This window comes from Camponotus vicinus, unplaced genomic scaffold (assembly GCF_025532165.1).
Source record: "Camponotus vicinus isolate PSW18456_S1 unplaced genomic scaffold, iyCamVici1.0 SCAF_8, whole genome shotgun sequence".
NCBI lineage: Eukaryota > Metazoa > Arthropoda > Insecta > Hymenoptera > Formicidae > Camponotus > Camponotus vicinus.
Window position 1 is genome coordinate 1,661,027 of NW_028141980.1, and position 144,179 is coordinate 1,805,205.

The 144,179-nt window shown below is 38.9% G+C and overlaps 5 protein-coding genes and 3 pseudogenes across 5 annotated transcripts; 4 read left to right on the forward strand and 4 right to left on the reverse strand.

Annotated features, from left to right (window-relative positions):
- Positions 1-4,581: 4,581 nt before the first annotated feature.
- Positions 4,582-6,128, reverse strand: LOC145976254 (uncharacterized). The gene is made up of 3 exons (XM_083107324.1): positions 6,119-6,128; positions 5,860-6,017; positions 4,582-5,709 (listed from the first exon to the last, which is right to left on the reverse strand). Exons 1-3 carry the CDS (start codon positions 6,126-6,128, stop codon positions 5,614-5,616), a joined length of 264 nt encoding a protein of 87 aa, XP_082963450.1. The 3' UTR covers positions 4,582-5,613.
- A 567-nt stretch (positions 6,129-6,695) lies between these two features.
- Positions 6,696-8,144, reverse strand: LOC145975975 (uncharacterized). The gene is made up of 2 exons (XM_083106748.1): positions 7,649-8,144; positions 6,696-7,584 (listed from the first exon to the last, which is right to left on the reverse strand). Exons 1-2 carry the CDS (start codon positions 7,679-7,681, stop codon positions 7,006-7,008), a joined length of 612 nt encoding a protein of 203 aa, XP_082962874.1. The 5' UTR covers positions 7,682-8,144; the 3' UTR covers positions 6,696-7,005.
- Positions 7,843-10,653, forward strand: LOC145976255 (uncharacterized). The gene has a single exon (XM_083107326.1). The coding sequence runs from the start codon at positions 7,843-7,845 to the stop codon at positions 10,651-10,653; it is 2,811 nt and encodes a 936-aa protein (XP_082963452.1).
- Positions 10,654-12,189: 1,536 nt separating this feature from the next.
- On the reverse strand, positions 12,190-79,099 carry LOC145976256 (uncharacterized; annotated as a pseudogene).
- On the forward strand, positions 22,354-24,935 carry LOC145975821 (uncharacterized; annotated as a pseudogene).
- Positions 35,439-38,836, reverse strand: LOC145975935 (uncharacterized). The gene is made up of 2 exons (XM_083106703.1): positions 38,392-38,836; positions 35,439-38,306 (listed from the first exon to the last, which is right to left on the reverse strand). Exon 2 carries the CDS (start codon positions 38,292-38,294, stop codon positions 36,231-36,233), a length of 2,064 nt encoding a protein of 687 aa, XP_082962829.1. The 5' UTR covers positions 38,295-38,306; positions 38,392-38,836; the 3' UTR covers positions 35,439-36,230.
- On the forward strand, positions 59,515-60,381 carry LOC145975822 (uncharacterized). The gene is made up of 2 exons (XM_083106567.1): positions 59,515-59,957; positions 60,055-60,381. The coding sequence occupies exons 1-2, from the start codon at positions 59,550-59,552 to the stop codon at positions 60,379-60,381; spliced, it is 735 nt and encodes a 244-aa protein (XP_082962693.1). The 5' UTR covers positions 59,515-59,549.
- LOC145975823 (uncharacterized) lies at positions 66,703-68,841 on the forward strand (annotated as a pseudogene).
- Positions 79,100-144,179: the final 65,080 nt, after the last annotated feature.

Genomic DNA, 144,179 nt, shown 5'->3' on the forward strand with positions numbered 1-144,179 from the left:
GCGTGGGGTGCGGGGTTCCACAGGGCTCAGTCTTGGGCCCACTGCTGTGGAATCTCGCATATGATCATGTCCTCCGGTCTGCCCTTCCCCCTGGCGGCACGGTCGTCTGCTATGCAGATGATACGATCGTGCTAGCCGGGGGACAAACCTGGGGGGAAGCAGCCTCTAGGGTCAATTTGGCCCTCGAGTGTGTGGTACGCTCCATAAGAGCCCTGGGGTTGGAGGTGGCGGCCCAGAAAATCGAGGCGGTTTTCTTTCACGACGAATCGCACGGGCTGCCACCCCCAACTCTCATCCGTGTAGGTGAGGCTCGAGTTCGGGTGGGAGACTGTATCAAATACTTGGGTCTCCACCTGGACTCGACCTGGTCCTTCGGCAAGCACTTCCGCCGTCTGGCCCCGAGGATAGAGGGAGTGGCCATGGCCTTAAGCCGGCTGCTCCCGAACCTCGGGGGACCGGGGAAGGGAGGCGGAAGGGTTCGCCGAGTGTATGCCGCGGTGGTTAATTCGGTAGCCCTATATGAGGCCCCAATATGGGCCGAAGACGTATCGGCCGCCCGTCGATTAAAGGATATGCTCCGAAGGATGCAGCGACGGGTGGCCATACGAGTGGCTAGGGGCTACCGAACGGTGAGCCACGCGGCGGCAACGGTCTTGTCCGGCATGCCACCCCTGGATCTCGCGGCCCAAATGTACAGATCAATGTACATACGGGTCCACGAGCTCCGAAACAGGGGGGTGGTGATTACCGGCAAGATCCGTGCCATGGCAAAGGACCAGGCTCGACGGTCCATGATCTTCAAGTGGCAAAAGTCACTTGAGAATCCCAACATAGCGGGAAGGCGGACCATTGAGGCCATAAGACCCTGTCTATCGCAGTGGATAGACGGGGTCAAACGAGAAGGAATCACCTACAGGATGACACAGGTGCTCTCCGGACACGGCTGTTTCGGGGAGTTCCTGTGCAGGATCGGCAAGGAGCGCACCGCGGAGTGCCACCACTGCGATCATCCGCACGACTCGGCGCAGCACAAGCTGGAAGAACAGTATATACAGTAGCGCAACTCTAATAATTTCAGCGTGGGTCAAAATGAACTGCACATGCGCGGACTTGGTGTGTAATCAATCATGAGCAGAGATCTTCTGTCTTTGTTCTTCTTTTTATTTGCGCTCTCTCTCAATCTTATGAAAATGTCTATATAAGGCATTTAAATGGCTACACGGCAGAAAAATCTATATATTTATATATTTCTATCTATATATTATATATTTCTTATATATTTCTATCTATATATTTATACAGGGTGATTCAAAATAGCCCCTGTGTCCCTGAAATGACATATTCTTGAATCAATTCTAAGACGATTTTTCCTTCGGCAAAATTTCGTCCGAAGCTTAGTTTTTGAATTATTAAAGGAAGTAGTTAACGTATGACGGGTCGAATACAAGAGGCAGGCAAGGGTGGCGCGATTCACCGTCAGACGCGGTAGCTTACGCGGGGCGCCTGCTGCGATCAGCTGATCGCTATACACATACAGACACACATGCGAACACATACATTCTCTCTCTGTCTGTCTGTCTGTCTCTCTCTCTCTCTCATTCGCTCACTCACCTGTAAATTTTTTTTTTTTTTTTTTACGAGAGAGGGGAAAATGCATTTTATGCATACTCACCGGTCGATCCAGTGAGTTATGTGGGACTCGAGTACCAAGTCGAATTACCAACTCGGTACTCCCTACCCACTAAAAACCCCTCTCTTCACGAATTTCCTTTAACACACTGTCCCTCTGACTTCCCGAGATCTGTTTTCACATAACGTCAAAAAATAGTTATTATTACCTTGTTCGATGACTTTTGATGTATTGCTGTAATTGTTTGAAGGAGAAATGAATTTTCCGATAGATCGTTCTCAAATTTAACGTAGATATCACGTTGCAAAAGACAAGAAATCCACACTAAATTATTAACTGAAAGTTTTTCTTCTTTCATGAACTGTATTCTTTTATAAACTTTAACGTAATCACATTTATTTACTTACTCGATGAGACGAGAAATTTACTAATGACTCTATCACTAATCACTATTAATCACTGTCGAATAATAACTGTTGGCGATTAAAAATCACTCGATGAAAGAAACACGCGCGGACACGTTACTACACGACGCGACGACGCGACAATGCGACGATAATTACTCGGCAACTGCAAGCAGTTTTTTGTCATGGTAGGTTGCGGTAGGTTAAGGTACTACTGGCGCTATCGAACGCGATCATGTGTTCGATTGAAGAATGCGGTAAACATAATAAACATTTAACATATTAATATTATTATCATGAATGTGTGTGATATCCATACATCGTATGATATCTATTTAAAAATTAATTAGATTAAATAAGTGTTTTTAAAATATTTATTACTTTTACTATTATCATATAAAATATTAATATTAAATATTTATTTAAGATAATAGTAAAAGTAATAAATATTTTAAAAACACTTATTTAATCTAATTAATTTTTAAATAGATATCATACGATGTATGGATATCACACACATTCATGATAATAATAATATTAATATGTTAAATGTTTATTATGTTTACCGCATTCTTCAATCGAACACATGATCGCGTTCGATAGCGCCAGTAGTACCTTAACCTACCGCAACCTACCATGACAAAAAACTGCTTGCAGTCGCCGAATAATTATCGTCGCATTGTCGCGTCGTCGCGTCGTGTAATAACGTGTCCGCGCGTGTTTCTTTCATCGAGTGATTTTTAATCGCCAACAGTTATTATTCGACAGTGATTAATAGTGATCAGTGATAGAGTCATTAGTAAATTTCTCATCTCATCGAGTGAGTAAATAAATGTGATTACGTTAAAGTTTATAAAAGAATACAGTTCATGAAAGAAGAAAAACTTTCAGTTAATAATTTAGTGTGGATTTCTTGTCTTTTGCAACGTGATATCTACGTTAAATTTGAGAACGTACGATCTATCGGAAAATTCATTTCTCCTTCAAGCAATTACAGCAATACATCAAAAGTCATCGAACAAGGTAATAATAACTATTTTTTGACGTTATGTGAAAACAGATCTCGGGAAGTCAGAGGGACAGTGTGTCAAAGGAAATTCGTGAAAAGAGAGGGGTTTTTAGTGGGTAGGGAGTACCGAGTTGGTAATTCGACTTGGTACTCGAGTCCCACATAACTCACTGGATCGACCGGTGGGTATGCATAAAATGCATTTTCCCCTCTCTCGTAAAAAAAAAAAAAAAAAATTACAGGTGAGTGAGCGAATGAGAGAGAGAGAAAGAGACAGACAGACAGACAGACAGACAGAGAGAGAATGTATGTGTTCGCATGTGTGTCTGTATGTGTATAGCGACCAGCTGATCGCAGCAGGCGCCCCGCGTAAGCACCCGCGTCTGACGGTGAATCGCGCCACCCTTGCCTGCCTCTTGTATTCGACCCGTCATACGTTAACTACTTCCTTTAATAATTCAAAAACTGAGCTTCGGACGAAATTTTGCCGAAGGAAAAATCGTCTTAGAATTGATTCAAGAATATGTCATTTCATGGACACAGGGGTTATTTTGAATCACCCTGTATACATTTCTTTATATTTTAAAAGTAAATCTTTCTCTTCTTACTCTTTCTTTTATTCGTACTGAGGTGGATCGAGTAGCTGAGGTACGGACAAATGATTGAGTTTAAAGAAATAAATAAATATTAGCAATTTATATATATATATATATATATATATATTATTATACTAATATTTTTTATATACATTCTATATGTGAGGGATTTTATTATAGTTATAATAAATTGCATATTTTTACCATTATTTATAAATGTATTCTAAATATTTACTAATTGTATTTTTTAAAATTTTAATTATATATATATATATATATCTATATTTATTTATTAATTATATTAATTAAATCGGAATGTAATAACATTTTATGAAATAACAGTTTTCGATAAAAAATATATGTTTTTATTGATAGTCAGAATGTTATCTTTATATACCTAACATTTCTTTCAATTATATTCACTACTAATTTAACACTTCTTACGCATGTTTTTTATTTTTCTTTTCTATCATTTAAAAAAAATATATATATGCATGGTATATGTTTACATATGAATTAATCTATTATTAATTATTGTTATTAATGATTTTTATTTTTGATTTGTTTCAGAATTGTGTCATTGCCCAACTACTTCTTCACATAATTTTTCTTAATTCTTATTTTTCAATTATAAATTTAGAGTGAGACATCTAATATAATCTATAAAATCTTTATTACTTTACTTTCGAAATTGCAAATCATTTCTATAGCGAAAATTATCTGTTTTAAACAGATAGATAAAAAATACAATAACAAATATTTTTTTCTAAATTTTTTGAGATATTAATCTTATTTGTATTTTCTAAAATAGAATCATGAGTTTTAGTTATAAAATTATTAGAACTGCCAAAAAAATTTAGTCATTTATTATATATATTCAGCTTTAGATAATTTCATGAGAAGTTATTCTTTATAGAATTATAATTAATTTAAATGTGTTCGAAAACCGAAATATCATTTCGCTTAAAAATTATTCGCAAGTAAAATCCGCATTTTTCAATATGTTGTAAATTCGCAAATTCGAATTTAACGGGCGTCGAGAAACTTCTCGAGATGTCTATTTTTCAGAAAAACTCGATCGTTCGTATTATCTCCAATTTTTTTGGAGCATAAGAAACGCGTGTCATAAACAGTGACAATAACAACGTCAACCGTCGACAAAATCAGCGCGACGCACGGGCATGCGCGCCCATACGTCACGAACAGCTGATTGCCAATCAGCTGTTCTAAAAAGACTGCGCGCATGGCAACCGCGAAAAAGCCGACGTCAGGCCTCATCGGCGGCCAATTACGCGCGGCGCCATGAGGTCACCGCTAAACAATCAAATTTATTGGGCCACGTCGCAACGGGCCCAAAATTCCGCTCGCCTTTATAACGGGCACCGCACGCGAGCAAGCCGAAGTCTCGCACTTTTTGTCAAACCGCTCAGTTAAAACCGCTCCGCATAGTAAAAACCGCTTATAACGACCGCTTATTCTCTTGGACTTTCCGCAATCTTTGTATCAAACCGCTGATCAACCGCATTACACGACCGCTTACGACTTTGGACAACGCATTTTTCTCGCTCTTGTGTCTCTACACCGCTCGCGATACCGCTCGCGAAACCGCGCTCACTTTGTTACACCGCTGTTTCGATAATCGAAATCACTGCACTAAACACTTGTCTTTTAATTTTGACTTCAATAAACGTCAGTCTTTTGTGTGAACGAGGCGCACTTTTTTCGCTTAACGACCTTCCGGTCCTATCAACGCACTGTCGGATTCGCTCGCGAACATTTCTGGTCCTTCGAGCCGGATTAACATCCGCCTCCGCAGTTCGTGGGTGAAATTCACGTGTGTCGTCCAGTGCGCGAACCTGAACAGAAAGACAATTAGTGAAGATGAGTGCCGATTTGAAGGCGTTGCTGGAGGCGCAGAATGATGTCCACGGGCGAATGTCTCGCTCCGTGGACAATCTGCGCAAGATGGGAGTCTCAAACATCACCGCCGAAGCCATCCAAGCTCGCCTCCACCTCCTCGAGACGCTGTGGAACAAGTTTGAGGCCCAGCACGAACTCATCAGGACAGCGCTGAAAGATAAATATCTCGAGAGTGAGTACGCAAAAGCTGATTTTATTGACATTGCGGAGTCAACTTACGTGACACAGCGGAGCACGTTAGTCGGATACGCGAACAAACTAAAAAGCGAGCCGCCCAGCGTGCCGAAGACCGAGGCTTACCAGGAGCACGCGCTCAAGACATCGTTGCCGCGGATAAAGCTCCAGACGTTCTCTGGCGCGTACGGAGACTGGCCAGCGTTTCGCGACATCTTCCTGTCCATTATAGGAGACAATCCGTCTATCTCTGACGTGGAAAAGCTCCACTACCTCCGTACCAGCTTACAAGGTCCTGCGGAAAAATTAATCCGGTCATTACCGATTGTCGGGGGCAATTATGAGCGGGCGTGGACGATTCTGAGCTCGCATTACGAGAACAAACGGGAACTCATTCGCGCTAACTTCGCCGCTTATACCGCCGTGCCAAAAATGAAAGCCGCAACCGCCGACGAGCTAAGTCGCCTCTATAACGCCGCCACGACTGCCATCAACGCTCAGGAGAGCATCGATAGGCCCATTGCCACGCACGGGATGGACCTTTTCAATCACCTGCTCGTCGATCGATTCGATCCGCAAACTCGGATGGAATGGGAGTCCTCCATACGCGGTTCCGTCGATCCGCCGAGTAATGCCGTCCTGATGGGTTTCATGTCCGAGCAGATCCTCACACTCAACGCCGTGCATCCGAACTCCGTTGCGAAATCCGGAGGAACTTCCAAATCCGCGAAATCGCATTTCGTGAAGCGCACATCCGACTCCTCGACGTGCGCAGCATGCAAGGGCAAGCACTCCCTTATGCAATGCACGGAATTCAGGTCGAAAACCGCGAGCGACAGAAAGAACTTCGTGGAAGCAAACAAACTGTGCTTCAACTGCCTTGGCAATCACTTCCTCGCCAAGTGTCAGTCGGTGAAGACTTGCTTCACGTGCAAGTCACGACACCATACGCTACTCCACGACGCGTACGCACAATCCGACGGAGCGAGTTCTCTGTCCACCACGCGACTCGCATCGGATCGCAAGGCGATCCTTCTCGCCACCGCACGCGTCAACATCACGGACCACTTGGGAAGACCTCACGCCGTCCGTGCGCTGATCGACCAGGGGTCAGAAGTTTCCCTGGTCTCAGAAGCTCTGGCGCAACGCTTGCGTCTGCCGCGAAGTCACTCTTCAATGTCCGTCGCCGGCATTGGAGGAGCATCCGGAGCAACGCGTGGAAAGTTATCCTTGAGCCTCTCCTCTGGGGTGACCGGAGCAACCCTTCAGGTACTAGCGTACGTTCTTCCGCGCCTCTCGTCGTACCAGGGACCCATCTTGCGAAGCAGCTTCACTTGGCCACACATTCGCGGCCTTTCCCTGGCGGATCCGCAGTATCTCGATCGAGATCCGATAGAAATACTGCTCGGCGCAGACGTATACTCCGCCGTACTTCAAGATGGGCTCCGCAAGGGACGCAAGGACGAGCCCATCGCTCAGCGGACCTCGCTCGGCTGGATCTTGTCTGGAGGTCACAAGGCCACGCTCCAGAGCAGCCATACCTCGCACCAGTGCTCCATCGACCACGAGTTGAACGACCTGGTGCAGCTGTTTTGGGAGCAAGAAAAAGAGACCGCCGCTCCCGTCGCTCTCACCGCCGAAGAGAAGAGGTGCGAAGACCTCTTCACCCGTGAGCACGCACGCACCAGCACCGGACGGTACGTTGTGAGACTGCCGTTCGCTGGAGCACCGCCCTCTCTCACCGAGACCCGCAAGCCGGCCGAACGTCTGCTCAACGCCATGGAGCGCCGCTGCTCCAAGGACGCTCGATTCGGCGATCTTTACCGCAGCTTCATGCAGGAGTATGAAGACCTGCAACATATGGAAGTCGTAAACACCTCATCCGAACAAGAAAACACCGCTAAGTGCTACTTACCGCATCACGGAGTGCTGCGGGAAACGAGCACATCAACGAAGCTCAGGGTCGTCTTCAACGGCTCGCAGCTCTCGATCTCGGGCGCGTCCCTCAACGTCAACTTGTTGACGGGCGCCAACCTCCTGCCAGTCCTCGCCGACGTGCTCCTTCGTTGGCGTTGGCACCGCTATGTCTTTGTGACGGACATCGAAAAGATGTACCGCCAAATCCTTATCCATCAGGAGGACCGCGACCACCAGCGGATACTCTGGCGGCACCGAGTCACCGACGACGTCCGCGAGTACCGCCTACGAACGGTCACGTATGGCTTGGCTTGCGCGCCATTTCTCGCCATACGGACCCTACACCAGCTAGCTGACGACGAGGGTTCGCGATTTCCGCGCGGAGCGGTAGCACTACGCCGCGATACTTACGTGGACGACGTCGTCACCGGAGCAAGCACCATCTCGGAGGCCACCACGTTGCAGCGGGAGCTACGCGGTCTTTGCACGGCGGGCGGGTTTCCGCTCAGGAAGTGGGGGGCCAACAACCTCGGGATCCTGTCTGGAGTCCCACCAGAACACCGGATCACCAGCTCACCGCACTCGTGGTCCCACGAAAGCCACGCTACACTGGGCCTCCACTGGCACCCGGCCAGTGATCACTTCACTTTCTCGGTGCAAGCGCGTCACTTCACCGAGTTCACAAAAAGACGCGTTCTGTCCGAGACCGCACGGCTGTTTGATCCTCTAGGGTGGCTCACTCCGGTCACAATGCGAGCTAAAATTTTGATCCAGTCCGCCTGGCTGAAGAAGCTGGACTGGGACGCTCCTCTTCCGTCGGCAGACGCCCTGTCCTGGAAGAACCTCCTCTCTGATCTTCCGCGCCTGAACGAGATCAGGGTATCTCCGGGCTGGTTAGGCAGTGACGGACCACACACACAAACCGAACTCCATGGGTTCGCCGACGCCTCGGAGCGAGGATACGCCGCGGTGGTGTACCTCCGCTCCGCCACCGAATGGCACACCGCAGTTCACCTGCTGGCTGCCAAAGGCAAGGTGGCCCCCGTGAAGCCGGTGTCCTTGCCTCGACTCGAGTTGTGCGCGGCCACCCTCCTGACGAATCTCACTGCTCACACGCGCACTCTCCTGGGTTTGCCCACAGCGCCAGTCTTCCTGTGGTCTGACTCCAGGGTAGCGCTGAGCTGGATCCAGGGGCATGCCTCCCGCTGGAAGACCTACGTGGCCAACAGGGTGTCACAGATCCAGGTCCAACTGCCCGACGCTCGATGGCGGCATGTGCCGGGAAAGGACAATCCGGCCGACTGCGCCTCCCGAGGAATCCAACCGGGTGACTTGATCGGCCATCCGCTCTGGTGGACCGGACCATCCTGGCTGCGGAGTGACAAGGCACTTTGGCCGAGCGACGACTGCGTCTTGCCAAACTTGGAGGTGCCGGAGCAACGAGCCGCCGGCTCGCTCAATACCTCCGTCAAGGCCATCACCGAGCCAGAACTCATTCTCCGTTTCTCGTCCTTGCACCGGCTACTCAGGGTGACGGCCTGGTGTCTTCGTTGGCGCAAAATCGCACGGAAAATGCACAACGTCACAGACGTCGCACAAACTCTGGAGCCACGCGAAATCGAAGACGCACTTTTACGATGGGCTCGAACTTCGCAGGCACTGCACTACACAACCGAGGTCTCATCACTGAGCAGAGGACGTGCTTTGCCACCACGGAGTCCGCTCACCAAGCTGAGCCCCTATCTGGACGACAGCGGCACAATGCGAGTCGGAGGCCGTCTCAAACACGCCGTCCTGTCTCACGATGAACGGCACCCAATCATCATTCCGCCGGACTCCTGGATGGCTGGGCTCCTGGTGGACTCCTGCCATCGTAGGACTCTACATGGAGGAGTGCAGCTCACCCTCGGGCTACTGCGCCAACGGTTTTGGATCCCGCGAGGTCGAGCCATCGTCAAGAAGTCCATCCAGCGATGCGTCACGTGCACCCGATGGCGAGCCACCGCACCGCAGCCACTGATGGGCAACCTCCCCCAGGAGCGAGTGACTCCGGCGCGTCCATTTTTGCGTACCGGAGTCGACTACGCCGGTCCGATCCTCATCCGGACCAGCAAGGGGCGCGGCCATCGAGCAAACAAAGGCTTCATCTCTGTATTTGTTTGTCTTAGTTCCAAGGCTGTTCACCTCGAGGTCGTCTCCGACTACACGGCTGCGGCGTTCCTGGCTGCCTTCCGTCGCTTCGTGTCCAGGCGAGGTCTCTGTCACGAGGTGTTCTCGGACTGCGGGACCAACTTCATCGGAGCAAGCCGAGAACTCCGGGAGATGTTCCGAGCCTCAACTACCGACGGCCGTCGCATCGCGCAGGTAGCAGCTTCAGACGGCATTAGGTGGCGGTTTAACCCGCCCGCAGCTCCTCACTTTGGCGGGCTCTGGGAGGCAGCCGTCAAGTCAACGAAGCACCACCTTCGAAGGGTTATCGGCGAGGCAACGCTCACCTTCGAGGAGATGACGACTCTCCTCGCACAGGTGGAGGCGTGCCTCAATTCGCGCCCGCTTCAGCCGCTGACCGACGATCCGGACGACTTGGCGGCACTCACACCCGGTCACTTCCTGATCGGAGCTCCCCTTCTGGCCGTCCCCGAGCCGTCGCTTGCCACCGAGAGAGAGAACACGCTGTCACGATGGCAGCTTCTTCAAAAAATGCGCGATCACTTTTGGGAACGGTGGTCGCGCGAATATCTTCAGACGCTGGCCTGCAGACCGAAATGGCAGAGGAGCGAGACCGGCCCAAGCGTCGGCGACCTGTGCCTCCTGCGGGCGGAGACAACACCTCCAACCAGGTGGCCACTCGCCCGAATCACGGCACTGCACCCGGGAGACGACGGCGTGACACGCGTGGTCACCGTGCGCACAGCATCCTCGGAGTTCGTTCGGCCACTCGCGAAGATCATCCTCTTGCCAGGAACTGACACCGCAGCATCTCCAACGCACTCGGATTCGTGAGCTCTCACGAAACCCGAACTTTCTTTCATGTCTCATCCACATTGTATAATATTCACTCACATCATGTTTCACGGTATCATAATTCCGGGAATCGTACGCGCTTAATCACATGTAATTATATTAAGGCACATTCGATATTATGCGAGATCCGCGAGCCGCGTCATCAGTCCTTTTTTTTTTTCTCTGATTTCTCTGTTCTCTCTCTTGCACCACAATTTCACGTTCACGTTAACATTTCACTGCACTCGCGAGATTATTCTCAAATTCACTGTACATTTTCTCATCATTCATCACTGTATAAATCTCCTTACTTCACACGATACTATTCTCGCGAAAGACACGAATAAACTGAACGACACGTGTCTTTGTACTACGTCACGCATTCCATTCATGATCACTATCACCAACTCATCAATCGGACCGTTCGCGACACCTGCCCGCGCCCGAACACATTCGCAAATTTCGTCACGTACTGACGAGGCGGGCGGGATGTTCGAAAACCGAAATATCATTTCGCTTAAAAATTATTCGCAAGTAAAATCCGCATTTTTCAATATGTTGTAAATTCGCAAATTCGAATTTAACGGGCGTCGAGAAACTTCTCGAGATGTCTATTTTTCAGAAAAACTCGATCGTTCGTATTATCTCCAATTTTTTTGGAGCATAAGAAACGCGTGTCATAAACAGTGACAATAACAACGTCAACCGTCGACAAAATCAGCGCGACGCACGGGCATGCGCGCCCATACGTCACGAACAGCTGATTGCCAATCAGCTGTTCTAAAAAGACTGCGCGCATGGCAACCGCGAAAAAGCCGACGTCAGGCCTCATCGGCGGCCAATTACGCGCGGCGCCATGAGGTCACCGCTAAACAATCAAATTTATTGGGCCACGTCGCAACGGGCCCAAAATTCCGCTCGCCTTTATAACGGGCACCGCACGCGAGCAAGCCGAAGTCTCGCACTTTTTGTCAAACCGCTCAGTTAAAACCGCTCCGCATAGTAAAAACCGCTTATAACGACCGCTTATTCTCTTGGACTTTCCGCAATCTTTGTATCAAACCGCTGATCAACCGCATTACACGACCGCTTACGACTTTGGACAACGCATTTTTCTCGCTCTTGTGTCTCTACACCGCTCGCGATACCGCTCGCGAAACCGCGCTCACTTTGTTACACCGCTGTTTCGATAATCGAAATCACTGCACTAAACACTTGTCTTTTAATTTTGACTTCAATAAACGTCAGTCTTTTGTGTGAACGAGGCGCACTTTTTTCGCTTAACGACCTTCCGGTCCTATCAACGCACTGTCGGATTCGCTCGCGAACAAAATGAGAAAAAAATGTTTATCTTATTAAGGAGTTATGCCTACTTGGGATCGGGAAAATTACGTGATTTACAAGAATTTTTTTTGCCGTTTTAATAAGTATTTATTGAAATTTACAAAACACTATCAAAAAGCACATATTTTGAGGTACATGTACAAATTTTTTTATAAAAAAATATTAAAAAATGAAGGAAATATGGTTCTTCTCCTAGAACGTCTCCTTTTTTACATCACTTGCGGTGACCAAGATATCTTCGGAACGGCTTATCTGAAATCAAAATAAAAGAATATTGTGTTAGTATATTGCATTACGAAAGGCCTGAACGAAGGGTTTGGTAAAATTTTGATTTTTGACAAAAATGACAACAATTTTACGAAAAAGTCAATTTTTCGAGGTGAACTGATTTTGATTTTTTTGCAATAAACAAAAAAATGTTAACCGAAATAAAAAATCCTTCGTCCAGGCCCTGCCTATTGTAATAATAAATAAGCACGTAAAATTTGAGTTCGATCGGTGCAATAGTTTTTAAGAAACTTTGGTCACCGCAACCGAATTTTTAAAGAAACATAGTTTCGAGATAATCGCGTTTAAAGTTTCAAGTCTATGTTTTTCATAGTTAAAACTAATTTTTTTAACTTACATAGTCATCTATTCCAAGGCCATAAAGGGTCCCTTCTGCATCTTCAGCCATCTCCAGAACGTCGAGTTGGTGTTGTCTACGAGCCATCCTTTGCTCTCTAGTGGCCGCATGCGCGCACTGCTCGGCAATCGTAACACGGGTTTCGTCTTCTTTTGCAATATATTCGTGGGCATTTCGGCCACAGGGCACGCCTAATGCCTCAAAAATCTTCAGAAGGGCTATGTTACCCATGTTAAAAATACAGGCAGATATGTATGCTGCAATTTTAACAGAAAGTACACCGCCCAGAAAACCCTCTTCGGGCTGATTTTCTAGATGAGTTGGTTATAACTTTCGTTATTGTTCTGCGTGAATCCGCCAACGCATCTATCAAGCAATTCCCTTTTTGAAAGATTCACGTAAATGGGCTTGATAGCTTCCAAAACAACTGGAGGAAGAGGCTCATACGTATGCTCGAAATCTGCGATCTCGTTCTTTTTATCTTCGGGCAGCGCTGCGTAAGCTCTCTGCCACTCACACCACGAGTCACTTCCGGGCGGACATTTTTCGTGATGCGGAGCTTCATCGGTAGAGCTGTAATGGTTATATGTTGCCCAAATCGCACTTTCCATTGCTTCGGCCGAATCTGCGTGACGACGAATCGCTAAGCCATAATACACTGCCAATTTATCAATTATTTTTCCAGTCAATTTTCCCTTGCTTCCGAGCCCCTTATTTTTCTTTTTACACTCGCGCAACCGACTAAAACACACTAGTACAAATGTACTTGAATGTATACCTGCCCATGAATCTCGAGCGACACAATAGAACGTTACCTGGAGAGGAAAAGGGACGATACCGCCAATGTACTAAGCGGTAGCTGCGCGTTGTGACTCATGATTCCAGGTAGCGCATTCTCAACGCTTATTTAAGACGATGTACATTAAGAAAATGCAATAAAAAAAATCGATTTTCTCGACCTACCCAAGTAGGCATAACCCCTTAAAAAAATGTTTGTTATTGTTATTGTATTATTTATTCTTTTAAAGATAATATTTAAGATAAGATTTTTCTTTTTAGAATTTTTTTGCATTCTCAAAAGTAAAAAGATATTTCAGATGTGTCACCCTGTAGTGTATGTTCTTTGATGTCAGATGACTCACCCTGTATAACCTATATGTAATAAATTAGAAAGAGAAAGAAAATAAAGAAAAGAAGAATAAGTGAGATAGAAGGTCACTACCCTGATTGGTTACACACCAAGTCCGCGCATGTGCAATTCATTTTAACCCACGAGTTGCGCTACTGTATATACTGTATATACTGTGCTGAAAGCCTGTCCAGCGTGCGGAACTAATGGTTGCAGTAGGGGCGAACCTCTCCCTCCCGGCCGTCATCAAAGCTATGGTCGAGAGGGCAGAGGCGTGGAAAGCTGTGTCCTCCTTCTGCGGCAGAGTGATGCTGCGGAAGGAGGACGCGGAGAGGGTGAGGCGCGGCGAAGGACGGCGCCGTGCCAATCCCCTTCTGCCGAGAGACGGGAGCATGCCTCCGCCGGCCGGGCCACCCCCAAAAAGGCGGAGACATTATAGCCCCTGTCGTCCCCTCCCACGCACTAACGGGAGGGGATGACCTCGACAGGGGGCGGGGAGCCGGTAACCCGACCTCCCCTCCCCCGGCCGAGGAGAGATGAGGGGTGCTGCCGCGGGCAGTATATACAGCACCCCACGGCAGACGAGGTGGAGCCCTCCTGGGGCGTGGCCGAATCCTAATCCCATAGGGAAAAAGAGGGAGCCCGCCCCTGGAGGGACACGGAGAAAGAGCCCTGGGATGCTGCCCAAATCCCAACCCTTCTGGGAAAGGGAGGGAGGCCTACCCCGGGGCTTGGGGGGCCGGGGCTCGAGCGGGAGACTCGGGCCCCGACCTCGCCCCCCGGAAACACCGAGGAGGGCGTGGCGTGGAGGCGGTGCCCCTCCGCGCTATAACTAGAGCAGATACCACCGCGCAAGTGGCGGTGTGGGCGGGCCCCTACCCGGCATATTATTATGTTGGAAGGGGTCCGCCCACGAGGTTAGGTCGAGTAGGTGGGGGGAGGATGTCCGGTAGACATCGCTAAGCGCACCCGATCCTCCCCCCAAACACCCGAGTTGGCACCCGGTGGGGTTTTAGTGGGTAAACCGGTCCTTCAGACCGGGAGTCCCACATAACCCGCCCTCCCTCCCCGGGGTAGGGCGGGTATCCGTAAAGGATTTCCCCACCGATAAAAAAAAAAAAGGTGTTTCTTAGAAATGCAGAAATAATTCCCGGTATAGATAGGAGATTTCCGGGAGCGCCGTGCCGACGAGAGTACTCGTCCGAGGTAGCTCTCCCCTCTACCTCGAGATTTAATGCACCGGCGTTAGGCGGTCGGATGTTGAACCGATTATCGAGATCCCTCGATCGAACCGGAGTGCGCTCGTTGGGAGTAATGCGTCGACGTTAACATTTTGTCATACGCGTCTTACTTATTTCGCAATTTGCTGACAATAGTGTTCTACGCTTTGCGTACAGGTTGCATTTTACATATTACAATCTGCTGACGCTAGTGCTTTATTTATATATGTCCTACATACTTATATATACTTATATATACTTACATAGTATGGTGGACCATAACATCCCTCCCCCGCTGGGGAAGAAAAACGCAGTTTTTCGCATTACATAAATTGAATATTTACATTCCATATAAAAATGATAACAAAATTATATACAAAGTTTTTGGTAACGAATATTTTATAAGAGTCATATGCTACGGCTGCGCTTGTGTTTTATTATTATATATATCGCGATAATTATTATAATTACTATAACTATTCCGCTAGTTATTGTTGGGTATACAAAGTGTTTTTGTGTAAAAAAGCTTTCTTCGCTATTTTGTAAGTTAGTGTTAATTTTTTCTAATTTAGCTCTTAACTCTACGTGTTCTGTCCGATGTATTATCATGTCTTCTAATGTTTCGTTATTATGGTCAGCATTTTGCGGTCTCGTAAGAGTGTCATGTTGATTTCAGGTAAATATGTTTCTAATTCCGTCTCGTAAGCTGTTCCTTTTGTTTGTATCATCATGTCGGATGTCGTTAATTTGCACTTACCCTTAAATGTAATTTTTCCCGTGTTTTTTATTGTGATTCTGTGTTCTCGCCGTTCGTCGCATCGTATTGCTATCTGTTGTTCGTCGGCGGTTGAATATAACCAAGTATATGGCTGCTGTAACGCGATCCATATTACATGTTTGGAGATAATGTGTTTAGTATTACAGCCATCATATTTTTGTCGTCGCTGTGTGTATAGTTGTACCTCACATGGTGCATTTGTATTTATGCGATAGGTGGGAATGTCCGATATTTGACAAATATAATGTGAATCAATATTATTACAATTTTTTAAATCATTTTCCGTGATTTTAAGGTATGTAAGCTGCTCCTTATCTATCGCGATCATCTGATTATCTGTTTCGGTTATAGAAAATATGTTATTGTGATCGGGTACAGGGAATGCAAGTATTTTTATTAGATCATAGGTGGGTTGTTTAGTTAAAGGGAAGCGTAGGATTGTGTAAATAGACGTTTTATCGCAAAACGCACTTATCGTGGTATGTTCTTCAATTGTTAACCAGTCCTCCGCATGGATTTTAAATGGAAAGTATGATCCCTGTGGTAATTGTTGTGTCGCTTCCTTTAATTGTGCGATTATATTATCAATAGGCATTAATTTAGGGTGCATCGCTTCCTTTCGAATATACGTTAGATATTCTATCGTATTTTCCGCATCGCGTATTAAATCAGTTATTGCGGCGATTATTATTATGAAGTGTTCCTTTACTCCTTCACGGTTAAGATAATCCGTTAATCGATTTTGCAAAAGATTTTCATTATGCCTAATGATATTCTCCACGTTATCTATGTGCGCTATCGTGGTATTTAATACTTTTATTTGGTTTTGCACGGCATGTTGCAATACTTGCTGTTTATTACTTAATAGTTTTAATTGTTCGTTAATGTGCTTCTCGTCATTTGCGTCCATTGTTCCAAACAACGATTTTACTAATGAACCTATTCCGTCTACTAATCCTCGATGTTTGTTAATTGGCGGTCGATAAATTGTTCGTATTTGATTCATTATATTTTTCAAATATGTAGCTTCCTTTTTAGCAATTCTGTCCAGGTTGTCGCATATCTGCCTATAATATTTGCTTTGGAAGTCCATGGCTTCGCACATTGTTTCGGTGATTCGTAAGTAGTTATCTAATTGCTCGTACCTCTAGTTTAGTGCGGTTAAATCCAGCTTTATTACCAATCTCTATGTTTCCTTTGTGTAGTGAAGGCTTCCAATTTTTTCAAAATGTAACCCTGGATTATATTGGAATTCCGTGATCTCAAAAGAGGAGTTTATGTCTTTGGGTTCTATAGGGACCGCATACGTCCAGTAGATGGTCATCCTGTAATTTAACAGTCTCCTCTTATTGCTTTTATTTTTAAGCTTCTATGAAAGGTTTTAACTTATTTATATGCACGCACGCTATTTTTCTGCCCTTTTTAATTGTATAATTTACATTAGAATTTCTTTCAAGAATGGAATACGATCCGGTCCATAAGGATTCCAGTTTTTTGGATCGACCTCGGCGTAAAGTATCGTCAGACATGAGGACTTTGTCGCCTACTCTGAATTGTGTCATTTTTGTATTTTTATCGTACTGTTGCTTGGCTTTAATTTTTTCTTGTTTTATGTGTTCATTTGCGAGCTGATTGGTTGCTCGTAACCTTTCTCTCAATTCCTGCGCGTAGTCGTCATAACTATATGTTGGCCTAGGTGGTTTTGTTAAAGCAGTTGGCAGTTCAAGTTGATGTCCATATACTAATTCAAATGATGTGAACCCTGTGACTGTGTGTGGTGTGGTATTGTATGTGAACATGGCGAATGGTATCCATTCATCCCAGTCTGTTTGGTCTTTGTTAATATAATGGCGTAAATATTCTGCCAAAGTTCGGTGTGACCGTTCCAATGCACCGTTACTTTCAGGATGATAAGCCGTGGTCTGTATCTTATTTATTTTTAATAGTTTACATGTGTTTCTGAATACTTAACTCATAAAGTTATTGCCTTAATCAGTTAAAATTTTATCGGGTATTCAGTGTTCTAAAACAATTTTTGTGACAAATTCCTTACTTACAGTATTAGCTTCCTGGTTAGCGATTGGTATCGCTTTACTAAATTTTGTAAGGCTGTCTTGGAAGGTTAATAGGTATTTGTTTCCGTTGTTAGTTACTGTGAGTGGTCCAACTATATTTAATGCGCATTTTTCGAAAGGTTTTGTAGGTATGTCAGTAATTATTAATGGCGCTTTATTTTTTCGTGACAATTTATTTCTCTGGCAAGACTCGCATCTTGCTACATAATTTTCTACATCTTTTGTTATGCCAGGCCAATTGTGAGTTAAACGGATTCTTTTGATTGTCCACTCTACCCCCTGATGTCCTCCTGTGGGTGCGTGATATTCGTATAGTATTTGTTTCTTTTCTTCCTCCGTGTATGTTTTTCGCTTTTCAAATTTTGTTCTTCTTCTATCACGAGGACTTCTCGTTCTTCGGTGGTATCGTGTTTCTCTCGTATTGCATTACGGCTTAATGCGTCGGCGTTGGCATTAGCTCTGCCTGCTTTGTGTACTACCTCGTAGTCGTATTCCTCTAATTTCAGTCTCCATCGGATTAATCTAGATCCGGAGTCGTTAATATTAAATAACCATATTAGCGGCTTGTGATCGGTTACGATTTTGAATTTCGTACCGTATACATATGGCCTAAAATGTTTTACGGCCTATACGATCGCTAATAATTCCTTCTTTGTCGTGTTGTAATTTTGTTCCGCTCGCGATAAAATTCTGCTGGCGTAAGCAATGGGTCAGTCATTGTCTACTTCGCCTTGCGACAATACCGCTCCGATTGCATAGTCGGAGGCATCCGTGGTTACTATAAATTTTTGTGTAAAATCTGGATATGCTAACACTGGCGTAGTTATTAATTTTTCTTTTAATGTATCAAATGCTATTTGCTGTTCCTCTGTCCATTCCAACTTTACCATTTTTCTTGTTAGTTTCGTTAATGGTTTAGCAATTTTCGAGAAGTCTTTTATGAACTTGCGATAATACCCGGCTAATCCTATGAAGGATTGAATATCCTTAACCCTTTTAGGTGTCGGAAATTCTTTCACGGCAGTCAATTTAGACGGGTCCGGAGATATTCCGTTCTCCGAGATTATGTGCCCTAGATAAATAATCTCTTTGCGTAGAAATTCACACTTATCTGGCTATAATTTTAAATTATGTTCTCGAAGTCGTTGAAAAACTTCCTTAAGTCGCTGGTTATGGTCTTCCAGGCTTGCTCCATATATGACAATGTCATCTAAGTAAACTAGATATTTGATCCCTTGTAATCCAGTTAGTACTGAATTCATCAGTCGCTGGAATGTTGCGGGGGCGTTCTTCAATCCGACGGCATTCTATTAAATTCATAATGTCCGTAAGGCGTTGAGAATGCTGTTTTTTGTTTGCTCTGTTCGGCCATTGGTATCTGATGATATTCGGATGCTAAGTCTAGGGTGGAAAAATATTTGGCGTTTCCCAACTGGTCCAGTATATCCGTTATATTGGGTAGTGGGAATGAGTCGCCTATTGTTAATTCGTTTAATTTTCGAAAGTCTACAACTACCCTAAGCTTTGGTGTTCCGGATGCGTCGGCCTTTTTAGGTACCACTAACAAGGGTGCATTCCATTGGCTTGTGCTTGTTCTTATTATTTTATGTTTCAGCATGTCTTGAACTTGTCTATTTACTTCCGTCTTATGTTTTTCTGGCAGACGATATGGTTTTATATTTACCGGCGCTGTGTCAGCACGAGTCGTTATCTCGTGTTCCACTGTTGCGGTGCAAGTCAGTGGTTCTTCCTCCAGATGAAATATGTCGCTATAGTCAGTGCATACCCTCATAAGTGCTTGTTTTTCTTCGGCATTAAGATGCTGTGTTCGTAATAATTGTCAAATTTGCCTAGTACATTTTGTTGGATGTTTTCGGTGACTTTCTTGTACTGTATATATTCCGTACATGTTATTTTCGTTTATTTTTTCCACGGTTACTAATGGTGTGCGTATTTCAACTGCTTCGTCTGTAGTATTAATTACGCTGACGGGGCAAAGATTATTTTTCGGTTTTACGAGACATCTTCCAATAACTATCCCTGGCGTTATTTCTACCGCTCGTATTACTCCTGTTTTATTCCGATTTGTGGCGGCTTGCACGATGGTTTCGCTGCGCGGTTTTAGCACGATTCTATCATATGGCTGGAGTTTTAGTACGTTTTTTCCTATCTTAATTATGCGTTTTTCCTGATCGCATAGAATTCGATGCTTGCGAATGAAATCAAGGCCTATGAGGCCCTCGCTTTCCATGGAGAAGTCGTCCTTAACAACGTGTATCTCATGTTTTATTTTTCGGTCCGCTAGATTAATTGTTGCATATATTTTCCCGATCGTCCGTGCCTGGTGCCCGGTTATTCCTACCAATGTAATCCTGTCTTTATGAATGACTGTTTCTCCCTTTAGGTGTTTTACCTTTATAAGTGAGATAGTAGCTCCTGAGTCGTAAAGCATGTTGAGCTTGCCTTCTTTAGTTTCGCGTATCGATAACCTCACTTGGTCTAGTCCGATTGTTTTATGTTGCTTATGTCTGACGTGTGTTACCTGATAATGGCGCGCATGAGTAGTCCTACCTCCTTCTTCTGATTGACCTTCTTCTTCGCTACTGTCTTCTGTGTCAGAATTTTTTTTCGTGTTTTATCTCTTTTTCTGTCGTCGCCTTTATATTTATTTCGCGGTTTCTTTTCTTCGTCCCTTCTGTTGCGGTCCGAAGTTGTCGGTCGGCCATTTAGTGACCAGCACTCCTTGTGGTCATGACCTGATTTTTTGCAATGGGTGCAATGTTTTTGGAGAATGTTAACTCTAGAATTTCCTTGGGGTTTGGGCAATAGAAATCGAGTTGCATCTGCTTGTTCGGCATTCTCGGCCCAGATGTCCTACTTTCCCACATTTGTAGCACTGCAATGGTTTATTTCGTATTGATTGTGCAAAATTTTGATTGGACTTGTGTCGCGGGGTATATTCCGTTGGTCCCTTGACCTTCTCCTCGGCGCTAGCTCCTGCGATGGCTTCTTGCAGCGTTGCATAATGCTGTGCTCGTACTAACAATTTAATATCATCATGGAGTCCGATTTGAAAATTTTGCAGAGCTTGCTGCTGCATGGTATCGAATATAATGCGTCTTCGTTCGCTACCATAATCTTGACCTTCGATCATGGATTCATATAATTCCATTGCTAGATTGTCGACGCGAAGTCCGTACGTCCTAGCGCTTTCGCCAGATTTTTGTTTTAGTGAGTTAAACTCGATTTGTAGATGCGTAATACTTTTCTTGCTTAAATAACAAGTTTCTAATTCTCGTTTTAGTTGTCCAAAGTTATTTATATCTCGAGTTTCGAAGTCTGTCATAGCCTTCCCTTTTAGCTTTGTACATAGTATCGCTTCTAACAGTGTTCTTTCGTCGGCAGGATTAATATTTTTTTATAGCATATGAACATGCACATAAAAACTCCTTAAGTTTAGTTTGTGAGTTCCCGTCGAACTCGGGTATCATGTCTCGAGCTTCCTTTAGCCTTAAATAACCACCTAAGTGTGCTGATTGATTACGTACATCATTTATCGTTCGTCCGTACGTAACGTCGAGTGGCGCATTGTCGGGGTTTATGTTTCCTTGATTAAACTGTAAATCGCGCACTTGCTCGCGTAGATGCTTTAACTCTTCTTGCATTTCGCGGAAACTGTGTACGACTTCGGCTAATAATGCATTGCTCGTGCTTTCCACTGGTTATCCTGCGTCCTCGTATTGCGCGGCGGTGTTATTTCCGGTATGTGTACGTAAGCGCTCGATTTCCCTATCTACGAGTTCGGGCGGAATATTTTCCATATTTCTGCCGGTATTTGGCTCGAACATACTATTATCAACTGACAAAGGTGAATAATTTCTCCTGAATGTGACTCGACTAATGCCTGACCTATTTTGATTTAAATTATCGCTAACGGGTCGCTCTTGTGTTTCGGATGAATCTGAGTAGTCTGCCTCTAAATTTCTTCGTACGCTTTTGCGAATATCGTTGGCGGCTTCTTCTACCACCTGTACGGGCGTTACTAAACCGAACCTACTTGTCAATCGCGCTGGCACGCTCCAAAATTGCGGGCTATGAAATTTTACACCTTTCAGCGGTTCCGACATTGAAAAAAGTTAACTTACAGTACTAAGACGGCTCGCATGATTGGATCGCTCAGTCGCTGCTGCTGTCAATGTAACGGATCGTTGTCAACGGGGAGGTGTTGTTTCTGCACTCGTTGGTTGTGGCGGCTGTTGCCTTGGTTTTCTTCCTGTAGCGCCTTGGCTTGTTGTGAGTCCAATGACGGTGTGTTCCATTCGTTTCTCCCGGATTCTCCTGAGATCCTTTTCGACCTTCCTGGTCTTGAATCCTGCTAAGAGTCTTCTCAATCTCGTCTGAGATTTTACTGGATCCCCTTGAGAGCTTGCCGGATCCCACCGCTGCCATCAGTTTTGTTGTGGTCCCGGGGTCCGGGTTACAGAGTTTCGTTGCAATCACACATTGTCTATCATTGAGACTGACTCTCGATGTCGGCGAGTCCTCTTTATACCTCGTATCGAGGTATGGAGTAATGCGTCGACGTTAACATTTTGTCATACGCGTCTTACTTATTTCGCAATTTGCTGACAATAGTGTTCTACGTTTTGCGTACAGGTTGCATTTTACATATTACAATCTGCTGACGCTAGTGCTTTATTTATATATGTCCTACATACTTATATATACTTATATATACTTACATAGTTATGGTGGACCATAACATATTATATATTTTCAGTACTGACAGTGAATTTCGAAACATGCCTATAGTTATATTTATTATGTAAAGATGCATGATTGCATATTGTAAAATGCATGATTTTGTTTAAGAAGCAATTCTGTATTCTCTTTACACCAATTAATTCATCTCAACATTCTGTGCATAAAAATATTAAAGTACAATACCAAAAAATGAATAGTTTATAAGATATCTCATATTTCATATTGATTTGAAAAATTAAAAATTGATTTTGCTACTATTCCTCTTTCAAACCATATGATTTTTGTTTGAATTTTTGTGTATATTTTTTTAAAAATTGCTCGAGAATACGCCGTCAATATAAAATATGTTTAAAAGATGTAACGCATATATTGATAACTGTGACTAAAATTTAATGAATGCGTGGTAGTATTAATTAATTATGTGCAATTTTCATCATTTTTTTATAATAAATAGTTTTGAAGTTATGCCGGTTACGCTCTTATTAGACAGATTGCATATAAAACAACAAGTAAAATAAATAAACCTTACTTATATTATCATATAATGTTTAACTTCATAGATGTCAAAAAGTTTCCCAGAATTATCTTCGCGGCAAAAAAATCGGCGCCTTCAAGCATATGAAAAACATGAGCGTCAATCAATTTTACATCGTGTCAATACACCTATAATCAATACAGGAGTCGCTAGTTTAGAATCGTTAGCAGATATAAATGTGCCTATAAGGCAGTGTATTCTACCTGATAACTCTAATTCAAATAATGCTCTGAATATATATTCTACCGATGTTGCAAATTCTGATGTTCATCATGTAATTGTTGAAGAAGGAGCAAGTTCTGATGTTTATCATGCAGTTGTTAAAAAATCAAAAGATAAAGAGAATGAAGAAAATATTAATAAAACTTTAGAGTTTTCGAATTGGTTATGTTCCTGGACACTAAAACATAATATTACTCACACTGCTTTGTCAGAACTGTTAAATAAATTGCATACATGGTTACTACGATCTACCAAAGAATGCAAGAACGCTTTTAAATACACCGAGAAATAGTATCGTAGAAATATCGGCAAGAAATGAAAGTTTCTTCCATTACGGTTTAAAAAAAGCAATAATTGAACAATTAATACGCACCAAGTTTATGAACCAAGTTAATGAAAAATCAAGTTATGATAGATATAAAGTATTGATAGATTGATAGTATTGATAGATTTAAATATAGATGGACTGCCAATTTCAAAAAGCAGTAAAAGTCGGCCAATATTGGGCAAAATTCATGACAAGACTCTACTGCTCCTCTTCGAACTGACCAAAATTTTAACGACAGAGTACAAGATGATCATCATACAGGTGTATCTCCTTTCGAATCAATACAGCTACCAATGGTTTCACGGTTCCCTTTAGACTACATGCACTTAATATGTCTAGGAGTCACAAAGAAATTGTTGCTATTGTGGCTAAGTGGATATCAGACATCAAGATTAAGTGGACGAAAAATAGCAGAGTTTTCGGAAAAGTAATTACAATGTTCAAATGGGTACCAAAGGAGTTTGCTCGGAAACCACGTTCTATAAATGAATTGAATCGTTGGAAAGCAACAGAATTGCAGAAATTTGCAATACTGTTGCTTTGCAAAATTGTGCAATACGAATATTGTGTCATCTAATGGATTGCTTTCGTAACAATCAATATAGCAGAGATATACTGATTCGATTTGTAGAAATATTTAAACAGTTGTATGGCGATGATACTATAGTTTACAATGTGCATAATTTACTTCCCATAAATGAAGACGTACTAATGTTTGGATCATTGGATAATTTTTCTGCCTTTCCTTTCGAGAACTACACGCAATCAATAAAAAGAATGTTGAGAAAAGCTGACAAACCATTACAACAGTTATACAGAAGAATTTCAGAAAATTCTAATAAAGCTTTTCAATATGATTGCAACAAATGTAATACACCTATATTGAAAAAAAAATGTTCAAAAGTTCTTCCAATAAATTGTACTAATGCTTTTCGTATGATTCAGCTCGGCGATTTCATGTTGACGAACAAGAAACCTAACAACTGTTGTTATCTCAAAGATAAAACAATTGTTATTATTGAACATATTTGTTATAACGAAGAAGAAACAGCCGTCATTATTGGTAAAAAATTCTTCATGAAAAATCCTTTGCCATTCTATCCTTGCGAATCACAAAATATGGATAGATATGTCGTTAAAAATTTATCGGATTTGATAATATGTGGCCAATTACAGAAATAATAAATAAAGCTGTTCAACTTCCATTGAAAGACAAAACTTCCTGGTGTTGTATGCCGTTATTACATTCCTCATTAAAATAATACTAGCAAAACAAAATTTTCTTCTCAGCTATTTATGGTATGTTGCTATAAAAAGATCTCATTACTTTTCAACATTTTGGACTTTATACAGCATATATATATATATATATATATATATATATATATATATATATATACAGGATGATTCTAAATAACTTTATGCTTTTGCAAAAATATAATCTTGATCGAATTCTAAGACGATTTTTCCTTCGGCAAAATTTCGTCCGAAGCTTAGTTTTTGAATTATTAAAGGAAGTAGTTAACGTATGACGGGTCGAATACAAGAGGCAGGCAAGGGTGGCGCGATTCACCGTCAAACGCGGGTGCTTACGCGGGGCGCCTGCTGCGATCAGCTGGTCGCTATACACATACAGACACACATGCGAACACATACATTCTCTCTCTGTCTGTCTGTCTGTCTGTCTGTCTGTCTGTCTGTCTGTCTCTCTCTCTCTCTCTCTCTCTCTCTCTCTCTCTCTCTCTCTCTCTCTCATTTGCTCACTCACTTGTAATTTTTTTTTTTTTTTTTTACGAGAGAGGGGAAAATGCATTTTATGCATACCCACCGGTCGATCCAGTGAGTTATGTGGGACTCGAGTACCAAGTCGAATTACCAACTCGGTACTCCCTACCCACTAAAAACCCCTCTCTTTTCACGAATTTCCTTTGACACACTGTCCCTCTGACTTCCCGAGATCTGTTTTCACATAACGTCAAATAATAGTTATTATTACCTTGTTCGATGACTTTTGATGCATTGCTGTAATTGCTTGAAGGAGAAATGAATTTTCCGATAGATCGTACGTTCTCAAATTTAACGTAGATATCACGTTGCAAAAGACAAGAAATCCACACTAAATTATTAACTGAAAGTTTTTCTTCTTTCATGAACTGTATTCTTTTATAAACTTTAACGTAATCACATTTATTTACTCATTCGATGAGACGAGAAATTTACTAATGACTCTATCACTAATCATTATTAATCACTGTCGAATAATAACTGTTGGCGATTAAAAATCACTCGATGAAAGAAACACGCGCGGACACGTTACTACACGACGCGACGACGCGACAATGCGACGATAATTACTCGGCGACTGCAAGCAGTTTTTTGTCATGGTATATATATATATATATATATACAGGGTGTTCCATTTTAACTTTGCCATCGAAATATCTCGTAAAGTCTAAAAGATACGAAAAAATGTTTCAGACAAAAGTTGTATGGTTTCGAGGGGGACATAAGATGGCCATTAGTTTGACCTTGAGGAGTCACCTGAAGGTCACGTGAACGTCACCTCCAACTTTTTAAACGGGACACTCTATATGCTTTTGCATATTCTTGTAGCTCATCTCGAGAGCTTTCCAAAACACTATAATTAAGTTAATTTTCATTAAGTACTTTCCGAGTTCTGAGGATTGAAATAATTTCTTAATTTTACATAAACCGTAAAATATCTTGTAAACACTAGCGGATCCTGACATCGATAATATAAATATTTTCGCAAATAATCGGATTACAATTATTTAAGGCATCTTCTACATTTTTTAACGGACGTTTTAACATTTCCACTCTTTTCTGTCAAATTTCATATTCATTCATTAATCGTTCTATGTTGCATTGCAAATCAGTTTCATACGTTTTAAGAATATTTTCCAAAAGATGCAAATTATGTTGGTCTAAAGGCGAAGGTTCTAATAGAAATTGAAAACTGGATAAAAGCTCTTCATGACTGAGAAACCTTTCGTTCATTTGCATAATAAAATGGTTGAGAAAAGGGCCTAGGGGGATAAGCATGTAAAAGTTGCCCCCGCCCGTATCAAGTCGAGATTGGCATCATAGATTGGCATCTATGTGTCTAAAAAATCCTGTAAATATCAACCTTAAAATTGCATTTTTGTAGGAGTTATGGAGAGGGAAAGCAAAATCAAAAAAGTGATTTTTCTCGAAAACGACTGAACCGATTTTGATGAAAAAAATATATGTTATGAACATCAACAAGACTATTTTAAGAATAAATTAAAAAAAATTTCTGACCAAAAATACGAGTAAAAACAATTTTTGAATTTTTCAAAACTTTTTTTGAGGTTATGTTTTAGAGATACACCTCCAATTTTTTTTTTTTTTTTTAATCTTAAAATGTCTGCTTTAACATCTATTTTTTCCAAATTTTTCGTAGAGGTACTTCATGGCGAAAAATGATGAAAATCATGCATGCGGCGCGGTACCACGCTTTCACAGAACACTCTCGCTCCAGGCGCGTATATCGAATGTTCTAGTCTGGTTAGTATGCTGGATTCTTGAATTATTTTACGACAAAGTTAGTAAAAATTTAGATTTTATTTTTACTTGTACGTTTATTTTAAGCGCCTTTCGAAAAAGTTAAGTTTTAGTGAAATTATGATTTCTGTAACGATACCTACGTGATTCATCAGATCAGATGAAATAATTGAAAATCTATTTCGTGAAAAACGGTTAAAAAGAATGTTAACATTTTATGTATATAAAGTATTTAAATAAGGATCGTCAGTTCGTCAGATCTGAAGTTAGTCTATAAAAATAAGTGTCCAGAATTCACTATGAAAAGGATGCAGTACGGTTTTGAACTCCTTATCGGAGTGCTTTGTGAGTGTGAGTCCCCTCGCCTCTCACAAATCGGGGTGCTTTTTTAGTCTGAGTCCCCTCGCCTCTCAGAAAACCGGGTACTTTTTATAGGAGTTGAGATTATTATTTTTTTAATCTTCATCACTATCACTCTCAATTACTGGAATGTAATTGTTTTTCTTGAATACTTCGCTGAGTATTTCGGCCGGTTTGAAAATTTTTGATAAATACCTAGCATGAGATAAATAATACACCACTGCAGCAATATGGAAGCAACAACCAACAGACCGTTTGCCATTGGCACATTCACATGTGTAATGTGTCAAACCAGAAACACCAACACTGTTAGGTATCTTAAGAAGCATCGATATGCTGTTCGAGAAATATGACGAGATGGAACTTTCAATTTGAGTACATTTGACTGATCTTTAACATACTCAATTTTTAGTTTACCATCTTTGTCAACCATTTCTGCCAAATATGATATGGCTTGACCGAGTTGGTATGAACCGGTGAATAAGATTTTCAAATCTCTTTCTGTCATTTCTACTAACTTTGTCGTAAAATAATTCAAGAATCCAGCATACTAACCAGACTAGAACATTCGATATACGCGCCTGGAGCGAGAGTGTGCTGTGAAAGCGTGGTACCGCGCCGCATGCATGATTTTCATCATTTTTCGCCATGAAGTACCTCTACGAAAAATTTGGAAAAAATAGATGTTAAAGCAGACATTTTAAGATTTAAAAAAAAAAAAAATTGGAGGTGTATCTCTAAAACATAACCTCAAAAAAAGTTTTGAAAAATTCAAAAATTGTTTTTACTCGTATTTTTGGTCAGAAATTTTTTTAAATTTATTCTTAAAATAGTCTTGTTGATGTTCATAACATATATTTTTTTCATCAAAATCGGTTCAGTCGTTTTCGAGAAAAATCACTTTTTTGATTTTGCTTTCCCTCTCCATAACTCCTACAAAAATGCAATTTTAAGGTTGATATTTACAGGATTTTTTAGACACATAGATGCCAATCTATGATGCCAATCTCGACTTGATACGGGCGGGGGCAACTTTTACATGCTTATCCCCCTAGGCCCTTTATAAATATATTCGATCTGTAATAGATTATCGGATTAGTTGATTTGTGGACAAGTCTGGGAGATTTTATTTCAATTTCATATTTCTCTGCATATGCATTAGCTTTTTCATATAAAGTTTTGAATTCAACGTCGGCATTTTTTCGAATTTCGCTAACTCTTTGAGTTACAATTTTCGCATACGAAATCGCCTCGCATAAATTGATTTTAGGACTTTGTAAATATTTACAAAGATTGAAAAATTAAAAACTCGATTAACTGTTAGAAGAGTTATTATAAATTCTATGCTTTTTACAGATGTTAACAAGCAAAATGCGGTAGAAGATGTCTCAGAACAGTTCCAAGTAGAACTTATTTTTTCCAACGTGATCAATATGTAATCAAAAACCTCCAAAAAAATAAAGATCGAATCGTGCCTTTCTGACCATCTTGTTGCACACAGTTGTTTCAAATTAAAATGTGTAGATTCTCGGCTTAAATCAGCTTTGATTTGCTCTTGTAATAGCGAGTTTCGTTTCGAAGAATTAAAAAAGGAGCATATTTTGCTAATAATTCCCATGCAATGTTTAATTTCTTTCATTTTACAAGAATCGGAAATTGCTAAATTTAGAACATGTGCTGTGCAATGCACGTATTTTGCCAAAGGATATTTGTTTAAAATATGCGTTTTAACTCCATTAAAATTTCCATTCATGGAAGCAGCTCCGTTGTATCCCTGTCCTCGAATTTTCATTGGATCAAGCCCTAATTCCGTCACGGCTTTCAAAAGGCTATTGGCTAACCCTCCTCCCGTTAAGTCGTGAATAGTGTAGAATTGTAAAAAAAGTTCTTCAATATGCATCATTTGATTATTAAATATTCGAATGCATAAAAACATTTGTTCTTGCGTCGCTATATCCGTAGTTTCATCCATTAAAATCGAAAAAAACCCGCTATCTTTTATTTTCGAAATCAACTTTTTCAAAATAAGTGAATTGCAGATTTCAATTATTTTATTCAATTATTTTAAGTATATAAAATAGTTTTGTTTTGGGTCTGAAATAAGTGACACAACTCTTTATCATCTCTAATCTTAAATCTTAAGAGTGCTCTAAAATTTCCGTCATTTTGTTCCAGATCTGTCTGTGGATCAATTCTACCGTCATCTCGATGACCTCTTAAAGATAAACCCTGTCGTCCACATAGTAGAATTGTCTCTATTATCGGTTTTAAATATTTTCAATTTCTTTCTATTTCTCCTTTTCTTTGTTTATTAATTTGAACGGATACCGTTTCTTGTTTTTTTTTTGACAATGAGAGAAGCAGATTCAGAATCAAGCAAGGATTTCTGATGATACTGTAAATTTTGATGATACTTAAAAATCTCAAGACTTTTTTTCCAATTGCGAAAAGGTTCTTTCACCAATTGCTTCAGATCTTGACTTCCTTTTCCAGCAGATTCTGGCCCAAAAATTACACAATATTTGCAAAATGCTGCATCTTTTGCCTTAGAGTAAGAAAGCCATTTAAATTTATGAAGCCATGAGTATTGAAATCTTAAATTACGCAACTGTGGATTTTTTGGGAAAATAAAATCTTGATTAGGTGCATAAACATTGCTCAAAGCGTCCACCTTTTGAAATATATCCAGTTTTTTGCCAAGAAATACAGCTATATCGTTCTCTTCAAAAGATGCCGAAACAGGAACAGAGATTGAAGTTGATGGAGAAGGGGAAGGCAAAAAGGAAGTTGAAGTTGATGGAAAGGGAGAAGGTAAACAGGAAATTGAAGTTGACGGAGAGGGAGAAGGTAAATTAGAAATTGAAGATGAAGAGGACTGAAGCTAAACTTTCATTTTGTTTCGACTTTTTTTTGAAAAAATCGACGATTGTCGCATTTCGTTTCATTTTTGTTTACACGACTTAGCCAATCGGCTGTCTAGAATATGAAGAAAAGTGAGTTATATATAATATTTAAAAAGCTTTAATATCGTAAACGAATATGCTGGAAAATAAATTTTAAAGACCTAAAAAAAAAATTTTTTTTTGTTTGAAAATGAATGGATTTTTTATGAAGCCTTTAACGCTGTCGGACGTCGGACCTATTACAACTTGCGTCGCTTCGCTTCCCTTTCCACGATCTTCTTTTCGCTGACGCGCTAGAGTATAGTAGGGATGGGAGGCATGTACAGAGTCGATCGGAGTACGCAAGCGCGCAGAGGCCGCAGAGTGGGAGAACGGACCCCTGAGACCTTGAGTCACGGGCGCCCGTGTCGACAGCCCTGCTTTAACGTTTATTTTTCTTTACGTATATATTTTAAGCGGAGTCAGCAAAATTAATTTCTTTTAATTTGCAAGGGGGGGTTTTAACTCTAACCCCCCCCCCCCCCCCCCAGGATCCGCTAGTGCTTGTAAATATTCATTTTTCGATTATCTTACCTTAATACTTTTATGTACAAAATAATGAGAGAAATCAACTGGTGTAAAGAAAACACGGTAATTATGCATAAAAAGGGCCCACCTTCGCACAAATGTGTTATTGACGTATGTTGTGAAGATCCCTGATTAACATTCTGAAGGTTTTAGCCGGCGGTCGTTCTTTATTCAAAAGTTATTAACAAATAAATGTGAGAAATATTGACATAAAGATTCTACTTTATTTGTTCACCGATTTGCTTTATTTTTAAATATGTTATAGGGAAGATTTTCCCGAGTAATTTCGTATATATATAAGGGTCGAACTCAAATAGTTTTGGAGATATAGGCTGAAAAAGGATAAAAATAAAAAATACAAAAATACAAAAATACAAAAATAAGGTAAACCTTCGGAAAACCTACTTATATGAAATAATGGGTAAGAATACTCAATTTCTACGTATTTTTACCTCTTGAACACGAATATACAACTTAAAAATAGCGGTCGAACTCGCAAGTCGAAGAAAAACACAAAAAAGGGTAAATAAAAAAAAGGTAAACAATTTAAATTTATATAGAATTTAATACAATTTAATACAATTAAAAAATATCACAAATGTATGTGTACACACACACACACGCGCGCGCGCGCGCGCGGGGGGTGCAAGCAGGACCTTCGGCCACCCCTCCCGCAACCACCCCGCCGGTAGGCAAGGTGGGCCTCGCTTTACAACTTACAGCATATATCCATTGTGATTGAACTCTTCGCAATGCGTCCCCTACCGGCGGGGTGGTTGCGGGAGGGGGGCCGAAGGCCCCCCTTGCATCCCCCCGCGTGTGTGTGTGTGTGTACACATACATTTGTGACATTTTTTAATTGTATTAAATGTATTTAAAATAATTATTTTTTTATATAACAGTTAAGTTATTGTACATTTCTATTATAATCAATGTACTTGCTAATGAACATATATTATTGACCAATGCGTTTCATCTAACAAAGTATATGCGTGGACACAGTGTGTTCCGTCCCCCTGCGGGGGCTCCACTTTCGAAAGATATAACCTAATCCAAACCTATTTTTGACTTAAAACTAACATTTAATTTAAATCAGAAATAGGTTTGGGTTAGGTTATATCTTTTGAAAGTGGAGCCCCGTAGGGGGGCGGAACACACTGTGTCCACGCATGCACTTTGCTAGATGAAACGCGGTTCACATGGGTTGACTGACTTCTTACATGTACATAGTGTCCGAAAAATATCTTATATTTGTAAAACGCATTCACTTATATACTTTTTATTATTGATGTATGTGCGTGTTGTCTGTGTTTAAATGGAATCATAAGCAATGGTATATATAATGGAAACGCGCGCGCGCGGGGGGGTGCAAGGGGGCCTTCGGCCCCCCTCCCGCAACCACCCCGCCGGTAGGGGACGCATTGCGAAGAGTTCAATCACAATGGATATATGCTGTAAGTTGTAAAGCGAGGTCCATCTTGCCTACCGGCGGGATGGTTGCGGGAGGGGGGGCCGAAGGCCCCCTTGCACCCCCCCCCCGTGTGTGTGTGTGTGTGTGTGTGTGTGTGTGTGTGTGTGTGTGTGTGTGTGTATACACATACATTTGTGATATTTTTTAATTGTATTAAATTGTATTAAATTCTATATAAATTTAAATTGTATTAAATGTATTTAAAATTATTATTTTTTCATATAACAGCTAAAATAGTAGGTTTATGAAGAAAATGCATGTAACTTTTTTTGTAGAGTTTTTCAGCGGCTTTATTTTTTGCTTAAAGTTTTTTTTCTCAAATCAATATTTTCGGAGATAAAAAGCATTAAAATTGTGAAATTCTTTTGTTAATAACTTTTTAATAAACAACGATCGCCGGCTAAAACCTTCAGAATATTAATTAGAGATATGACCTTGACAACATATGTCAATGACACATTTGTGTGAAAGTGGACCCCTTTTATGCATAATTACCGAAAACACATAATTGTTTCGAAAAAAAAAATGTGTTAATTGCAAATTACATTTTTTTTAAACAATTATGTGCTACAAGAATATGCAATAAAAAGTGGAGGGTTCCATTTCAAAAATTCAAGGTGGCCTTGTCGCGACCTTGGCGACGCCATCCAAGGTCAAACACATGGCGCCAGTAAATAGACCTTTTTACACCCTACAACTTTTGTTTGAAACAATTTTTTGTAAAACTTCTATTTTTTGTGATATTTCGAGGTCCCGACTCTTTCGAACACTCCGTATGTCGTAGTGATGTAATGACACGTTTCCGACCCCAGGTTCATTTGCAAAAAATGATTCTTATGGTGCCTCCGACAATCTCTGAAAATTTGGCGGATGAATTTCCGAACACCCTGTATATACAGGGTGTTAGAAAAGTCTGGAAATGGTCAAATATCTCGAAAACGAAACGTTTCTGAGAAAAATGTTTCGAACCGAAGTTGTAGGGTTTCAAAAGATCTATTTACTGGCGCTATGAATTTAACCTTGGGTGGCGTCGCCAAGGTCAGAGCAAGGTCACCTAGAATTTTTTAAATGGGACCTATTTTTTATTACTTACTCTTGTAGCTTATCTCGAGAGCTTTCCAAAACACTATAATAAAGTATTTCTTCATTGAGTACTTTTCGAGTTATGAGGCTTGAAATAATTTCTTAATTTTATATAAATCATAAAATATCTAATAAAATATTCATTTTTCGATTATCTTACCTTAATACTTTTATGTACAAAATAATGAGAGGAATCAATTGGTGTAAAAAAAAACATAGTTGTTCCGAAGAAAAAATATGTAATTTGCAATTAACAATTACATATTTTTTCTTCAAAACAACTATGTGTTTTTTTTTACACCAGTTGATTCCTCTCATTATTTTGTACGTAAAAGTATTAAGGTAAGATAATCGAAAAATGAATATTTTACAAGATATTTTACGGTTTATGTAAAATTAAGAAATTATTTCAAGCCTCATAACTCAAAAAGTACTTAACGAAAAGGTACTTAATTATAGTATTTTGGAAAGCTATTGAGATAAGCTACAAGAATATGTAATGACAAATAGTAGGTTCCATTTAAGAAATTGAAGGTGACCTTCATGTGACCTTCAAATAACTCTTCAAGGTCAAACCAATGATACCATTTTATGGCCCCCTCGAAACCAAACAACTTTTGTCTGAAACATTTTTCTCTAAAATGCTTTGTTTCCGAAATAATTGCGTGCGTTAATTAAAATGGCTCACCCTGTATACGCTAGTTATTATAATTAATGTAATCATAATTGAATACAGTAGAACAAATCTGTTCTAACCTTTACTTCTCTTTCTCTCTTTTTCATAAATTATTGCTTTTTACATTTAAATATAACATAATTGTATAATATTACAGATCATTCCTCTTATTATTATTATTGTTAAACATATCTTTAAAAAATGAACAAATCTCTGCAGTTAATTAAGAAACACAACATTCGTCAATTGAAGTTACTTGATGAAACAACTAATATAGAATTGTAGGAACGATTGTCTCCTACTCCGCCCTTGTTACACACACACGTACATATTTACTCACGTATACTATATAAATTCTAATCCCGGCATGCATGCATCCGACATCCGCTTTCACTTTTGTAAAATTTTACAACCCTTGCATGTTACTCAGCCTTCCATCGATCCTTTATCGCCGATTAACATATGGCAAGCACACGGCTTTTCCTACACAACGGTTACTCCGAGAATCCTTCCGATTATAAAAACTTTCTCCCGGATCATGCATGCTGAATCCTGGTTTTCCAGGATTCATTCTGTATCCCGCTTTTCGAGAGTTCACATCGCGCCTACACACAGTACACACGAGACTTCACACTAGTATACAAGACGCTCAAAATTATAGATTAAAATAAATTCGGAGCTATATAACTGAAAAACGTTAATTTCTTATATCCCGAGATCACCCACAAATTGGTGACCCCGACGTGATCTTTCGCGAATCGTGAGTGATCTGTGTAGTGCGTCATAGTGCTTGACGCTCCGATTATTATTCGTTTTTTTTTTATTATTTTCTCTTTTCCTCGAGATCATCGGTATGGCGTACAACAATGGCAGTAGTGTCGTTAACCGCGAAACGGAGGACCCTCCGGGTGCATCATCAGTCGATCGAGTATCAATTAAAGTGCCACTTTATACCTACGGATCCGGAGTTGTGGTTCCTGATGCTGGAGGGCGGTTTCGATGCTGCGGGAATAACTCAGGACAACACCAAATATGGCCACGTCCTCACCGCCCTCGATCAAAGGTACGCTCTGGAGGTCCACGATATACTTAACCGGCCTAGAGGAGAACGATCATACGAGCTTTTAAAGACCGAGTTAGTGGTTCCAATACCGGACGAAATTTTAATACCGGTATTTCGGTACTGAAATCTCTGCAAGACCGGTAATACCGATATTTTTCGGTATTGAGATTTTTTTTCTAAATAATTAAATATATTAGGGGTTGCAATTGAACGACCAATTCTAATACAAGTTTTATTATTTATTCAAAAAACGACGTTTCGACTTCCGACCATTTGGTTGTGGTTGTGGTCCTTATACAGTCTTTGGTGATTTAACTATTCTCCCAATCACAATTGTAAGCGTATAATATCAATCATGTTACGTACAAAATTTGGTATTAAAAGAGAAACAGTCATATCGGTATGAAATTTCGTCAAGGAATGGATCACAACCAGATGGTCGAAGTCGAAACGCGTCGTTTTTTGAATAAATAATAAAACTTGTGCTAAAAGCTAGAATTGGTCGTTCAATTGCAACCCTTTATTTATCTACTAGCGTTTGAAGTTTGAACAATTTAATAAATTTAAATGTATTAGGTAGTTAGGTAGATAAAACTCAAAAGAATTTTTAATTAAAAGATAGATATGTTGTTTTATAATTTTAATTTATTAATAAGGATAAGGATTGTCTTGATAACATTAATAAGTAATATTGTGCTTATATTTATATAAAAAAATTCTTTACGTAACGTGAATTACGTTATGAACAGTAACAGTATTTATAATATAGGAGACTTTGCTTATATTTATACAAAAAAAATTCTTCACGTAACGTAAATTACATATTACATTAACAGTAACAGATAACAGTATTTATAATATAGGAGGTAGGAGGATAGCAGAAAACTATTACTCATTTTTGTTAATAAAATAAGATCTTAAAAACGTTAAATTATCAATGCTTTCATCGGAAAGGCTTGAACGAATTTTTGTTAATAACAATGCAGAGGCAGAGAAAGCTCGTTCTGCCTCCACACTAGTTGGTCTTACAGTTTTTAAGTAGTTGTAAACACGGTTTAAATATTTGCCCTTTATTCCTTCTTCGATATAATAATTCATTTCAGCTCTGATTATTTTCCTAATTTCGTTTATTGATTTATTCTTAACTTTTATAACTTGTTTTGTTCTTTCTAGTACCCTTTGTTTAAGTTTTTCTTTTAGAGTCAATGTCAATTGTGAATTTGTACTGTCATCAGGTATTTCAATGTCGACGTCATCTGCTTCCTCACTATCTATATTTTCACTTTCAGTAACTTCTGTAGCATCATTAAAATTTAATCTTTCAATTAGGCTAACAATTTGAGTTATAAAACTTGATTTAGATGTCTGATTAAAGATGCCGTAATTTTCGTGTTCCCTTTCTTGTATGTTACGTTCTTGCAGAAAGTTAAATAAATCTGAATGCTTGTAACGTCGTTCTGATATCCGATTTAATAAAGCTGTTTTAAGTTTTTTGCTAAGAAAATTTTCTTGTTTGGATAACTCATCAAGCATAAACTCTAATGTGATATCTGCTTGATATAAATCAATTTCTCGAGAACACAATGCTTCGACAGCAAGTTTGACAGGAGCCAAAGCCGCTATAATAGAAGAAACTATATCTAATTCTTCTTTTGTAAAAGAGATTTCAATTTTAACATCAATTAAAGCTTTCTGTACGCAACTTTTTAATTGATAAAACCGTTCTAGCATGAGCAGAAGACTATTCCACCTAGTTTTACAATCTAAAATTAGCTTTAATTCTTTGCCTAGTTCAGCTTTGACATGCTTTTGTAGAAAATCGTCATTTCTAGTCGGAGATCGACGGAATATTCTTACTACTTTCCTAATTTTCTCAATTAACGACTTTATAATCTCATTTAAATGTATCTCATCATTTATTTCTTTATTATGAATATGCAAACCTAAATATGCATCGTTTTCGTTTTCAGAATCAACTTCATCATTTTCATCAATATCTTTTAAGTCTGACATTTCGCGTTCACTTTCACTCTCTTCCTCTATATCGTCATCGTCATCGTCAACATATATCTGTTTTACTTGTTTATGTTTATTATATAATACTTCTAATATAGCTAGTTGAATACCATGTGCCAAACAAAGTTGTTGATCAGCATTAATTATTTTTCCTACTTTCTTCATTACGGATGCGCCGTCTGTTGTAATGGCAACGATATCATAATCCAAACATATATTATAAATTTTCAATTTAGCATCAATAATATCCACACACTTTTCAGCTGGCATTGTCCCATTTACACGACATAAACCAAGATTCCAAAACATTTTATCTGTTGCGTGCACATTCAAGTTTAAATATCTTCTATTTTTAATTGAAGTCCATTCATCGAAAGTCAAACTAAATTTTTGACCATCTAGTTTTAATTTCTTAATTTCTATTTTAAGTTGTTCTTTAACTTTATTACCATAATTTTTAACAATATTCGAAATACCGCTTACCGATTTAGGAATATCGGAAAATCCTCTAGCTGTTAATCCTAGTCTTATATCTAAAGATGTACATATTATTCGAAAGGACAAACCATCTCGACTAGTTAAACGTGCCAATACTGCAGGTAAATTATTGTCTGTTGGAAAATATTGAGTTATCAATCCACTTTTGTTTAATTTTTTGGATAATGTATAAGAACTGCTGGAACTACATGACGATGACGATATTGAAGCCGAACTCTCATTTGATGATGTACTTCTTTTTAGCAAACTTATATTATGAATTGCCTTCAGATGCGTGTGCATACCACTAGTGCTTCCTCCCGCACAATGGATTATTTTGCCACAAGTCGTACACTTGCATTCATTTTTGTTCTTTTTCCCACGTAAAAAGTAAAACCAAACGGAATCTTTGTTATTGGCATTTCTGTTAAATTTTTCAAATTCTTGTTCTTGCATCATGGGGATTGGGGACTGGAATTTGGAATAATAAAATTAATATATATTTTATTTATCATAAATAGTCTAATAATTAAGTAAGTACATAGTACATACATACCTTCTAACTTCGTTTTAAAAAACTTAATATTTATTAAGTATATGATATATATTAAATATATGTGGTTTGTGGTTATGTTATGGTTAGTGGTACTAATTATTTTGATGTTAATTGTGATCATTAGAATTTAGAATTATCTGGTAATACTGCAAAGTACAAACTGCATTTATATAATTGCCTGATTCCCTGGTTATACAAAACACAAGCACAAGACACAAATGGGAGCCTCTTGTTATAAACATATAACAAGATTATAAACAAGAGCAATGAGCAAACGTTATTTACAAATAGCAAATAGCGCTTTTCAATTGTTAACTGCAGGCGCGCCACGCGAAGCGCGACGTGCGACGGCGCGACAAAAAATACCGATTTTCGGTAATATCGGTATTCAACACCGGTACTTTTTCGGTTTTAGATTTGTCGGTATTACCGGTATTGCGGTTTCGATAAAACCGATATTGGAACCACTAGACCGAGTTAATCAAGCGCCTTGGCTCATCGCGCGAGCAAAACACGCGTCGCCTGTTAGAGAACGAGCCTCTCGGAGACCGCAAGCCGTCGCAGTTTCTCCGACATCTTCGCGGCCTCGCCGGAACGGAGTTTCCAGAGGACATCCTGCAGACGCTTTGGCTGAGCCGCCTGCCTAGAAATGTCCAAGCACTCCTCGCGGCGCATCGTGACCTCACGCTCGAGAAGAGAGCCGAAATCGCGGATTCGATCGCGGACTTATATGGCCCGGCAGGGATCATCGCTGAGACGACAGCCACCACACCACCGCCACCTCCGCCTGCCCAAGTTCAGTATGATGGCTTGACTCGCGTAATGATTGAGGCGGTGCAGAAACTCGCAGCGATCGAAATTAATACCCAAGGGCAGCGCCAACCTACTGGCGGAACCTGCGAAACCTACGGAAGGTCGCGCTCGCGCTCCCGGCCGCGCTCGCGTTCGCGATCGCGGAGCCGCCGTCCTAGTGCAGCTAGCGATACATGCTGGTACCACTGGCAATATGGCGAGCAGGCAAGAAATTGCGAGAAACCGTGCAGATACGATACTAGTTCTTCGGGAAACGAGCAAGGCAGTCGCTAATGGCGGCCGACGACATCAGCCCCGCGACATCGCGCCGCCTCTTTGTCAGTGACCGATCGACGAAGAGACATTTTTTAATTGACACCGGAGCCGATGTGTGTGTGTTTCCGCGTTCGCTGCTGCCGGGACCCCGTGCAAAATCGAGCTACGAGCTCTCTGCGGCGAACGGTACAACCATCGCTACGTTCGGAACGATAACGCTGCCACTGGACTTTGGACTGCGGCGACAATTCACCTGGAGGTTCGTCGTTGCCGCTGTGTCCAAGCCGATCATCGGCGCGGACTTTCTCGTGCACTATGGGCTCTTGGTGGACATGAGAAACCAGCGGCTGTTGGACGTGTCCACTCAACTCACCTCTCGTGGAAAGGTGATTGAGTGCGACATTCCGAGTATTAGGACTATTTCAGGCTCATCACGGTACCATGAATTCCTCCATCAATTCCCAGAGGTGACACGACCGGACGGAGCCCCCAAGGCAGTGAGTCACTCGACGAGGCACTACATCATTACCACACCAGGGCCACCCGTCGCACAGAAGCCACGCCGCCTTTCAACGGAAAAGTTGGAGGCGGCAAAGAAGGAATTCGAGACCATGTTGCGTTTGGGAATCGCTCGCCCGTCGCAGAGCTCTTGGGCATCGCCCTTGCACATGGTGCCGAAGAAGGGAGATGACTGGCGGCCTTGCGGAGATTATCGCGCCCTTAACGCGAGAACCTGTTCGGACCGATATCCAGTGAGACATATCCAGGATTTCTCCCAGTCACTTCGTGGGAAAAACATCTTTTCCACCATCGATCTGGTGCGAGCTTTCAATCAGATCCCAGTCGCGGAGGAGCACATTCCGAAGACAGCCATTACAACGCCTTTCGGACTCTTCGAGTTCGAATTCATGACCTTCGGTTTGCGTAATGCAGCGCAGACCTTCCAGCGCTTTATCGACAAAGTGCTGCAAGGTCTAGAGTTCTGCTATGCATATATCGACGACATCCTCATTGCGTCAACATCAGAGGAAGAGCATCTGAGACACCTGACAATTCTGTTTGAGCGGCTGAGGAAGTATGGTGTCATCATCAACCCAGCAAAGTGCGTGTTTGGACAGCCCGAGGTTAAATTTCTCGGCTACCTCGTTTCCGGCGCAGGAACTCGTCCGCTACCGGAAAAGGTCGACGCCATACGGGCCTATCCACGCCCTGACACCGTGAAGAGATTACGCCAGTTCTTGGGTATGCTGAATTTTTATAGAAGATTCTTACCCAAGGCTGCAGAGACTCAAGCACCGACCTGTTGCAAGGCAATTTAAGAGGGAAGGCGCCAGTAAACTGGACGTCAACAGCTATAGAAGCATTTGAATCAAGCAAGGAATGCTTAGCCCAAGCAACCTTGCTGGCTCATCCCGAGCCCAGTGCGTCACTCGCGATCTTCAGCGACGCGTCAGACTATGCAGTCGGAGCAGCACTCCAGCAATGGGTCGGAGACGCCTGGCAACCCCTTGAATTCTTTTCCAAAAAACTAAGTCCTGCGGAAGCAAAATACGGAGCCTACGATCGTGAGTTACTTGCTATCTATCTGGCAATCAAGCACTTTAGGCATTCCGTGGAGGGACGGTCGTTCACAGTCTACACGGACCACAAACTACACGGACCTCTCGTCTATGCCTTTCACACGAGAACGGCTCAATGTTCACCTCGCCAATTCAGACATCTGGACTTCATCGGACAGTTCACCACCGATATCCGCCACGTTTCCGGGGAGGACAACGTGGTAGCAGACGCTCTGTCGCGCGTAGAGGAAGTTGAGCGCACGCTCGATTTCGAAGCCTTGGCAGCAGCCCAACATGAAGATGAAGAGCTCCAGCGATACCTAGAGGAAGACTCTCCCCTCCTAATGAAGAAGGTACGCATCCCTGACACCGACGTTGCAGTATTTTGCGACGTATCAACGCAAACAGCGCGGCCCTTCGTTACCAAAGAGTTTAGGAAAGCCGCATTCGACTCGCTGCACCAGCTGTCTCACCCGGGAATCAACGCGACGGTCAAGCTCGTAACCCAGCGTTACGTATGGCCGTCAGTTAAATCTGATTGCAGACAGTGGGCCCGCAGCTGCGTCCAGTGCCAACGCGCGAAGATCTCTCGCCATGTCTCCTCACCTGTCGGCACATTCGCACCACCTTCCGCCAGGTTCGAACATATACATATAGACATCATAATCATGCCACCGTCGGAGGGATACCGGTACTGCCTGACTATGGTAGACCGATACTCTCGCTGGCCAGAAGCTGTTCCCCTGCACGACCAAGAAGCTTCAACCGTCGCACGTGCTCTCTACGATGGGTGGATATCTCGATTTGGCACGCCGTTGAGAATAACTACAGATCAAGGTAGACAATTTGAGTCATACCTTTTCAAGCAGTTGAATCGTTTGTTAGGTACGACTCACTTGAGGACAACTGCATACCACCCCTCAGCCAACGGCATGGTCGAACGCCTTCACCGTCAACTAAAGGCAGCGATCACGTGCCAGCAGCAACATCGATGGACACAGCCTTCCGACCGTCTTGCTGGGCATCCGCTCAGCCTGGAAAGAAGACTTGCAAGCCACGGCAGCCGACATGGTCTACGGGCAGTCACTACGCCTGCCGGGCGAGTTCTTATGCGTCGTCTACAATGGCCGTAGCATAAGGTTGTAAGGCCGTAGTCGTAAGAAATTGACCAATCACAGTTGATTATTCTCCTGAACTTCAACTGGGATTGGTCAATTTCTTACGACTACGGCCTTACAACCTTATGCTACGGCCATTGTAGACGACGCTTTAGGCTCTCTTCACCGCGATGACGCAGCAGACAACGTGACAGACTTCGTCAAGGAGCTACGCCAACACCTGCGGGAATTGAGGCCGTCGAACGCGTCTCGCCACGGCACGGGTAAGATGTTTGTTTTCAAGGACCTCGCTACCTCGGAAGAAGTCTTTGTACGGCATGATGGCCTCAAACAGCCTCTGCAACAACCATATGATGGCCCGTACAAAGTGATTAAACGAGCAGAAAAGACGTTCGTTGTTCGCATGAACGGCCGTGATGTTACGGTTTCCATCGACCGCCTTAAACCAGCGTACATCATGGCCGATGACCCAGTCGCTTCTCAGGAAGGCAACAACGACGAGGACGCTCCAGGCCCCACTGAGAAGGACGCAGCAATCACAGACCCACCGAACACACAGCAAACAGCAACACAAGAGAGCTCAACCAAGCACACAACCAAGTCTGGTAGATGTGTCCGCTTCCCGGACCGGCTACAAGGAGGATTTTCATAATTTTTTGTTTTTATCGTTAAACACTAGCAGGGGGGTACTGTAGGGACGATTGTCTTCTACTCCGCCCTTGTTACACACACACGTACATATTTACTCACGTATACTATATAAATTCTAATCCCTAAAACCCTATACCTCTAATCCAATAACCTGAATAACGCTATAACCCCGTAAGCCCGTAACCTTATATTGTGTGTTTATAAAACAATTGTGGAACCGTCGGCATTAGCATTACCCAATGTACACCGCGAGGAGGTTGCACGAACGGATTTTGTACATCATATAGCTCTTAGAAGGGCTGTTTTAGAATTTGAATAGAATATATAAATAAATTGTAACAATGCTGGGCCGTGCTGAATTGCGCTCTGAGAGTTATGTGATTATTGAAATTTGGGTTTATGGGGTTAAAAGGTTTTCGGGTTAAGAGGTTATGGGGTTAAAGAGTTAAAGGATTATGGGGTTAAGGGGTTATGGGGTTAAGAGGTTATTGAAGTAAGAGGTTATGGGGTTCTGGAGTTCATGGGTTTAATATATTGGGATTAACGGGCTGGTTGGGATTGGATTATAGGGTTTTTTGAGGTTATGTCGAAAACCTGATGTGATGGCGTTGTATGGACTTCGGATTCGGATTCAGCGACCCCAAAAACATATAGTTAACATGGTCTGATCCCCAGGCCCGAAAAGAAATTTTTTTTTGTGTGGCTGTGAATCGTTTCTCAAATCTTAAGATTTAAGAATTTCTTAAAGATCATATTCAACCAATGGAATTGTCGCATATTGAGATTTGAGAAACGACTATAAATTCGGACCTAAATGTATATACGAAGATTGTCTTCGTGTATACAAGTGTATACAAATCAGATATTCGTTTAAGAGTCTCAAGAAAGAAAAAGTACAAATTAAAACTATAAGTAAGTTTACAAAACTGCATAAAAGAAAAATATTAAAATATTATAAATATTATTTCAAAGAAAGTATTAAAAAATAAGAAGTTTTACAAATATGTTATTATAAGATAGTAATTAAACTTTAAGTATTATTTTTTATTTAAACAAATTATAAATCTACTCAGATTGTGATATTATTAATAATTCTATTATTATATATTTATTAATAGTGTTGTGATAGATTACTAAAGGAAGTTAATTGACTGTTCTTTTTATTTACTTTTTTCATTCCTTTGATTATTTATTTCTTTTTATTATTATAAAAACTATTGTATTTATTTGTCAAATAATCTAGTTCCTACATATCTACTACAAGTCAAAATGTAATAATTTGTTTTTTATTTACAAGATGTGTTGGTTTTTTTTAAATACTATTGCTTATTATTAAAATGTTCAAATTCTTTATTTGTTACTTATAATTAAATATAATAAAAATTAATAATAAATATTAAGATGTCAATTCATTTTATTTTATTTCTTTGTCATACATTTTAAAGAATGCTATATAAAAATCAATATACTTTACAAATATTTATATATATATAAACACACACACACACACACACACTACATATACATACAAAAACTAATTCCTCTCTTGAAAATTATTATTTGCAATTATTTCCATTAATCGATTTCTTTTTACATTTCCTTCTTTTCTCAATTCATTAGTGATAGCTAACGGTTCCATTTCGTGTAGCATTTCAGGCACAACAATAGGGATTTCAATAGCATCATTTCTTAATAAACAAATGTTGTGTAATACACAACAACTAACTACGTAATATGGAATTAAATCTGTCCTTGTCATTGGCAACTTATCCAATAAATAACGCCATCGTCCTTTCAATAATCCGATTGATCTTTCTATAATTGTTCGGGCAGATGGCAAATTACGATTAAATTCTTTCTGTCTCCTAGTTAAATGACCATTATCATAGAATGGTACCATGACATTTTTTTGTATACTATACGCTGCATCGCCCAATAAATGACTGTCTTCAGGGAAAAATTCTGGAGTACAATATTGTTGTACTCCAGAATAAAGAAACACTCGCATGTCATGTACACAACCTGGCATTCCAGCAAAGACATGAATGAAAGACAAATCATGTTTACAGATTACCTAGAAAGAAAATATAGTTATTCTTAACAAACAATTTGCTGTTTCTACATATTGTTCATTCAGTTTACATTAATAGAGTTTGCAATATTTACTATTTCTTAAAATTAGTATATTTAATTGAAAAAAATGTTATTTTTCCTTACTTGTAATTGCATGGAGAATCTGCCTTTTCTGTTAATATAACTAATAGCATCTCTTTTTGGTCGAGCAATGTTTATATGTGTCCCATCAATGATACCTAGAATTTTTGGAAATCCATACAATCTCTGCATGTTTGTTCATGTTGTTTTAGCTTCTTCATAATTAAGCCATCTGATGAAACAATTTCGAAGGCTGTACAATGCTCGAACAACTCTTTTGACGCAAAACCATGCAGTTGATCTGGCAACACCAAATCTTTCACATATGGAGCGATAAGAATCTGGTGTTGCCAAAACATAAATAGCTATTAATAGCTGTTTTGTTGGATTAATTTGTTCTCTTCCTATGAATGGAAGGTTTTCTAATTTGGGTCCAATTAAATGTAATAAAAAATAAAAAGTATTACGCTCCATCCTGTAACAAATAACATCATATATATTATTATTAACACGAACGTGTGTTTTATATTAATAATGTTATAATTATAATAAAGTTTACCTAAAATGTGATTTAAATTCAATATTTGTATATCTGGTAACAACATTTTCCAAATAATATGTTATTTTTGGTACTATTTTCCTTTCACCTCTATTGTTATTAGCTCTATTTTCGAATAAAATATTTTGTAATTCTTCATTATTATCATCACTATCTGAAGAAGAACTACTCGAAGATTCAAAAATGATGTTTTCGAGTAAAATATATTGTTCCATAATAATAATTAATGTAATTGCAACACTTTCATATATCGTACATACGGTACAATACAATCCCAGTGATCCCAGTGGGAGAAACGAAATGCAGCACTGAGAGTTTTCAATACTGCCAACTTTATCTTTTTTCCCAACACCAATCAAACATATTTTCGAACGCACTAGTTATCGATTTCGTGCAAACATTCGATCCATCTAATTTATTATTATTACCGCTGTCGAGTTAGTATCTGTTATATTGCATTATTAGTAGATATGGGCCACTATGGTGCGTCAAAACAAGCCCCCACCACTCGGCCCCTGGCGCCGTGGGCGTGGCCGGGTGAAGTGGAGGGAGGCGTTCTGAATGGTGGACTAGGATATTGATAAGTTGGTTTAGGTGCTAAATACCCGAAGAAACAATACCCCACCTCCCGAAGTCTCGATTTTGATTGGCTTGCACCATAGTGGCCCAGAGCTGTGATTGGTCGACGTCGCCTATGTCGCCGATTTATCAAATTTTTATTTCTCTACCTCCACGGTACTAGACTCGAAGAAGCAATCCTCCTCCCACTCCAGCTCTGGTCCACCTGTATAGGGTTCCAAGTCAAAATCCAGTTATCTAACCCTTAGTCTCGCTACGTCTTGGCAGAACGAACCCCCCACCTACCGACTTTCGGGGGATAGCCGGTATATGTCTCGAGGAAACAATCCTTACCTCCCCACTCCGTCTCGGGGCCCACTATGGAGTATCGAAACAAGCCCCTCCGCTCGAATGGTTCATGACGCGCTTTATCGGAAAAGACAAAGTCTCAGCACGAGACAATAATTATAATTAGACTACATTGCATTACAGAGGATTCTGATAATGGAAAATTAAAAAGATGAACATGCAGATGATTGAATGCGAGGTGGGGTGTTATAAAGGAAGAAGGGAAAAGCTAAAAGTATTAAACATGAATTAAGATAAAAAATTTTCACATTTATTAATATTTTTCAAAACCAGGCATTTTTTAATAAAATTTTTGCTTATTATTAATATACAGAAATATATACAAAGAAGAATTATATTTATATTGTTATAAATTTTACATTTTTTCTTATGCTACTTACAATATTTATAATTCTATTTTTTAAAATAAAATCGGAAAATGCGCGACTTTTATTTAAAAAAGAAAAAGACGCACAAGAAATAAGAATATTGTTATACCGTCGCATATCCGTATGGTAGCGAATATCTGTTATTGATAAATCTACGCTTTACTAATACCGGCGCACATATTTTTGTTTCACTTCGCGTAATAATTTCATGAAACGCCGTACGTCGAATCGCATTAAAGCGTAGATTTATCGAAGTTTCGCTATTTTCTTCTTCGTTTTCTTGTGTTTCTTTTTCTCTCGCTAATAGTAGATTTTTTATAGTATTAAAATTAATTCGCCGCGAGTTCTCGTAATTGAGAGTAATACCCTTAACTTTACAAGTTTCGTGAGTATTACCCTCCGGTGTTTGCATGATGTAGGCGTAAAATTTCGGGCCCCCGGACACGAACGCCTCGATATAGCTACCACGGCCGTAGCTTTCGAGTTCGTCCGTCATGTCGCCTAGAAAATTTCCTGTAGGCGGCACATATTCGTTCGAATCACCGGTGCTTATAAAAATACACGAATCTGTATCATAATATAATACACGATTACGACGATCTAAACGTTCTAGGTACTCGTACAATTTTAAACGCGCTAGTGCAGTCGTATACGCAGCTATCACAACGTTTGTTATCGGCGAGGGAACGAGAGCCTCTTGTCGCAGTCGCCACGAAACATACATCACCTCTTCATTCACGGATAATATATCGGTTATTTCGTATTCGACGCTCGTTAATAATGTCGCGAAACGTTGTTGTGTTTTTACGATTTCGGTAGTCGGCAAATTGGATCGTTGGCCGAATTTTCCCCAGAATGAATTTAAGCACAGTTTCGCAACCGAGCGTAAACCGGGATTCCGCGCCATGTTTCGCTTATCAAGAGCGATACCCTCGGTTTTTTCATATTCCCTCAAGTATCGCTCTTTTGCCTCATCGTCGTTTTCCCCGCATTCGCTTGGCCAAAACCACTGGCTTCCTGTTTAAGCTGCAAAAACGTATTAATATATTCGGCGAACAATCCACCTTGCCGCGACGTACGATCGTATTGGCTAACTTTATATTGCCAAATTTCGCTTACCGACGTTACAAGATAACCTTTCTCGACGGCCTTGCGTAATTCGCAGGTTACCCAGGTACCCTCGAATTCACGCTCGCTATCATTATGAGTGCACGGTGTCTGAGAAAATGTTTCGCAGCAACTACGACATAACGCGACGAGTAATTTTCCTCGTACGCGATGCGGAAGTACGGGATGAAATAAATCACGAGGAGGGAGTACTCTACAGCGTATGAGGCCTTCGACCAAGTCGAAATTATAATTCGGTGACCTTCCGACTAACGCGCTACATTCATCGCCGACGTAAATTTCCGGATGACCAATCGGAAAAGCGCCCGTCTTCAATACAAACGGGTATAAAGAGCATACGTCGACGTACCGTATTTTCTCCGTACCTGTGACTTCGTATTGAGTTGCGATATTTCCCGTACGCCCACCGAAAAACGCGTCGCGAGGATCGAGCGGTGGTGTTCCTACCACCGGATGGTTCGCGAGAAAATCATACATTACGCGATTGTCGCGCATTTCTTGGTCGAAGGCGCACTCCCACTTTTCCGACACTATCCCCGCTCACAAAGGCGCCATGAAACTGCGAGAGTTCGTTCATATCGCGAATTTAATGTATCTCCGCGATCCTCCCCCGATGAAAGCGCTTTATCGCGATTTACAGGGAAACAAGTTGGACATCCGTGCCAAAAGCAACCGTGAAATTGCAACACGTGACGCTGCGTCCTTCCCGCAACAGACGTTTCGAAGTAACCATCGACGAGCGTACCCTCGATCGTGCGATATTCCCGCGCACGCCTCGCGTGATTTATACGACGGTCGAGTTCGCGCTTCATCCATATCAGCCATTGTAAGGCTTTACGCGAATGATTGCTCGCGCATCTGTATCCCCCCGTAGGAATAATGCCTATCGTATCGGCTTGTAAAAAGTTTTTCCGGAAAACCGTCATGCAGGTCGAAGCAATAGTTGTACATTCCTCGAACGGGCATACATTTCCGCGATCTAGGAAAATTTTTCTAAACACTACGCACGCTCGTCGAAGAATATAAACATCGTTATGACAATAGCGCACTATCTCGCGTTGGAAGTCGAACACGGTATTTTTTCCCCTCATTTCGGTATGCCATGTGAGAAAGCGTTCGCGCTCTTGCGATTTCATGCTATCCGGAAAATAATATTGTACATCGGGTAACGGTCCGACGTACGTTTGATTTTCGATAGTATTAAATAAATGCGGAAAAATGCCCTTATCCTCAGTATCCTTTAGCCCGAAAGCCTTAGGTAATTCGGATAAGCGCATCGGCATATAATTAACGTTATCGATGAATTTTGTATGTCCCGCGGTTAAAAGAATAATTTTTGTGCCGTTTAAAATTACTTTCGGTTCAATATCCCTACAATTTTCCACGATATATTTCAAAATAAATTGCGCGTCGAACGCTTTCGCATTATGCGCTATACAAATTATGTGTTTAAAATATTTTACCGGACGCGTAACGAAATTTACAAACTGTTTAACCGGATCGCGTTGAAATACGAACTCTCGCACTCCGCACCAACGACACCACACGGACATTTTCCCCCGCGCATGCTTCGCAAATCTGTTGCGCGATGCATAGCGTCGGAATATGTTTTTTTATATTTCCCGTTCCTTCGACCGTCTCGTCCTGTCGCGTTTCGAAATCGTAAAATACGAAAGCCACACGTCCCTTTCCGCGTTCATATGCACGTTCGTTCTTTTCCGCGTTATCATATATGTTCCGTGCTTCTTCTTCTCTCGTGCTAGATATATCTACCTCATCCGGTACCATCGTTGATGAAGATGACCCGGCAGAGGAAATATCGACACGTTGACGAAGAGGTTGCATATAACACATATGATTGCACGGTTGTTGTGAACGGCATAATTTGCAATAAGAAACGCCGCATTCGTGTTTTAAATTCGATTTAACGATACGACCGCAACTGTCGCAAAATCGCACGATGCTACAAACATTAGCGCGTGTTCTACCGTCGTACGATTTGTCGCTACGATGACGCTTGAAACACCCTGCACCGTAAAATAACCGATTGCACGCGTCGCATTTTATTTCGGCGTAAGTGGAATCGCACGGCGGTACGGATAAACATCGCGGGCATTTATTTAAACACCGGTGACTATTAGGCCTATCATTTCGAAAGCCTACATTACACGCTACACAATAATCGCGAGTACCAGCGGCGGCTTTTAAATTTAAAATAGGATTATAATGTTGCGAATCCTCGCAATACACGATATTTAATCGTCGCGAGGACTCGCGTCCGAGAGAAGTGAGTATTTCGGTTCCGTTATACAACGGTTTTTCGCCTCGACCGAAAGTATTAAAATTATACACAACAATCGCAATATTGTCGGCGGCGAAATAACGTTGGAAACGTTCGATTTCGCGAATTCCACAACCCTCTTCCGGTATTACGACACCGGCATTTTTCGTTAATTGCAATGCACATTCGCGTTGTAACGAAGAATGCGGATATCTTATCGCGTTCCATTTCTCATGCAGCTCGTCTGTACGGATATTACCGCGCTCGCTATAAGTTTGAGCTATTATGAGGGCTCGAGGGAAGCACAGGTTATCCGAATTATTAATTTCGACTATCGAACGTTTCGCGACATCCCCGCGTGTTAATGCGACGCGACCGCGACCTGAAGGCATTGAGACATTATAAACCCGTATGTTAAATTGGTCAGCGATATCGAGACCACCGGCGCTCTGTGCTAACGAACTCACGAGTCTCCAAATATCCTCATAACTCAAATCGCGCGCCGGACGAAAAGATATATCCGCAGGACCACGCGATAAATTCGGCGAATCAAACGATAATCCTACGTAATCGCCCGGTTCGCATGAATTTAACGCATACGCGTGAATTTCGCGAAACGCGTTTTCTAACGAGTGATATATACAGTCAAGTAAGAGCGTGTTCGGGTTAATTTGTAGAAAAATTTATTGAATAAAATTTTTAAATACGTGGGTGCATTGTACTCGATCAGAACAAAGATGCAATTGTATTAATAATGTGTCCAGTCACCACCGGCGTCGATAATTGCTTGGCATCTCTGAGGCATGCTTTCGACCAAATTAACGGCGTATTCATGCGGCAAGGACCTCCAAATGCGACGAATTTCTCTGGTTAACTGCTTCAAAGTGAATACTTTCCTTCCACGAAGCTTGTGCTTGATGTATGCCCACACATTCTCAATTGGATTTGCATCGGGCGACTGCGACGGCCAATCAAGTGTAATGATGCCAGATTCCTTCGCCCAAGCGAGTCGCTTCGTCACGTGCTTTTCACTTAACAAAGGTTTCTTCATTGTACTTCGCCATTTGATATCATGAGCATGGAGATGAGTTCGGATACTTTCGTATGATAAATCAAAACCTTTCTGCTTCAATTTTGCTGCTCCTTGACGCAGTGTTAAGCCAGGATTCCGCGAAAACAAGTTCAATATCAATTTATCGACTTTAGGGGACACTTTGCCTATCGAGCCACGTTCCGGCAAGTCATCGACAGTTTTTGTCTCCTTATATCGCTGCACCCACTTCCTGACGAATGATTTCGACTTCCTCATATATTTAGCAGCCACTGCATGAGACATTTTCGGACCTTTCGGGTGGGTACAGAGGAACACAGCCTCGTAGCGCGACGCGTACGCGGCACTCATGGCGCTTTACGTGTTTCTCTGACAAAAATTCAATGTCAACTGAATCTTTCTTGATAATGCATCAAGGGCAAAGGCTCCCTCTATCTACTCACGAAAGAATTAGGGCGATATTTTTTACCAACTGCTAGTTATGCCGAACACGCTCTTACTTGACTGACTGTATCGACGCCTTCAGTCAACGGTCGTATCGCGAAACTCGCTTCTCTACCGATTACCCGGAATCTTCTAAATTGTCGCACATTTTCCGATATTAAATTTACAAAATTAAAATTATTATTTCCGACCTGTTGCTGAAGTTGTTGCTGCTGTTGTTAATGTTGTTGTTGCTGCTGGTACTCATGTTCCTCCTCCTCCGCGTCCTCTTCACTCTCCTCAGTCTCGGATGAAATATTTTCCGAGCGGGGTAACTCAGCTACCTCGCCCTCAGTCTCCTCCTCCACCGCTTCTTCTTCTTCTTCCTCATTGCTGCGGGAGAGCGCTGAATTTTGTTCGCCGTCAACACCACCTCCGTATTGCACTGTTAAAAATAAAAAAACCGTATAAATTATAAAATACTATTTTATTATTTTTATTATTTTAATATTTTTATACTCGAATGTAATCCGTACTATGAATGTTAATACAACGAAATAACTCACCTTTTTAGCAATATTCGTTGTTTTTTATTCCGTTACTAATATTCTGGGGAATAGCTAATCCCCCAGCGACGAGTTTCTAAAGAAAAATTAAGAATTTGTTGGATTAAATTCGAGCATAAAAATACCGAGAAATAAATTAATAAAGTTACCTTCTCTGGAGGGAGCGTATACTCTTCTTCTTCATCCCCCTCTTCTTTCTCTCTCTCTGTCTCTTCTTCTTCTTCTTCTTCTACCACTATCACTTCTTCCTCTTCCTGCACTTCTTCTTCTGCTTCCCCGCTCTCCTCTGTCTCTTCTTCATTAATCTCCACTCTCTCGCGCTCCTCCATCTCTCGCAGAAATTCTAATAATATTTTAAGATTTGAATATTTAATATTATAGAAACAAAATTTAAAAAAAGTTTTAAAAATATTTTTATATTTGGATTTTCGTTTTAGTATATATTTTACATCAACATCATCTTACCTGGCGAGAACACTTCGCTATCGGGGCTGCTGACTGCGTATGCAATGTCGACAGCGTCATCATCCATGTTTTCCTCGCCGTCGTCATCGTCAAGAACGACAACGGGAATCGCCGGATTTTCCTCGAGTAATCGCGGTCTTCCTGAAATGTAGAATATTTTTTACTAGTATTAATTATTATTTTTATTACTACCGAACAATTTATCTGAGAAAAATTAGCACTCGTTTTTATTACGTGCAAACTTACGTGAAGGACCTGCCTCGGGTTCTTCCTCAGCGCGGCGTCTACGCGAAGGTCGCACCATCGCTGTTTTCGCGGGATTATTGTTTCCTGCGATTAATTAGTAATTAAATATTTAACTTTATAATCGCGATTTTTCATATTTTTTTCATCAAAAGTAAAAATAAATAAAATAAGTAAAAATAATTACCCGCCGACTGGATCCTGCTGTAGTTTTGGAGTAGGTAGGTTATACATGTCCACCTACATCTTCCTCTTCTTCATATTTCTCATCTCCTCTCGAGGCTCTTCGTGCACTAATTATTCGCCGGCAATATTTCGCAATTTCGCGTCGCCGCCGAAATGCCCCAATTTATATAAAATTGCAAGCATTGTATCGGAACAGGCACACGCGAAACTCGAAAATACACTATAATTATGTTCACTTGTTTCTGTTAATTTGGAAATGTAGCTCGCGAAATTTATCTTTGGATGAATTCGCAGCCAACTTTACACATCTTGATATCAAATTTTTATTACACGCCATTTTTTTTCTCAAAGGAATAACACGCGAGTGAAAATCGTACAAGTTTCCTCGGGCGAAGAAAATCTCGAAAATGCTTATATTCGGTTAAACGTTGTCCATTTTATATATTTTTCTCCCCGCTCGAAAAAGGAAAACCAAACAAACCTTTATCACTGCTCGGAGAAGTCCGAAAAAAATGTAGAAGTTTGAAATTTCTTGTAGTCATACCGTATTGTAATTATATTTTTCATCGTAGCGCGAATAATCTATTTGATTTTTTATTTTGTTTTTTCGAAAAAGTAACTGACGCCAAGCATTTTTCTAATTACCTTAATTAAGTATTGGTATACACATATGATTTCTTAAAAACTAAGCGTAATAAAAAAATATGTAATTATTTCATTTGTCAAAGATTTTTATTTTGCGTCGACCATAGCTATTACACGAGTAGAATAAATTTTTAAAATTATTTGTTTCTTTATAAGACAAAATACTCGTTTAATGCTAATAATAATAATAATAATAATAACAATACACGACGTGTTGCTGCGTGTTCGCAGTAAAGGACAGAAGGAGATATTGGGAGATATATTGAAAACGTAGTAAAAAAAAAGTACTCTGTGAATTTTTTTAAGAAAAACTTGATATTTATTATTATTACATTTTATCGATGTACGTTTATTTATTGGTTTTCATAAAATTTTCGTTTCTGTAAAATCGTACGAGAAATTTCATTAAATTTAAGCGAAAGTATCTCTACAAATACAATGCTGAAATATACATCTAAAAATGTTAAATTATTAATTTGAGTTCGGACACTTTGTTCGATTTCTTCATAATTTCCTTTAATTGTGAGTTTTATAATTTCACAATCTACATATGTACGACGAGAGAAGTTTTAATTCTATTTCGTTTATTATATAGTTAGCACATGTATTGACAGTATCAACGATATTAATTAATTGCGACAAATGCGTATCTACGCATTTTATAATATTTTCCAAGCCGAGGAAAGTAACTTTTTGCATCACGATAGCGGTGTTATAAGTTTTTCGTTTCTTCAACGGAAGTTGTTCTTCTTCCTTCTCGCCATTAGTCGCGGAATATTCGGTGGTTTCCTTGTATGCCACTAGAATAGCCCTCGCGCCATAAGCGCTGGTAAAGTTGATGGTGATATTGTTAATAATAATCGGATTTAATCCCCCCGTTCTTTTTTGATCCTCGTTCAAATACTGCCTCATATGATCCATGCAGGTTTGAAATTGCTGCCACGTGTCGAAGTCGAGACAAATCCCATCAGCATTATTGCTCGTTAATTTAACAATTGGAACGAAGCAGTCTTCCTTCGTCGATTGCAATCCCACTTGTATCTTCTTAGTGAAGGATGAATTAAGTCCATATGTTGTTGATAGCAACAAATGTCGGTTTCTTCCACCGTTGCCGATTTTATTGTCTCCATTTCCCGGCTCCGTAATATCGCAAACGTGCGCGGATTTCACAAAACTGGCTATTTCCGTCGTTCCAGCCATTGCTATTAACTTTCGAGTGTACTATGTAAAAAATAGTCACAACAACGATAGCGCATTTGCGTAGAATTTTTCTTCTTCGTTCGAGGCTTAACTTCTGTTAATGATGGAATTCGAATGAATACGCGGTTTGTCCTCGCGCTTATATTACTGCTTCTCCCCCTCAAAAAAAAATCTAAAAAGAGTGGAGGGAAAATAATATGCGCAGAAGTGAGCATAAATGCGTGTTCAAACAAAATATTTTACAATAATCAAAGAAAAAATACCGAGAAACTTCTATAAACGTTTCTAGAAACTTCTAAAAATTTTCTCTAAGCTATATCTTGGTGATTCACCACGGGAAAAATAAGAATATTTTCCATATCTTCCTAAATTATTTAGAAAGAGAATTGTTTTCTTAATCGCTATTGTAAATATAGCGGGTCTATTTTAAAATGAAAACCATCGATGGTTGTCTTAAGATTAGATTATTTTATTGGATGTCTCTAGTTTTTAACGTGCGTTTAGGCTTTTAAGAATCTCTAGATATTATTATATCACGGGGGATAGTGTTTGTCTGAGTCAGCTATCGGTTGATTCATAAAATACGAGTATGTACAGGTATTTTGTAATTTAGACGATACATCGATTTAAAATATATTTTCCAGAATTTAAGCATTTTATTTTTACTATAAGCGTATATGGAGAATCAATTATGAGCTCATTAGCGTTGAAAACCATCGATGGTTATCTTAAGATTAGATTATTTTATTGGATGTCTCTAGTTTTTAACGTGCGTTTAGGCTTTTAAGAATCTCTAGATATTATTATATTGCGGGGGATAATGTTTGTCTGAGTCAGCTATCGGTTGATTCATAAAATACGAGTATGTACAGGTATTTTGTAATTTAGACGATACATCGATTTAAAATATATTTTCCAGAATTTAAGCATTTTATTTTTACTATAAGCGTATATGGAGAATCAATTATGAGCTCATTAGCGTTGGTGCTCGCGAAAGTCGCCGATGCGAGCCTACCCTCGCGCGAATACGCTTACTCGCGGTCGCGCGCCGTGTATCAGCGGTGCTTTCCGCTCGCACGCGTAACAGAGAACGTTAGCGCGAGCACGCGGCGCGGATGGGGCCCCCCGTGAATAAGCTTATTTTCTTCTTACATTCCTGCAAATAATATTCGAGGAGCATGCGCATTTTTTACTTAGGTTATTGTTGTTAAATATCATCGTTTACTTTTTTATTTATGAGATTGTTCCTAAACACGAAATCGATTATTTTGTGTAATGGACGTGCGCTGGAAACATCCTTGGACGTCGATCGTCTGCGGTCCTACGGGATGCGGGAAAACAATTTTCGTGAAAACATTTCTTCGACATTTATCCCGCATGTCCGATGTCCGATTCGAGAGAATTTTATTTTATTACGCCGAGTGGCAAGATGCGTATCAGTGCTTACATTGCGACACGGGTGAGAGAGAAGAAGAGAAAAGCGAGAGCAAATATAGTGATAATGCTTTAGTAAAAATCGAGGAAAAATATAATCGAATTTCACAAAAGTTTACCGCGCCCGGAGGATTATTCTAACGATCCGCTTTCTCCGAAATTGGTGATAATCGATGATCTTATGAGGGAATCATCTCCGTGCGACGCTATCGTGGATCTATTTACCAAAGGAAGTCATCATAAGAATCTCAGCGTTATACTCATTTCGCAAAATCTTTTCCATCAGGGGCGTGGGCAGCGCGACATATCTCTCAACGCGAATTATATAGTAGTTTTCAAAAATCCACGCGATTGCGCGCAAATTCGTCATTTAGCATGCCAGGTATATCCCGACGATCCAAATTTTATGGAAGAAGCGTACTACGACGCTACCTCGAAGCCGCATGGATATTTATTGCTCGATTTGAAACAATCGACTCCAGACGAATACCGATTTCGCACGTGTATCTTTCCGGAAGATACTCTACATTACGTCTACATATCGCGTAAATCAGTCATTAGAGGCGGAAGCGTATAAAAGAACGGTATTCGCACCCGCGAGTTGTAGTTGTACGATTACGGCGCAATGGTGAAAAAAGCAGACCCTAACAAAACATCATTGACGGCAACAGCGAGGAATTTACCGAATAGCGCAATAAAGACTGCAAGACGCTGCATCGGAGAGAGGAACCTGTGTCTCTTAAAAACTCTATGCTATTTGAAAAAAAATCAAAGAGCTGCGTTCTTACGCGATGCTGACAATAAATTTGTAAAGTGTATTCAGGAGTGTATTTTCAATACGCTCGAAGGTAACGTACCGCTCGAATCTAGCGAAAAAAAGCGCTTGTCCAAGCATAAAACGACTTTACGGCGCATCGCGGCAAAGCGGGGTAATTTGAAGACTAAAAGGAAACTATTGGTACAACGCGGAGGATTTTTACCCTATATTATCGGTCCTATACTCGCTGCTTTATTATCACGGATTATCGGCGAGTTAAAAAAAGATACAATTCTTTATATCCTTTGTGAGGAAAAAATAATAATATTTGGAAAAGTATTAAAAATGAAAAAGGCTAAAAAAATGGTTTTAATTTCTACGGAAAATCTCGAAAAAATGCAACGAATGCAGCAGCAACAAAATCAACAGTCGGAAAATGTTAATAATACGGAAAATGATAATAATAAATCTGTACGGACACCGGGAACCCCTTTATCGCGACTCGATGCGGAGATGTGTCGTATTCTCAATCTCTCGACTCCCACCGACAAGGGTGAAAGATGGAAAATGTATAAAGAAGTACTTCAACGTTATCTTTACTTTGTTCGGGATGCAAAAAAGCGTTTTCGCAAAGATTCGCGTGGGGCTTTAAACGACGACGCCGATGATAAAACTGAACAGGACGAGGATATGTACTTGGAAGATGACGATACCGCTGAATTTACGCATACTTTAATTAGTAGCGTTGGAGATGGAGGTGACGCTAATAGTTTCGGGAAAAAACGCGATCAATCGGCGGAAATGATTAAAAATATAATCGAAAGTGTGCCGAAAACTTATTGCTACAAAGCTCACACGCTATTGAAATATTTACTCGATGCCCCGTCGTCAAAGATCGGTTGGGATAGACAAGGATTCGTAACTATAAATGGCGCGGTTGTAACGGGTTCGAATATTAGCGATCTCATAAATGACGCGATACGCGAGAGAAAAACAGTAAAAGCAATCGGAAGAGTTCAGTTTGCGCGATTACTGCACGACATAAACACACCTTCCAGTCTCATAGGAAATCGTAGTTTTTTACACGCGGGCAAAATAGCTTGTCGTATTAAAAGCAGCGAATTAGTACCTGTTACTTCCACTCCGAAAACTCGTCGTTCACGCAGCAGGTTAAACGAGACGGTTGTATCCGAAGGAAATACAGTATTTATATCTGCCGATGAGGATGAGGCCGATAAAACATTAGCAAGTAAGGACGAGAATTCCCCGACAAAGAAAGCAAGAGGTTTATTCGGTTGGAACAAATTCTAATAAGATGGAACTCGAAAAATTATATTACGATCCTTCGCACTACGCGGGTTATTCAGCGACGGTCAATTTATCACGAGCGGCTAAGCCGAATTTCTCGTGTAACGAGGTTGTCGATTGGCTTAAATCGCAAGACGCGTACACGCTGCATCGTCCAGTACGACGAAAATTTCCGCGTTTACATTATAACGTGACAAATATCGATGATTTATGGGAGGCGGATTTAATCTACTGGTGGTTATCGATGTACTTAGCAAATTTGCTTGGGTAGAACCTTTGCGCGATAAAACTTCGGCGTGCGTGATAAAGGCCTTTCAGAACATATTCTCGAGAAACAAAAAACGTTTACCTGTATACCTACAAACCGACAAAGGTAAAGAATTTATCACCAGTGCTGTACAAATATTTTTAAAAGAAAAAAACATCTGTTTTCGTGTAGCTCGTAATCCTGATATTAAAGCAGCTATAGTCGAGCGTTTCAATAGAACACTTAAGGAGAGGATGTGGCGTTATTTTACGCATAAAAATACTCGTCGTCATATCGATATTTTGCAGGATATTGTTCGCGCTTACAATCATACTCGTCATTCTAGCATTAAAATACAACCCGCGGCCGTTACGTTGGAAAATGCGCGTATCGCGCGAGAAAATATGAATCGACGTTGGAATATCAATGATGATGATGCTGAAGGGAGAAAAAATCGCGGACGCAAACAAAAGTGTAAATACAAAGCGGGCGAACTCGTACGCATCAGTAGAGCAAAAGCAGCGTTTGAGAAAGGATACGAGGCTGGTTGGAGCGAAGAAATATTTCGAATTCATCGCGTTCTCGAATGGAGAAGACCTCCTGTATACGAACTAAGTGATTTACAGGGCGAGGTTATAGACGGGATTTTTTACGAACAAGAATTAACAGATGTTATTAAAGACTTGCGAGAGGGAGAATTTATCGTAGACCGTGTGATAAAAACCAAGGGACGAGGTAACAATAAACAATTACTAATTAGTTGGCGGGGATATCCTTCTAAATTCGATTCTTGGATACCAGCCTCGAGTTTAATATCAAAATGAGAGGGGAAGAATTTTACATAATCCTCCCGAGCAATAGTAGCATGCGATACTTTCCGGAAAATAAAACAACGTGTTTCACCACCGAATTACCTCAACGTATAAACTTAAGCGGTCGTTGGGAAGTAGCGCTCACGGAGATCCAGTTTCCGTGTAGCTTTTTACATATACGCCCTGGAGAAGGTACATTACAATTCCTCAATGTTAGAAGGAAGAACGAAGAGATAATTCCTGTAGACGATGCCGAAGTACCGCCAGGCGTTTATTCAAGTATACGCGATATTATAGAAACGATGAATTACGCGTTCAAATTGGTAAACTCGCATATCGTTTGGGAATTAAAAGTCGGAGGTAGAGTTGTTGTGAAACTTTCTTGCGTAGAAGAGAAATGCGACATGGTCCATTACGTATATTTTTCCGACAAACTTTGTCGAATACGGTTTTGATATAGACGGTAAAAAACGTTCACGCTTACTTTTCCCGTCATTTCTTTTTGCACTCGAGGATGCTACCGAGCATATAATAGCCGACAAACCAGCTAGCTTGTTGCGAGGCATTCCCGACAAACTTTTCGTCTACTGTGACATTTGCGAGCCTTATATCACGGGTGATGTACAATCGCCCCTTCTTCGAATAGTCGCGCTCAACGCTCGAAATAATTATTCGTTTGCATCTAGCCAGATAAGCCATTTTTCGCCCGCACAATACATCGCTTTGCGTCAAACATGTTTCCGAACAATCGAAATAGATATAAGAGATCAACTGGGGGGAGGTATACCATTCGAATTCGGAACGTTGACTGTGACTTTGCACTTTAGACGTATCGATTAGATATTATAAAATACACGGAATCTGCGAAAGAGAAAAAGTGCATTTGACCGTTCATTATTATTATTATTAATGGACTATTACTCGGTATATCGCGACGAATTACAGAACGGAGGCGGTCGCGGCGGCGGAATCCCGCGAGTTTTCGGCAGATCAGCGCGGTCACGGAATCGGTAGTTTTCTCGGGGGATTATTCAGACGCGTACTACCATATTTAGGTAAAGCCATACGAGCTGTGGGGAAAGAAGCTTTACGAGCCGGCGTTAATATAATCGAAGACGTCGAAAACAATACGCCATTTAAGATAGCGGTCAAACACCGTTTTGAAGAATCGCGAGACAAACTCAAGAGAAAAGCCAAAGAAAAAATAAGTAGTCTATTGAAGGGCTCGGGATATAAGTCTGATGCGAAAATGCATGTAGCTCAGTTCCCTTTTGTCGGGCTTGATAATCACATCGCACGATCCGCAATAACATCGGCTCGTAAGCGACGACGGACGAGTAAGAAAATCAAAGCGGTTGGGAAAAAGAGAACGAGTACAAAAGCACAGAGAAATAAAAAGAAGAAGAAAAGTCATACGGTTGTGAAAAAAAGACTTAAGACGTCTGCGAAACGGCGTAAAATCGGTAAAAAACGTACCGTATCCGATATATTTTCTTAAGCGGTTATATTCGAAGCATTCTAATTTAACGACGGTGGTGACCGACGGACGACAGCGAGCAATTTGCGATAAAGAAATATGTCTTTTCTTCACACGCATTCGAGCGAGTGTTTAAAGAGCGAACTCGATCTCTTCTCTCTACCACCTACGCAAACTAGCATTGAAAGTTCGCAATAGATTCATTACAAACCCGTGACCTCTCTCTCGGACGACTCGCCGATAGAATTCGTCATCCCCGGACACGGAGAAGAATATTTAGATCTCACGCACACCATGCTGAGTCTTCGTCTACGTGTAGAAACAAACGCCGATTCCGCAAGACAGACTTCAGGAACAAGCGCCGAAAGAATAGCCGTAGGCCCCGTAAATCATTTGCTTCATTCTATCTTCAATCAAATCGACGTGTATTTCAATCAGAAGCTCGTGTCGCCTCCAAACAACGCTTACGCGTATCGCGCGTACATAGAGGCGTTGTTAAATTATTCTTCACCTGCAAAAACTTCCCATCTAACTTCCTGTCTATGGGATGCACCTGGACACATGGACGATCTGTTGGAATCAAATCCCGGCAATCCCGCTCTCGCGAGACGCGCTCGATACATTTCCGGAGGGAAGGCGTTAGATCTCGTAGGACATCTCCATTGCGACGTTTTCAATCAAGACAAATTTTTAATTAACGGTGTAGAAGTACGGTTGAGATTCGTTCGTTCGAAAGATTCGTTCTGTCTCATGGAAAGTAGCGGATCATCGAAAATTCATATTCTCGATGCTACCTTGCTCGTTAGAAAGGCGAAAATAAGCTCAGGTTTGTTACTCGCGCATGCTAGAATGATGAGTAAAGTTACAGCCAAGTATCCGCTCATGAGAGTCGAGGTTAAAACATTCACGATTCATAGCGGTGTTATGGGTGAATCGTTAGATAATGTAATACTCAGTCAATTACCGAAGCGAGTAATAGTCGGTTTCGTTAGTAATAAAGCGTTTAACGGTGACAGAAAATTAAATCCGTTTAATTTCAAAAACTACGGAATAAATTTCTTTTCGCTGTACATCGATGGCACGCAAATTCCCAGTAGACCTTTGCAACCAGCTTTCTCCGCGGAGGAACCGCTTTACATCGAAGCTTATCAAACGCTTTTCTCGAGAACAGGCATTCATTTTTTGAACGAAGGAAATTCTATAAGCAGAGACGATTATTTCAAAGAATATACTTTATTCGCTTTTGATCTTACTCCCGATCTTTCCGCTAATTGCGCTGGACATTGGAATCTCGTCAAACATGGTAGTTTACGATTAGAAATGCGATTCGTAAGGAGTCAAAATTAGTGAAATCGGACACTAAAAATGGACCTATTGAATCCCAATCAGTTTAGTGCACACTTACGTTGCTATATGTGTAGAGAATACTCAGAAAAATTTTTGTCAAAAAATTCGCATTTTTGGCGATGTTATAAACAAATTAATTTATAAACGACTTTTTTTTCAAATTGATATATCTCCGGAAGTACTCGATGAAATTTGATGAAATTTTGAGGGTAGATTCGTGAAAAATAATTTAAAAGAAATAAAAAATAAAATTTATGAAAATTTAAAATTTGTTTTTAAATAATTAATTTTTAAATAAACAATTAAAAAATTAATCTACTTCTCGTAGGTTTAGAAAAAAAAGCTTTGAAGCATAATATTCCTTATGCTTTAAGCTATATTTACGCGAAAGAAAATTACTGTATTTCCAAATAGAATAAGAGTTATGAATATTTTAATGTGAAATGTACGAACGAGATATCTGTCACAGAAGACTCGCATCGGGTTATCTACCTTACAGACTCGCTTTCTATCATTGCAACTTTTGAAATTATTAATCTTATTTAACTGTGACTTGAAAAATGTTTATTATTTAACATTAGTATTCAAATAAATAACAAATACGTGTGCGTTTTATACATCATATATATACATAAGTACATGTTTATATTTATATATTCACTTTTACGCTTTCGGTATGTTTTGAAAAAATTTTACATTCCATAGTAGTTGAATTAACTATTTTATAACAGTGAAATTGTCGCGTTCCTGGGATACTTTTTGCTGTGGAGAAACGCGCTTCCAATTTTTTCTTATGTTTCTCGTATTCTATCAAAGAAGTAAAATCAAAAAATATTTTTTTAAAAAAGTTTTTTGCCCATTCGCACAATTTTTTTGTCGTTGTTATTTGCTTGTCGTTTTTATTTTGTAAGCTTGCACGATATGCATTTCTTTTAATGCACCCACCAATGCTGTCACAAGCCCCTTTACCGTGCGCGGTTGCAAAAAAGTGCCATTCGGCTTCAATTTTAAAATCCTTCTCGTGATTCAATAAATTTATAAAATTATATTTAAATAACTATAAGAAATTAGGCTCTGTGTATTAAAACATAAACTTAAATTTAAAGGCCATAAGAGCTAAACGCGGATGATAGTGCGTAAGTTCAACGAGAAAATAAGTTTTTCGTTGAAACTTATTTGTGTGCACAGGGCACAAATTTTCTTGGTACGATACCAAGCAAATTTTAAATAATTCTCAATTCGAGAATTTATTTAATTATTATCCCTCTTTCCCCCCTGTAATGTTGTAGGCGAGAAAAATATCGGGCCGAAAGTCGCTGAATCGGGAATCGAACCCGAGTCTTTCGCTTGCCGGGCGACTGCTCTTACCACTGAGCTATTCAGACCCTTCAACTCGATACTTCTCGGTCGCCTACAATTATATATTAAATTGAAGAATAACGCCATCTTCCGCCGGCGTGAATTATATTTGTTTTTATATTGAGAGCCTGCTCCATCGGAGAAATAAATAATTTTCTTGATGTTCTTCGCGCCAAATTTTTTTTTTAAAAAACTTATCATTCTAGAATTGTACAAATGTACACCAGCAGCATCGTGATTTATATATTCAGAGAAGACTACGAAGTTAACATGTTGTTTTACACCATTTTTTTGTAATATATTACATATACATGTAATGTGGCTTGGTCTTTTGACCAGTGCTGCGATTGTATCGCATCTTGGACATGGAAAGAATAATTTTCTGAAAAATCTAAAGTAACTATGAATTCACCGTCACCTATCGAGTCTTTCAATTCTTGTAAATATTTTCCTTGAGATTTCGCAATAAAATCATGTTTTAAAAGAATCGATAAATCTGTACTGAGATTTTTCAAAAAAATATTTTGATTTTCTGTTTGACTAAGAAGCTGACATCTAGAAACAAAATTTTGATTGTAAACAAAACATAAAAATTTCGATATACTGAAAAAACGAAATGAATACGATTACCTATCAGTCGTGAGCCACTGATTATACGTTATTTCTGAAATAGCATATTTTTTAAAAATCGACTGTAGTTCTTTCATAATTCTATCAAAACCAGGGCAGTTTTTACAATTTCCCAGAAACAATTTGCATTTGAGACTGAACAAATAATATCGTTAAAGTACTGCTTATAGTCTGTCCCAAAAGTGATTTTTTTCCTATCGAATTCGTGTTGAAGACCTCTTAATTTTAGTCTAATATTTCCGTGTGTTTTGCAGACGCAGAAGTTGTGCGTATTTTTGGGACCAGCTAGTATACATTGAGGTGGCCTCAATGTTCTGAATACTGACAAAGAAATTTTTAAATCAGGACAATTGTTTAAAAAATCAGCATGCAACTCTGATAGATTTCCCAACAACAAACGTTTCTGAAAACAATTTTGAAATTTAATTTAAAAACGTAAATTTACAATCAAAATCAAAATTAATGTTTTTATAATAATATTGAATAATTGATAAATTTGTTGATAATATTTTCTATTTTAAATTACCGTTTCATGACGACGTTTCCCGTTAACAATAACAGATTTATAATCTTTCATCCCTGGCATAACTCGACTCACATTATCGGAAAGAAAAAAATCTCGCACTTTATTTATTATGTCTATATTCATAGAGTTGCCTTTCTTTTTATCGGGATAAGTACCGTAACCATTTTCTTTCTTCAATTTTCGAGCCATTATCACCACGTGTTTGCTCACTGAAAATTCTTTCGCGGTTCTCCGAATAGACCATTCGACCGGCATGGTTGTAAGTAAAAAAATTTTCTCTTTTCGATTAGCTGCTTGTAATAATGCTGATTTTAAATCCGCGATCCAGTTATCATGATTTTCTTCATTATTTAAACTTGAATTCGGACTAATAATTGATTTACGAATAAACTCTTCATTATTTTCTAACAAATTAAAATCTAATTTGCCGTCAGGTGATTCCATGACAGCTTTTTCTAAAACGGAAACTAATTTTATTCGTTTTATTTCTTTATCTATTTTTTGACACTTATAATCTGGATCCTTGGACGATACATCAATATCCATATCTTCTTCTTTCTCTTGCGTATCTACTTCTTCTGTAGTCTTATCCATTCGTTCTTCCGCGACATTACTTACTGTTATTAAATGATCTTTTTTCTTATATAGCTGCGTTCTACATGATTGGCAAATGTACTGACCTTGCCAATTGCGAAATTTTTCGTCACATGCACTTGTCAAAAACACTAAATTTATCCGGTAGCACTTGTGACCTTTCTTTTGGAAAGGATTGCAGCATTTTGGCGGAGGTGTCATTACAACTTAGACAATAGACTTACTGAACGACAATGCGTCTGCTCGAAGAAAAAAAAAACAAAACAAAACACAACACGCCGTGTCGATTGTTGCTTGTTTTTCAACCAATGATATCGATACAGTAGATTGCGATCTGTTTTTTTTTTTTTTTATAGTAATATACCAACGAACGTATTTGTTATTTATTTGAATACTAATGTTAAATAATAAACATTTTTCAAGTCACAGTTAAATAAGATTAATAATTTCAAAAGTTGCAATGATAGAAAGCGAGTCTGTAAGGTAGATAACCCGATGCGAGTCTTCTGTGACAGATATCTCGTTCGTACATTTCACATTAAAATATTCATAACTCTTATTCTATTTGGAAATACAGTAATTTTCTTTCGCGTAAATATAGCTTAAAGCATAAGGAATATTATGCTTCAAAGCTTTTTTTTCTAAACCTACGAGAAGTAAATTAATTTTTTAATTGTTTATTTAAAAATTAATTATTTAAAAACAAATTTTAAATTTTCATAAATTTTATTTTTTATTTCTTTTAAATTATTTTTCACGAATCTACCCTCAAAATTTCATCAAATTTCATCGAGTACTTCCGGAGATATATCAATTTGAAAAAAAAGTCGTTTATAAATTAATTTGTTTATAACATCGCCAAAAATGCGAATTTTTTGACAAAAATTTTTCTGAGTATTCTCTACACATATAGCAACGTAAGTGTGCACTAAACTGATTGGGATTCAATAGGTCCATTTTTAGTGTCAGAGCACTTTCTGAGACGGTTAATTGTATTATCTATGCCGAATTCGATAATGTCATAGAAATCGACTCGTCTCGTCAGGTCATCGTCGATTTTTCGGGGTAGATTTTTTATAGACGCTTAAAATTGTTCCCCCTCTACTTCGCTCAAAACGCCGACATCAGTGCGCAACATTTCGAAAAATATTCAGTTTCGTTGGAGACACGCTCGGCATCGTTGTTTCACATAGAGCCTCGCGTCGAATCACATAAGTTTTTTCGTAAGATGGATATAGTCGTTGATATTCAGGGTTTCCGCGATGCGGAGAAAAAGTTTATTCCTAAGGAGGTTGCTGTTGTAGCGATTGACGCTCCAATCGTCAATCATTGGATTATGATACCGCTGCATTCGTTTGCCGAATTACCCGAAAAAATAAGGCAAGAAAACAACTGGCTCACGCGAAATCATCACGGTATTGAATGGTTCGATGGCGAAACTAATCCGAAATATTTTACATCGCAACTGCGGTAAATTACAAGATGCGCGCGTCACATTTATGTTAGAGGAAACGAAAAAGCGAGTTATTTGCAGAATCTACTTTCTAGAAATATATATAATTTGGAAGGCATCTCACCGGCATTCAAAAATTTGACGGTAGAAGAAGAGTGCGGACATCACGGATTTCGAAAGTTCGGAATCTTTCATTGCGCATTACGCAACGCTCACAAATTAAAAAGCTGGATAGTTGCGCAAAATAATTTCAACAGCGACGGAGACAGCATTACTCAAATGACTTGTAGTTCTCCCGAAATTTTGATAGTAAGCGACGACGACGATGAGGATGAAAATGAAAATATTAAAGCACAATCAAATAATAAAATAGAGAAGAAAAATCTGCAAAAAATCGAACGTACGACTATTAATCGCTCCACGCAAACTGCCATTGAAAATCTGTTAGCTGTACAAGCCGAAAACAAGCCACCAAAAGAAATTATTCAAATAATACCGCTTGTTCGCTCGTCTTCGCTGCAAACAAATGGACTCTCGCGAAATTCTGCAAGCATTGCGTCAGCTAGATGCCATACATGTGGGAGTCTATCCTGCCGACAGATTGCCGATGGTGTGGACCAGGTCGACGGCCATCGTCGCTAATACGGACAATCATAATTGCCCTGGAGAACACTGGATCGCTTTCTTCCTCGACGAACACGGTACAGGGACATACTTCGATAGCTACGGAATACCGCCCTTGTATCCCGGTTTTTTCCTTCATCTCCGACGAAATTCCAACATTTATCGATGGAATACCGAACAACTACAAGGACTTTTCTCTCAAACCTGCGGACGCTACAGTTGTGTATTTTTATATTATATGTGCAGCGGTTACGATCTTGATGGATTTCTTAGTCTTTTTTCCGAAAATTGCGAATATAACGATCATTTAATCGTAGAATTATTTCATAAAATTTTTCTTCGCGAAAAGAAACATGAAAAATATAATGTTAATTAATAGCGTGTTTAATTGTAAGAAGATATAAAAAATATTTTTGCGAAGTACTACGAGTTGTATACAGGTATATTAATAAATGTGAAAATTTTTTGCGAATATAACGATCATTTAATCGTAGAACTATTTCATAAAATTTTTCTTCACGAAAAGAAACAAAAAAATATAATGTTAATTAATAGCGTGTTCAATTGTAAGAAGATATAAAAATATTTTTGCGAGGTATTACGAATTGTATGCAGGTATATTAATAAATGTGAAAATTTTTTTATCTTAATTCATGTTTAATACTTTTAGTTTTTCCCTTCTTCTTTATAACACCCTACCTCGCGCTCAATCATCTTTTTACCTCTGTAGTGCAATGTAGTCTAATTATAATTATTGTCTCGTGCTGAGACTTTGTCTTTTCCGATAAAGCGCGTCATGAACCGTTCGAGCGGAGGGACTTGTTTCGATATTCCATAGTGGGCCCCGAGACGGAATGGGGAGGTAAGGATTGTTTCCTCGAGACATATACCAGCTACCCCCCGAAAGTCGGTAGATGGGGGGTTCGTTCTGCCAAGACGTAGCGAGACTAAGGGTTAGGTAACGGGAATTTGACTTGGAACCCTATACAGGTGGACCAGAGCTGGAATGGGAGGAGGATTGCTTCTTCGAGTCTAGTACTGTAGGGAAATAAAAATTTGATAAATCGGCGACATAGGCGGCGTCGACCAATCACAGCTCTGGGCCACTATGGTGCAAGCCATTTAAAATCGAGACTTCGGGAGGTGGGGTATTGTTTCTTCGAGTATTTAGCACCTAAACCAACTTATCAATATCCTAGTCCACCAATCAGAACACCTCCCTCCACTTCACCCGGCCACGCCCACGGCGCCAGGGGCCGAGTGGTGGGGGTTTGTTTTGACGCACCATAGTGGCCCATATCTACTATTATTTCAAATTTTCTAATTGCTATTATTATTAATCTTTCTTTATTTAATTTGTTATTTCGTTATTTTATTTTTGTTATTTTCTTTTTAATAAATGTATTATAATTTTTCGATATTAAATTCGCGTAATTTATTTGAGTGTTCGCCTTTCGTGATTGTTAAATTCCGTTGTGTTTGTCGAATTTCGAAACTGCCAAGGCCTCGTATAAAACAAATAATTTTTCCATAGACCCTGCCCCTCTACCATTAGGCGAGCTGGTTGGCCCGTAGCGAATGAGGCACGCGTTTCTCGCGTTATTTTGGCGTTTAGCGAACTGATACGTGAAAGACCGTATCTGGCGCCCAATTTCGAGATCTCGAGATGGCCTTCATTTCGCCGCGGCTCGCGCGGAACCCCCTCCATCTTAGTTCCTCCAAGCGCAAGTATCTCTATCCGCCTTGTGTTTTTGACGACGTTTTCGCTCCCCCTCGCATCCTCCTCTCTAACATCTCGAGGAGGAATATTGTATAAAATTATCAATTAAAAACGTCGCAATATATATATATATATATATATATATATATATATATATAAATGTATATATATACAGGGTGATTCATATAAAGTGACCGATGTGAATATTAACTAAAGTTGAAAAGCTATGAAAAAATTTTTATACCAAAAGATGTTTGACACAGAGGGGGACATCATATGGTACAAACGATATTTTTATAGATGAAGGCATTAAGGAGATTTCAAGATCAACTTAATTTTTTAAAATGGAACCCTCTATTTTTTATTACATATTCTTATAGCTCATCTCGAGAGCTTTTTAAAACACTATAATTAAGTTAGTTTTCATTAAGTACTTTCCGAGTTATGAGGCTTGAAATCATTTCTTAATTTTACATAAACTATAAAATATCTAGTAAAATATTCATTTTTCAATTATTTTACCGTAATACTTTTATGTACAAAATAATGAGAGGAATCAATTGGTGTAAAGAAAAAACATAGATGTTTTTTTCTTTACACCAATTGATTCCTCTCATTATTTTGTACATAAAAGTATTAAGGTAAGATAATCGAAAAATGAATATTTTACTAGATATTTTATGGTTTATGTAAAATTAAGAAATTATTTCAAGCCTCATAACTCAAAAAGTACTTAACGAAAAGGTACTTAATTATAGTGTTTTGGAAAGCTCTCGAGATAAGCTACAAGAATATGCAATGACAAATAGTAGGTTTCATTTAAGAAATTGAAGGTGACCTTCATGTGACCTTCAAATAACTCTTCAAGGTCAAACCAATGGTACCATCTTATGACCCCCTCGAAACCATACAACATTTTTTTCTAAAATGCACCGTTTGTGAGATATTTAGGGGTTTCCACACTTTTAACAAACCCTGTATATTCACACAGCATGCACATCCAGAAGATGTTCAGAAAATACCTCCAAACATATATATTAGGGATGTGTTCTGAATATCTTCTGAATATGCATGCTGTGTGGATATATATATTCCTTATTATCACAAAATAATAAATATATTGTAAAATTATCTTACGATTGTTAACAATCTTTATATTCAACAGATAAACTATATAAATATGAGCGTCTGTCCTTGTATTTACTGAAAATTGAACAAGTACGCTTATAGCGCTGAAAGCGTATTTTACTATATAATAATATATATATAATATTATACAGGGTGTCCCATTTTAACTTGGACAGTAAAATATCTCAAAAACTAAGCCCAGCAAACAAAAATGTTTCAGACAAAAGTTGTTTGGTTTCAAAGGGGCCATAAGACGGTACCATTGGTTTGACCTTGAAGAGTCATTTGAAGGTCACGTGAAGGTCACTTCAATTTTTTTTAATGGAACACCCTATATATTTTTGCACACTCTTGTAGCTTATCTCGAGAGCTTTCCAAAACACTATAATTAAGTACCTTTTCGTTAAGTACTTTTTGAGTTATGAGGCTTGAAATAATTTCTTAATTTTACATAAACCGTAAAATATCTTGTAAAATATTCATTTTTCGATTATCTTACTTTAATACTTTTACGTACAAAATAATGAGAGGAATCAATTGGTGTAAAGAAAACACATAGTTGTTTTTAAGAAAAAATATGGAATAGTTAATTGCAAATTACATATTTTTTCTTCAAAACAACTATGTGTTTTCTTTACACCAATTGATTCCTCTCATTATTTTGTACATAAAAGTATTAAGGTAAGATAATCGCAAAATGAATATTTTACAAGATATTTTACGGTTTATGTGAAATTAAGAAATTATTTCAAGCCTCATAACTCAAAAAGTACTTAACGAAAAGGTACTTAATTATAGTGTTTTGGAAAGCTCTCGAGACAAGCTACAAGAGTGTGCAAAAATATATAGGGTGTTCCATTTAAAAAAATTGAAGTGACCTTCACGTGACCTTCAAATGACTCTTCAAGGTCAAACCAATGGTACCGTCTTATGGCCCCTTTGAAACCAAACAACTTTTGCCTGAAACATTTTTTTCTAAAATGCACCGTTTGTGAGATATTTAGGGGTTTCCACACTTTTGACAAACCCTGTATATACAGGGTGTTTCATTTTAATCCGACCAGTCGAATATCTCGAAAACCAAGCCCGGGAGAGAAAAATATTTCAGACAAAAGTTGTTTGGTTTCGAGGGGGCCATAAGATGGTGACAATGATTTGACCTTGAACAGTCATTTGAAGGTCACATAAAGGTCACCTTAAATTTCTTAAATGGAATACCCTATATATTTTTGCACATTCTTGTAGCTGACATCGAGAGCTTTCCAAAACACTATAATTAAGTACCTTTTCGTTAAGTACTTTTTGAGGCTTGAAATAATTTCTTAATTCTACATAAACCGTAAAATATCTAGTAAAATATTCATTTTTCGATTATCTTACCTTAATACTTTTACGTACAAAATAATGAGAGGAATCAATTGGTGTAAAGAAAACACATAGTTGTTTTGAAGAAAAAATATGTAATTTGCAATTAACTATTCCATATTTTTTCTTAAAAACAACTATGTGTTTTTTTTACACCAATTGATTCCTCTCATTATTTTGTACATAAAAGTATTAAGGTAGATAATCGAAAAGTGAATATTTTACAAGATATTTTACGGTTTATGTAAAATTAAGAAATTATTTCAACCCTCATAACTCAAAAAGAAACGAAAGTGTACTTAATGATAGTGTACTTAACGAAAATGTACTTAATGATAGTGTTTTGGAAAGCTCTCGAGATAAGCTACAAGAGTGTGCAAAAATATATAGGGTGTTCCATTTAAAAAAATTGAAGTGACCTTCACGTGACCTTCAAATGACTCTTCAAGGTCAAACCAATGATACCATCTTATGGCCCCCTCGAAACCAAACAACTTTTGTCTGAAATATTTTTCTCTCCCGGGCTTGGTTTTCGAGATATTCGACTGGTCGGATTAAAATGAAACACCCTGTATATATATATATATATATATATATATATATATATTTCTTATTGCTATCACTCATTCCTATCTTAAAATATATTTATTTACGTTAATAACTATGTATATGCAATATTTACCAGTGTATACGATTAAAAAAAATTGTTAAAAATATGAGAGCAAGAATAAAAAAATTAATATATACTTCAGTACATTGTTACATATTTTTTAATATATTGTATATATCCATTATAATTATTATTTTAATTAAATTAGGCATTTTTTCAAAGACTTGATTAATTTAATTTTATTATTCTTTAATTGTATTATATGTAACAATATTATATAATTAAAGAATAATAAAATTAAATCGATCAAGTTTCTGACATTAAAATAAAAATTTAGTAATTAATGGACATGATATTAAATTGACTGAAAATTGACTTATAATCGCCATAAAGTTGACTTCTAAGTCGACTTATTAACTGACTGACAGTCGACTATAGTCGAGTCATTTGTAGACTGTTAGTCGACTTTAAGTTGACATTCAGTCTGACTTTGAAGTCGACTTTAGACTTTTTCTGCCGACTGACAGTCAACTAACAGTCGACTTGGTACTGTTTGGGATGTTTGCTAAATCGATATAATTAAAAGCTAATAATGCATAATAGGTAAATATGTCGAATAGGGGACCCAGCCCCAATAACATTGACCTTGACATATGTTGTCAAGGACACTGTCCTGAATAACGTGCAAGAGGTTTTAGCCGTCGCTCGTTGTTTATTAAAAAGTTATTAACAAAAGAAGTTTTATAAATGGAACTTAATTTTCGGACACCATGTACAATAACAGACCTCTTGTCGCGTTGAAAGTTATAAACGTGAATAAACGTAAAGAAAAACGCAAAAAAAGGCAAATTAAAGGTAAATAAAAAAAAAGGTAAACAATTTAAATTTATATAGAATTTAATACAATTTAATACAATTAAAAAATATCACAAATGTATGTGTACATACACGCGCGCGCGCGGGGGATGCAAAGAGGGCCTTCGGCCCCCCCCTCCCGCAACCACCCCGCCAGGAGGCAAGGTGGGCCTCGCTTTACAACTTACAGCATATATCCATTGTGATTGAACTCTTCGCAATGCGTCCCCTACCGGCGGGGTGGTTGCGGGAGGGGGGCCGAAGGCCCCCCTTGCACCCCTCCGCGTATGTGTGTGTGTGTGTGTGTGTGTGTGTACACATACATTTGTGATATTTTTTAATTGTATTAAATGTATTTAAAATAATTATTTTTTTTATATAACAATTAAGTTATTGTACATTTCTATTATAATCAATGTACTTGCTAATGAACATATATTATTGACCTATGCGTTTCATCTAACAAAGTATATGTGTGGACACAGTGTGTTCCGTCCCCCTGCGGGGGGCTCCACTTTCGGAAGATATAACCTAATCCAAACCTATTTTTGACTTAAAACTAACATTTAATTTAAATCAGAAATAGGTTTGGGTTAGGTTATATCTTTTGAAAGTGGAGCCCCGTAGGGGGGCGGAACACACTGTGTCCACGCATGCACTTTGCTAGATGAAACGCGGTTCACATGGGTTGACTGACTTCTTACATGGTATATATAATGGAAACTCAATGGATATACGAACATAAATTTTATTCGACACTTAATGAATTTAGTGGATAAATTAAACTCATAATATTAAAGAACGCATCAATGCGTTCATCATACTTGTATAACTTTTTGAATATAAATTCTGCAAGATAGTGTGTAAAATGATAATCACGTATATCATAACGAGGAATATTCGCTCGCATTTCTCTCCACAATCTTTCTATATTTTGGGTGTGAACCCCAGTTGCTGGGTCTACAAAATTAACCGTATGATTTACAGTTTCGTGTGTGTAATGAGAAGATAAAACATTGTATGCACGCCATTTGTCTGTATGAATTATAACGATGCACCCCTTGCACCCCCTTAGAGCATCGTTTTCCTGGCAATGCGATCCGCCGGAAGCTGCCGCCCGGTAGAACACCCGCCGGACATAGGCAGGGGCGCGATGCGCCCACATTTTTGAACAACCGCACATACGGCTTTAAGCCGTTAGGCTAAAATCAGCCGAACACCGCCGACCGTAGCCGATGTGGCCCGAACCGCCGACCGGCGAAAGCCCGCGTTCGGCGCATCACCCGAGCCCCTCCGAACGGGTCCGATCGCACCGTTTCCGAAAACCCGTTCGGAGGGGGTGATACCGCCGCGTGCCGACGCGGGCAATTAGCCGGTATAAAAAGGCCACATTTCGGCACCTAATCACCTTTTTTCGATTCCGCTCACGCAAGTGAACAGTCTCCGAACCTAAACCGCTCCTAGCAAAACAGCCAACATTCAAGAACAGGAGGTGGAGAGAACTCCTCCTCCACCGAGCGCTCTCGATTCTTGACACGGCTCATTCCATCTAATCACTCTCCGACCGAAAGTACGAATCAGAGCGAACTCCGGTTCGATCGAGTGATCTCGATATCGGTCAGAATATCCGACAGCCTAACGCCGGTGCATAAAACCTCAAGGTAGAGAAGAGAGCTACCTCGGACGAGCCGTTCTCGTCAGCACGGCGTTCCCGGAAACATCCTGTCTAGAACCGGGAATTATAAGTACATTTCCGAGAATAATACGCTCACGATCCGCGTAAAAACGGGGCTAGACCGATAGCCCAGACGCGCGACAAAAACGCGACACGCGCTACGTCAAACGGTCATCGACTGCGCACGATTGTAAACACATGCGGTATACGCGCATTCCAATGTGCGAGTCCGCTTCGAGATATATCGAAGCGCGGTCTAATTGTGCAACTCGCTGCGCTTACACACATATACACACGCCTGCGGCCCACTGCGCTCACGCGACACATACACACACACACACACACACGCACACACTGTAACACGCAATAAACTTGTATTTTCTTTTTATCGATACACGCTCTCGTTATTTCCGCCCACCTACCGAATTCTGATCCCGACTCCGACTATCCGACGGCAAAACGCGCGGAAGTCGTCCGTGACAGAATAATAGAACCAACTGCGACATGTTGTTGTATGAGACAGCAGTGTTTCGGCAGATCGATTCAATACAGGTATTATAAAAAATCTTTTCGTATCACGTTCAATGCCACCAAAACCCACTGTCCTCTAATACGTCCTGTGTTGTATTTTCTCTTGCCTACTTTAGCTTCATCAAGTTCAACAATTTTACCTTCCCCACCAAGTGGTGCTTGTCTAGTTAAAATCCATTGTTGAAGTAGCTAAAATTATATGACATTATAGTTGAAAGCACTTATGAACAATAACTATAATATTGCTCACCTCTCGACAAAAATTCGTCCAATCAACAACAGAATTATTATTCATTTTCAGATCATTCATTAAGAATCTTTGTCGCGATGGCGACATTATGACAAAGTAGGCAATGAAACGACAAATTTTAGTGAGATCCATATGTGTTCGTTCGAACCATGTTTCATGATATGCACTAACTTTAAAATTGCATGTTATTCTTTTCCGTTTTCGACGGTTGACAACTTTATAATACTTGTTTGTACAATGAAAAATATGATTTTCCAAAACGTTCAACAGTTGTATTTCATTTTTACACTTTGGACATAATATTTTGCTATGGACGACTTTTTTTCGCACAAATAATTCCACAAGACATCGAAATTGTATGTTATGTTAATAAATTCATACAAATGCATTATTAAATTTTGTGTTACAATGTTTGTCTCGAGAAGTAACTGTGGAAACTGAGTAGTTGTGCGAGACAGTAATAATACATACCTATTTCGAATCTTATGTTTATAAAATTGGAGAAAAGAAATCAAAATAGAAACATCATGTCACATACATCAATGTAAATATTTCTATGTAGAACATATGTACAACATATGTCTTGATTTCCACTCAAGAAGTACAGATTTAACGTACATGGTGTTCGAAAATTAAGTTCCATTTATAAAACTTCTTTTGTTAATAACTTTTTAATAAACAACGAGCGACGGCTAAAACCTCCTGCACGTTACTCAGGACAGTGACCTTGACAACATATGTCAAGGTCAAGGTTATTGGGGCTGGGTCCCCTATTCGGTATATTTACCACTTAATATATTATGCAAATTGTGTTTTAATGTAACATTATATATTTGTGTGTGTAATATTTACCAATGTTCACAATACATTTTGCCTCAAAAATATCGACATAGATTTATATCGAGAAAAGAATGAGCCCCTCCATCGCCCATTCCCGTGAGACGCAACCATAATATTTTTTTTCGTTTCTCCGATATTGCAAACGAGATATTTGCATTGAAGCGTCTTTTTGCAATGATATTCATTATAATATAATTCCAAAATGATAAATTTTTATCATTTTGGAAAAGGCGACAATTTGTTTTTTACAACAATTTTTAAGAAATGTTTCCTCATATATTTTACGTCATTGGAGTATTTCTCATTACAAGGATTTCCTCCTAAGGCTATAGTTGCAGCAAAAACTGCAGCATAAATTCCACAACATGTGCTATCAGGTTGTGTTTGAACTTTTTCAAATATTATACTATTTTCGTTTATTTGTGGATAACGGCGACGAATGTAATTTTTTTCTTTAGGTACCAATTTGTTGTATGAACAGCCGGGTAGGCTATCGTAAATTCGAAGCTTGATACCGTCAAAAAAAATACATCGCCAGTGATCGCTACAATTTCCTCCAATAATTTGTATACTTTTGTCACTACGACTTGCTACTTTGTGTTTCAAAACATGAATTATCTCTTATAACGCGTAAAAATCGATCCAATGATTCATTTATTTTACTATGTACAGGTAATACATTATCCTTTACTAAATGTAAAGGAGCAACCGAATTATCTAAAAATTCTTTTTGTCTTGTCATATCGTCCTCAGTTAGTTCTTCATTTTTCGAACAACTAACAACGATGCAATCGTCATTTTGTTTTGTACTTAGATTAGTAACAGTTGCTTCCATTGTTAAAATATTAGAGTCGAAACATTTATTTTCTTGTATAATGTTTTCGTCTTCTATATTACATCGTCGAAGACTTTTTCGATTTATTTTTTCGATTGCTTCTTGTTGAGCTTCTATTATATATCTTGGATTTCTATTTGGCATATGTCTATTATGCCGACTATCCAAGATTTCTGGAAGCATGCAATCATAATAGAAACATGTTAAAAAGGGCAACATTTGATTATTCCAAAATACATTGTCCCTATTTACACGTATTATTTTCAAGCTTTCGGGCGTCCACACAGCAAAAATATAATAATCTCGCTGCGTTATATTTAACTGGCCTTGAACTTGATAGAAAAATCGGTGATTCCAATTCATCTTATCTGGCTTGTTCTTATCAAAGATGCCTTTTAGTTGAGGCAGTATTTTTATGGCCTCTTCTACTGTTAAATGTTCAGCTGATAGAGGACATTTTATTTCTACCAGACCATCTTCATCTATGTGTCCGTCAGGAGAAGCACCCAAGCATGGATTTTCAATATCAATGAATAATCCGCAAGTTTTAATGTCCTTCTTCAGTGTTACAGCCAATTCTTTTCTCGCCATTTTTTCCATCTCGCGACCATATTTTATAGCTGCAGTATCGATAGAGGGAGGAAATAAAATATTTTTCACAGTCGCGGCGCAAGATGTTGTCGGTCTCATGCGACATACGATTCCAAAATTAGACGCTGTCAACATTTCGTGTCTCAATGAATGCCACAAATCCGATTCATTTTGCTCCCTCGTATCACGTTCAATTTGTTTCCAATTCTTCCCATTTTCAAACAACTTTTCCAAATGATTTTGTCGAAGTTGCTCAAAAACATCGGGTGGAAGATCTGGTTTTTGTGATTGCGGACCGTAATGACAATCCGTTCCTGACTCCCGTTTAAATTTCTTTTGCCTTCCATTCATTTCTCGAGATTCTCTGGTTCTTGCAACTTTTGTTTGTCGTCGCTTTTCCACAGTCTCGACAATGGGAGGAACATTTTTTATATATGCTTTTATGCAATTGCGTGAGAACTTGTTGCGTATTAAATTGTACAACTGACCCCGTAATTCTAACATTGTAGGAACCTCGTTTACCAAAGTTGATGCGCTTTCCACCTATTTCTTTGCAGATTATCGAGTTGAACGACTTTGCAGGATTGTTGGTGAATTTTAGCAACAAGCTGTCGGAATAAAGCTCTTAAATATACGATAGCACTCTCTGTTTTTTGGTAAAGACCGTGCAATTTGAGATATGGAACATAATTTTTCTTCGTCTCATCACAGTCATCACATATACGACTGCGTTCCTTACACAGTTTATGTTCACCAAATATATGGCTAGGAATATTTAATATATCTTTTTGTAATTCCATATCCATATCAGGTTGCTTTTCTTCTTTTCGTACATCAATTGCTTTTATCACTTCATTTCGTATGTTCAAAATGTTTTTTACAACATTTCGTAGCTGCACAAAACCACGCTTTCTGGGCATTTTTTGCTGAGTTGTTTCTGTTACAGCCCTCAACTTTTTACATAGATTGCGAAGCAAATGATTGGTACATTCTATTTTTTTCACGGTTACCATTGGTTCGCGATATGGTCTACTATCAATGATGGTCTGATATACGCTGCTATCACCATCGGCAATAACCGTTCTATAAATTATTCCATGCATTTCCAGGCTACTTTTAAAGCCTTCTGCAATTGCGTCGCTCTCCATGCTTGTAGAGCATGCGTTACGATCGAAATTTTTGTAGCATTTATGGTTTTTTGGTTCGATTCCGTTTCGTTTCGCTACATCACATATCATGCAAAATTTATTGCGAACACCGACGAAGAGAATCTTTTTTGTGCGGTAACCAATTATAGCACCAACACCAGAAAGAGATTCGAAGGTGTTGCCGTATGATCTCTTCATTCAACTACCATTCGCTACAACAGTTATGTATGGAATACCGTTTATAGTTTCTTTTCTTTCGAGAGCGAGTTGCTTTTCAACTTCGCCAGCTACTTTTATATTTTCCGTGGCTGTTTTCTCAAAATTATCGATTACATTTTCTCGATATTTAATGTGCTTTTTCGGACATACATGGAATATTCATGGCTGCACACAGCTCTTTCAGCTGGGCAAAACCAATTCCAACTGTAATAGTTCCTGCTACAACAGCCGTATTAATGTCCAATGTTTTTCGGCTCTGTGGGTTCTGACCAGATATTGGCTTCATAATTGTACATTTGGCATTTAAAGAACATTTGCGTCTTTAACCCGCGAGATTGAGATTTTATGAGTTTCCAATCTTTAAATTGGCACTCTATTCCTCGCGCGTGATTATCAAATGTTCTGTTGATTTCACTCCACATAAAAGAAATGTCGACAATGCGACGGTCTTCAAGCATGCTTTCCTGGATACGACCTATATCCAGAGGACCATTTTCGATAACAAAATTATTGTTATTTTCGCAAAGTTTGACATTTCGACAATACGTACCTGCCCGGTAAGCAAAATGCGCGCAATTTGCCAGCAGATTGGCGACAGATTTCCACAAAAGTTGCTAGCAGATTGGCATCCGTTATGTCCGCAATAGGCTCATGATTTGCTAGCAAAACCTCACAAAATCTGACAGCAGATTGTTAGCAAAAACCGAGCAGGATCTGCTAACATCACTTGATGTCAAATTGTCGGCAGAAACCGAGCAGAATTTGCGCGCGCGTAATCTGACGGCAGATTGGCAGCAGATCCCGAGCAGAATCTGCAGCTTCTGGTCATTCATATAAATAAGTAATATAAATACAATAAAATTAATTACTACAGATGTTAAATAAGACTATTATCGGCGAGTTATCGGTTAATTAGAATTTTCTTCTAATACAACATATAATATGTGATATGTTATATCGTAGTTATATCTCACATAGTAAAGGACTCAATTTAATTAAATTAATAATAAAGTAAATGGTGAAAATAATTAAATTTAATTTATAAAACTTGAGATATAATTTATTTAGAATTAAATTCTTCCTTTATGCTTCAAATAGACAGTAAATGAATAATTTTCCATTTATCCTATTGATTCCAATCAGTTTAATATTCTGAATCTTATCTGCTTGTATCACATATCAGAAATTAAAGTGATAGAAATAGTTACTATATTTTTGATCTTTTATTAATAATAGCGACTTTATATATATTTCTGACAGAAATTTGATTGCGAGAAAATACATCACATAGCGGTAAACGAAGGAACTATCGAATCAAATGCAGATTGTTGCCAATTTGCCATCAGATCACGCATGCAAACCCTGTTCTACTTCTGCTCTCAATCTGCAGTCAAATTGCGCGCACGCAGATTCTGCTTGACTTTTGCCGACAATCTGATATCAAGTCATGTTAGCAGATTCTGCTTGGTTTCTGCCACCAATCTGCGTCAGATTCTGTGAGCAGACTCTGTTCGATTTTTGACATCAATTTGTCAAATTAATTGGTAATAACAGCTTCAGTACCAAATTTGTAGCCGTTTTGCTAACATTAGTTGATAGCAGACACTTGGCATGATATGCTTTCTACAGACTTTGCTATCTGGGTGTATTTAAATTTGACTCCAGGCATTGCATCGTGGGTACTAAGGTTTGGGTACTAACTTTCGAATCCATCGTGTCGGAAAATAATTCCACCGATTTCTGAAAATCGATGGTTTCGTTGCTAGTATCCTTACTCATGCTATTCCTGGAGTCATTTTCCTCTTGACTCTTTATCAGCTTCAGCAACCGTCGCCTGCAAGGAAAAATAATGTTAAATATTGTTACAAAAATAAGATGTGTCAATTATTATATCACTTTACATAATCTAGAAAAAAGTAAAATCTCTGAAAGATAAGTGCAGTCTTTTGTTAATAAATCTATATCTAATTAGAAATGAACTATATCATATGATACAATACATGTTTTAACAACATTAATGTCTTATATCTTATAATAACCAGAGCGCACATGTAAATCGCATCTGATGTGAAAAACAATCGAAATACGAATCACGAATAGATAGTCTGTGGCATAAAACATCTTTTTTTAAGAACCAGAAAACGCACATGCAAATCGTTTCTGAGAGGATATTTTTAAAAGCAACCAGCACATGGATATACTGTCTGTCTCTTTGGTATAAAATATCTTTTTTTAATAACCAGAAAACGCACATGCAAACCGTTTCTGGGAGAAGATATTTTTATAAGCAACCAGCAAATGGACATACCATCTCTGGCATAAAATATCTTTTTTTAATAACTACTACTACTATTATTATTACAAACTACTACTACTAATATTTCTACTAACTACTGTTAAAAAGTACAGTTAATTTTTAGTTATAGATTAATAAATAAATAAAAGACTGCGTTATCTTTCAGAAATGACTATTTTTCGAGATTACTTATACTGTGACGTTGCCGTCCCGACGCACGTCCATCCGCCCCGAATATCTTGACGGGGCGCGAGCCGAGCGGCCGCGCCAGAAAAAGATAGCGAGAGCACTATCGTGATCTCCGGAGAGACGAGCTATAATTGTGATTTCGCATTTTTCTAATTGTAATTTTTTATTATTTTGTACGTCGGGAAACCCGCCGGAAAACAACCGGAAAAAAAAAGAAGAGGAATCTTTTTGCGACCACCGGCACGGCGCTCACAGCCTTCGAGTCGAGAGCGGAGATAGCGCCCGGGGATCAGGACAACGCAGAGTCGCGGGTGGAATTCGCCCCCTGCAATTAAAGGAGGAAAAGCCTCAAAGAAACAGCTGTCTCGGACCGGGATCACAGGGCCTGGTCGGCGCTACCCTCCGAGGACGGAGGACGAAAGATCAACCTTAAGAAGACCGCCGGTAACAGGATCGCAGACATGAAGATTTTCGAATTATCGGGGCCGTTACGGCCCCCGATACGGCGTTGCCGCGGGGCGCATTAATACCTCGCGTGTCGCGGCGCGATTGGCCGCGAATCCGCGCACCCCTGCGCGCAGGATTAACGCCGCTATCGACCCTGGATCGCGAGATCCAGGGAATCATTCTGGTACGGGCGCTCACAGCCGATAGTCGCTTTTGTAAAGTTCTTGTCGTTGTCGTGAAGTGTGTCGCCGTTGAGGTCCAAGCGAGAGAACGAGCCGAGGAACATCCCCCTGGCTGCGGGAGCAAGTATCGGTGAGGTTGCCCATCGCATAATTGTAAGCCACGTACGCGATTCCGTACGCGGACCGGCCGCTCTGTCGCCGTCGCCATTTTCGTGTCTCGCTGTCGCTCGGGCTTTGTACCGAGCTCGTGATTTTCGTGCATTTCGTGCGATCGGAGACAAGCGACCGAGGCATCAAGAACGATCGTAACGTCGGCCGTAGTCAATAAGGAACCGTTCGTCTCTCTCCGGGATTCAGGGTGTCGTAAAACGCGTAGCGACCGGCTCTCGTATATCGATCACGTGCGCGGTAAATCGCGGGGAATGCGTTCGCTATCCGTGCTGTCGAAAAGAGTTGTCGAAGCCGCGTAAGACATCCCCGCAATCGATCTCCGGGCGACTTTCGTGTATTAATTAGCGTGTATGTGAGTGTATGATCGTCGCGTATCGTGACGTTGCGAATATCGTGCTGTCTTTGTCGCGCTCGTTATGTGTATGATTTGCGTTTATTGCAAGATATTTGTCGTGCGTGTGAGTGTGTCGCGGTGCATAATAGATTACAGCGAATTAAGAAATTGCCGAAATTCGAAAACTGCGCGTGAGTAAAAAGGCGTTACGCCGAAAGGAAAGTAAGCGGCGTCCGACGGCTATCGAATATCGATCGCATCGACCGTGCTCGTCGCAAGCGAGATTTTCCGTCTTCGCAAATTGCTTAATTACTCTCGCTCAATTATTAAGCCTCTTTACGAACAAATTGCTGTCGATTAAATGAGCGGAAGAATAAAATGGAAAAGATCTGTAATAGGAGTCGTCGATGAGATTGTCGAAATTTCCGTTACGTTTTCGAAACGCCGTTCGGTCTTCGAAACGCCGTTCTGGCCATAAAAACAGGCCAGAAGAACTACAAATATCAGCGCTTTCTTATGGTCTCGATTTCGTATTGTTATTATTATCACCGCTATCGAAGAATTATCTGTTATACATTCCGTTATTTCAAATTTTCAAAGTTACGTTAACATCTGTTATATTTCGTTATTTTAAATTTGCTAATTTATGTTATTATTATTTCTCTCTTGAATTCGTTATTTCTGTTACTTTATATTTCTTTTATATCTCTTTTCTTGAATAAATTTGTTATATTTTCTTTTATATTAAGCTCGCGTAATTTATTTGAGTGTTCGCATTTCATGATTGTTAAAGTCCGTTGTGCCTGTCAATTTTCGTAATTCCCGAAAACCTCGCATAAAATAATTTAATAACCTTTTCAACAGACCCTGCCCCTCTACCGTTAGATGAGCTAGTCGGCCCGTGGCGAATCAGGCAAGCTTTTTCTCGCGTTATTCTGGCGTTTAGCGAACTGATACGTGAAAGACCGCATCTGGCGCCCAACTTCGAGATCTCGAGACGGCCTTCGCTTCGCCGCGGCTCGCGCGAGAACACCCTCCATCTTAGTTCCTCCAAGCGCGAGTATCTCTATCATTGTGTTTTTGACGACGTTTTCGCTCCCCCTTTGTCATCCTCCTCTCTAACACCTCGAGGAGGAATTGTATATGAAATTATCAATTTGTGAAAAACGTCGCAATACATATATACAGGGTGTAACTGAAAAAGCGCCCACAAAGCAAATAGCGTTATTCCTGATTAAAAATCGAGTCGAAAAGTCCTGAACCATTTTTTTCTATAATGCTTAATAAAGCGGTAATTATTGAATAAAGTTGCGCCAATAAGCACCGACCTATAGCCTCCTTGTCGAAATTTTTTTTAAGGAAACGCTTTTGACGGAAGAAATATGATTTTTAATACAAATTAAAGTTTTTCACATTATTACGCATAAGAATATTGCACGATAGCGGCATAATATAGCGCCGAAACGGCGGAGCGCTCACGCACACTACCAGGCGCGCGGCTCACTGACGTGCGCTCGTCTAAAGGACTTTTTGACTCGATTTTTAATCAGGAATAACGCTATTTGCTCCGTGGGCGCTTTTTCAGTTACACCCTGTAATAGTGTTTCATTTTAAATGATGCAGCTGAATATCTCTTAAAAAAGATTGAAAAAATGTTTCAGACAAAAGTTGTTTGACTCGAAGGGGTACATAAAATGGTGCCATTGGTTTGACTTTGGATAATTATTTGAAAGTCACATGAAGGTCATCTTTAATTTTTTAAACGGAATCCCCTACTTTTTATTACTTATTCTTATAGTTTATCTCAAGAGCTTTCCAAAACACTATAATAAAGTATTTTTTCATTGAGTATTTTTCGAGTTATGAGGCTTGAAATAATTTCTTAATTTTACATAAACCATTAAATATCTAATAACATATTCATTTTTCGATTATCATACCTTCATACTTTTGTGTACAAAATAATGAGAGGAATCAATTAGTGTAAAGAAAACAAATAGTTATTTCTAAGAAAAAATATGTAATTTGCAATTAACAATTACATATTTTTTCTTAGAAATAACTATGTGTTTTCTTTACACCAATTGATTCCTCCCATTATTTTGTACATAAAGGTATGAAGGTAAGATAGTCGAAAAATGAATATGTTATTCGATATTTAATGGTTTACGTAAAATTAAGAAATTATTTCAAGCCTCATAACTCGAAAAGTACTCAATGAAAAGTACTTTATTATAGTGTTTTGGAAAGCTTTTGAGATAAACTATAAGAATATGTATACGTATATGTATATGTATATGTATATATTTGAGAACAATTTATATATTAATTATAAAAGACGATAATTATGGAACTCTAACATGTGTGTATGGTCTTTATACAGGGTTTTCAAAAAGTCCCGGAACGCTAAAATATCTCGAAAACGATCATCAACTATAATGAAAAATATGTAAGAAACAAAGTTGTAGGACTAAATAAAATGTACCTAATGATGATAAGAATTTGACCTTGGATCAAGTACTCAAGGTCATATGAAGGTCAAGTTGATTTTTTTAAATGTAACTCCCGATTTTTATTGCATATTCTTCTAGCTTATCTCGAGAGCTTTCCAAAACACTATAATAAAATATTTTTCCCTCAAGTACTTTTTGAGTTATAAGGCTTGAAATCATTTCTTAATTTTACATAAACCGTAAAATCTCTTGTAAAATATTAATTTTCGATTATCTTACCTTAATACTTTTATGTACAAAATAATGAGAGGAATCAATTGGTGTAAAGAAAACACATAGTTGTTCCGAAGAAAAAATATGTAATTTGCAATTAACAATTACATATTTTTTCTTAAAAATAACTGTTTTCTTTACACCAATTAATTCCTCTCATTATTTTGTACATAAAAGTATTAAGGTAAGATAATCGAAAAATGAATATTTTACAAGATATTTTACGGTTTATGTAAAATTAAGAAATGATTTCAAGCCTCATAACTCGAGATGTACCTAACGAAAAAATACTTAATTATAGTGTTTTGGAAAGCTCATGAAATAAGCTACAAGAATATGCAATAGAAAATGGGGAGTTCCATTTAAAAAAATCAACTTGACCTTCATATGACCTTGAGTACTTCATCCAAGGTCAAATTCTTATCATCATTAGATACATTTTATTTAGTCCTACAACTTTGTTCCTTACATATTTTTCATTATAGTTGATTGTTTTCGAGATATTTTAGCGTTCCGGGACTTTTTAAAGACCCTGTATAAGATATACAGGGTGATTCAAAATAACTCTATTGTCCTTAAAATGACACATTCTTGAGTCAATTCTAAGACGATTTTTCCTTTGGCAAAATTTCGTCCGACGCTTAGTTTTTGAATTATTAAAGGAAGTAATTAATTTATGACGGGTCGGATACAAGAGGCAGGCAGGGGTGGCGCGATTCACCGTCAGACGCGGGTGCTTACGCGGGCGCCTGCTGCGATCAACTGATCGCTACATACGACATACACACACATGCGAATACATACATTCTCATTCTCTCTCTCTCTCTCTCTCTCTCTCCCTCACTCTCTCTCTCTCATTTACTCACTCACTTGAAGTCATTTTTACTGTTACTTCAATTATTATTTACTTTTCATTATTATTTACATTTTCGCTTTAATTATTATTATTTTTTAAATTGTACTGGTTTTTTTTTAACGAGAGAGGGGAAAATGCATTTTATGCATACTCACCGGCCGGTCCGGTGAGTTATGTGGGACTCGAGTACCAAATCGAATTACCAACTCGGTACTCCCTACCCACTAAAACCTCTCTCTTTCGCGAATTTTCTCTGACACTGTTTATTTGACATTCCGAAATCTGTTTTCACACAACACCAAAAAATAGTTATTATTACCTTGTTCGATGTATTGCTGTAATTTCTTGAGAAATGAATTTTCCGATAGATCGTACTTTCATTCAAATTGAACGTAGATATCACGTTCTAAGGGACAGAGATCCACACTAAATAATTAATCAAAAGTTCTTTTTTCTTTTATAAACTGTATTCTTTTATAAACTTCAACATAATCACATTCATTTACTCACTCGATAAGACGAGTAATTTACCAATGACTCTATCACTAATCACTATCAATCACTGTCGAATAATGACTGTTGGCAATTAGAAACCACTCGATTAAAGAAACACATGCGCACGTACGTTATTATACGATGCGATGACGCGACAACGTGACGATATTTACCCGGCGACAGCAAACAATTTTTGGTTATGGTAGGTTACGGTAGGTTAAGGTACTACCAGGCTGTCGAATGTGAACATGTGTTTGATTGAAAAAGCTACCATAAATATCGTCGCGTTGTCACGTCGTCGCGTCGTGTAATAACGTACGTGCGCGTGTGTTTCTTTAATCGAGTGGTTTCTAATTGCCAACAGTCATTATTCGACAGTGATTGATAGTGATTAGTGATAGAGTCATTGGTAAATTACTCGTCTTATCGAGTGAGTAAATGAATGTGATTATGTTGAAGTTTATAAAAGAATACAGTTTATAAAAGAAAAAAGAACTTTTGATTAATTATTTAGTGTGGATCTCTGTCCCTTAGAACGTGATATCTACGTTCAATTTGAATGAAAGTACGATCTATCGGAAAATTCATTTCTCAAGAAATTACAGCAATACATCGAACAAGGTAATAATAACTATTTTTTGGTGTTGTGTGAAAACAGATTTCGGAATGTCAAATAAACAGTGTCAGAGAAAATTCGCGAAAGAGAGAGGTTTTAGTGGGTAGGGAGTACCGAGTTGGTAATTCGATTTGGTACTCGAGTCCCACATAACTCACCGGACCGGCCGGTGAGTATGCATAAAATGCATTTTCCCCTCTCTCGTTAAAAAAAAACCAGTACAATTTAAAAAATAATAATAATTAAAGCGAAAATGTAAATAATAATGAAAAGTAAATAATAATTGAAGTAACAGTAAAAATGACTTCAAGTGAGTGAGTAAATGAGAGAGAGAGAGTGAGGGAGAGAGAGAGAGAGAGAGAGAGAGAATGAGAATGTATGTATTCGCATGTGTGTGTATGTCGTATGTAGCGATCAGTTGATCGCAGCAGGCGCCCGCGTAAGCACCCGCGTCTGACGGTGAATCGCGCCACCCCTGCCTGCCTCTTGTATCCGACCCGTCATAAATTAATTACTTCCTTTAATAATTCAAAAACTAAGCGTCGGACGAAATTTTGCCAAAGGAAAAATCGTCTTAGAATTGACTCAAGAATGTGTCATTTTAAGGACAATAGAGTTATTTTGAATCACCCTGTATATATCAAAGAATATATGTATCAAAGAATTATCATTTTCCATTCCTGGAAATATCACAATATTACGCATTATAATAAATCTTAACAACTAAAAATTACATCTTTGGACATGGTTACATATACATTAGTATCACATACATACGTATTATAAAATAAACTTTCCATTCCTGGAAATATCACAATATTACGCATTATAATAAATCTTAACTAGAAATTAAATCTTTGAACATGGTTACATATACATTAGTATCACATACGTACGTATTATAAAATAAACTTTAACAACTTAAAACTAAAACTTTGAACGCTATTACAATGTTAATATTACACATCATGTGTGTCATATGTAGATAATATATATGTAGATAATATATCAAAATTTATTCGTTTTCTTCTTCTTGTTCTTCTTTGTTTATCTTCCTTCTTCTTCTCGGCATCCAATCTTTCTTTGGCTCTTCGCAGCCATTTCTGGATCGCCTCTTCTAAAATCTTTTTAGTATATTCGGAATTACTCTCTTGACCGGAAACTGTAATAAAAATCAGCATTTTGTAAGCAGTAATTTCTTTTTTGATTATACATGTGGTTTTATTAAGATTAATCATTTAAATAAGAACAGTTTTATTAGTAAACAAACAAATAGCATTATGTATATTAGACGCTTATCAATTAGTAAGTCAGCGAGTTTTAAATGACAAAACTTTTGCTTCTGTTTTGCTCCAAGCCAACTATATTTTTCTGCTAGTCGTTGGTCAGTAAACGAGTACAATTGCGCTTAATAAATTCATAAGGATGTTTTCCCCCAACTCGAGATACTTCTTTAACCTACAATAAATATTTTGAATACATTTTATTTTGAAAATTACAAGTGTAACAAATATGTTTAATATTAATTTAATAATTTGAATGTTTATTATCAATTTTAGTAATATATTTCCCTAGTAAACACAAATTAGACTTACAATATAATAAAAATAGAATTAAAAAGAATTGAAAAAAGAATCAGTTTCATTTTTTGAAATTTACTAATTTGATTTAATAAATTTTTATTTCCAATTTGAACTTATTGACTGAATTAATTTGTGTTTTATAATCAACACACCTATTTAAAATTTTAGATCAATTAACTGTAATTGTCTTTAAAATATTTATGAAGATCTATACTATTGTAGATACCCAGCTAACAAGACAACGTCGAAATGACATGAAAAATACGTAATTTTGATGACAATAACGTCATGTGACTTAAATGGTACGTAATTTTGACGTGATTTTAAATACTAAAATAGTACGTCATTACTGTTACATCGAAAAGACGTACCATTAACGTCGAATATATGAATGTGTTTTGTATGCCTAAATAATGACATGGCATTGTTCGCGCGTTATACAGGGCGATCCTGAAAAACGATCCGTCTATAAAATGACATATTCCTGACACCATTCTAAGACAATTTTTCCTTTACCAAAATTTGATTTGAAGCGTAGTTTTTGAATTATGAGCAAAAATAGTTAGTAAATCACGCGTCGGGTACAGAAGGCAGGCAGGAGCGGCGCGGCGTGCCGCGAGCGCGGGCGCAGCTGACCGCCCGACGGGTGATTATCACCGCATGAGTCGCTAACTATTTTATCTTATAACATAAAATTATGCTTTAAATAAAATTTTGGTAAAGAAGAAAATGTCTTAGAATTACGTCAGAAATACGTGTTGCTTAAAATAACGTTATTTTAATAATGAAAAGTTGTTCCGGATCGCCGGCCGTCCGACGTTGCAATCAGCTGATTGCTACACGCGATGTGTGTATGGCGGAGTGTGTGCGTAAGAGAGAGAGAGAAAGAGAGAGAAAGAGGGAGAGAGGGAGGGTAAGAGGGACAGACATTCATACACACGCACGCACTTTTTTTCTCGCTCTCTTTCTCTCTTTTACGCAACACTCATACACTCTCTCATTCAGTCTCTCACTCACACTCTCTCGATCACTCACTCACTCACTCACCTGCTTACTCACTTGCTCATTCACCTTGTAGCAGCGTAGCGAATCTTCATGCTATGTATTGTTGTATCTGCTGCACGGTTATGATTGCTAGAGATGCGCGACACATTGAAATTTTTTCGATTATTAGTCTCACACTCGATTGACACAATACAGATTACGCGATAACGAGTTTACTGTTTATTCACTCACTATTGATTTATCGATACCAAAAATTACTTTCAAAGAAACGCGAATGCAAACAGCACATGACTCGACGCGAAGCGACGGACCGCGGAGACTGCGCGACCACAAGAGTTATGTTGCCAGAAACGCGACACGCGACATCTAACAAACGACTTGCGCGTGGCGCGTGATTGACGCGAGATAAGACGAACGATCGGCTAAAACCTTCGCATTGCGAATGCGGTAGAAAACATGAAACGTATAATGACATACTTAAAAAATTAATTATTTATTATAATAATTATTTATTATAATAATTATTTATTATAATAATTATTTATTATTTATTATATTGCGGTAGAAAACATGAAACGTATAATGACATACTTAAAAAATTAATTATTTATTATAATAATTATTTATTATAAATAATTAATTTTTTAAGTATGTCATTATACGTTTCATGTTTTCTACCGCATTCGCAATGCGAAGGTTTTAGCCGATCGTTCGTCTTATCTCGCGTCAATCACGCGCCACGCGCAAGTCGTTTGTTAGATGTCGCGTGTCGCGTTTCTGGCAACATAACTCTTGTGGTCGCGCAGTCTCCGCGGTCCGTCGCTTCGCGTCGAGTCATGTGCTGTTTGCATTCGCGTTTCTTTGAAAGTAATTTTTGGTATCGATAAATCAATAGTGAGTGAATAAACAGTAAACTCGTTATCGCGTAATCTGTATTGTGTCAATCGAGTGTGAGACTAATAATCGAAAAAATTTCAATGTGTCGCGCATCTCTAGCAATCATAACCGTGCAGCAGATACAACAATACATAGCATGAAGATTCGCTACGCTGCTACAAGGTGAATGAGCAAGTGAGTAAGCAGGTGAGTGAGTGAGTGAGTGATCGAGAGAATGTGAGTGAGAGACTGAATGAGAGAGTGTATGAGTGTTGCGTAAAAGAGAGAAAGAGAGCGAGAAAAAAAGTGCGTGCGTGTGTATGAATGTCTGTCCCTCCTACCCTCCCTCTCTCCCTCTTTCTCTCTCTTTCTCTCTCTCTCTTACGCACACACTCCGCCATACACACATCGCGTGTAGCAATCAGCTGATTGCAACGTCGGACGGCCGGCGATCCGGAACAACTTTTCATTATTAAAATAACGTTATTTTAAGCAACACGTATTTCTGACGTAATTCTAAGACATTTTCTTCTTTACCAAAATTTTATTTAAAGCATAATTTTATGTTATAAGATAAAATAGTTAGCGACTCATGCGGTGATAATCACCCGTCGGGCGGTCAGCTGCGCCCGCGCTCGCGGCACGCCGCGCCGCTCCTGCCTGCCTTCTGTACCCGACGCGTGATTTACTAACTATTTTTGCTCATAATTCAAAAACTACGCTTCAAATCAAATTTTGGTAAAGGAAAAATTGTCTTAGAATGGTGTCAGGAATATGTCATTTTATAGACGGATCGTTTTTCAGGATCGCCCTGTATATTTTGATGAGATTTTCAATTTCTTAGTTATTATAAGCTATTATAAACTATTATAAAAACAATTAACCAAAAACTAAATTATAGTCATTTTGACGTAATTTGATGTTAAATTGACGTCAAAATGACTAATTTTGCTACCTTGATGCCGCGCGGCAAAAAGTAACACGGTAGTCAATCAACCGCTTTTTAATAAGAGTTTTTAATAAGAGCAAAGTTTATTGGCTATACCGCGTCGCTTCTTGCCGCGCGGCGAGCGGCAAGCGTTTCTGTATCCCGTGCAGGCAGAAGCCACATGTATCATGTGCTTGAAGTTATTTTTTAGTAAATTTAAATAAGAAGTTTAAATTGTGCTTAAGGGGATCCTAAAACGACGACCGAACTCCGACGGGATAGCGCCCTCATCTAAGCGTAATTAAAATTGTCGATAATACCGACAATTTTAATTTCGCCATTACCGACAATAGTATATATACATAAACCATATATGTATATTACAAAGAATAATTTTTAATCGTGTTTAACATATTAAAATCAGATAACATCTTTCTGCTTCTTTATCGCACGCATATCGAAGCATGTAGATAACAGAAAAATATAGATGTGTCTGGCATGTCATATGTATAATTTAAACACAATTTCATGATTATTCATGACTATACATATATATATATTATATTGATTATGTATCTTCTCATGTATCTTACAAGAGCAATAACACATTTGACCATTTGTGTACATATATATATATATATATATAAATATATACATTTCTCTATGTTATATTCTATGTATTCTATATTTCTATATATTTTTTACAATATAAAATATAAAAATTTATTATTCTGTTACGAGTAAGACCATGTATTGTAAATGTTTGTAAATTTCTATTACAATTATATAAATAATTATACATATATATAATGAAAGAAACATTTACATGAAAAAAAATTTAATTTCATAAAATGAATTTTTGTTAATTCCATTATACTGATTATGTGTTAAAAAAACAATCTGTACTGCATAGATTGTAACTTATATAAAGTTACATTATATATATATATATATATATATATATATATATATATATAGTAGGTATTATCACACATGTAACTTTTTATAAAATACAATCTATGCAGCACAGCTTGTTTTTTTCACATATAATCGAATTAGAAAAAATATTATATGAAGTCACATATTTTAATCATGTGTACATATTTGGTTTGTTACATGTGTGTACAAATGTTTATATTTATAATAAAAATTTACAAATATTTACAACATATTATCTCGATTGGGACAGAATACATTTGTAAAAAATATGGAAATATAGAATATATAAAATATAATAAAAGTGCAAAAATATAGAAAAATATAGAATGGGCCCCTCCATCGCCCATTCCCGTGAGAACGCTATCAAAATATTTTATGTATTTAATTCGTCTCTCCGACAGTAATTTATAAGCGAAATTGAGGCGCGTTTTTTATTCGTCTCACTCTTACGAGTCAGAATATAGATCTTTTTGTTAAATTATAACATTTCATTTTGAAAAAGGCAACAGTTTATTGCTTTTTATAATTTTATAAAAATGTTTATATTTTTTTAATAACCAGCACACGAATAGATTGCCTTTGGATTACATTTTTTTAATAACCAGCACACGAATAGACCGCCTCTGGATTACATTTCTTTAATAACCAGCACACGAATAGATTGCCTCTGGATTACATTTTTTTAATAACCAGCACACGAATAAAGCGCCTTTGGATTACATTTTTCTAAAATAACCAGCACACGAATAGATCGCCTCTGGATATTTTTTTTTAATAACCAGCTCACGAATAGATCGCCTCTGGGATAAACTATTTTTTTCATAATCAGAGCGCACATGCAAACCGCTTCTGACAAGAAATATTTTCTGAAACAACCAGCTCACGAATAGATCGCCTCTGGGATAAACTATTTTTTTTCATAATCAGAGCGCACATGCAAACCGCTTCTGACAAGAAATATTTTCTGAAACAACCAGTTCACGAATAGATCGCCTCTGGGATAAACTATTTTTTTCATAATCAGAGCGCACATGCAAACCGCTTCTGACAAGAAATATTTTCTGAAACAACCAGCTCACGAATAGATCGCCTCTGGGATAAACTATTTTTTTCATAATCAGAGCGCACATGCAAACCGCTTCTGACAAGAAATATTTTCTGAAACAACCAGCTCACGAATAGATCGCCTCTGGGATAAACTATTTTTTTCATAATCAGAGCGCACATGCAAACCGCTTCTGACAAGAAATATTTTCTGAAACAACCAGCTCACGAATAGATCGCCTCTGGGATAAACTATTTTTTTCATAATCAGAGCGCACATGCAAACCGTTTCTGATAAGAAATATTTTCTGAAACAACCAGCTCACGAATAGATCGCCTCTGGGATAAACTATTTTTTTCATAATCAGAGCGCACATGCAAACCGTTTCTGATAAGAAATATTTTCTGAAACAACCAGCTCACGAATAGATCGCCTCTGGGATAAACTATTTTTTTCATAATCAGAGCGCACATGCAAATCGCTTCTGACAAGAAATATTTTCTGAAACAACCAGCTCACGAATAGATCGCCTCTGGGATAAACTATTTTTTTCATAATCAGAGCGCACATGCAAACCGCTTCTGACAAGAAATATTTTCTGAAACAACCAGCTCACGAATAGATCGCCTCTGGGATAAATTATTTTTTTCATAATCAGAGCGTGTTGTTTTCATAATCTGTGCATGTTGTACATAACCCTAATTATGACAACAAAGTTCTACCTTTTAAACCATCCTCTTTTTGTTGTAGAAAGTCGACGAGCATACAAAGGTAAACATTTAGCGCTATACGTCACTACCATTGTACGTATAAAAATAAATAAATATACAAAAAATAATAAATATATGTAACTTTCGTAACTTTTGATTGAAAACGTCACTAGTCACGATCGACTCTTTTTCCGCGCTGCCTTGTTCTTACGCGTAAGTACGGCGCGACAACGAGTCGAGTACTGTCGGCGAAGTAAATATATCACAGCATGATTCCGCGTTATACTATAGAAAATACAAATTTTATATTTTTTATTTTTTCGATTTGAAAATAATTGCAATAGATTAATGAGATTTTTCAAATTAAAATGACACCAAACACGACATAAATCGGATCATTTTTAATTAAATATATAATTAAAATTTAATAATTAATTTGATTAAAAGTAATCCGATTTATGCCGTGTTTGGTATCATTTTAATTGTAAAAATCTCATTAATCCATTGCAATTATTTTCAAATCGAAAAAATGTTAAATAAAAATTTTAATTTGTACGATATTTAAATCTATAACAGTTGTTATAGATAAAGAAAGGTCTCCGATTTGAAGAGAGAGCGAGAACGAGTAAAGAGCAAGCGAGATAACGAGTCATAAAAGAGTTCCGAAGTCCCGCTCGCCAGGCTCGCTGTTTCTTATCTTTATAGGTATATATGTCATCTTATTATAAAAAATAAAATTTTTATATTTCGCATTTTTTCGATTTGAAAATAATTTCAATGGATTAATGAGATTTTTGCGATTAAAATGGCACCAAACACGACATAAATCGGATTATTTTTAATTAATTACATAATTAAAATTTAATAATTACTTTAATTAAAAATGATCCGATTTATGTCGTGTTTGGTGTCATTTTAATCGCAAAAATCTCATTAATCCATTGCAATTATTTTCAAATCGAAAAAATGCGAAATATGGAAACTTTATTTTCCATAATAAGATGACATATATACGTATAAAGATAAGAAAATACGAGCCTGGCGAGCGAGACTTCGGAACTCTTTCATGATTCGTCATCTCGCTTGCTCCTTATTCCTTCTCGCTCTCGCTTGAAATCGGAGACCTTCCCTTATCTATAACAACTGTTATGGATTTAAATATCATATAAATTAAAATTTTTATTTAGCACTTTTTCAATTTGAAAATAATTGTAATGGATTCATGAGATTTTTACAATTAAAATGACACCAAACACGACATAAATCGAATCATTTTTAATTAAATAAATTGTTAAATTTTAAATCTTTCTCGTTCACTACGTAGCGCTTGTCAGTTTCATGCTTCATTCTCTTACATTCGCACTTCTCTCTCTCTCTCTCTCTCTCTCTCTCCCTCTGTCTCTGTTTATTTGCCCGGTATTCTTCCATTCGCTTATGTCACTTTTACTTTTCTGATTCTCGTTTCTCCATATAAAATTAAATTTTATATATATATGCATTTTTATTTTATAATACTAACGAATCATAAAATATTAAATTTGTCTCTCTTTCTTTCTGTTTTGTTATAATAAATACACCTATGTAATACAATTAATATGTATTTTTTACATTTGCAGTAAGAAAAACGTTTAGGACAATTGATCATAATTTGCAACTATTTACGAACAATAAAGTTGAATGTATATAGAATCAATTTACACAAAATAAAATTTGATAGATTTTATCAATTTATATTATTAAACATGTATAAGCGTATTCAATTTTATTTTAATTATTTATTTCATACAATACAATAATAATAATCACATGATTTTTATAGCTGATAAGTATGTATTTATAATTTATAAGAACTATATAGTCTATATTTGTCAACAAAACAAAATTTTCTTAAAGTAAAACTTGTATATTTCATTATTATATCATATGTTGAGGTAATTCGTAGTAGTGATTTTATTAATATATATATTTGTGATGCAAATTGATTCTACTAAACTTTATTCTTGGTAAATAGTTGTGAATTGTTATCAATTATCATAAAGATTATTCTTACTGCAAATGTAAAAAGTATATATAAATTGTATTACATAGGTGTATTTATTATAACAAAACAGAGAGAAAGAGAGACAAATTTAATATTTTATATTTTGTTAATATTATAAAATAAAAATGCATACATATAAAAAGCTTTTTTTGATATAGAGTAATAAGAACCAAAAAACAGTAAAAATAACATGAGCGAATGTAAGAATATAATACCGAGCAAAAAAACAGAGAGAGAGAGAGAGTGTGAGTGAGCAAGCGATAGAGAAAGAGCGAAGAAGCGAGCGAGCGAGCGCGAGAGAGAGAGAACGAGCGAGACAAAGAAAGAGAGAGAGAGAGAGAGATAGAGAGAAACGCAACATGTAATGTGAAGCATGAAGCTGAGCTATATGTAGTGAGTGAGAGATTAAAAAGAGAGAGAATGAGCATATGATCGAGAAAACGAAAGAAAAAATACGAGGGAGTGCAATAATAATAATGCGTATATGTATAAACTATTATCACAGGCATGAAAAAGGGAAAGAGAAAAGCGATTTTGTCTGTCCTTGTCGATAAAAGTTTAGATGGCAGTGCCCTCTATCATGCTATCCGTTAACTAATTTTGTTTGGTTTTACTCTTTTGATATCGATACTATACACGCACGCACGTACACTAAACAGTTCGATCATATATCTTTTTATACAAGCTTCTAAGATCATTTCTTTTACTTCTGTATTATTCTTTCATGTTATCCCAAGTGAGGACGCTGTGTCTTTTACACAGACAAACTGCAAAACTTATATATTAAAGCAATATTGTTACGACGTAATGCAAAAAGTCGGTAACACGACTGTAATTAACACAATTATAAGTAACTTTGCTTGGTTTTTTGCATGAAGTTATAGCGTCCTCACTTCGTTATTCTTAGTACTTTAATTGTGGAAAAGGATTTATCGATCTGTGTAGCCAATAAAAAGATATATCATCGAACTGATTCTTCGCATTTTGTCGGTAAAAAAGTCGACTTTAGGATCCCCTTAAGTTTAAGTTTGTACATTATTAAAGTGTATTTCAAACATGTGAGGTTATATTGCGATGTAAATGCTTTACAATATCTATATTTATAACTCATTTAAAAAAATTTAATTAATATTGTATAATGCAGCCTTTATAATTGTTGATACACATAGATGGCATTCGTAGGAATAGAATTTTGTACAGAAGCAGATGATGATGGAAGTTTGGCTATTGTTCACTCACAGTGGCTCACACCACGAAAACAAGAAGTACTTTGGCCACCTGTTAAAACACAGGACAATTTTAATAAATTACTAAAAAAGAGGAAAACACCGACGGAAAAGTGACAAATATATAAAATAAAAAAAGTTCTGTTTACAACTGGTAAGACCAATATAACATTCTGTTTAAAAATTAGGTTATAAAATTCTTGATTTCTTATATATTTTCACACAATTTTGAAAAAGCAAAAGGAAAGTTGGAAAAATATGAATGGACATCTGATATCGCGACAGATGGCAATGAAAATATTATTGGAAAAAGAAATAGAACAAAACAAAAAAAATATAAAACAACATCGTCTGAATCTTCTGATGAAGAGAGAGAATCGACAACACATGCAACTATCAATACAAAGATATCTCCTAGGCCTCCTAAAATTGTGAAGAACACTTTATATAATAAATCCAATATAGTTAAAGCAGTGAGTGCACATTCATCATCATTATCTCAGTCACATTTAAAAGAAATATCTACTTCCGTAAATCTCATTCAGGAAGTAACAACAAATATAGAAGAAGAGCTCAAAAATGGTAATACATCACTTTTCCTACATAAAATTTATTTACATATGGACACACACATACACACACACACACACACACAATCGTATTTCATAATTTATTTATTTTATTTATTTACAGGAAGTGTTTCAAACGTTATAAATAATACCACAGTTCTTTTGAAAGCACTTGTTTTCGTTAAGCAACAGAATCGACAAATAATACAACAAAACGAAGAAATTCTTAAAATATTAAAAAATAATAAGGAACGTCCTCAGGGACCAAATTTTCAAGAGCCAAATATACCTGTACAACTACCATTGAAAAATTTTGAAGAAGTGACTCTTCTTCATGATCACATAAGTGACAACGAGAATTTTTCTGAATTGGTATGCTTTTCAAATGTTTTTAAAATATAATTGTCTAAAATATAATATAAGTGTCTTTATAAAGATTACATAAATAATTATATTTATAGGTATAATATTTTTCTACATTAGGAGGCCATGATGTTACTTCGAAAACAAACGCTATTTTAAGGAAGATTCTTACTAATGAAGTGGCATCTCACTACAGTTTTCTTGGTAGCAAAAACAATAAGAAAGCATTTTCAACAATAAATTTAAATCGGGCAGTAATTAGTAAGTTTCTTTTACTTTCTTATTTTGCTTTTTAATTTTTGTATTACAATTTTATTATATAAAATTTTAATTTAAGGAGCAATTCAAATTGCAATACCACAAACATCAGAAGATGATGTAACTATTTGCATTAAAAACTGGTTAAAACATTCGCCTCAACGTCTTTCATTGCAGTTAAAAAAAACAAAATAATCAGTAAAGAAAAATTCTTCATTTGTACAATTACGCTAATAATTTTCTTTTTTATTTGTTATTATTTTATTATATAATTCTTTTATATAATTATTTTATTTTTATGTCTGCATATAATAAGTGCAATCGTAAAAGCAAAAAATTTGTTACTAACAGACATTTATATCGAAGGGCAGAAAAAGAAGTTAATGAAATTGTTTCATATTTAAATTCAAACACTAAAAGTAAAATACGGGAAAAAATAGTAGCAGAAACATCAAAAGAATTCTTCGCGCAACTTGATCTCCCTACATGTAAATCTCCAATCATGGTTGACTATACTGATGCAGATTTATCGACAAGTGATGTTAACAGTTACTGTTTTAATATATCTTCTGATTGTATTGAAGAAATAAGTAATGATACTGCAGAATCTATACAAAATACACATACAATACAAGAATCTGACAACTGTAATTCAAGTAGATGCTATAAGAATGTGGGCATTGACAAACTCGAATGTTTCTCATACATCGATTAGTTCATTACTTCGTATCTTACATTCATTTCACCCAGAACTGCCTCTTGATGTTAGAACGCTTTTCAAGACTTCATTGAAATTTAATATCAAAGAATTGAAAAATGGACAATTCATTTATCTTGGCATTGAAAATGCGTTAAAGACACATCTTTTTAAGAACTCTAATTTTTCGGAAGATATTATTAAACTTATTATTAATGTAGATGGATTATGCTTATTTAAAAGTTCTAGTATAAATTTGTGGCCAATTTTAGGAATGGTGCAAAATTCTGTTCGGAAACCATTTGTGATTGGAATTTTTTGTGGAATATCGAAACCACAACCATTATCTGATTTCTTGGATGATTTTATAACTGAATTATCGCATTTGCTTACTAATGGCTTTCAATTAGCAAAAAAACATTATAAAGTACAGATTTATTCATTTGTTTGCGATGCCCCTGCGCGATCGTATTTGAAATGTGTAAAATCACACGGCGGTTACTCTTCTTGTGAAAAATGTATTGTGCGTGGTGATTATTATGTAAAGAAAGTAAAACGAAAATTCTCGAACAAGACAGCTATGAAAGGAAAGGTAACATTAAAAAATGTAGACGAAGAGCTAAGAACAGACGAATTATTTCGATGTAAACGTGATGAAGAGCATCATTTAAGCGATACACCTTTATTAAAATTAAATATTGGACTTGTCACTTGCTTTCCAATAGATTACATGCACAATGTATGCTTAGGGGTAACTCGCAAACTTTTAACTTGTTGGATGAGTGGAGATTTATATGTACGATTATCAAGTCGCGAAATAAATACCATTTCTAAAAAATGATTGCGTTGAAAAAGTATTTTCCGCAAGAAATAAATAGAAAACCCAAGCCACTAAGTGAAATTGCGTGTTTTAAGGCTACTGAATTTCATTCTTTTTTATTATATTTAGGGCCAGTTGTGCTTGTAGAAACTTTAAATGTTTCATTTTATGAACATTTTCTACTTTTTCATTTCTCTATAGTTATTTTGTGTTCTGACAAACACATATCAAATCACGGTTGTGAATTAGTTTCTAAAATGCTGAAGACTTTTGTAAAACATTGTGAACATTTATACAGTCCTGAATTTATGGTATACAATGTTCATTCTCTCATACATTTACTGATGTAGAAAAGTACGGACAACTTCATAACTTTTCTGCTTTTTCTTTCGAAAATTTTCTAGAACAGTTATCGCGACTTGTAAAATCTCCTAAAGAACGATTAGTACAACTTTGTAATAGAATTGCAGAATATGATTTATTGGAAGACAAAACAAATAATACACAGATATATCCTAAATTAGAAAGAGAACATTGCGTTGGACCAATACCAAATATATTAACATCGTTTTCTGCCCAGTATAAAAAAGTTTATTTTAAAGATTTTATATTAAAAATTTATTCACATTCTAAAGCTGATTGTTATTGCCTCATTAAATCAAATGTTGTTCAAATACATAATTTTATTAAATTAAAACGTGAAGGAGCTATGGTAGTAGGAAAAATGTTTACTAAATATGGTTCATTATATAACTACCCATTTCATTCATAAGAATTAGATATTTTTGTTGTTGAACAACTATCTGATTTAAAAATGTGGCAATTAAATGATATAGACGCTAAGTGTTTTGTTTTTCCTTATAAAGAAAAATATATTTCTTTTCCTTTATTACATACAAATCATTATTAGAAATCACTTATAATTTATAGTTAGAAAACTATACAGGGTGATTCAAAATAACCCCCTTGTCCCTGAAATGACACATTCTTGAATCAATTCTAAGACGATTTTTCCTTTGGCAAAATTTCGTCCGAAGCTTAGTTTTTGAATTATTAAAGGAAGTAGTTAACGTATGACGGGTCGAATACAAGAGGCAGGCAAGGGTGGCGCGATTCACCGTCAGACGCGGGTGCTTACACGGGGCGCCTGCTGCGATCAGCTGGTCGCTGTACACATACAGACACACATGCGAACACATACATTCTCTCTCTGTCTATCTGTCTGTCTGTCTCTCTCTCTCTCTCTCTCTCTCTCTCTCTCTCTCTCTCTCTCTCTCTCTCTCTCATTCGCTCACTCACCTGTAATTTTTTTTTTTTTTTTTTACGAGAGAGGGGAAAATGCATTTTATGCATACCCACCGGTCGATCCAGTGAGTTATGTGGGACTCGAGTACCAAGTCGAATTACCAACTCGGTACTCCCTACCCACTAAAAACCCCTCTCTTTTGACGAATTTCCTTTGACACATTGTCCCTCTGACTTCCCGAGATCTGTTTTCACATAACGTCAAAAAATAGTTATTATTACCTTGTTCGATGACTTTTGATGTATTGCTGTAATTGCTTGAAGGAGAAATGAATTTTCCGATAGATCGTACGTTCTCAAATTTAACGTAGATATCACGTTGCAAAAGACAAGAAATCCACACTAAATTATTAACTGAAAGTTTTTCTTCTTTCATGAACTGTATTCTTTTATAAACTTTAACGTAATCACATTTATTTACTCACTCGATGAGACGAGAAATTTACTAATGACTCTATCACTAATTACTATTAATCACTGTCGAATAATAACTGTTGGCGATTAAAAATCACTCGATGAAAGAAACACGCGCGGACACGTTACTACACGACGCGACAATGCGACGATAATTATTCGGCGACTGCAAGCAGTTTTTTGTCATGGTAGGTTGCGGTAGGTTAAGGTACTACTGGCGCTATCGAACGCGATCATGTGTTCGATTGAAGAATGCGGTAAACAATAAACATTTAACATATTGATATTATTATTATCATGAATGTGTGTGATATCCATACATCGTATGATATCTATTTAAAAATTAATTAGATTAAATAAGTGTTTCTAAAATATTTATTACTTTTACTATTATCTTAAATAAATATTTAATATTAATATTTTATATGATAATAGTAAAAGGAATAAATATTTTAAAAACACTTATTTAATCTAATTAATTTTTAAATAGATATCATACGATGTATGGATATCACACACATTCATGATAATAATAATATCAATATGTTAAATGTTTATTATGTTTACCGCATTCTTCAATCGAACACATGATCGCGTTCGATAGCGCCAGTAGTACCTTAACCTACCGCAACCTACCATGACAAAAAACTGCTTGCAGTCGCCGAATAATTATCGTCGCATTGTCGCGTCGTGTAGTAACGTGTCCGCGCGTGTTTCTTTCATCGAGTGATTTTTAATCGCCAACAGTTATTATTCGACAGTGATTAATAGTGATTAGTGATAGAGTCATTAGTAAATTTCTCGTCTCATCGAGTGAGTAAATAAATGTGATTACGTTAAAGTTTATAAAAGAATACAGTTCATGAAAGAAGAAAAACTTTCAGTTAATAATTTAGTGTGGATTTCTTGTCTTTTGCAACGTGATATCTACGTTAAATTTGAGAACGTACGATCTATCGGAAAATTCATTTCTCCTTCAAGCAATTACAGCAATACATCAAAAGTCATCGAACAAGGTAATAATAACTATTTTTTGACGTTATGTGAAAACAGATCTCGGGAAGTCAGAGGGACAGTGTGTCAAAGGAAATTCGTGAAAAGAGAGGGGTTTTTAGTGGGTAGGGAGTACCGAGTTGGTAATTCGACTTGGTACTCGAGTCCCACATAACTCACTGGATCGACCGGTGGGTATGCATAAAATGCATTTTCCCCTCTCTCGTAAAAAAAAAAAAAAAAAAAAATTACAGGTGAGTGAGCGAATGAGAGAGAGAGAGAGAGAGAGAGAGAGAGAGAGAGAGAGAGACAGAGACAGAGAGAGAATGTATGTGTTCGCATGTGTGTCTGTATGTGTATAGCGACCAGCTGATCGCAGCAGGCGCCCCGCGTAAGCACCCGCGTCTGACGGTGAATCGCGCCACTCTTGCCTGCCTCTTGTATTCGACCCGTCATACGTTAACTATTTCCTTTAATAATTCAAAAACTAAGCTTCGGACGGAATTTTGCCAAAGGAAAAATCGTCTTAGAATTGATTCAAGAATGTGTCATTTCAGGGACAAGGGGGTTATTTTGAATCACCCTGTATGTTTTAATTTTGTAAAACAAATAATATATTAAATATTGTGTATTTCTTTTGTATGAATAATATAAAATATATTAAAACATAATATATTGCGTTTTCATTTAATTATTTCATCCAACTGACGTAGTTAATAAAACGTTCAAAAAACGTTCCTAAGACGTCTAAAAAAACGTCATTTTTACGTAACTTATCGACGTCATATGACATTGCAAAAATGACGTCAATAGACTGTGACATAATGACGTTATAAGTACATCGAAATAACGTCAAATTCATGTTACTAATAACGTTTGCGGGCCGAAAAATGCACGTCATTTTGACGTCACCTTGTTAGCTGGATAATTTAATATAAAAAATTAACAGCATATTATACATGAGAATTGCAATTTCTGTGTATCATGAATATATAATTATACTATCCAACTACTACTAAATAGTTACAGTTTAATGATAACTAACGAATTATTATTACCGATGTTTTGAAATTATTTGGCTGGTTTAAAAATTGCTCAACATGCTCTTCTTAATCTTCGATAGAATTGAAAAGAAGATGGAGGAAAGAAAAAATAGACTCTTCTCTTTGATTATTGCCATTTGGCCGTTGACGGACTTGTTGCAGCAGTTCATTTTTCATGTCTCTTAAATCATCTACTATTTGCCATAATTGTGTCCTGAAGTATGGCTGCTGACGGATAATTTCTTTAAAATACTGAAGCACTATATTGTAAATAAGAACAAAAATAATAAAGATTATTTATTAAATTTCCAATTTTTTAAAGACTATTAAGATTGTGTATGTATATACCCTAACAGCACATGTAGATACTGAGAATGTTCGAAGAATATCGCAAAAGTACAATGCATATATTCTCAGAACATTCGAGATACATACTATGATATACTAAGTATATATTAAGAATGCCCTAATGTCCGCCTATTTTGGTTAATAGTAAATACTGAGAATATCTTGTAATATAATTCATATATGTAATAGAAATACTTTTAATAAATGCAGTAAACGGACACACTATTTCTCATTTTAATTTTAAATAATCTTTTTAGTATTCTGAATCCCAACAAGGAATCCAGAACAACTAAACTACTAAACAAATGAAAAATTTTAAATTAAGTCAGTTTATTATAAATTAAACTGACTAAAAAGAAAAAAGAAGAAACTTTGGAACTCAAGTTAGTACCAGTCCTTTATATCCATTTCACCAAAAATTAAGTACGAGTTTGGTGGCGCGCGTAGCGGCAAAATGAGGAAACACATGCAATATTATAGAATATCCTGAAAATATACGAGAAAGAATATATTAATACAAGATATGCAAAGTATATTCTGAGAATATATGAAAAATAATATACAACAAGAGATGTTATGGGATTATTCTCAGTATATTATATCTGTAACGTATATTTACAGTATGAGTATAGAATATTCGAATGATATCATGCGCTGTTAGGGTATTGTATATAGAATAGATTCTTGTTCGTGCTATTAACGTATATCATGACATATTTTATTTATAAAGTGCAGAGACAAAAAATACGATCATAAAAATCTTTTTTTTGTATAATAAAATAATAAAAATAATGAAAACATGATAAAAATATGAAGTTAATATAATTAAGATAATGATGAACATGATGAAGATAATGGTGATAAAAATGATAATAATAATAATATTAATAATAATATAAAAAAATAGAATAAATAGTAATAATAATTATTATTTCTTCACAATTATGTTTACTGATAATACAGCCATGAAAGATCATAAAGCTAGTTTTAAAGAATATGTTCGGTAGCCTCTCTATATAATGTTTAGTTCAAGTTAGTTTTCGATAATTCCACCGCGCGGCGCTCGAGTAGCGAGCAGCATCATTGCGATTTCGTTGCGTGCAAGTCGGCACAAGTCTGTCCTGGCGGCAAGTAAGTTTGTTATACTCAGAAGCTGTGTCAGTATAGTTATCCTATCTACGAAAATTTGTAACCGCCGAGCCGAGGAGAAATAAAACACAATTTAAATCTAAAGGAACACTTATTTTCTCGACCACGCCTTCGCGAAGCAATTTTACCGCGAAATACGCGTGGAGGGCAAGACCCTCAAGATACACAAGTATCCAACAGAATATAAATTATGTACCAATTTTATTGTCGAACTTATTGTCTACATCTTTTGTTTTATTATTTTCTATGTTATGTTCATTGTCTTGCAAAATATAATTATTATTCGAAATGTTTAATGATCCATCCGGTAAGTGCTTCATGCGTTTATCCTGAACTTCATTAGATAACTGATCCTGAACTAATCTTGATTGATTGTTGCTGTTTGCATTTTTGCGACTTGTACTTTTTGATAATTCTATGTATAAAAAACAATTATGATATTAGTTATGTTACCTCTATAATATCAAAAAAGTGAACATATTTTATAATCTTATAGCATATTTATTTTATAGTAATTTTATTTTATTAGCTTTTATTAATTTATTAATAACCGTTTTAATTTAAAAATACAACAAATTTGACTTTCAATAGGCCGTAAGAGCCGAACGCGGATGGTGGTGCTTGAGTTTCAACGAGAATTAAGTTTTCGTTGAAAGTGATGTACGTGCCCTGGGCACAACTATTTCTTGGTACGATAAGGAATTTAAATAATCCTCGTTACTTCGAGAAATTATTTTGATTTCCCCTCTGTTCCCCCTATAACGAGAATTATTTAAACTCCTGAGTATCGTACCAAGAAATAGTTGTGCCCAGAGCACATACATCTGTTTCAACGAAAACTTAATTCTCGTTGAAACTCACGCACTATCATCCGCGTTCGGCTCTTACGGTCTATTAAAAGTCAAACTTGTATTTTCAAATAGAGAGCCTCATATAATTCCTTACTTTTTAATTTATTAATTTTATTAGCATTTTAGTATTATATAATTATATATAAGATTCTGCATTGGTGAACATAACATAGGGAATTCAATGCTAATTCTGAAATGGCAAAATGTTGGCTCTCCTAACTATTTTAAAATAAAATTCCATTATCTATATTTTTTAAAAGGCATATCAAGTATTATCGTATAAAATTTAAAAGTTATTTTTATTGACCATTTTTAAAATATTGTTAAATACAATCTTTTTTCTCTTTCTATTTTTCAACATCCAATCGAAATTGTATTTAAAAATATTGCTATTTAACAATATTGACTTCGTCAATAAAAATTATATAAATTTCAACCAACTAATCTTGATTTGCAAAAAATTTAAATAGAACTTTGCTCTAAAATAATTAGAGAAATCAATATTTTAACATTTCACAATTGACATTAGATTTTATATAATAATAATAATAATAATAACAATAATAACAATAATAACAATAATAACAATAATAACAATAATAACAATAATAACAATAATAACAATAATAACAATAATAACAATAATAACAATAATAACAATAATAACAATAATAACAATAATAACAACAATAACAATAATAACAAGAATAACAAGAATAACAACAATAACAACAATAACAACAATAACAGCCCCTTGCACAATGCTAGGCAACAGGCAATAGAAATAAGAAATAGAAACAATTCACCAATAAATACGCGGAACAGAAAATATTCGCCAATAGGAGCAGAGAATAGATACTATTTCTGTTCTTATTGCCTGTTGCCTTGCATTGTGCTGGGGCTTTAACAGTAGCAGTAGCAGTAGCAGTAGCAGTAGCAGTAGCAGTAGCAGTAGCAGTAGCAGTAGCAGTAGCAGTAGCAGTAGCAGTAGCAGTAGCAGTAGCAGTAGCAGTAGCAGTAGCAGTAGCAGTAGCAGTAGCAGTAGCAGTAGCAGTAGCAGTAGCAGTAGCAGTAGCAGTAGCAGTAGCAGTAGCAGTAGCAGTAGCAGTAGCAGTAGCAGTAGCAGTAGCAGTAGCAGTAGCAGTAGCAGTAGCAGTAGCAGTAGCAGTAGCAGTAGCAGTAGCAGTAGCAGTAGCAGTAGCAGTAGCAGTAGCAGTAGCAGTAGCAGTAGCAGTAGCAGTAGCAGTAGCAGTAGCAGTAGCAGTAGCAGTAGCAGTAGCAGTAGCAGTAGCAGTAGCAGTAGCAGTAGCAGTAGCAGTAGCAGTAGCAGTAGCAGTAGCAGTAGCAGTAGCAGTAGCAGTAGCAGTAGCAGTAGCAGTAGCAGTAGCAGTAGCAGTAGCAGTAGCAGTAGCAGTAGCAGTAGCAGTAGCAGTAGCAGTAGCAGTAGCAGTAGCAGTAGCAGTAGCAGTAGCAGTAGCAGTAGCAGTAGCAGTAGCAGTAGCAGTAGCAGTAGCAGTAGCAGTAGCAGTAGCAGTAGCAGTAGCAGTAGCAGTAGCAGTAGCAGTAGCAGTAGCAGTAGCAGTAGCAGTAGCAGTAGCAGTAGCAGTAGCAGTAGCAGTAGCAGTAGCAGTAGCAGTAGCAGTAGCAGTAGCAGTAGCAGTAGCAGTAGCAGTAGCAGTAGCAGTAGCAGTAGCAGTAGCAGTAGCAGTAGCAGTAGCAGTAGCAGTAGCAGTAGCAGTAGCAGTAGCAGTAGCAGTAGCAGTAGCAGTAGCAGTAGCAGTAGCAGTAGCAGTAGCAGTAGCAGTAGCAGTAGCAGTAGCAGTAGCAGTAGCAGTAGCAGTAGCAGTAGCAGTAGCAGTAGCAGTAGCAGTAGCAGTAGCAGTAGCAGTAGCAGTAGCAGTAGCAGTAATAATAATAATAAGAATAACAATAAGAATAATAATAATAATAATAATAATAATAATAATAATAATAAGAATAAGAATAATAATAATAATAAGTGCGTAGCTTTAACAATAATAATAAATCCATACTACATAATTTCAGTTTTTAACTTGCTTTAATTGTACACATTATATTTCGGCCTTCGATACGGTCGATCCAATTAACTGACACCTTTGTATCGATCAATTTATTAAAATTGCGATCGGTAATCTCCCGCATGATCAAAAGATTGACACAACCATTAAAACTCTATATATATATATATATATATATATATACAGGGTGGCCCATTTTAATCCATCCAGTCGAATATCTCGAAAACCAAGCCCGGGAGAGAAAAATGTTTCAGACAAAAGTTGTTTGGTTTCGAGGGGGCCATAAGATGGTACCATTGGTTTGACCTTGAAGAGTCATTTGAAGGTCACGTGAAGGTAACCTCAATTTTTTTAAATGGCACCCCCTATTTTTTATTACATATTCTTGTAGCTGACCTCGAGAGCTTTCCAAAACACTATAATCAAATGTTTTTTCATTGAGTACTTTTCGAGTTATAAAGCTCCAAAGTTGCAATTTGAAAAAATTCAAAATATCTCGTAAAATATTCACTTTCCGATAGTCTTACCTTACATGATCCAGCCAGTCAAGGCGAGATCCGAGCATGATCCAGCCAGTCAAGACAAGGTCCGTGTATGATCCAGCCAGTCAAGGCAAGATCTAGGCATGATGCAGCTAGTGAAGGTAAGATTCGGGTATAATCCAGCCAGTGAAGGCAAGATTTGGACATGATCCAACCAGTGAAGGTAAGATCCGTGTATGATCCAGCCAGTGAAGGCAAGATTTGGACATGATCCAACCAATGAAGGTAAGATCCGTGTATGATTCGGCCAGTCAAGGCAAGATCTAGACATGATGCAACTAGTGAAGGTAAGATTCGAGTATAATCCAGCCAGTGAAGGCAAGCTTTGGACATGATCCAACCAGTGAAGGTAAGATCCGAGTATGTTCCAGCCAGTCAAGGCAAGATCTCTATGGAAGGAACTGTTCAAAATTATCTCCATTGGCTTGAATACATAATTCCAACCTATTTTCGAAGTGCCTGACCGTTTTGAGTAAGACAGCTCGCGGTATATTTGCGCAAGCTACTCTTATCCTCTCTATCATGTCTTCTCTAGTTGTAGGCGCATGCTCATAAACCACATTTTTAATATACCCCCATAAATAAAAATCAAGTGAAGTCAGATCAGGTGATCGTGGAGGCCATGCGATGGCTCCTCGTCGCCCAATCCATCTGCCATTATATTCTCGATCTAGATAAGCTCTCACTATTGCCGCATAATGAGGTGGCGCCCCGTCCATTTGTATCCACATATTTGTTACTATTTAGGAATAAAATTGTTATAATAATATCTTCCATTGTTGATCGGAGTATCAAACTTTATTACTTAGAGGCTTAAGTCTGCCGACAATACCCATGGCTGATTATCATCCCTCAGAGATTGTTGATATTCTCCTTGTTCTCGGAGAAATGTCAACTAAATTATCATGAAGCTTCGCGAGTTTACCGGAATCGTTACCCCGAAAGGGAACAACATCCGAATCATACTACAATCCGGGACCTCGAACGAAGAGCTCGCCAAGGCCGTTTAAAACGTCAAAGAGCACATCATGAGTATAATGAAGACGATGTGCGTGTGCACATTATCTTGGCATTCATTCATCTTCATCCTCATACAAGTAGTCGTAGGGATCTTACCTTCACTGGTTGGATCATGTTCAAATCTTGCCTTCACCTGGCTGGATTATACTCGAATCTTACCTTCACTAGCTGCATCATGCCTAGATCTTGCCTTGACTGGCTGGATCATACACGGATCTTACCTTCATTGGTTGGATCATGTCCAAATCTTGCCTTCACTGGCTGGATCATACACGGATCTTACCTTCACTGGTTGGATCATGTCCAAATCTTGCCTTCACTGGCTGGATTATACTGGAATCTTACCTTCACTAGTTGTATCATGCCTAGATCTTGCCTTGACTGGCTGGATCATACACGGACCTTGTCTTGACTGGCTGGATCATGCTCGGATCTCGCCTTGACTGGCTGGATCATGTAAGGTAAGACTATCGGAAAGTGAATATTTTACGAGATATTTTGAATTTTTTCAAATTGCAACTTTGGAGCTTTATAACTCGAAAAGTACTCAATGAAAAAACATTTGATTATAGTGTTTTGGAAAGCTCTCGAGGTCAGCTACAAGAATATGCAAAAGTATATAGGGTGTCCCATTTAAAAAGTTGGAGGTGACCTTCACGTAACTTTCAGGTGACTCTTCAAACTAATGACACCATCTTATGTTCCCCTCGGAGCCATACAACTTTTGTCTGAAACACTTTCTAGTAAAACTCTTCCTTATCGAGATATTCGACCGTGTCCAGACTTTTTTAACACCCAGTATATATACACACACAGATACCCACACACGTATAGCTCCAACTGCTAAGATGTATTTTTCTTTCTTTATTTTTTTATAATATATGTATTTTTAATTTAATCTATAATTTATTTAACCCGTTCTCTTCCCTAAATCCTGAGATCGCACTAGGTCCCATACCGCGTAGCAAGGATTAAATTCCTTTACCGAAAAGGGACCACCGAACGAATAGGCTTAAAAACGCAGCGTTAAAAAGACCTTCGGTCGCTGACCTGTGTCAGGCCCTTCACATTCGTTCGACCCGATCCATACACACGCCCGAATAAAGTGTGTCACGGGGTAGGTAAATTGCGTCCTTCCATACGGCCCATCCATTCCAGGGTCTGGACGTAACAAATATATATACATATATGTTATCTTCAAAGTTTATGTCCCTTCTAATCTTAAGTGGGAGATGTATTAAAAATGAACGAACAATAAACATGTACCAAAATCAAATTTATTTTAAACTTAATTGATATAACAATTCGAATCAAATATGAAAAAAATGCTTAAAAAAAACGATATTAGTATGTCACGTCACATTCATTTTTTCGAACAAAATATTAATCTAAATAATATTAATCTAAATAAAAATAATAATCGTTCCTCATTCGCATTCGTTACATATTTAATTAAAGATATTCTATTTATGTAATGTCGGGGAAGAACATTAATTCTAGGCATTCATTATAAAAAAAGTTAAAAACAAAATATAGATAATATTAGATATTTTTGAAATAAATTTATAGCTGAGGTGTAAAATTAAACATACTTATAATAATACTTAAACATACTTATATAATACTTAAACATACTTATAATACTTATAATATTACAAGAACACTTAGTTTAGATTTATATATTTTCTACGATCGCTATTGAATGTTTATGCGTTTGGAAACTTATGTCTGGCTTACCAAGTAGGGTAACACTTTAGATAAATCTACATAAACTGCTGATGTATTTCCTTTTCTTTGAATGTATACAAAAATGTTGAATAACGGGCAGTATTTTGTTTCTTAAGAGATATTCTTCAATTTTCAAAAGCCATATTGCAATTATTTTTTTCTTCTGTAAATAATGCAGCTAATAAGAAAATAGGGATATATTATAATAACATCATTTAGTCACACATATTTTGATATAATCACACATATTTTGATATATTTTCCATACTATTTTTATTGATGCTGACAGAGCTGGTCGACAACGAGTTGGTCGCTTGGTTTGCTGATGAGGAGGCTTCTCCGGCAGATTGTGATGAGGTTCCCGTGGATGTGGGATTCGCTGAGCACTTGACGAAAATTCACGACAGCAAACTTGTATAAAAATCTTTATTTATTATGACTTGCACGGAGTATCGACTGGTTACGACTGGTGTGGATCTTCCTCGAGAGCTTCCCTTTTATACTTTCTTCGGTTATCTTTTACATATCTTGTCCTTCAACAAGGTTTGCTCAGGTGTTCGTTAGATTTGCCGGTTCCTTCGTAGATACATATCTTGTCCTTCGATTAGATTTTAGATTTACAAAATTTGTTCAGGTGTCTAAAGTTTCGAATTTTGTGAGTTTATTAGATTGTCGATCCTCGATAATTTAGGTTTTGTTATTGATATTTATTCAAGTGGTTGTGATAAAATTTTGTATCCTCGATTTCCGATCCCTCAAAAATTACGAAATAGGTTATGAGATTTGGTCAGACATATCTTCTAAATTTTCTCATGACGGATATTTGCGGATTATTAGGCCCGAGATAAAAATATATTACTATTTATATATTACTATTGACAAACCTTCGCGGAAGGAAGGAAGCGTGGAGTCGGCTGGACGTAACACTTCAATATCAGTGGATGTATCAATTGTAAGTATTGATAGGTTTATCTATATTATGATAATTTAAAAGTTTATCATGTAATTTATGCCTGTTTTGCAATAAAGTAGTGTAAACATATTTTGTGGTGATATTTTTCCTTCTAGCAAAGAACTTATCTCCTTATATATTATAGATTTTGGACTGACTGGCTTTCCAATTTCATCCAAAATACACCTATACTTAAGACATAATAAAAGTTTTTTTAATTTATCTATTGTTGCCACGTTTAAAGTCATAAGAATGTACAAATGCGGAATATATAGTCTCCAAACGTATTTTATTTTATATAAAGAAATACACAATTTTTAATGAGAGATGAATACAGCTTAATTAGTGAGTAGTGGTGCCTATAATAATTAAAGGCAAACCAATATTTAAAAGCAGCCAATATTTTCAGCGATTATGGCAGCTAATAGAAAGCGCCAGCCGCTATAAAAATTGATTGGACAGAAAATGTCAGGAGTCTGCAAATAAAAATATTATATTAATATACTGTTAAATAACCTAGATAGCAAAGTCTGTTTGAGCAGATTTTGCCTAACATCTGCGACAAATTTTTGTCAGCAGAAGAACTATAGATTGTATACAAAACCTGTTATATTAGATAATGAAAGCAGAATGTCAGCAAAAATACTGCAAAACCTGCTGACATAATTTGACAGCAGGTCAGTAGCAGAAATCGAATAGGATTTGTACAAAATTATCATAGCAGCAGAAATCAAGCAGGACCTGCGCACGCAGCTTGATGTCCGATTGGTGGCAGAAATTGAACAGGGTCTGCGCAATGCAAATTGATGTTAGTTTGTCGACAGAATTTAAGCAGAATCTGTTATCTTTAATTTATCGTTCGTTGTTAATTTATAGTTGTTTATTTGCTCTTTTCGCTTGCAAAATGTATATGTATGTGTATGTGTATGTATAAAATAATATGTGTTTGCTTTATTGGAATAAAAATTGTCAATTTTGTTCACAAATTTTAAAAAAATTTTGTAAGACTTATTTTTATAATAATAGTTAATAGTAATTTGACAAAATTTACAAATTCCATAATTATGCTTTATAATGAAAAATAATATTTATAAATATTATATCGCAGATATTGAAGTATCCCATAGTCTGTAATCACATTACGGATTGCGAGCTCGGTTGCGGTTGAAATTTACCAATCAGAGCAAAGCAATTTGCCGTTTAGCTACTCTGATTGGTCAATTCCAATCACAACCACAACCGAACCCGCAGTCCGTAGTATTGAATGATGATTACGGCTTAATGCAGTACAATTTCCCGCCATAGGAGGAATCCATATTGAATAGGAGGAATCCATATCGAATCTTGTGAGTGGCCACAACGGTCGTAGTTTTACCGCTATTTTTCATAGGCTGCTTTCTCGATCATTCTGAGTTCGTTCAACCGTTGCGGTCACTAATGAACAAAGAATATTATATTATAATAGCAGATAAGTGATTGTGTTCTACATCGCTTGCAGCAGACATCGAAGAAAGATACGTATATAAATATGGAAAAAATTGAATTAAAATCATCTCGCGAAAATCATTATATAAGTTATCTATAAGGCAACGAAATAGGTTAAGTTCGAAATAAAGAACCGTTCACGATATCGTTTAAAATACAATATTGCAGATGAAAATAATCGTGATATTCAAAATATTTCTATTCCTTTTACCGAATGTAGTTCTTTTATAAATAATAATGATAATATATATATATATATATTGTGTGTGTGTGTGTAATTATAAGTGCGATGCCAAAAAAATATTTTCTTTGATGATGCAACTTTCGAACATAATACATCAGTTGTATCATCTTTTAATAACAATTTCGATTTCGATTGAGTCATCAATTTCGCGAACGTTTAGCCTCTTGCTTCGTGGATAATAATTTAACACATGTTCAAGATAATAGCATATTATCTCTTCTTCGAATACATCCCTGCTTTTTTACTTTGCCTAAAGATGTAGGAACACTTCTTGATACACCACATACACGTGTTATCGTTTCTAATGCAGAACCAAGGGAATATGTCCATTTTGATCTCAAAGCAGGAATTATTCAACATCTTTCAGATATTCCAATTGTATCTGTTAATTATTTAGAACTTGATTTTAATGTAGATGAATGTAGTTTAGATAAATCAGGTAATATTCAAAGGAGGAGGGCCAATAAGGTTGATTTTTGGGCCAGAGCGTCGCACTTTTTTGATTGCAGATTTGTATAATTGAGGTCGAGAGCTTTCCAAAACACTCTATGCTTTTTACGTTGGGGAAAGTGAAAGTTATAAGTTCTCAAAGTTTAAGAAACATAGGCATGTAGGAAGCATGAGAATTATCAAGACTATCTGATTTATGATTTTTTGTGCTAAGTAGACTGCCTTAATTTTGTGTGTGTGACAGATTGAAAATATATACATGTATTTGTTATTTTATCCTCCTCTTTTTAAATACGGGCTTGGAACCGTCAATGGCAGTTACTTTTTTTTTAAATTATTAAAAATGTCAGACTCGTGAATATAAAATTAAAAGTATAAATTGGTATAAGTGGCAATGCGAGTCTAGTGTCGAAATTATTACACCGTTATTTATTGTACAAAAGACAATCATATAAAAACATACATATAATAAATATACATGTGAGTGGATTACGAACGTTTCGACCCTATTTTTGGGTCATCTTCATCGCAAAAAACGAACTAAGTAATGAAACAATATTACAAATTTGGAGTCAAGCATAAGTGTGCTGTCTAAAAATATGTTTCAGTTGAATGATGCGGTGTCTCATTGTTGTTTTGACGATGTCTGCAATTTAAACAATCCGAATCTTTCAGTAAATAAATTACATCAAACCAAACAACAATTTGAATTAATAAAATAACTTAAATAAATTAGGATAAATAAGTAGACTAAATGTAGAAAAATAAATAAATAAGAGTTCTAAAATTTAAAAAAATTAAAAAATTACGGAGTTGATTGATTGATTGAATGCTTTATTGTTCCCCTCGGGGTTACAAAACTTACAAAACTTCCTACAAACTTCTTACATCATATCCTTAACCTAAACTTAGTCTAACCTAACGCCACGCATCGCCACGCTCTCTCAACTCTACCTTCGCTCGCCTCGCTCGCCTTACTTAAATTACGCTTGCCCTAAACCCTCCTCTCCCCTCTCGGACTTCCGCCACCGCTTACAAACTCCTCACTTCTTTCATACATTCCTCTTTCAATCATTCATATACTCTCTTCCCCTCCTCCCTCTCTCAACCTGTCCAGCCTCCTCAACCATTCCTCTCCTTCTCCCCCTCCCCCAATACCTCCTCCACCATCTCCTGCCATGTTGTCCCCTCTCCCCCTCCCAGACATTCCTCCCAAACGTGCTCCCATGTCTCCTCCTTTCTTTCGCACATTCTGCATCTTCTCCCCTCCTCCTCCTCCACCCAGTATCTCACCCCTCTCATTCCATTCCCCAACCTATACTTTGCCACCCTTTGCCATCTACTCTCTCCCCAATTCTTCCTCAAATACTCCGGAATACCCACCCCCTTTACCCAACCATACCATTTGTTGCTCCTTGAGTTCTTTATCTTTTTCCATCTCTCCTCCTTTTGAATCCTGCTCTCTCTTTCTTTCAACTCGTCCCCCCTTAACTGTCCCATCTCTCTCAGTTCTTCCACTTCTTCTATCTTCCAATCTCTTGCCTCCAAGAAATCCTTCCTCTCCTCCTCCCACTCCTTTAAGGCTACTCCTCTTTTTGCTCTTCCTTCCATCTCCTCCCAACATTCCCTTGCCACTATTCCTCCTCTTCCCTCCTCTAACTTCCTTTCGAAGCTCCAAGCCCTCATACCCGCCCTCCCCTTTAGTCTTTCCCTTTGCAATTCCTCCCTTACCATATAACCCGGCGTACTTCTCTCTACTCCTAATATCCATTTCAAAAATCTCTCCTGTAGTTTTTCCAGACCTTCTCTCTCCTTCCACCCCCAAATCTCCACACCATAGCTCCCAATCACCGGCCAAACCAATCTGTCGAATAGTCAGTCTTCTCCCCCAATCCTTTCCAAATTTCCTCTTTCCTATTCCCCACACATGAAAGTGCGAGGAAGTTTTAAGGGAAACGGTAAGCAGAGTAAGTGTAGGAGACAGGGAGGGAGAGAGATTCTGGACAGGGACGGGAGTTGGACAAGGGTGTCCGCTAAGCCCGAGCGTATTCACGTTACTACTGGCAGACATAGATGAGTTTTTGAAAAAGGGAGGTTGGGGAGGATTGAAGGTAGGGGGAAGGAAAGTGTACACCTTAGCATATGCGGACGATATTGCGACGGTAGCAGAGGATGAGGAGGAGATGAAAGGAATGATGGGGAAACTGAAGGGGTACTTGGATGAGAGAGGACTGGAGCTGAACGCGGAAAAGACGAAGATAATGAGGTGTAGAAAGGGAGGAGGGAGATGGAAGAAAGTGAATTGGAAGTGGAAAGGCAGAGATTTAGAGGAGGTGAGGGAATTCAGTTATTTGGGTTATAAAGTTAAATTTAACGGGAGGCAGGATGGACATATAAGGGAGAGGGTAAGGAAAGGGGCGGTGGTAATGGGGCATGTGTGGGGAATAGGAAAGAGGAAATTTGGGAAGGATTGGGAGAGAAGGCTATGGCTATTCGAAAAATTACGGAGTTAAAACTGTATAAAGGAACACTAAAAAATTCCCACTTACTTCCAGACATCGAAAACATTGGCAGACAATAAAGGTGAAGAGAGACCGACCATCATCTCAACGACAAAAATTTTTGACTAGTCCTCGAGACGTAACGAGGCTACTTTATAAAGGAGTCAAAGCGAGTCGATAATAATATACAAATATACACATGCGCAAAGTCACAAAAATTCAAATGTGGGACAAGAGATAGAACTATTAAATTTTTGGTAAATTATTAACAATGTTTAAATAAATTTCGGATGAATGTTCGGTATCCGTCTGCAAATTTAGACCATTGTTTTGTCTCTTAATAAATAACATTTCGGAAATTAGTTTTTTGCTCAAGAAAGGCTCCTGGTCTAAAATTTTAACATCCTCCCAATTAAAATCATGGAAATTCAACCTACGGTTAGTGATAACCGATTGAGTGTTAGTATTGCGTTTAGTGTGACAACGATGCTCATTAATTCTGGTACGTAGTTGCCTACTAGTCTGTTCCACATAAGAAGATGACTCAAAAATAGGGTCGAAACGTTCGTAATGCACTCACACGTATATTTATTATATGTATGTTTTTATATGATTGTCTTTTGTACAATAAATAACGGTGTAATAAATTCGACACTAGACTCGCATTGCCACTTATTCTAATTTATACTTTTACTTTTTTTGTTTCTTTAAATGACTTGTTTTTTTTGTTTCTTTAAATGACTTGTTTTTTTTGTTTTTCTTTTATTTATTTTATTTTTTCGTCATAAATGTTGTAACGGAGCACCTTTCCCGAAGCCGCGGATCGGCTCGCCGGTGTCAGGGTTCGGGAGAAGGGGAGGCTCAGGCTCGCAAAAACTACACGTTCTAATTACCAACAAAAACTCTTTATTCTAAAATCCTTAAGCTAGATTTACATATCATGTATATTTCTAAGAGGTCGCGTGTAACTAATATTGTGAATGCAATCTATTTTTCGAACAAACTCCTATTCCTAAATCCTTAAGCTAGGTCCACGTAACAAGTATGTTTCTAAGAGGACGCGTACTACTAGTATTGCGGACGCAATATATTTACAAAGTGATCGTGAACATTGCGCGACGGACGTGGATCTAACGCGATCGTAAGACGTGTACAGGGTGATCGTAAATTGTACGACGCGGGTCGGGCACAACGTATCTAGGAACGCAAACCTTATTCTAAGACGCGGGGTATTTACAGAGCTATCACGTGTTACACGACGCGGATCAGACGCAAGATGTGCACAGCACGACGCGGACTTATTCCTAAAGACGCAGAATATTTACAGAGCTATCCTGTAGAGTGAGTACCGATTGCGCACATTCCCGATCGGACACAGCGACATTTCCCGATCGGACACAGTCCCTATCGGACACAGACCCGATCGGACACATTCCCGATCGGACACAACCCCGATCGGACATATACGGTTGCAATCGGACACAGTCCCGATCGGACACAGTCCCGACCGGACACAGTCCCGATCGGACACAGTTCTGATTGACCACGGTGATATTGACCACATATGTACACACACACACGCACGCGCGCGGGGAGTGCAAGGGGGGGCCTTCGTCCCCCTCCCGCAACCACCCCGCCGGTAGGTAAAGTGGACAATCGCAACGTGGTCAATATCACCGTGGTCAATCGGGTCTGTGTCCGATCGGGACTGTGTCCAATCGGGACTGTGTCCAATCGGGTCTGTGCCCGATCGGGACTGTGTCCGATTGCAACCGTATGTGTCCGATCGGGAAATGTCGCTGTGTCCGATCGGGAATGTACGCAATCGGGACGATCCCATCCCGCATGGCTAGGTACAGATGCGAACGGATGATATTTACAGGGTGGTTGCGTGTAACTAATCGCGAACGCTGTCCACGAGATATCTACAGGGTGGTCGCGTGCAACTAGGCACGGACACGGGTCTAACAGGGTCTGCCAACCGTGATCGACTGATGACGGGAGCACCCGTCCTCCGGGTGGTGTACACGAGAACGCCCGTTGTACACCGGGATACTGGACGTCGGTTACAACCGACCGGGCCCGGTAACAACCGGGCTCTAGACCAGGGGAGTTAAAACAGGTCACCAAAGTACAGCTAACGGGTATGGACTAGCGTGCCGCGGGGCCGAAGAAACGGTCGGTTCGGTCGGAGAACGCGAGTGTTGCCGTTGGGGAAGGAGTACGGCTAGGAAGTGAGACCGTGAAGGCGGTTGTACTTTATTCGTTCCAGGAGCCGTGAAAACGGCTGTTGTTCCAAGAGCCGTCAAAACGGCTGTTATTCCCGAAGTCGTAGCAACGGTTGTCGTCCAGGAGCCGTGGAAACGGCTGTCGTCCAGGAGCCGTGGAAACGGCTGTCGTCCAGGAGCCGTGGAAACGGCTGTCGTCCGGGAGCCGTGGAGATGGCTGCCGTTCGGGAGCCGTGGAGACGACTGGCGTCCGGGAGTCGTGGAGACGGCTGGCGTCCAGGAGTCGTGGAGACGGTTGGCGTCCGGGAGTCGTGGAGACGGCTAGCGTCTGGGAGCCGTGGGAACGGCTATCGTCCAGGAGCCGTGGAGACGGCTGTCGTCAAAGGAGCCACGAGAACGGCTGTTCGGTCGATGCCGTGAGAACGACAGTTAGAACGTCGAGGATATGAGCTGGACAGTTTCGGACGTCGGTTACAACCGATCGAGTACGAAAACGCCCGTATCCTGGACCGGATCGTCCGTGGCTCGACGGAATACCACTGGACGTCGGTTACAACCGACCGGGCACGGTAACGACCGTGCTCTGGACCAGAGGCAAGGATAGGAACTTGGTAGGCATCGAATGCCCAGAGTACGCCCTGTAGCTTCGAGCGTCCCGAGAGTCGGGACAGGAATAGGTGCCGGTCTGCAGTGATGCCAGATTCACTGCCGGTCTGCCGGAGCGGCCGCCTTATACAGGATGTTAAAAAACAACCACCCTGGCTATATACCGTTGGAAAGAGCGAAAAATTCTAAGAAGAAAATGATCGAGAACATTTTTTGATTAGATGCTTAGTTTTCGAGTAATTAAGCGTTAAAGATGAAATATTTAATCCAATCAGCGCGCACCGCCAGAGGCAAGAGTACACCGTGGCGGGAGGAGAGAGAGCCGCCGCCAGGCAGCCAGCGGCCCCCACCACTCGCGCTCTCTCCTCCTCCTGGCGCGATACAGGCTTGAGATACAGTAGCGTAGCAAACTTACAGCTGGCGCTTCGAAGCCTGGTGCTGCAAAATTCTTATTTAGTTAATAAAAGGAAAAGCGATTAAATGAAAGCGAGATACACCTACATAGCCCGGTGTCACTGGATTTCTTTACAAATGAATATTAAAGCTTAAACGTCAGCTCGCAGTAACCACATAACTAAGCGCTATTAGATTTTCTTTATTTTGTATTAATAAAAGAGTTAAAACTTTAACGTAAGCGCGCTATCACCACATAGCTCGGCGCTTCTACTTTATTTTTAATAAATGAGACGGAAAGCTATTAAACACAAGCACGCGATTCCCACATAGCCCGGTACTGCAACATTTTAAATCATAATGCAGAAGCGATGCCGTTCAAGCAGATCAGCTGCTATTGATATTAATTTTTAATTATTGAAATCGCTCCAACATTAACGTATGCGTGCAAAACCTACACATGTCAGTAAAATGAGCTTTTTATTTTCAATGATACCGATAAAATTCAAAACTCCAGCCGGCTATCACCACATGGCCCGGACCGTTTCATTTATTTATTTTTTTTTAAATCAGAGGAAAAGCTATTAAACACAAGCGCGCAATTCCCACATTGCTCAGTACTTTACGATTTCACTATGGTACTGCTGTATTTTTTATAACAAATACAAGTGTTTCAGCTGAAACACAAGCGCGCTTAAAGTTGTCAGAAATGTTAAAGTAAATAGTTCTCTTCCTTCACGCTACACTCCATGCGCCAGACCACAAACATCTTTCCGTAGTTGTTTTGCTGACTTGAAGCTTTTCCGCGAATCGAATCGCGGTAATAAACAAGCCGCGATGTTCTTTTTTTTAATAATGTGTGTAGTTGGCCAGTTTCTTCTGGTTTGTCTTTCGAGTCACATCAGAATGGCAGCTTTCTTTGCTGAGGAGTACTTCAACATGATGCGTTTATTTTTCGATAACGGTGAAAGTGGTACTCGTGCAGCTGCTGCTTATGCAGCAGCTTATCCGAATATGCGGCATCCGGACGCCAAAGTAATCGACGCAGCAGTTCGGCGCTTACGCGAGTCAGGCAATGTCATGCCTGTTAACATTGGTGGTCGCCCGCGTACCGTTCGTGTGCCAGCAATGGAGGATGAGGTGCTGAAGCGTGTGCAGGAAAATCCTCGCACAAGTACGCGTTGTATCGGCGAAGAAATGGGCGTTTCCCATGTTCTCGTCCACAAGGTGTTGAAGGCTGAGCGTATGCACCCATACCACTTCACGCGGGTGCAGAAACTGCTTCCTCGAGATTACGCTCCACGGCTCAGTTTCTCAAGAAAATTGTTGAACAGGATTGTAGTGGAGCCGAATTTCTTGCGACGCGTCTTGTGGACGGATGAGTGTACTTTCACTCAGGATGAATTCTTCAACTTCCACAACTACCATCATTATGGTGAAGAGAATCCATTCCTAACCTGGGACGGAAACTCGCAGTTCCGTTTCAAATTGAACGTTTGGGCAGCAATGATCGACGATCAGCTGGTAAGCCAATCAGGATTTTCGGATCATACCCCATTAATAGGTTATTGTCCATAATACAAACATAAGTGCTTTCACATTCATGCAGATTGGACCGATCTTTCTACCTGAAAGACTAACGGGTGCTAACTACCTGCAATTCCTGCGAGAAGAGCTTCCTGGCATCATATTTCCGCCTGATGAATTGGACGATATGCCGCTCATTCGAAGACGCATTATTTACATGCATGATGGATGTCCTGCACATTATGCAAGTAAAATTAAGTATTTCAATGTTACACAACGTTGTAGTCTAATAAGAAATGAATTACAAATGTTAATTACTTCATTTCCATAATCGTAGCACCGGTGAGAGAGTACCTCAACAATACATATGGAAACGATTGGATGGGACGAGGATCCCCATGTTGGAAGTGGCCACCCCGATCACCTGACTTCAATCCAATCGACAATTTCTTGTGGGGCTCAGTGAAGGAAGCAGTCTATTTCGACAAGATTGAGACCGTAGAAGAGCTACAAGAGAACATCGAGGTGGCTTTTGCGTTAGTGGATCCCGAGCACGTGAGAAGAGCGACTCAGGCTATCGAGAGAAGAGCAAGAGCTTGCGTGGAAGTTGGAGGGGGCCATTTTGAACATTTAATGCACTAGCTAATATTTACAGGATAGTAAGTAATTTGAAAGATTACAGAAGTTACTGTTAATCTTTCGTTCAATACAAAAAGCAACAACTACCAAACATTAACACATGAAGACAGAAGACCTACCAAGAATGGAAGAAACATGTAATAACGTTGAACGTCTCGATAATATTAAATGGAAATTATGGGATTTCTCATTTCTTGTTTTTCGAAAATGAAGCTTACGTTAAAGTTTTAACTCTTTTATTAATACAAAATAAAGAAAATCTAATAGCGCTTAGTTATGTGGTTACTGCGAGCTGACGTTTAAGCTTTAATATTCATTTGTAAAGAAATCCAGTGACACCGGGCTATGTAGGTGTATCTCGCTTTCATTTAATCGCTTTTCCTTTTATTAACTAAATAAGAATTTTGCAGCACCAGGCTTCGAAGCGCCAGCTGTAAGTTTGCTACGCTACTGTATCTCAAGCCTGTATCGCGCCAGGAGGAGGAGAGAGCGCGAGTGGTGGGGGCCGCTGGCTGCCTGGCGGCGGCTCTCTCTCCTCCCGCCACGGTGTACTCTTGCCTCTGGCGGTGCGCGCTGATTGGATTAAATATTTCATCTTTAACGCTTAATTACTCGAAAACTAAGCATCTAATCAAAAAATGTTCTTGATCATTTCCTTCTTAGAATTTTTCGCTCTTTCCAACGGTATATAGCCAGGGTGGTTGTTTTTAACATGTTTTTTAACACCCTGTATACCCGGCTGGATACCCCCACGCGCTACCCCTACACGGTCATGCGTGTCGAAGTGGGATAGGCCGCGATTCTCAATTGGCGGCTCTTAATCCGCGGCTCGGCCGAGGTGCTCAATCGGCGGCGCTCAGCGCCAACTTGGCGCGAGCGTATGTTCGTAAACTCGGCTCTAGTAACGGCAAAGCCGTTACAATGTATTTTTTGCACATTTTTTGTGTTGGAATTCGACGGCACTTAAGAGGAGTCAATGTTTGATGATTCTTCTCCATCTATCCAACATGAAGAAGCATGCAAGACAAAATTATCAAAATCATGAGAAAGTTTGTGTGTGCTGATTGGATTGTGTCGTGCATATCCAAGATACCATAATACACTAACTACATGAGCACAACATCCCACGATCCTAGCACCAGCCTTGCACTGACAATACCAACCGCCAACTGGATTTATTTCAACGTTAAATTGAATCCATAAATTGTAAACTTTTGATGACGTATGGCGGGATTGGATTTGTACTCGAATTATGGATCTTTCCTACCGATGGATAAAAATTGAGTACAATCCATCGTCTGATAAATGCTCGTCAGTGTATGACTTGGCCTGCTTAATCTGATACACATCCAGTATCAGTGATGTCAATTCTTCTAAAGTGAGTTTTGGAAAGTCGCTTAGAATATCACCCGATAATGCTTTCCAAATGACCCGCTTTCTTGACCCAACCCTCACGTTCGACAAGCTCTTGTAAATGATTTGGCTGCAATGCTAATTGCAGCATACGATTAGCAATCGTTTCATCTTCTGGCTTGTCCTTGACACGCAGAGGTCGGAAGGCGTTACACAAAACGCAAACAATTCGGACATAGTCACCAATATACGGTATTTGACTATTTGGAAAGACTTGGTCAAGGACTTTCCAAGTCTTTATTAAGCCATTTACTGCTTCAACAACCCACCGTATTTTAGTGACTAGTCTCGATTCATTCGCTTCAAGGTTACTGTGTTTGCGTGCCTTTTTCTAAAAAGTGTGGCATCTTAGAAATAAGTTTAAGGTCTTCAAGTAAACCAAAGCAATCTCTAAAACCGCGATCAACAACAAAAATGTCACTATCTTCTAACCACTGCAATTTTGTAGAGTCAGGTCGAAGCAATGCAGTAAAAATATTAGCGTCATTATTTTTTCCATTAGCAAAATACGGACCTAAAACATCTATAATGTATCCAGTAGTCGTAACTATCATCATTGGTTTAACTAAAGGCCGACCTTTATATACAGAAAACGTCTTATTAGAGTTTTTTTGAATATACATATACGTAAGTTCCATCGGCTACCGGAATAGCTGCGTCTTGATCGTTTGCAAATAGGGTTTTAGCCATTTTTGTTGTGTGTTTCATTATAACTTCATCACAAGAAATATGATCCATTCTAAGATATTATGGAACAAAATATGTGCTTAGAGCTTTCCTTGCAGTTGCAATGGTTTTTCCAACTGTTCTTTTATCCATTGCAAAAAGGGTAGATAAAATCGAGAAGAAAAGACCAGTACGCAATTTCATTAAACATAGTGCTACACACTTACGCGGAGAGCGATTTGCAGTTGTGCGTATTTTTCCTTGCATAAGTTCAACCACACGATCAAATTGGTTTTTAGTCAAACCTATCAGTCGATGATAATCCTCATCAGTGATAGCACTACTGTCTTCAAAATCTAATCCTTTTTTTCTTGCTTATTCTCGCAAACTATTAAGAAGCTTTGTTATCTCATTAGCATCAATAACAGAAAATGGTGATGTTTCTATTGCATTCACTGCACTCTCTGTCAATAGAGATTCTTGTACATGCACACTACAAGATCTTGAGTTCGGTGGTATAAGTATACCAGTATCAATGAACACTTTTAATCTAGCTTTAGGGGCAATTCTACAACGGTCATTTGGATTTTTACAGACGATACATTTTGAGTCACTTACAATACACCTTGGAATTGGCAACTTCAATTTCTTTGGATCACTTGGTCCCTCGGTTTCTTCGCTCTTTGTTTCTTGCTTTTTACTTAATAAGCGACAACTATCACACATCTATGAGTTAAGTGTGATTGAACTATTATATACAGCTTTTAATGTAGTCAACATTGTATTATCTTTAATAGACGATAAACGACGTCCTGGTTTAAGATGCACTTTACAAGAAGGGCATAATAATTGCTTTGGCATTTTTAAATAACTTTCACACAGCAAACATCAATAGAGTAATGCAAAATAGAAAAACAATATTTAAGTTCAATTTTTCAAAGTCACCTCTTTTCAAAACTGCTAGTCTTAGCATACCGAATTGCATGAAGAAGTAGAATGTAAGACAATCGCTTACGCTCTATACCAACTGTCAATTGTTTGAGGATTATCATCGATTGAAACTTTGAGGACTTATAACTTTCACTTTCCCCAACGTAAGAAGCTTTTCATAGGGTGTTTTGGAAAGCTCTCGACCTCAACTATACAAATATGCAATCAAAAAAGTGCGACGCTCTGGCCCAAAAATCAACCTTATTGATCCTCCTCCTTTGGCTCATTCAATGCAGAATTGTAAATGTACAGCGGGCAAGACCATTAGTAGTGGGAATTTATAAAGGTGCACAAAAACCATGTGATCCTAATATTTTCTTGAAAAAATTTATTGCAGATGTTACAAGAATCTTGTCTAACGGAGGAATTAATTTTCATGGCAATAAAATACCAATGCGACTGAGATGTTTTATAGCTGATGCACCAGCTCGAAGTTTCATTCTTAATCATCGTAGTCATGTGTCTTTACATCCTTGTTCCAAGTGTAAAGTCTCTGAAGGTCGGTATGTCTTCAATGGTATAAACCAGTGCTGGGATTTACTTGCAACTTTCGGCCAGATTTCTTAGTTTACGCCTACTGTTCCCCTCCTACCGCTCGCGCCTTAGCGACCGCGCCGCCGGTCGCTCGTAACTAAGGAGCGCTCAGGAACGTGCGCGTCACAAATGTAATATGGCAATCTATCTAAGTTCTCTTTATTGTTTATTAATAATAAAAATAATTATTCTATTATTAATTACGTTTAAAACACAAATATTTTAAATTGTTACAGAGTAGTAGTAAGAGGAGAGTTCTAACTCAGGTCCTCTCAGGAGGGTGAGGCGCGAGGGGAACCGCGGCGCGGGGGGAGTGACGTCACGCGCGGGGAAGGAGGAACTGCAGCGCTCGGTGAGTGACGTCACGCGCGGGGAAAGGGGATCCGCGGCGCGAGCGATGGACGAGGGGGTCCGCGAGGAGAAGGGGGATCCGCGAGGAGAAGGGGGATCCGCGAAAGAAGACGGTGGTGGGAAAAGGACAGCGCTACGTGTGGGAAAAGGATAGCGCTAAGTGTGTGAAGAGGACAGTGCGACAAGGATGGCATCAACGTGCGACAAGGATGACGTCAACGTGGGACAAGGACGACGCATTGTAAGATGGCGCATAGGTGGGAGAAGGACGACGCATAGGTAAGTGAGTGAGTGATAGCGACGAGCATATGAAAGAGAGAGAACGATAATATCGCGAGAACAACGTGTATGAAAGAGAGAGAACGATAATATCGCGAGAACAACGCGTACGAAAGAGAGAACAATATTGCGAAGACAACGCGTGCGAGAGAGACAATGATAATATCGCGAGACTTACAATTAGCGTGCGAGAGAGAGATAGCGCGAGGGATGGGAGCGCAAGGGAAAGGTGTGTAAATAAATACATTTTTTTTCAATACTAAATATAAAATTTATTAAAATGTGTACATTTTTTGTGTCATAGCGCGTGCGAAAGAGATTACTTATTCTATCTAAGCGCGAGAGCAAGAGATAGCGCGAAAGAGCAATGACGAAGATAGAGAGAACTTAAGATTAACGCGCTAGAGAGAGAACGCAACGAAAATATCGCGATACTTACAACTAGCGCGCGAGAGAGAGATAGCGCAAAGGTTGGGAGCGCAAGGGAAAGGCGTGTAAATAACTGCAATTTTTCACAATTAAAATATATAAAATTTATTATAGTGTGTTATACATATTTGTGTGTGTGTGTGTGTGTGTGTGTGTGTGTGTGTGTACTATACGATTTGTGTGTGTGTACTTAAAATTAAGAATAATAATAAAAAATATAAAAATATAAAATTTAAAAAATATAAAATTTAATCCGTTATAAGGATGCGAACAGCTCATCAAAATTGACGTCAAAATTTACATCGATCACCATTTTGATTTCCATCTTGATCCCCATCTTGATCTCCATTTTGATCATCATTTTGATCGTCATTTTGATCTCCATTCTGATCTTCATTCAGATTTCTCATCTCTTCTGAAACATTCTCCTGCAAAAAAAGAATCACTCAAAATAATTACTTAAATATTTTAAATTAATTTTACAATTATATTAGCAAAAATTATCTGTTACCTGTACATTCTCTTCCTGTTGCTTCTTCTTTTTACTTACATACCTTTTTGTAGATAATTTCGGGTGGACATTTACATTTACGAGATTGACATTGTGTACAATACCGCGTTATGTGTAATAATAATTTATGATGATTACTAGCAATCCATTTTCTAAAATCATCATATTTAATATTATGATCGAAATCATCCCAGAGTATCAAATCTATGTACGTTTGGGTTATACCCGTTGGGATACGTATATTTATGCACAGGGTGTATCTACAGTCATTGATACACTTATCTACCCAACTGTAATCAACATCCTGATATCTACAAACATTGTCCTCATATTTAAATATTTGATTGCAATATCCTCCAGTATGGCGTCTGATACATTGGTATTGCTAAACATTATCAGAGTCTATAAATCGAGTAATTTTACGTTTATTACCGAAATAAGAGTCATCATCATCGTCTACATCAATTGAGACGTATGTCTTTCGAATTTCACGAAAAATTTTCAGTTGTACATGATCGGGCCATTCTGTATAACTATCTTCGTACATAGTAACCTCGACTTGTTTAACGAAACATTGCTTACGCATACCTCGTATGCCTAATTCTCGATCGCGCACATATTGTGTTATCGACATCTGTTTAGCGTTCTATTTATCCATCGCACTATTATTGTCATCTCGAACAAGGATGATTATGCGTCTCCATTCTTCTATACGTGTTTGCAGATCCATTGTTGTAATATTATTTTATGTGCTATAGTCAACACATATATGTATTGATAAAAATTGTCTTTTAATTAATTAATCTAAATTTAAATATTATTTTTGTCCAATACTTTTAACTGTTCATATATTACAATCACACACAAGTCCAAGTTTTCTTATTCACTGTCAAATATAATTAACAAATTTGTTCATACAAATCACATATCACATATCAATTTGGCGCGATTTCCACACTCCCTATGGAATTATGACCACAAGTTGTGGCTCACAAGAATGATACTCTAATGCCGCAGACTACTTCCTCTTCATTATATATCTTTTAATATCTTTTGTCTCATTCCAACTAGAGCATCACGACTCATCTACCTCAGCATTTCTCTACATCTTTGGCGGAGCGTGTTGAGAAAAGTATAACTATTCTTATTCGTATGGAAGGAAAGAATTAAAATCACAGATGGAATAAACATAATTATTTATTACACGCATCGTAAAGAATATAATTTACAGCACATGTTAATAATTCGCAATCAATTAATGATTCGCTGTTAAAAACATCACTCTCGCGTATCGTTTTTACAGCATTGCATACAGTAGTAGTATTGTTACGTTGTATTACAGTTTCAAATTGTTTAAATTTTTCATTCACGAGATACGTATTCTCGCATAACCAATTGTGCATATGATCGATACAATTTTCAAAATTAAATAAATGTAATAATGTCGGTGGTTTCATGTACAAAGAATTGTCAGATAATGTGAGTTTTACAATTTTCGATTGATACATTTCGATCGGTAAATCTCCAATCCTTAATGGGAGAGCAGTCGATTGTAGAAAACAGTCAATGTCTGCTTGTTTCTGCATCAACAAATTCCACGTTGAAAAAGGTAACACTATTTGATTGACTCGATTATCACCGAAAATCAGTTCCACGTACGATACAGCTCCAACGCTTATTCCAATGTCCAAATACTTGTACGACGTTGGGGTTAGAACGTATCTTCTTCCAAGTATACGAGTCGCACAACGAGGCTGAATGCTATAAAAATATAAATAATTAGACCAATATTTAAGAAAATTTTAATAAATAACAAAATTTTTAAACGATCGAAACTTACGTGTCATATTTTTGCTTCTTACACGGGGAGTTTCACCGTTTCGAATCGGAACGTAAAAATTCATGTTAATTTCTTCAGTGAACCTTTCACACGCGCGATTGATGCAATACTGATCGTATTAGAATTATTATTAATTCAAATAGTATCGCAAATTGCGATGTAGAGGGGATTATTGCTGACACGACATTTTAATTTCCTCTAAAATTTTGTCGCGCCGATGTATGGCTGCGATGATATCATCATCCCCAGAACAAAGATTTAGCTGAATATAACAAAAATTTTCAAGCACCAATGTACGGCTGCTCCCGATGCGATCAATTATACGTGACAAATCGCGAAATTTTCAAGGTTAAAATGCACATCAGAACAAAGATTTAGCTGAATGCGCTAAAATCAAGCGCCGATTTACGGCTGCTCCCGATGCAATCATGTTAGATTTTTCAAATGTACGTGACAAAACGCGAAAAAAAATAACCGCCAAGGTTAAAATGCGCATCACCCCTAGACAAAGATTTAGCTGAATGCGCTAAAATCAAGCGCCGATTTACGGCTGCTCCCGATGCAATCACGTCGGATTTTTCAAATGTACGTGACAAAACGTGAAATAAATAACCGCCAAGATTAAAATGCATATCACCCGTAGACAAAGATTTAGCTGGATGCGCTAAAATCAAGCGCCGATGTACGACTGCTCCTGATGCAATCACGTTAGATTTTTCAAATGTACGTGACAAAACGCGAAATTATCAAGGTTAAATTGCACACGCTATTCCGGGGAATTTTTTGTTAAGATGAAATCATTCTAGAATGTTCGATGATAAAACAATGCATGAGATGGTATATAAATCATGATAAAGATGTACACCCCGCCAGTAGCTAAAGTACATCAGAACAGTCATTGGAAACGCTAAATTTCGCAAGTGTGTGTTACAATATGGATGAGCAAATTTTGCGAGAGCAATCCACATTGATTGATTCGCTGGAAGATTACATTGTGTGGGAGCAACGATGCGATACGTACATCGAGTCGTTGGAAGAGCAAAGTCGCATCAAGCGACCACGATTATCGATCGGAAATCGACAATCGCTGATTGCTCAGATCGCGCGCTTCGAAGGGTTGAAAAATTCGGTACGTGGACGTTTCATACACGCGGGTGCCGGATGTAACGCGCGTCAAAATGGACTTGTGTGGCGTGAGATTGATACGGCGTTCGAGAGTCGCGTATCGACTGGTGCGGGGATAAACTATAATCACATCGAACCTCGCCAATTTCTCGATGACGCCAAAGACATTGTAATAGAACATGTGCAGGACGTTATGAAAAAACATTATAATGTGAAAGTGAACACAATATTTAATGGTGAATTTGTGGCTGGAGATAAACGTGCCAACAAAAGTATCAATACGAGAAACTATGAACTCTTTCGCACATCCGAGTTACGCGAGTGGTACGAACGGCGCGTTATCGAGCCCACCCTAGCATTGATAGAAGAATTTTAAGAACGCGATAGCGGGTGGGCTTTGTCGCGAATACTAAATTTAACTGTAAATATAAATAAGTATAATCCTATGCGCGCGGGATGTCATATTAAATTGCCGCGGAACATTATGATGAAAAGAGCGGTGATTAACGTGCAATCAAAGGACAATGCGTGTTTCGCGTGGGCAGTGGTCGCCGCACTATACCCCGCCGAAAGGAACGCGGAACGGGAATCATCATACCCGCATTACGCGACAGTGCTGAATTTCCGGGACATTGAGTTTCCAGTGACTGTGAACCAAATAAGAAATTTTGAACTTGTTGCATGACATTTCTATAAATGTGTACAGCATCGAAGACAAGAACAGCATTGTCCCGATACGTCTTTCGCAGCAGAAGCGGGACAAGCATGTCAACTTGCTGTACATTGAAGACAACAGCGTCGGACATTTTGCATGGATTAAGAATTTATCCCGGCTAGTGAGCTCGCAATTGAGCAAACACAACGGTCAAAGATATATCTGCGATCGGTAAGTTTAATTTATATTATTTGAATAATTATAGGTTATACACTTTATTATATTAATCTTAATTAAAATTTTTCTTTTTCAGATGCTTACATTATTTTAATTCAGACACCAAGTTGCAGTCGCATACGGTCGACTGCGGAAAGATGAACGATTGCGCTGTCCGATTGCCGAGCGATAAGGACAAGTGGTTATCGTTCAACAACTTTAATCGGAAGGAGCGGCTTCCATTTGTGGTCTACGCTGACTTGGAATACGTTCTGGCTAAGACGGAGGAAGAACAACAAAAATTGTACCAACATCACCAAGTATTTAGCATAGCTTGCTATGTACATTGTTCATACGACGAATCTTTGTCGGCGTACCATTCGTGTCGTAGCGCCGATTGTATAGCATGGTTCGCCGCAGACCTCAAAAATTTAGCGTTACGTGTAAAAAATATTTTAAAAACAAATGTCCCCATGGTAAATTTGACGTCCGAAGAGTGGGAGAAATTCCATAGCGCCACTCAATGTCATATATGCGACAAACCGTTCGCGGAAGACGATACACGTGTTCGCGATCATTGCCATCTGACCGGGCGGTACAGAGGTCCAGCACACTCAAATTGCAATTTAAATTATAAAGAATCTTTTTGTATTCCCATAGTTTTTCACAATTTATCCGATTACGATTCACACTTTATTATCGAGGAAATAGCTACAGCATTCGAAGGGCGAATCGATTTATTACCAATAACTAAAGAGAAATATATTTCGTTCACAAAAGATGTTTGTATGGAAGAAGAATCAAAAACTCATGTAAAATTACGTTTCATCGATTCATTAAAATTTCTCGCATCGAGTCTCGATAAATTGGCATCATTTTTGGACAAAGACAAACTCAAAATTTTGAAATCAGAATTTCAAAATTTATCAATAGAAAATTTCAATTTGTTAACACGGAAAGGCGTCTTTCCATACGAATACATCGACTATGTGGATAGGTTGCAAGATACGTGTTTACCACCGCGCGAATCGTTTTACAGTTCCTTGACCGGCGAAACTGTATCCGAGAGCGATTACGCGCACGCCGAGAACATCTGGACGCGATTCTCCATTCAGACGCTAGGCGAATATAGCGATTTATTAAAATCGATGTCATGTTGTTAGCCGATATTTTTGAAAACTTTCGAGATAGTTGCATCGAAAGTTATGGACTCGACCTCGCGTATTATTATACTCTCCCCGGATACACGTGGGACGCCATGTAGAAGCATACGAAAATTACGTTCGAGTTGCTTACCGACATGATCGCAAAGCCAAATTCCCACAGCAGAAGCGTTTTTTCGGAGAATCTTATTGCTGTGGAATTGCGCAAACTCGAGGTGAAATTCTACAAACCGATTTACGTGGGTATGTGTATACTCGACATATCCAAGACATGTTTGTACGAATTTCATAACGAGTATATGACGCCAATGTATAGCGACAAATGCCGGGTAATGTACACCGATACGGATAGTCTCATATATCACATTGAGTGCGCGGATGTGTATGAGAATATGAAGTGTGATATCGTCAGATTCGACACGAGCGATTATGCGGTGGATAATGCGTACGATATACCGCTTGTAAATAAGAAGGTACCGGGCTCAATGAAGGACGAAAACAACGGCGCCATAATAACCGAATTTGTGAATATACGATCTAAACTGCACCAAGTATACACGATCTGCGAGACGAAAATTGCTCTGAGTCCGTACGATGATAAGCGGTATATCGTATCCGAAACCACCGATACGCTACCGTGGGGACATTATAGAATACCTTTGTAAATAAATGTATATTTTGTTTATTATTAATTGTATATTTTGTACATAACCACGTATATATTTTTATATTTTATACATTTTATATATTTTTATATTTTAATAAATTTTATATTTTTTTATACACATATTTTATATATTTTAATAAATATTTATAATACATTATTTTTATGTATCCAAGAGTTGTATGATTTATCCATTCCCAACCATTTCACGTATACGTCATCACACTTTTCCCGCAAAATTTTTTCCACGAGATATACGTCGGGATTAGCGACGCGTTGTAACTCGTATTCGTAGAATCTTCCAGCGACGGGATTTCCACGTGAATCTTCGAGTATGAATGTCGCGGGATTAGTTTTCTGCACCTCGACAATCTTAAAAACTTCGGTCGTCCAATTAGGTGTGAAACCTTTTTCAAAGATGGTCTTGTATTTACTCACGCGTACCGAATCGCCTACTTTAAATTTTGTCGGAGCCGCAACTTTTACGTTGCTATACACCGTATTTAAAAGTTTTTCGGCGATCGCCGGAGTGACGTCGACAGGTCTCATACCGATGGTGCGATGTTTTCGCGTATTGTACTTTGCAACGAGTCGAGATAGCTCGTCGATCCATTTGTAATTTCCATTGAACGTAAACATCTTCCACATATTGTTTTTTAAAGTACGATTGAATCGTTTCACGACCGAGGCTTTCATAACGGAATATGTCGAGTAATGATTAATGTTGTGTTTCTTCATGAGTTTCTGCACACTCGCGTTGTAAAATTTTTTTCCTCTGTTTAAAAATTTTTCGGACACCTTTTATCTCCAATAATCTTTGCGATCGTTTAGGACATTTCGTTTCCGCTCTTACTCTTGAGCGGTACGGCCCACGCATACTTGCTCAACACATCCATAACTGTATGTATTTATGACTCTTGTTGAGTCGAGAGTACGAACGCATGTCGACCACGTCCACCTGCCACAGATCGTCGTATCCGTGTACAATGACGCGTCTTCGTGGAAAATTTCTTCTCGCCGGAGCATGTAATTCCTCAACTAGTTGTCGCTTTTCGGAGGTGTTTTTCTTCTCTCGCACGTTTGAACGAGGCATAATTAATATTACGATATTAGTGTGTCTCGTTTACTGTGCCGAGTCAGATGTTGCATATCTCAGCACATTCTTTATCTCGACCATCATTATTCGTAGCGCCTGCACGTTTGTTTCAAGCGCGATAATTTTTTGCTCAATTTCTCCCTGTCGATCTCTCAAAAGTTTATCCACGTATCGTTTGTTGACGGCATCAGTATCAGCTTCCGGTTGCGCTACGCGTTGAATCTTGCACGACCTTGCGTCAAAGCCGGTAGTAGTCTGGCAGAGAGCGTTATAGCGAACGTAATTTCTCAATAATCCATCCCATTGATAGTACAAATTATTCGACGTTCCGAGCGATAATCCAAATTTATTAATCGACATTTCGGTACCAAGAACATTGACCGAATAACACGTATCGTCGACGCATAGTTTAATTTATAATAATGCCGGCCTCGCGAAGTTCTTCGATAATTGACAAGATTTCATTGTCGTGAGCATTGTTGCCGGCTCGACGCGAGGCGTCCAGCAATCGCAAACAATCTACCAATTCGTTAGGATCGTTCCAATGCACGTAATCGATCATGTTGTCGCTTAGCGTCATAGTGCGCGGCGCGTCTATACCTCTTCCCACCTTTCTATCGGGGAATAATGGTGCAATTATATATTTGTACTTGTATCCTTTGTTACTTTTAATAGGATTATTAACTTTGTTATCACGTTTATGCACATTTGTTGCTTTTAATATACTTTGATATTTATACAAATCGTCTTGAGTGTATTTTTTATTGGGAAATTTTCTAAAAATCATATCGTAGATACCTTCGATTCCCGTATATTTTATTCCATCGATAATTATATTATCATCCTTGTCCACATCGAAACGTTTATCACCGAGCATCATTCCTTCGCTGGTAAATTTAACACCGTAGACATAATCCATCCTCTTATTTTTATCAACACTCATGATAGCTCCTATATATTTTTGCGCTAGTGGACCAAAATGATCTCGGTACGTTTTCTGACATTCGGACGTTTCTAATTCGTGTCGGACCGATGTTACAAACGAATCGGGCGTGGTCTCGTAAATTTCTTCCACGGACGGTGATGGTATTGTTTGACGCGGTTGTACTTTTAACGAAGTAGAAACAGTAGCCATATTAGAAAATTGTTTCCTTCGTTTTGATCGATTCGGTGTCGAATATATCGGCGAATCGTTTATCGGCATATTTATCCGTGCTCGCTTTATTCCGTGCTTTGACTCTTTTATTTTTTCCTCATGCTTCTCTCCGAACGTCAAACTCATTGGCTCGATTTTCGATGCATCAGATTCCACAGTATTTTCGACAAGCTGTTTTAAAGGTTCGGTAATTGACTTAAATTGTCTTTCCAATGCAACGTCCTCCTCCATTTTACAAATCCAATTTTCAAAACGCAATATTTTTTGCGAATTGATTCGCTCGTTTTTGCAATCTCTCTCGCAATCTTTTCACGATCGCCGTTCATGATGCTCAATCGATGTGTCGATGACGACTGATCGCTTTACGGTATCGCGAAATCATTAAATCCTCTTCTATATCGTCTATATCTTCTATATCGTATCTATATTGATCAACGTGCTGTCTTTATCAATGACTACGAAACCATATTTGCGTTGCCAACATTTCTGACACAATGCGCGGAAATCGTCGTAAGACATGTCGGTATTTACATGATCGTTGTACACATGTTTCAAGTTTGTGCCGTCTTGTTTAAATAAAATCAAAAAATTCGCATTGTCGCGTATAAGATGCTTAGGTATCTTGGCGTACGTTTGACAAAGATAGAAACAGTCGACGCTCGAGTGTCGACCCATTGCAAAGTACTCTCTTATCGTATCTTGCTTGTCGCATGCCACGTCATCAAAGATAAAGATGGAATTCGGAAGCGCCTCGCTCGGTGGAATGACATCGCTGTTATTAGATAATGTAAAATAACCAATTTCGTCTATAGGTGGTAGTAAATTTTCCAAGTATCTATATTTCGGTTGTTGAAGCGATTTCGAGTATACGTACACGTTTTCGAAACGTACACCGTACGGACTTTCTATCAAACTAATCAACACGTTTGTCTTACCGCAGTTTGAAGGGCCGCAAACGATACCACGTATAGTAGTCAGTAGCATGTTTCCATGCTTGCGTACTTTTTTCTCCGATATTAGTCTATCGTCGAAATTTGATACTTTGATTATCCGCGCTTGTCGCACGAACCCGCATGTTTTCTCTTTCGAATCAATTTTGCGAATGATCACGAGAGGGAGACCTATTTATAGAGGTATCTCGACTCGAAACCGCTCAGTATCAAAAATGTTTCTCCTTCTGTCGGATAAAAGAGACATTCTCTGGCTTACCGCCGAACAACTGCAATATATCCCAAAGATTGTTTTACTGCAAAATTTTGGTAATTACGTGGAACGATTGTGAGACAAGCTTCCAGAATATATAAAGGCTGATTCGGAGGTTCAACAATATCGTTCGTGCATGCGACATTACAATTTGCCGTGGCAGCGAACACACATCGATGGTCCGCCACCGTTAATAAAAGATTGCGACGAATGTCGGCGAGAATTGTAAGAGGTAGCGGTCTCTTAAATCGTGCGATAAACGCGCTTCCCATCGAATTACATATTCCCGGTTATCAGTTTTGCGGCCCGGGAACTCGATTAGAGAAACGATTGGCTAGAGACGATCGAGGCATCAATCCATTGGACGCCGCCTGTCGCGAGCACGACATTGCTTACTCGCGAGCAACGACCTCGGCCAACGACACGTCGCGGATCGCATACTAGCTGCAAGAGCGCAAGAACGCATTACCGCGAGGGATTCGACTCTTGGCGAAAGAGCAGCCGCTACGACTGTTTGGGCGACAATGAAGGCAAAGACAAAACTCGGCATGAGGATGAAAAAGCCGTCGACAACAAGGAGGAGGAAAAAACGAATACTTCCATTAGCGAAACGCCATGGTATTTTACCACTTTTACCGTTGTTGGGAGTTGTCGGTTCTTTGGCCGGCGGTGTGGCGGGAATCGCAAAGGCGGTAAACGATAGCAAGGCGGCGCAACGTCAGCTAGAAGAGATGCAGCGTCACAATCGCGCTATGGAAGGTCGCGGACTTTATCTCGCTCCGTACAAGCGTGGACAGGGATTCTCAACAAAGTCTAAGAGAAAAAAAAAACGTCGAAAAAACATTTAAAAAAATGCCTGCGGGTGCGACAACTATCGTACAATTGGAACAATTGGCGAAACGTATGCGCATACCTTTCTTTAGAGGTGTTTTCATGCGCAATAATTTACCGATAAGCGGTGTACGACGAAACGAGAGCGGTATCGTCAATTTGGATGACGTTGATGGTCCCGGTACTCATTGGGTAGAGTACGCAAAGAGGGGAGATCGTGTCGTATATTTCGACAGTTTTGGAAATCTTCGACCACCCAAGGAACTTATGCGATATTTCGGACGAGTGAAAATTGAATACAATTACACGTCTTATCAAAGTTACAATCAGAGTATCTGTGGACTTGTGTTTAAAATTTCTTCAAACAGTCGACGATCAATTTAAAGCCTGACAATCCATCGTCACGACTCACAAGGAGATGCCACGAACTGCGAACTCTACTTTCGAATGAGCTATAGTGCATTCGAAAGGGGAGGTCAAATCATTAAACCGTGTCAGAGGTTTTGGGTGTATGGGCCTTAGTTTCTAAGAAATATGTATCTAAATGTAAGCATTTTCTAACTGTAAGGGAAGTACAATAGATAATTTACACTCAGCATGAAGCGCGGTAGTCGTAGTGGTTAAGCGTGCGTCTAGTATTTTGTCACATGCCCAAGCTGGGTTCGAGATCGCATGTGTCAATTTTTTTTTTCAAATGACTGTTTAATTAAATTTTTTTAAATTCTTGTACATGATTTATTGTGCTGATTTTTTATGTTTTATTAAATATTTTGCACTTATGTGTTGTAAAAAAATGACAATAGCTTTTACATGTTTTTTATGTCTACCTTTTTATTTATTATAAAATTCTGACATCGTTGTACAATGTTGAGGATGAAAATCTATATAAAAGCATTGAAAACATAAATGATTCGCACACCATGAACATTTTATAAATGGAAGCCGTGTTTTACAAATACATTTATTGTTATGTACATTGGGTGGAAAACATAACTGGTTAACGTTATAAAATATATCGCGTTCATTTGCTAACTTCGACGCGTACCAAGCAAATTCGATCATTTTTCTAAACTTCGGAGCAGATAATAAATAATGAGTTAATGATTGTATTCGTATCGCGTCATATCGCGAATTCAATTCTTTTTTTTCTTCGCTAACTATAATATCCGGACAGTTTTGAATTCTTTTTATAATAATTTTTACTTGTCTATAGAAATAGACGTCACAAGGTTGACAGATCGGAGTGCATTTCGGCGGAATTATTTGTAAATTACACGTTGGTTTGTTATCGTCATTTACAAAAATTTCATTATACATGTGAATATTTTTTTGACCTCCCCACGAGTCTACAATCATCAAGAAGGAATTGTTTTCAACATACGGTTTTATGATAGTTTTTAAATATTAGTAAGGAGGAGGGGCCGTTTCTAACACATTTTTCCCATTGGTGTGAGAGAGAGCGCCGTAAGAGCGAGAGAGATAGAGAGATATCTGAGGGACAGGGTTCGGACCGAGGGGAAGTGAAGGGGGGGTAGGTAGGGCGAGGGGAGCCGCTCGCCGTCGGGTGGGTAAACGGCGCGGTCGTGATGTCACGCGGTGGGGTGGGCGCGCGCGGCGGAGAGTGGGGCGAGGGGAGATGGCGCGGGAGAGGGACGAGGGAGAGGGCGCGAGCGGGAGAACGAGCGAGAGGGACGGGGTGGCGCGAGCGAGAGAGGGATGGAGCGCGCGTTCGTCCTTAGATACGACGCGTCGGGAGCGTCCCTGGATACGGCGCGTTAGGCGCGCGCGATAGGCGACCGCGGACGTTTCCGTCGATCTGCAACGTCCTAGTCGCGCGCGCTTAGGAGAGAGCGATAAGCGATAGGCGGCCGCCAACGTTTCCTTCGACTCGTCGTGTCCCAAGCGATGGATACGAGTTTGTCGCATCGCAACGCATCGCTCGTATTTCGCTCTTAACCTAAATATATTTTTTATTCATAAATACATACGCGATCTATCGGGAGAGCACGTTGCGAGTAGCGGTGTCTCTCTCTCACCGACGAAGGTCGTCGATACTTCATTTTTTCTCGATCGATGGAGAGCGCGCCAATTAGGCGGCGGGGTGGGATTTGCTCCGAGAGGCGAAGACCTCGCCGCGCGCGCGATTTCACGTTTACGCGCGTCGTGCGACGCGCGTTTTTTCCGGGAGGCGTCGCTTATCTCTCCTTCTCGACGCGATAACGCGAGAGAGGAAGAGAGATCTCGCTAGGATTTACTCGCTCGGATTTGCTCGCGCTAGACGAGAGCGAGACGAGCGCGAGATTCGCGGCGACGCTTCCGTCTCCGTTTTCCTTCTCGGACGCGCCGCGCTAAGAAATGCGCGCGATAACGCGCGTTGATTCCGGGCGAATGCGGTTTTTTTCGACGGATTCGTCGTTTCCGAAGGAAAAAATCGCGCAATCGCCGAATTGACCGCGCTGGAGAATTTTTTCCCGTTCGCGCGACGTTATCGTCGTTCGAACGAACGTATAAAGATGCGACGATTTTTCGAAGCGCGCGCACACACCGTCGATCGGCGCGAAGTCGTTATTCGACGTCGTCGTACTCGTAGGTCGTTCTTTCGACGACAAGATTGGGGAAAAACGAAGTATGAACGATGGTGGAAGTTCCGTCGAAGTCGCCTCTACCGTCGACAGTAGGACGGCGAACAAGTCCGTCGGTCTGAGTGTGTACGAGAAATTTGTGAAGGAAAAATTGGAGAAACCGATAGAGAACGACGCCGAGTTGAAGGAGAGCGCGCGATGGAACATCGCGACGTATCCAAGTCCATCGGTCTGAGTGTGTACGAGAAATTTGTGAAGGAAAAATTGGAGAAACCGATAGAGAACGACGTCGAGTTGAAGGAGAGCGCGCGATGGAACATCGCGACGTATCACCTGAGAAGATCTATTCAAACGCACAGTCCGCGAGAAGAGTTGTGGGTCGCGACGGCTCTGTCTAGCGGTTGGAGAGCGATTATTCACAACGTTAATTGCGGTAAATGGTATCATGCTAAGTATCCGAATGGTTATTTTTTTCTCTATGATAGAGTACCGGGACCGTTCGAGTATTCGCCGCACCAGTGTATGGTCGAAGCGCCTGAGGATAACGAGGGCAAATTGTTGCGATACACTTACAATCGAGGCGGCGACGGACGCACGTACCCGTTTCGCAAGATGAATGCTGTTCGGTCACGAGTTTAAAGGGTGAAGTACTATGAACGAGGAGTACGATGATCTACCGATCGACCGCTACGCTCGAGTGTTGAAGGAGAAGGCTGCGTGGAGCGTCGCGACCTATTCAACGAGGCGAGCGATCGGTTTTCGAGACGCGCGCGAAGAGCTGTGGATAGAAACGGTCGCGGTGTGTAGCAGAAGAGCGGCGAGATTGAGCGTCGGAGAGATACGGGCGACCGGGACGCGTCGAAGGCGTGAGTTCGAATTGCCCGTGGATTCGCGGGGCGAGGCTGTGTGGATAAAACCCCGCGAGGAGAGAGAAACAGCGAATGCGATCCATAGGAGAGAGAAACTGAGATCCGCAGGAGAGGACGCGACCATGCGCGAAGAAGAGCGTCGCTTGCTCAATTGCGCGCTGACCAAACGAGACAGATTTCTGATGCAGGCGAAATGTCCTACCGCGTTACCCTCGCGCGTCGTATCGCTCAGATACAGCAGATTAACGTGTCTCTCCCTCTTTCGATCCGTCAGACGAAGAGGGACGATGCGAACTCCGCCGCCACCGCCGCCGTCACCCTTCCCGCGTCGTTTCTCTCCTACGGTGTATACGTTCACCGATATATCGTTCAGACGCTCGAACCGCCCGATTCCGTTTAGAGTCATAGGTAACTTCGCACCCTCCAGATTCAACACCGTGGAGTAATGCGGGTATCGCGAACTTCTATCGCTGTTCCCGTCGACGGGATACAGAGCGGCGACCACCGACCACGCGAAACACGCCTCGTCGTTGGTTCGCACGTTCACCACCGCTCTCTTCATCTGAATCTCTCGCGGCACTCGCACGTAACAACCCGCGCGCATAGGATTGTATCTGTTCACATTCACCGTTAAATCGAGTATGCGTGACAAGACCCATCCGCTGTCGCGTTCCTGAAACTCCTCCAAAGACGTTATAATATCGCCGACGACGCGACTCTCGTACCACTCGCGCAGATCCGTCGTAAGTAGAAGCGGATGGTTTCTCGTGGCTATAGTTTTAACAGCGATCTTATCGCCCGAAACGAATTCTCCATTAAACGTTGTATTCACCTTAACGCTGTGATATCGGCCCATAACGTCTCGAATTCCGTTCGTCGTGTACGCTGATCTGGAGTGCGCGTTGGAGAGGAAGGACGGGGACGAGAGGAGGAGGACCGCGAATACGGCGATCGTTCAACATCACAAGGTTCATAGTGTCGGTTATTACACGCGCTGCTCCTTCGACGACGCTGCGTCGGCGTACAGATTCTATCGCGGCGAGAATTGCGTCACGTGGTTCGTGCGCGAGTTGCGCGAATTGGCGCATCGCGCGAAGACCGCTCTCGACGCTGTGATACCGATGGCGGATCTCACGCCGGACGAATGGGAGAGATTCGCGAGCGCGACGCGCTGTTACGTGTGCGAGAGACCGTTCAAGGCTGATGACGTTCGCGTGCGCGATCATTGCCACTTGACCGGCCATTTCAGAGGTCCGGCGCATTCCATCTGTAATTTGAATTACAAGGATTCGTACGTCATACCCGTATTCTTTCACAATCTATCGGGTTACGACGCGCACTTCATTATCAAGGATGTGGCTAACGCGTATCCTGGCAGCGTCGAGTTGTTGCCGCTGACGAAGGAATCGTACATAGCTTTCGCGAAGACCGTTCGAGACACGGCGAAGGAGGAGCGGGGCGACGGAGATGCGACGCGTTCCAGATGCGTAAAATTACGATTCGTGGACTCGTTTAAGTTTGTAGGTGCCAGTCTCGAGAAGCTAGCGTCGTATCTCGACAAGAGCAAACTGACGATCGCGCGAAGCGAGTTTCGCGATCTCGCCGACGACGACTTCAAGCTTCTCACGCGCAAGGGCGTGTTTCCGTACGAGTACGTCGACAGCGTCGAGAGATTGCGAGAGACGCATCTCCCGCCGCGCGAGTCATTCTACAGCTCGCTGACCGGCGACACCGTGTCCGAGAGCGATTACGCGCGCGCGACGAGCGCCTTCGCGAGCGCGGGAGCGATTTCGCGAAGAAACGTTGGGCGATTACAGCGATCTCTATCTAAAGACCGACGTTCTTCTACTCGCGGACGTGTTCGAAAATTTTCGCGCCGCCTGCTTGGAGAGTTACGGTTTAGATCCCGCGTACTACTTCACGTTGCCGGGATACACGTGGGACGCGATGCTGAAGTTCACGGGAGTCCGTTTCGAGCTGCTCACCGATATCGATATGATGATGTTCGTGGAACGCGGAATACGCGGTGGTCTGAGCCAGTGCTCGAACAGGTACGCCCGCGCGAACAATAAGTACATGAACGCGTTCGATTCATCGCAACCATCGATCTATCTGATGTATCTGGATATTAACAATAGTAGGTATACAAGGCGGGTTCTAACGCAGGGATCTCAGGGGGGGTGTGACAGGCGAGGGGAACCGCGGGGGAGGGATGATGACGTCACGCGGGGAGGGGTAATGACGTTACGCGGGGGGAGGGGTAATGACGTTACGCGGGGGGAGGGGTGATGACGTCACGCGGGGGGTGATGACGTCACGCGGGGGTGATGACGTCACGCGGGGGAGGGGTAATGACGTCACGCAGAGGGGTGATGACGTCAGGCGGGGAGGGGTAATGACGTCACGCGGGGGGGGGTAATGACGTCGCGCGGGGGGACCTCCCCGGTACACCCCTCACC

Excerpts from the sequence above, each read along its gene's own strand:
- LOC145976254 (XM_083107324.1), bottom strand. Across the intron at positions 5,710-5,859 it reads GTCTTGAGCGCGTGCTCCTG|CGCTGTCCTGATGAGTTCGT; the intron begins GTAAGCCTCGGT and ends TTTATCTTTCAG.
- LOC145975975 (XM_083106748.1), bottom strand. The coding sequence starts at position 7,681 with ATGTGCTCGTTTCCCGCAGCACTCCGTGATGCG. Across the intron at positions 7,585-7,648 it reads CCGCAGCACTCCGTGATGCG|GTCTTCATACTCCTGCATGA; the intron begins GTAAGTAGCACT and ends CATATGTTGCAG.
- LOC145976255 (XM_083107326.1), top strand. The coding sequence starts at position 7,843 with ATGTACCGCCAAATCCTTATCCATCAGGAGGACCGCGACCACCAGCGG.
- LOC145975935 (XM_083106703.1), bottom strand. The coding sequence starts at position 38,294 with ATGATGCAAGAACAAGAATTTGAAAAATTTAACAGAAATGCCAATAAC.
- LOC145975822 (XM_083106567.1), top strand. The coding sequence starts at position 59,550 with ATGAGAGGGGAAGAATTTTACATAATCCTCCCGAGCAATAGTAGCATG. Across the intron at positions 59,958-60,054 it reads AATGCGACATGGTCCATTAC|GATGCTACCGAGCATATAAT; the intron begins GTATATTTTTCC and ends TTTGCACTCGAG.